Source organism: Dermacentor albipictus, unplaced genomic scaffold, assembly GCF_038994185.2.
Source record: "Dermacentor albipictus isolate Rhodes 1998 colony unplaced genomic scaffold, USDA_Dalb.pri_finalv2 scaffold_17, whole genome shotgun sequence".
Lineage (NCBI taxonomy): Eukaryota > Metazoa > Arthropoda > Arachnida > Ixodida > Ixodidae > Dermacentor > Dermacentor albipictus.
The window spans coordinates 5,226,224-5,355,452 of NW_027225571.1; the positions used below are offsets into that span (position 1 = coordinate 5,226,224).

At 46.2% G+C, this 129,229-nt stretch overlaps 1 protein-coding gene and 4 long non-coding RNA genes across 7 annotated transcripts; 2 read left to right on the forward strand and 3 right to left on the reverse strand.

The window, feature by feature from the left end:
- Positions 1–8,977: 8,977 nt before the first annotated feature.
- Positions 8,978–57,875, reverse strand: LOC139052007 (uncharacterized). Its single transcript, XR_011509653.1, has 5 exons — positions 57,473–57,875; positions 54,344–54,451; positions 52,813–52,933; positions 48,298–48,410; positions 8,978–9,099 (listed from the first exon to the last, which is right to left on the reverse strand). It is a non-coding gene; the product is annotated as an uncharacterized lncRNA (long non-coding RNA).
- Positions 11,097–48,037, forward strand: LOC139052006 (uncharacterized). Its single transcript, XR_011509652.1, has 4 exons — positions 11,097–11,245; positions 24,018–24,078; positions 24,142–24,307; positions 43,298–48,037. It is a non-coding gene; the product is annotated as an uncharacterized lncRNA (long non-coding RNA).
- Positions 57,876–58,820: 945 nt separating the features above from the next.
- Positions 58,821–104,106, forward strand: LOC139051967 (uncharacterized). 2 transcript variants are annotated; one of them, XR_011509634.1, is made up of 3 exons: positions 58,821–59,106; positions 96,763–96,846; positions 102,966–104,106. It is a non-coding gene; the product is annotated as an uncharacterized lncRNA (long non-coding RNA). The 2 variants fall into 2 exon arrangements; XR_011509633.1 differs by lacking the exon at positions 58,821–59,106 and adding an exon at positions 92,897–93,121.
- Positions 61,531–63,452, reverse strand: LOC139051966 (uncharacterized). The gene is made up of 3 exons (XR_011509632.1): positions 63,243–63,452; positions 62,294–62,405; positions 61,531–62,111 (listed from the first exon to the last, which is right to left on the reverse strand). It is a non-coding gene; the product is annotated as an uncharacterized lncRNA (long non-coding RNA).
- Positions 83,502–87,928, reverse strand: LOC139051976 (uncharacterized). 2 transcript variants are annotated; one of them, XM_070529038.1, is made up of 3 exons: positions 86,316–87,928; positions 85,022–85,250; positions 83,502–84,205 (listed from the first exon to the last, which is right to left on the reverse strand). In XM_070529038.1, exons 1-3 carry the CDS (start codon positions 87,637–87,639, stop codon positions 83,665–83,667), a joined length of 2,094 nt encoding a protein of 697 aa, XP_070385139.1. In that variant the 5' UTR covers positions 87,640–87,928; the 3' UTR covers positions 83,502–83,664. The 2 variants fall into 2 exon arrangements, with proteins under 2 accessions (XP_070385139.1, XP_070385138.1); XM_070529037.1 differs by having other exon boundaries at positions 83,502–85,250.
- Positions 104,107–129,229: the final 25,123 nt, after the last annotated feature.

The following is a 129,229-nucleotide window of genomic DNA, read 5'->3' on the forward strand; positions in this document are numbered from 1 at the left end:
GAATCCCACTGAGCGTGTGAACCGCAACATCAAGCACAGTCTCGTTGCATTTGCGGGGACGCACAATGAGTGGGACGCTTGTCTTCCTGAAATCGGATTTACGATCAGGTCGACAGTGAACCGATCGACTGGGTATACACCCGCCACCCTCAACCTTGGGAGGGAGCTGTTGAATCCGGTAGAACTTCCTCTACAGGAACGAAGCAGCACGGAACTTGTTGGTACGTCGGCACGCGCCGATTATGCGACTGGGCTGCGCGCGAAGGTAGCGGAGGCTTTACGAAAAGCGCGACGGAACCTGAGCACTGCACGTGCCGAGCAGAAAGCGCAGTACGGCCGCTCTCATCGGGAGGTTCACGACAAAGTGGGCGACCTGGTGTTGAGACGGAATCACGTCCTGAGCGACGCCAGTAAGAAATTCTCAGCAACCGGGTGCGAGAGACTGTCTCTTCGCTCGTGTACAGGCTGGCGGACTTGAAGTTAAGACCGATCAGCCGACCGGTGCATGTCTGTGATCTCAAACCCTACTACGACAGAGGGAACGAGTGGCCCGAGGAGAACGCTCTCCCGCGCCCGCAGGCAGCGTCATCGGGTGGCACAGCTCGACGTTCGAGCCCGGTGCGACGTTATAACTTGCGATCTCGGCAGAACTAACTCTGTCCGGTTCGCGGAGGCTATTTTATTGTGCGCGATATGGGACGGAATGCTCCTCCGATGTCTAGCATGCAGGCTTCCAGAGCGAGCACGCGCTTTCTCTTTGGAAGAAGCGAGAGGGGCTAACAGAATTGTCGCAGCAGCAGACCGCCCGCCGCCAGCCGTGCAAGAACATTCAACCAAAAAAAAAAAAAAACACCGTCTCCGCTGTGGGTACGAACGAGCAGGCCGTAAGCAGTCAGCAACGCAATTCAGGCAACAGGCGGCGAGAAAACAGGATCCTCCGCCAGCCAACAACGAGGTGACAGGTGCAGCGGGTGACTTCCGGTCCGGAATGGTCGCAGCGGCGCAGAATTCGCCGAACCACACCGCACAGCTCCGCGACCGAGTTGCGAGCCCCGCAACCAAGCATCCAGCCTCAAGGCCGAGCGAAAGACTTCGCCCGCAGGGACAGAGTGGACCCCGGCTGCGCCGCGAGGTGCAAGCCATCGTCACGGGTGGGTCGGCGCGCCTTTGCCGACCTTGCGTGCCGAAACCAGCGAGGGTGCGCAACGACACAGAGAGCTGTGTCGGAACGAACAGAAAGAAACGCGTTCGCCAATGCCAGAGGACAACGAACCCTGGGAACACCAAAAAGACATCTGTCCTGCGCCATGTCGAGGCTGGTTCGGGGATGGCGTCAGCCTAATCGAGGCAGCCAAGAAAAAGCCAGGGGCCCTTTCGCCACCACGAACCCGGCAAGTCCGACTGGGCAAGTGACGCCGCTGAGAAGCAAGGTGACCCGAACCCAGCAGCCTTCTTGCCTCTTGCTACATCCCGTTACTGTCAACCTGCTCCGCGGCATTATTCAATGCTCCGGCCTGGCTCGCGGCTACCTACATGGGGACAGCGGCGGTCTGCAGCTAGAGCTGCTCCCTCACCAACATGAACTAAAAGCGTGTTGCTGTCGGAGTAGCATGTCCCTCTCAGGAAAGCCTCAGGTGACGTCGGCCTCTTAGCGGATAAAGGGTTATATTAAGGAGGGGGGATTTCGGTATCGCACGCGCATCCCGATATTTCCGGAGCAGCCACGCGGTGTCGCGTGCTCGCTCGCGAAGAGTAGCGGGGAGAGGGCACCTTCACCGCTCCCGCTGTTCTTCGCGCCTGGCCGCGACGCTCCAGCCAAGGCGCCCCGTTCCCTCCTTTCCCTTTCTTGGAACCGGGGAGACTCCCTCTCCGCCGCTCGGGGAGAAGCGCTATTCCCCCGATGCACCGCTGCCTTGTGGCTGAGGAGCTTGGGACTGGCCGCATCTCAATTCAGTTGCTGAGACCGCCGCCGCCGTCTTCCTGTTTCGCCCGGCCTTTGTGGGCGACCGACCGCCCCAGGGCCCGAGCGCGGATCCACTATGGGTGAGCTGAACTCTTATCAGCCTCTTTTGTGGTTCCCACATTGTGCGGTTTATTTCGCCCCAGACGGAATAAACACCTTAGGTCGACACTCACCCTTTCCCCCCTGGCCTGAACCCGCCGTGGTCTCAACTCACTGCGAACCGTGGGTTAGGGGTCACAGCTCTGACTGTTAGGGCTGCTGCGAAAGTGCTAGCGAGCGACTGCCGCTCCGCCGGCTTTGTGCGATCCAGAGAAGGGTCAGGTGCGCACGCGCGAACTTGAGTAATACCCCTATAACTTTGAGTCGAAAGGAGGTCCACCTCGTTTCCAGGAGATTGGTGAATTACTCGGGCCATATTGTTGTGGGATACCGTTTTGCAGCTGGCCGGGTTGATTAAGTACCTCAATAACTTCCACGTCTTGGAAGTACTCAGTCTGCCTCTCAAGCTGTCGCATAGGGATAGCCAATTCTCTCGGCATAGGGTGGTACAGTATTCCGCAGCCTCCTGTGTGAGTAGTGCTGTTGGCCTCTTGAGCTTGCGATTTAATCTTTGCCTTTTTCAACACTTCAGCAGGCTACGCCGGGCTTCCCACATGTGGAGCAAGCGAGCGTCGATGCTCGGAGTAGTGGTGGATGTTTCAAGAATTTTGGTGTGCGCCTTCACATCCTGGTGAAGCTGCGTGATCCATTCCTTATTTGACTGAAGCTGTTGGCTCTCTTCGTTTGTAGCTCTTTCTTCTCCTATCTCCCGCAGCTTGGTCCAATCCGTGAGGCTAGCAGTGCCTATCCTGGCTTTGTATTCGAGCCCATGGAGAGTGGTGGTTAGCAGCGCGTGGTTGCGGCCTAGGTACTCCTCCAGATAGGTCCAGCAAGCTTGGGGGATATTTCTGGTGAGGGATAAGTCGGGGTTCGTGTCTCTTTGAACACTTGTGCCGAGCCTCGTGCTATTCCTTTGACCGTTGACGAGTGTGAGATCCATGTCCTCAATAACTTTGTGAAGCACGTTTCCCCTGGGGCAGGTGTACGTATAACCCCAGAGGGGGTGGGCTGCATTAAAGGACCGATGGCCTGCTTTTCGGCCGACAGTAGACATTTAGAAAAAACATCGGACCCTTCTTCTTTGTTGCCTGTGGGATAATTTCGAGCAGAATGGCAAGCGGTTTGGACTGCTGGAGATGGTGTTGAACGGCCACTAGCTTCTTACTGACCAGGGAATGAAGGCTATCGCCTGTAGCGTTGCCATATGTGACGTATCCGGGTAGGCGGACGTGTTTCCTTTTCTTGCAGTGTGATGATTTCAGGTGGCCTTGTTGATGTAGCGATGTATTGTATCAGTGATACATACTTGTTCGTGTATCCACGGCAAATCCACTGCCACACCGTGGTTTCGCCTGGGAAGCCCCCGCGCTTACTGCATATATGTTGAGGAGTAGCCATCTTGGTTATCTAGGGGTAGTGATGGGTGCATAAGATGCGGTTCTGGGAAGCCCAGAGAAAATGGCAATTCTGGTAGGGTCTGATGAGTTGTTGACGAGCTCATCAGACCCTACCACTTTGACGAGCTTCCAGTGCTAGTATGCGCTCCTCTAGTCTCATGATGCGTTCCGCCAACTGAGTGTTAGAGTGTTGTTGTTGAGTTGCGAATTGTTGTTCTGGTGCCCCTGACTGTTGTATATCTGGGAGTTCTTGCTGCATAGTAGCTTGTAGGGATGTACGAAGGCTCTGAATTGCCTTTGCTACTACCTCTTTTACCTTCTGGAGAGTGGCGTATTGGACGGCTATTACTCCCTGCGGTGCTGTGGGCTGCGCGGTTGCTCGTTGCGGTGTCGGATTTAAGTGACTGTGTGAGTTGGCTGCTCTTCCCGTTTCCGCTTCTCCGGGGGTGAGGTTGAAGTGTTTTGTGTAGAGGTAGTGCTATTTCTTCAAAGCAGTTCATGTTTAAGTTCTACGAATTCTGCGTGTGCGGTAGGGATTTCTGCTTTGAGTGTTGGTTTGTCTTCAGTGGGACGCCTAATCTGGGCGTGTGCCTGTGCCAGCTCTGTGTCAGCAGGGAGGGGGGATGACAAGCTATGGGAGAAACAACCTGTGGCCAGCTCACCTGCTGCGAGACCTGCGCTGCTTCCTTGCTTCCCCTCCTGCCACTCTCGGAATGACCATGGCTCTAGGTCCTGCCATGCGATGGCGTCCGTCGTCGCGATGAGTTCCTACGCCTTGAACCGGAACGCGGCCTGGAACTGCTCCTCCCCTGGACAGCTGCGCGTGTTTTCGGGGACCGCGACTTGCGGGATGCTGAGCGCTCGCCACGTGGCCTCGGATACAGGGAGCCTGCTCTCAGGGCCGGCTGCGGTTTCCGGCGGTTGACGGGCGGCAGGAACCTGTTGGGGCAGGTTTTCGCTTCCGTCGGGTGATTCCCGCCGCACAGAGAGCACCGAGGGCGGCACTCGTGGTGCTCCGTTGCTAGCGAAGTGCCGCACTCTCTGCACTTGGGTGTGGCGGGGGGCCGTGGGAAGACGTCCTCTTTGTGGCCTGTCTCGTTGCAGGTTCGGCAATGTGGCACGGTTCTCTTCTACAGGTAGCACCGCAGAAGAATGCCGGAAAATTCGATGTAATATGGTATTGTTTTTCCCAGGAATGTGATCACCAGGGTGGTTGTATTTCCCAGTCTTCTACATGTTAGTGCCTCGTATCCGGCAGATTCAATGCGTTTACGTAGCATTTCGGGCGTGGTGTCGCGATCGATGTTGTATATTACCCCTTTGCAAGAGTTATCGGGGGAAATTCCGTATGATGCAATACCATATGTTGTTGCATCAATTGTAATTTTTTGCATCTTGCTTAGTGCTGAGGCCGTAGCTTCTGAGGCAGTGCTGAGAACAAGGATGTTTTGGTCTTCATCGATGCGTATTTTGAATGCGGTGGAGCCGATTTGTAGCTGTGTCTCATTTGTGATAGCGTCTACTAACTTCCCTGGAATCAACTTGTTCAGCTGCAGGCCGTTCCGTGGACGAACCGCCAACTTGTAATCATTGGAAGCAAGCTGGGGTTGTCGGGGCTTGCGCATCGCCGGTCGGCTTTGGCGGAGAACGGGCTTCGGTGGCGTTCGGGAAAGTTGGGGCGTGGTCACGGTGTAAGAGTAGTTTAGGTGAGAGAGCGCCCGCGCCCAGCGCCCTGTCATAACATTCTACTTTTGGAGGCAGCCGACAGATGGCGCGACCAACTTTTCCCCGCTCCGCGAGCGACCGGGCCACACCGGCGCGAGCGCTATACGTTGCGTTGGGCCTGTATTTCCTTGAAATGCGTTGTTAACTGGCCTTCCTCTTCCTCTTCTGGTATTCTACTTTGGGGATGTAAAGTGTCCTTTATTTACACAAGAACATTTCACCTCTTTTAAACAAAGCGTCAAAATCAGTATACGAGGGCCTAGCGCGACGTGGCGTTGATGGCATGCACATGCATTTAATAAAACACTGCCTTTTATTTCGCATTGCAGGCTTCGTACTAACTCTGCCAGTTATTAGATATTGCCGAACATTACCCTGTGCAAGGAAAAGACCCATACCAATGCCGAAGAGATACACGGGCGCACCGCCACGGATGTTAGCGTGATATTACGATAACATGAATTATATCCATACTCGCCCCGCAAAGATCATGAAGACGCTTCACTCCATGAAAGTCAAAGCTCTTAGAAATTTATTGAACCATTCTGACAGAAGCACAAGTCCGGTAACAACTGGTTAATGTGGGAGAATAAAGTGAGGGAAAATATGGCACGGCAAAGTAAATTTCAGCGCTCATGCAGTCGCTTCGAACCACGGGCTCACACAACTTTTGACAATTTTCGCAAGTCCTGGCTCTTTTTGTCTTTCTGACTTTTCAACTGCCTGCAGTATTGACGCATGCGCAAGCACACGTAGTAGTGGATGAGTTTCGCAAGCATGTCTTCTTTGTGAAGACTGCATGGAAATGTAAACTGGAACTTTTCCAGAACAGCATCAATTGTCCTATCGAACGTATGCCTGTCACTCGCATATTTTTCAAACTTCTGCTCACAGTATTTGAAGAGATCAAAAAGATGCATACTCGGGTGCGTCAGGCTGCCTCTCGTTTTTAAGTTCACAAGGTCGGCTTCAGGCACGTTTGCGATCCCTTTTGTTCCCTCAAGCGCCTCCTTGCAAATCGTACAGGAGGCCTCATTTGCGAGTTTTCTTGAGACAAAGCCAGTGACGTAGTACACAATGCAGTCTACAACGTCTGCGTCGCAGTCGTTTAGCTCAAATATGTCATCACATTCCCAGCTGCCTTCTTCGATCAGCCCATCAAGCTTCTGCTTTAATTCTTGCAGTTTATTTGGCTGCTCCATACCTGAACTCTGATATATCTCCCTTAAATCCGCCAGAGTAACAACGGCAGCCTGACTGTTATCAGGCGCTGCACAGTTTCCAAACTGCGGAGGTTTTAACAAAGATGCCGCCAACGACTCCCCCTGAATACCTCCCAACCTTTCGCATCCCCAACACGCTCCCAAGCCCCCGTATTTCTTAAAGATTTCACTTTTCTCTTCCTTTTTCTTTCACTCCCCCTTTTTTTGTCTGTCTTGGTGCCGCCCTGGCTCCCCCCCCCCCTGTTTTTTCCTTTTTTTCTGCTTCTATTTCTTTTCTTTTCTCCCCGCGTGCCCACTCTCACGCTCTTGTCCCCTCGTCTTGAGAATGAAGCTCACAGACGTCGGACGACAGCGCTTGTTTCCTCTCGTAATCTCTTTCTTTAAAACCAGCCGCCAGCGACAACACCCGCACGTGACGTCACTGCACTAACCCTTTAAAACTAACACGCCGAGGATGACGAGGCCGCCTTTGACGAAGATAGGTCCTCCTATGGAAACGTTGGCCAACCTGTATGAGGCACTTCATCCCTGTTTACAAACTTTATACCACAGTCACCATGGCACAGCCACATATAATAAGTCGATCCGGGCGTTAGATTTGACTAAACGCGCGCGCGAAAGCAGGGACAAGCCGAAGCAGACAAAAACAATCGAATGGCGCGAAGGCGAAAGCGGGAGACCCGGGGAATAGAGTTACTGTATATGCTACCTGCGGTAGCACATACAGTAACTCTACCAGGGAATAGTGTTCCTGTATATGCTCCCGCAGGGAGCATGCTCCCTGCGGGAGCATATACAGGAACACTACCAGGGAACAGTCAGTAGCGCCCTCTGTTGACCGCCGTGTAAGCAGAATGCTCCGACCTCCTTTCTGCGTAGCGGCGCGCCCTCGCCGTTCCCTCACCTAACCTATTCTTACACCGTGGGCGTGGTCGAGCGTGTCTGCAGCCGACGACAACTAGGCACGACTGGTAACATTGATCCAACGCTCATTGTTTTCATTCTCCTAAGCGGCCGGAAGAAGTCCTTGGGATTCGCGAATTTCCACGTCCTCGTCCTCCAGGGCCCCGGTGGACGATTGGTGGGCTTTGTCGGCGTCGGCATTTAGCAGCGCGTTCGCCATCTACAGCGGTGCGTCGGCGGAAGCCTTTGCTAGACCTCGCCACTAGCGAAATGGATTTAGCGGGGCGGCTCCGCGTCGAAATTTGATGTGGTCGTAAAATGCAAAATATAGCACTTACACCCTCAGGTTCGGTGTTGACGTGCTCTGGCTGACTTACGGCACACAATCTTTACGTAGAATCTGGATGCTGAGGTGATTCCGCCAAAAATGTAGCTTCTGCGCGGAGCAGATGTGGAGCTCATCCGATCCGTCGCCACACTTCGTCGTCTCGCTTTACCACAAAGCATATCTCATGACCATGCAGAGGCCAGAGTGGGAACGAGAAAGGGTATTTCCTTTTCTAACACCCAGTATCTTTCAAGGCACACCACGCGGAATTTTATTTTTGTGGGCGTTTGTTCTCACGCTAGGATTCGCACACCACGGCGTCATTCATGTCATTGTACACTCTAAGCCAAAAAGGACTAAAACGGGTATGGCTGTTAGTCTCTTGGGGGACTAAATGACCTGCCACAGATTTTGAACCAATTTTGGACTAACTGCGGGAGCAAATGCGGCGGCCTAACTGGGGGAGCAACTACTGCCGACTAAACGTGAGGGCAACTTTTAGTCCCTCCCAGTTAGTCCCTAGAGGATCAACGGTTAGTCTGTTAAGGTTAGTCCACAGGGAGTAACTGCAGGAGCAACTTTTAGTCCTTCCCAGTTAGTCCCTAGAGGACCAACGGTTAGTCTGTTCACGTTCGTCCACAGGGAGTAACTGCAGGAGCAACATTTAGTCCATCCCAGTTAGTCCCTAGAGGATAAACGGTTAGTCCCTTTAGGTTAGTCCACAGAGAGTAACTGCAGGAACAATTTTTAGTCCTCCCCCAATTAGTCCCTAGAGGTTCAACGATTAGTCTGTTTGGGTTAGTCCACAGGGACTAACTTTACGAGCAACGTTTAAGCCAGGGAGGACCAATGGTTGTGCTGGTTAAGTTAGCCCAGAGACTATCTGTTCGCCCTTCTCTGGAGAAGTGTTCTTCCTTTCAAGTACCTCCACTAAACCAACAGTTGTTCCCCCAAGATTAAATGCTGCTAAAGGTAATGGTTATACCACCTTAATGTTCTTCTAGAGGCTAACGGTTCAAACAGGAACGATTAACATTCAATCCGAAACAATGTGTTTCAGATTGAATATAGTGTTTGGAATAAATCATACTTTTCAGTCATGCACCGAAATCACTTTTCCAATGATTCCAGGTTGCCATAGCTTTTCAAGCAAAAACAATGATCGAACTCAAGTAACCCATGTTTATTTTTAATTACATATTGCCACCATCATCTTGAGCCACAATTGACAAAACAAAAAAAGGAATACTAGCATACAAATGCCAAGTCCTTGGTGACATATGACATATAAATACAGAAGATGTCATATATATGTCATGTCATAGAAGACACTTTTTAGGGCCCACATTTAACACAAACCATCTTTATTTTGCATCCCGAAGCATGGTGGCCAGGTGCTTGTTCAGGTCCTTCAGCCTCCTTGCCTCTGTATCCACAGTGCTCGTATGCATCTGCACAAAACTGTAAACAATGCAGCCGGCCCTGTTAGATTACAACAAGCCATTGGAACTGACATGCACAATAGGTAGCTCCACTGCATAACTGATTGGGCTGGTTCTTGCATGATATTGTGTGTAAAGCGTGAACATCTCACAGAGAAACAGGAAAAAGAGAACACAAAGGCTCATGAGTTTTCTACCTACGTAAATTGATATTTCAAGATTAACCACAGCAGTTGAAAGCAAGTGCTCGTCCTCGCATTGTCTTGTTCTCGTCTCTGTGAAATGTTTGTGTTTCACAAACAATAGAAATGGCTGCAGAATTGCTATACAAGACCACAGAAATAGTCTAATACTTTTCCACAAGTATTTTACATTAAATGAACAAGTATAACCAGCTCATGCAAGTGAATACACAGATTTCACAGCTTATTTTGCTACCGCACTGCGGAATATGCAAATGGAAAACACTGCATAGATGCCAGTGCAGAATTGTTTATAGGAAAGATTAATGCGCCTTTAATACCACTATAGAAACTAAATGATAGTTTTCATTCGCATGCTAGAGCACTGAATATGAACAGCTTCTATTACATAACATTTCAGCTGCTGTCTGGCCCTGCCCCCGATACTGCACTGGTCAAACAATGGTGCAACCACACTTTCTACAATGACTTTTCGTATTATTGCGTCAGCTTTGTAAGGCTAATTTTAGCCCCCCCTTCCCCCCTCCAGTTATCTGGGAGCCGTTGCATCACAGTGACGACAGCTCAGACAAGGATCTGTTTGTACGACACGGTTAATCTTCCTCTTTCTCTTACTTAAACCTCTCCTCACTTGACTAATTATGTGGCACAGCAACACAATTGTTATATGCCGCCTTTTTAAAAATGCCTAATTTATTGTACAGGCAGAAATAGCTTCGTTAACCGCAGCACTACTCAATTTTCATTAAACATAATATCTTACTCCTGATGTAGTGCAACAACTACAGCTACCAAACTGGTTGTTTGCTGGTGTAAAATTTTAGTTAGCTTACCAGCTAATTTACAAACTACATTATTTTTAACGTCATATCAGCATTCATAGTAGTCATGCCATGTGTCGCATTTGCAGTTGTGCAAGCAACATGCACTGCTGATTTATCTGTTCTTGCCCTTTCGCTTCTCACTTGATATTGCTGGGCAAGCAGTCAAACTGGATAGTTGGACACTGGCTGTCACATCCTTACCTTCTTTATGAATTGTGCGTTAAATGAGGCTTTTTTCTTGGTGAAAGAGTTCTAGTTTGAGGCCTAAACAAGCTCCATGGCAGTTTGCACTGAAGGAGTGTAAACATCCTCTGAAAACATGTACAATCGCCCAATTTTTTAACCTGAACGCGCGAGCATCGACCGGCCAGTCGATAAGCGCCGTATAACGGAGTACAGCGGCGAAGTGTGCGAGAATACGCGCGTGCGCGCAATGCACAGTCCAATGCAGCTTCCCTCTGCCAGGCGTATTCTCGCACACTTCGCCGCTGTACTCCGTTATACGGCGCTTATCGACTGGCCGGTCGATGCTCGCGCGTTCAGGTTAAAAAATTGGGCGATTGTACATGAGGAACGCTGCAGAAAGAGCGCTTCAAAAAAAGAACGCCAGTGTATTTATCCCCAAGGCCAACCCTCGTGTCTTCTTAAATATTTATCAAGTCAAACTCAAAACTGATACTGAGGTGCACGGTGTCCACATCATATTATCACTGTAAGAAATGTGTGTAAAATAGCAGGCATATTTACAGAAATTTTCTGTTCTCATACAGAAAATATCTATTTTACGCCCTTAAGAGAAACACGTTCCCGAAAAGAACAGAAATTTTCTGTTCTTGGAGCAGCTACCCCACAAGTGCATCGAACGGTTGGTCACGTGGGCATATTTGTTACAAAAATAATGTGATTTGAAAAACACTTGAAACTTTTTATCAGTCACATCGCATATTTTAAGCGCCAAAAAGTTATAGTCCGTAATATTAACCCGCAAAATGAGAAACAGTATACATTCTGCAGTTCTTACTTTTCCTGCGGTCCTGCATTCATGTATTGGCGGGATGAATGTATGGTGGACGTGACCGGCGGCAGTATCGGCGAGCTGCGTCTGTGATTTTCAAGGTACAGGCTATTCACACAAAAGGTGAGTGGTGCACTTTCTTACCCGCATGAATGGTACACTTTATGTTGTCTTTTGGAATTCTTGTTGCGGGCCTGTACTGCTATCGAAAGGGCATCGAAAATTAATCGCTGAGGGACCATGCAAAATCTTGAGTGGACAGATAGATCTCTTCCACTATATAGAACTTAAGACAAGGAGTCTCCGAAACTAGTTTGGAGCGTCGTTATGCGCTTGCAAAGAATCAAAGGCACACCTGCGCTTGCGTTAAGAGCCAATGTTATTCTTTCGAAATGGCTTGCGCTCGAGAGCCGCTTCACCACCGATTCACCACTTCTGCTTCACTGTGTCTGATAAAGAATACACAACGCGCAGAAAAGAGCGCATGCAAGTGAGGAACGCGGATGAGCACTATAATCTGCAGGAAAATGAAAGGTGTAGAAATTTTGCTTTGCTAGCAGGTTTCCGCACCACAAATTCAGAGTGAATAAAGCGCGGGAAGTTTTTAGTTTTGGGAACTACGCGATTGGCTGGCTGTGCAGTGACTCAAAAAGCGCGGAGTTTTCATACTCGTTTCTCATCCAAGTAGAGCTCACAAGAGTATGTTATTTTTGTTACTGTTTTCTTTTTATTTATGCAGACACAAGTAATATCGTACATAGATGATTTCGCGAGATTTAACATCGCGCGTTTTAATTTTCGGTCGAAAAAGAATGCAGGTACTAGAGTTCCCCAAGTATGAGGTAGGCATGCTTACAAATTTAGTTGGCCCACCCCCAAATTTGCCTCGGCCCAGCCCTAGATTTCTAGTTGGCCCACCCCAAGCTCCTCCCCCCCCCCCCCCCATTTTCAGTAGGCTCACGTCCAAACTTCAAGTTTGGACGTGGACCCCTACTATAAGCTTCCCGTGCATTTTTTAGGAGCCTTATGTATCTATATGGGTATTCTCTTTATATTTCCTTTTTGTTTAAATTGTTTATTGTCTCTTATAAAGCTACCTGTCACCTACGTTTACATTATTATAAGGATTAAATGTCTTTGCAAATTACACATTTTTCTGCAAATACAAGGTATTGCCCTTTTCGCGTAATCGCGCTGGAGTACTCTCTAAAGAATGCGTACGGTGCATGGGCCAACACACTCCGGAGAGTTGAAGGCATTGCCCGTTTATTGCATTCGCATGAGAAAACGAACTAATCATGCCCTTGCTACGCGGTAGTTCCAAATGCCATTTAACTGAATGCCATTCAACTCGACTGCCAATTTGCACTGCCACAGGACATTATTCAATGACATTAAGTCGGCATTTGGGTTTGAAGCTGCTTTAGCAATTTCACCCCGGCCCACTCAGCCGCTCCAGATGTTTGCTTTGGCTCTGTGGATGTTAATTTTCATAGCTACTGCTTGCGTTGTTCTGCTGCTTCTTTAGAAGTTCTACCCGATTCAAATGTTTACACTATCTATCGCAGAGATAGGGACGACAGAAGAGGTGGTGGGGTATTGCTCGCCATAAAAAAACATATCCCGTCATTTCTTGTGCCGATGTCATCCAGTCTCGAAATTCTGTGGGTCAGCGTAACATTTCCCCAATCGAATACAATTTATGGTGTATGCTACAGACCACCCGATAGCTCCTACAATTTTCTTTCCGAATTACACGATAACATTACGTCTATTCGATCCAAATATAACAAAGCTGATATTTTTCTTCTTGGTGACTTTAACTTTCCAGACATTGACTGGCAAAACTTGCGAGGCCAATCACGTGCATCTTGTGAGTTCGTTCAACTAACACTTGATTTTTCATTTGTGCAATTAATAAACCAGCCTACTCGTATCAATAATATTTTAGATCTTGTTCTATCATCCGCGCCCGAGAGGGTTAACGCTATCACTTTTACGGATGGGTTCAGTGACCACCGGTTGTTGCAATTCACAGTTCATACACCTTCACGCTCACGTCAACTGAAAACTAAACAAGTATTTGATTACAAAAGAGCAAACGTCAGCGCTATAAACAATGGTATGGAAAGCTTCACGTCCTCATTCTTAGCAACTTTTTCTGAGCGGACAGTGAACGAGAATTGGTGCCTGTACAAGGAAAAGTTAATGGAATTAGCACATGCGCATATACCAAAGGTTTCATTTCGCGTTAACTCATCGAAACCATGGCTCACTAAAGCTCTTCTTACTCTAAAGAATAAAAAGAAGCGTCTTTACAGGATGGCCAAACGTGTTGACACACCTGCGTCTTGGAGCAAACACAAGTCTTGTGATGCAGCCTACTGTAATGCCCTGCGTCAAGCCAAGCAAAAGTATTTCTCTTGCGATCTGCAATCACTACTTCAAAACAACCCAAAAAAATTTTGGAAAACGATCTCTCCCGTTAAAGATTCCGACATTTCACAGCTACGTGATAGCTATGGCTTACCGATTGCACGAGAGCTTTCAGCATCTATCTTTAACAATTACTTCACGTCCGTATTTACAGAGGAAGACCTTTCAAATATACCAACACCCATCGAACTCGATTGTACATACATGGCCCCCATCAACATAACAACCACTGGTGTTGCTGAGCTGATCAACAACCTCAAGATGTCAACTTCTTCCGGCATGGACGGTATAAATTCAAAAATCTTAAAATATACTGTAGTTTCCTCTAGCAAAGTCCTTTCCTGCTTGTTTCAACAGTCCCTCTCAACAGGGGAAGTTCCGTATGACTGGAAGGTCGCTAAAGTTATACCTTTCTTTAAATCTGGCGATAAAAGCGCTGTTAACAATTACCGCCCAATATCACTAACAAGCGTTCCCGGTAAGTTACTAGAACACATAATCTTTTCAAACGTAGCAAATCACTTGGAAACTAACAAGTTCTTCTTTAAACATCAGCATGGATTTAGAAAAGGACTATCATGTGAAACGCAACTATTCGAATTGACTACAGATATTTTCCTAAACATGGATAAGAGCATACAAACAGATTCCATCTTCATAGACTTCGCTAAGGCTTTCGATCGTGTTGCTCATTGCCGTCTCATAGCTAAACTCTCATGCTTAAATATCGATTCCCTAACAGTATCTTGGATAAGAAATTTCTTGTCATTCCGTAAGCAGTTCACCGTCGTCGATAACTTTATTTCCAGTATTAGCGATGTAACATCTGGTGTCCCACAAGGAAGCGTACTCGGACCGTTACTTTTTCTGATCTATATTAACGACCTGCCATCCGAAATAACGTCATCCATTCGCTTGTTCGCAGACGATTGTGTGATCTATCCTGAAATCTGCTCAACTTCCGATCACGTCGCTCTCCAACGAGATCTTGACCGTATTACTAACTGGTGCTCTTCTTGGCAAATGACTCTAAACACTGATAAATGCAAAATAATAACATTCACCCGCAAAAAGACATTTTCCGCTTTCGATTACTCACTTGATAACAACCCCGTCACACGCACCAACTCATACAAGTACCTCGGCATTCTCCTTACACCTAACCTGTCATGGTCTGCGCACATCGAAAAAATAACTGCTAAAGCTTCACGTACGCTCGGCTATCTTAAACGCAACCTTCGTGATGCTCCTGTCCTCACCAGACAAATCGCTTATCAGACTTTTGTAAGGTCACAACTGGAATTCGCAGCCCCTATCTGGTCACCTCGCCAAGCTTACCTAATTGCATCTCTCGAATCGATCCAAAACCGCGCCGCCCGCTTCATTGTCAGAGACCATCACCGCGACTCTAGCGTGACTAGCATTAAGTCATCTTTATCTCTCTCATCTTTTGAATCACGAAGAACCATAGCATTGCTTTGTCTATTTCACAAGATAATCCATAGCACGCACCCGTCCACTCTGCCGCTCACTCGTCCATCTCGTACATCTCGGCGTTTACATAATCATCTCAGTTTCCAGCGTATCTTTGGCCGAACAAATGCTTTCAATTTTTCCGCATTACCACGTGCCATTCAACATTGGAATAACCTACCAAATGACATAGTTGACATTCTTGACCCAGTATCCTTCAAAGCACGCTTATGCATATTATTTCCATAATTCGTCACAACTAAACCATACTGCGCACCTAAGCAAATACTTGTAGCGAAGTTGTATAGGTTTTTCTTTTTGTTTTGTTTGAATGTTTGTTTTGAATTGCTTTAACACTATTACAGACTTGTTCTTTCACCTTCACCTCCTACCATTTGTACAATCTCTTGGTACTTTTTTTGTTACTTCACACAGTCGTTTGTTTCATTTATCCCGTTATTTATATTGTTAGATATTTGTTCTTTCATGTTTACTCGCTAACAATGTATAATTTCTTTTTACTCCTGTTTTTGGTAATTCCCTGTATCCTCCCCTCACGCAATACTCCTTCGGGAGCCTGTGAGGTAAATGAATAAATAAATAAATAAATAAATAAAAAGCTCGTGCACTCGCTCAATGTTTACCTTCAAGATAACAGTAATCATCATCAGCCTAGTTACGCCCACTGCAGGGCAAAGGCCTCTCCCATATTTCTCCAACAACCCCGGTCATGTACTAATTGTGGCCATGCCGTCCCTGCAAACTTCTTGATCTCATCCGCCCACCTAACTTTCTGCCGCCCCCTGCCACGCTTCCCTTCCCTTGGAATCCAGTCCGTAACCCTTAATGACCATCGGTTATCTTCCCTCCTCATTGCATGTCCTGCCCATGCCCATTTCTTTTTCTTGATTTCAACTAAGATGTCATTAACTCGCGTTTGTTCTCTCACCCAATCTGCTCTTTTCTTCTCCCTTAACGTTACACCTATCATTCTTCTTTCCATAGCTCGTTGCGTCGTCCTCAATTTGAGCAGAACCCTTTTCGTAAGCCTCCAGGTTTCTGCCCCGTAGGCGAGTACTAACAGTAATAACAGTAAACTATACCGCATTTACTGCATGAGCAGGGACTTTCCGCAGGAATGTGCTGATGACAGCACTCTAGTGCAATGTTGTTTACATAGCCTTGTGCAGACAGCCACTGCAAATTAGAATAACATAAAACGTAAGCTGCGCTCTACTTACATTCAATGATCTCTTATCTTTTGCACTGGTTGTACCTTTCTTTGTTTACGCAGTGCGATAACTCTTTAAGAAGCACCTACGCCATCGCCCGCCTGAGAAACACTTGATAACCAAGTCGCTGACATTGTGTAGGAGTCGCGAGCACTTCAGACTCAGAACTCGCAAAAGGGGACCGTCGTCCATTAATATGAAATAATTTAGCAAATGTTTATCTCTGATGACTTTTGAAGTGTGCACATATGGAATGTAGCCGCTCGGTCCGCTGACTTCTAACACTGACAAGGTATCAGACAAGTTGAGCTATTCGAGCCATTGCCTCATTGGCATAGGCTTTGCTGAGCTACCGATCTGCTCAGGATAGGTCAGGCAATCATCCTATGACTGGATTTGTCGCTTCGTTGTCCTGACAAACCTGTCAGACTAGGATAACATGAATCTTTGGTTATATGGTGTCATCGTTGGTCTAGCTAGTACTGATTGATATGCCAGCGACGGCTGCTGACAGCGTACTGACCGCGAACATCTGCATTTGTACACGCTGAAGATGAGCAAACAAACAAAAGTGAAATTTGATGGCAGCAGCAGCACCATTGCAGTACAATAGGTGAATGCTGGAGCTTCTGAATGTGTTTTGAAGTTCTCATGAAGCATTGCGGGAGTCTGTCGAGGCCGAATGCCATTCAATTCGTATGCCATTGGAACATATCCCTGTAGCATGGGTATAAAACTGTATCATATTCCCATTTACTGCGAATATATAGGGACTTGGGCAGGGCATATGGTAATGAAGTTTTGGCAAGTTCCATCAGCAGCACTATCTCTTTCAAAATTTGCCTCAGTTCATTCAGCATCAGCATAGGTGACGTGAACTTCCCAACTAGTTAATGGTAAATCAGTCTGGAACGTCGCTAATATATTAAAAGGAAATCTTGCCGTCAAAAGTGTCAGTGCAAAATTATTTTAAACATAAACGTACAAGACAGCAATTTAGCTTGGAAAAGCATTCTTGGGCACCCTTTAAAATGAGCACTCAGTGGGATGCGCTGTGGCCTCTGTGTGCTGAGAAATACACCGTAGCCATACTGATGAATTTCAACCACCCATGCTTTGGATCCAGTGCTTAGAGTTTATGAGGAAGGCTTTTCTACTAAGTAAAAAGGTGGCAATTCATAAGATGTAATTTGGGAGCCACATCTAAATAAATGAAAATTAAGTCTAAAAACGCCGATCAATACTTCTAAAAATACAATGGCTATCAAACATCTGCTTCACTTGTCTTGGAAATTCTAGCTGGTTATTGCTCACTGGAATTTGATATGGTTGTATCACTACAATGCTGGATTTTAAGAGCTACCTGTGTTAAACCTACTTGTATGATACTGTTTTAGCATTTTTGCTACCTAGTATTTAAAAACATGTACCAAAATGTGAAAGGAATGCGGGATCAATGCAGGGTTCACAGTTTGGATGATTACTCTTAAATTGCACATCGTACAGTGTGGTCATTCCCCAGTAATGTTTCTTTTGAGTAATGCTGTTCGTTGCTGTTGTGGTCTTTTCAGATGTACCCCTGCAGTATATGTGGCTGTGTTAGCTCTACACTCAGGCATGTGGCTTTGCACAAAAATTTGAACAATTTTTATGTGAAATGTCCCTTTCAAGACTGCAACGAGAAATTTTGCAAAGTTGGCTCGCTCTACAGCCACTTCTGTCGTGAACACAGACGGGTTAGACGTGCTGAACAAGAAAGCTGCGTTTCCATCTGTGTGCAGCGTTGTGACTTAGACTGCACTGTGGACATACAGGTTTGTAAAGATTATAAAGCTCTAATTGCCCACCTGAAACTTCACATTGTTCAAGGTGCAAAAGTGACATGCCCATTATGTAAGAAAGCATACAATAAGAAGGCATTTTTTTCTTCCCATCTTTCACGTTACCACGGGAAGTACCTTTGCTCAGTATCAGATGTGGAAGTTCAAGAGCCTAGGCCTGTTTCAGCAACTGTTACGACCCCTCCACATGATGCTGAACAAACTGGAAGCAATTCTTCTGAGGAGGAAGAGCTACCTGGTACACTGGCACCGCGTCAAGGCAGCATGCAAGAAAGCTGTAAGAACCACGTTAGCACTGCTTTTGCCCATCTGTACCTGCGACTCTTATCTGAGCACCATGTGCCATCATCTACAGTTCAAATTATTTCTGAGGCTATATATGACATACAGAATGCTAATGCTTCAGCAATGGCTTCTTGTCTCAAAGAAAAGCTCAGGGAAAAAGCTGTTAACAGTGATGACATAGATAAGCTGACAGATGAAACATTTGAAAGTGATTATGTTTTGGCACTGCATCGAGCACCAGATGGTGTGTTCAGGACAGAACATAGCCGTTCCTCTTTCTTCAAGAAAGAGGTTCTGTATGTATCACCTGTAGAAATATTGTTGGGGAAAAACAAAAAGAACAAGAATGCTACCTTTCATTACGTGTCAATTCTACGTACACTTGAAGCCATGCTTGAAAATGAAGATGTGATATCACAGTGCGATAGGATACTGCCCGAGACCCCTGGTGTCCTGAAAAATTTCACTGATGGAAACATGTTCCAGTTTATTCCACTTTACAAGGAGCATCCTGAAGCACTGAAGCTTATACTCTTTCAAGATGCATTTGAGGTCGTGAATCCAATTGGTTCTGCAAAGAAGAAACACAAATTTCTTGCTGTTTATTTAATCCTTGGTAATTTCTATCCATGGAAAAGATATGCAGCTCATTCTCTCAAGTTGTGCTTCCTCTGCAATGAAAATGATTTTGCATATTTTGGGCAGGCCAAAGTGTTTATGCCTTTGCTCGATGATCTGAAGAAGTTGGAAGCTGGCCGTTACTTCAAGAGGAATGCATTTGTTTGGCACTGTTACTGCCATCCTTGGAGACAACCTTGGAAGCCACGGAATTGGAGGCTTTGTGGAAAATTTTAGCTCTGCAAGTCACATCTGTAGGTTTTCCATGGCTGAAAGAGCTGACCTTTTTTCTCCAAATGCACTGTCAGGTATTTCAGAAATCAGAACACCGGCCAATTACAATGGTGCTTTATTAGCCCTGCAAGCCAATGGTTCAAGTATAGAAAAAGGAGTGAAGTTCGATTCCTTATTCAATGAGCTGAAGTACTTCCATGTGTGTGCTCCAGGTCTCCCTCCTTGTTTGGCACATGATTTATTTGAGGGTGTTGTTTCATTTGACTTTTCTTTGTATATTCAGCATTTTATAACGGTTCTCAAGTGGATTTCGCTTGAAAACCTTAATCGGCGCATAACTTGTTTTCATTTTAAACATGATGATTTGGCGGACCAGCCATGCGAAGTTCACTTCAAGAAAGCACTAGGAGGCCATGCGGTTCAGAACTGGAACATGTTGCGCTTTCTTCCATTGTTTCTACTTGGTTCAATTCAGTCTACGAAAAATGATATCTGGAAACAAGTTCTTTTGCTTTCTGAAATTGTCCAGCTTGTTACTATAGTATCCCCTCCCCATGGTTATGAGGCTGCAAGACCTTATAGAGGACTACATGACGGGCAGAGCACACCTCTTCCCTTATGTTGCCATGAAGCCTAAGCATCAGTACCTGATTCATTACCCGTTTCAGATTACACAGTTTGGCCCACTGATAAAGATTTGGACAATGAGGTGTGAAAGTAAGCACAGCTATTTCCGTAAGTGTGCAAGAAATTGCCAGAATTTCAGGAACTTGAGGCACACACTTTCTGAGCGCCATCAGCTTTATCAGGCATATAAGAACACATGAGCAGGTATTCATGGTTTAGTCAATAGTTCCTCCTTCTCTAGTGAGCTTTGCACACCAGAAATACAAAAGGAAGTACGCAAGGTGATCATTGAAGAAGGTAATATATTCTCGGCCAGTCAAGCTACTATCCGTGGCATGCTTTACAAACAGGACATGCTTGTTGTTATATGGCGGACGGATGGCGCTCCAGTTTTTGGTGAGATTAGGCTTATTCTTGCCAGTGGTGGCGATCACTTTTTCTTATTAAGAACTGTCCACACAAGATATGAGCCTGCTATGCTCTTCTACAGCATTATCAGTAGTGATGGTCCTTTCAAATGCATGAAGCTTGAAAGCCTCTTTGATTGGACTCCATTGGTGCAGTATAAACTTGCCCGCAACAGGTACCCTCTTGTTGTGTTGAAGCATGCTATATTAGATTTTGTTTGATTTCATGCTTTTGACAGGCAAAATGGACTTGCAACAGCGTATTTCCAGTTGGCTGCCGCACTTGGACAAGGAAGTGATCAAACATATTGTACAGAAACTGCTGGACTGTGGTGTTCAGTCACTTGAGCACCTCAAGTATGTAGTGGAGGCTGACCTAATGTTCCTGAATGTTGTCAGTAGACGCATCCTGCTCGAAAAGTTCCAGACAGCTGCTTCACCAGCCGTGCAAGTGTCCATTCCACAAGGAAGCGAAGCTTCTGTGAGCTTGTTGGGCCAGGCTTTTGATATTCCATGGGACGCATTTCCACCCGAACTCATAAAAGCATGTCAAGATGGCAGGCGCCCACTGAAAAGTGATCTGAATGAAATGATTAGGACACTAAGTGACAGGGTGCTTGCCTGCTACCAGAAGCCTGGGCGCAATGTGCTGCGAGTCATTGCGAGTGAAATTGTCAGCAAATATCCAAGAACTTTTGAGGACACCCTCAATGGCACCATCATTGCTACAGGACTAGAAACGCTTCTATGGAAGCTGAAGAATTAACAACAAAAGAAGGCACAGTTCTGAGTGTTCGAAGCGGTGTTTTTCAGAAGATGAAGAGTTGATCACAAAGAAACCACAACTCCAAAAAGATTTTTATGGCTGTGTAGCCTTGGCAGCCTGACCTTCCGTCTACGGAAACAGCTGAAACTCAAGAGAACAAAAGAAAAGAGTTGCAAGCCCAATTCAGGCTAGCTTCCCCAAACAGTTCTCGAGTCACACAGCTAATGGCCGAAACATATTCGTCACAGAGGCAGGTGATTGATGCCAGCAGAAGCGTGGTGAACGTGAAGGAAAACTGGCCTTTCCTCTTTGAAGAAGCACACATGTGTTCACATGTCAATATATACTACTGGGGTTCAGTGCCTCACAAACATTTGATGATCAAGTTAAGACTGTTGGGCGACAGGTTTTTAGGTATGCTCACAGCTTAATAAAGAAGCCGAACGTGAGAACATGCCTAGAGGAAATTGAAAAGGCCAGAATTGAAATGAAATCAATGGCTGTAGAGTATGAAGCCACTCCCCTCCTCCTACTTACCGTCTTCGATGAAGACCGGGAGCTATTCTGCAAGGTAGTTGAGATAAGCAGTGCAATCTTAGAAATAATTAATAAAGAGAAAATCAGACATCCACCCATTCGTAGCAATTGCTACAAAGGAAACCCATATGGGTTACTCGAAAGAAAGGTCTCGCAGTTGAGGAAAAATTCGTGCTGGTCCGGGACTCGAACCCGAGACCACCGCCTTTCCGAGGCAGCCGCTCCACCAACTGAGCTAACCAGGCAGCTAGCAGATGGCAGGCTGAAGTCAAATTTGTCAACAACTCTAAGCAAAGGCAAGAGTTTAAGGTAATAGTTCTGCGGAAACCCGCAAGGTGGAGAGAAGTATTTAATAAAGGGAAATCACAATTGTGGGTTTCCGCAGAACTATTACCTCAAACACTTGCCTTTGCTTCGAGTTGTTGACAAATTTGACTTCACCCTGCCATCTGCTTGCCGCTTGGTTAGCTCAATTGGCAGAACAGCTGGCCCGGAAAGGCGGTGGTCCCGGGTTCGAGTGCCAGATCAGGACAAAATTTTCTTCAAATGCGAGGCTTTTCTTTCGAGGAACCTGTATGGGTTTCCTTTGTAGCAATTACTTTGAATGGGTGGATATCTGATTACCCCTTCATTAATTACTTCTCTCCACCTTGCGGATTTCCGCGGAACTATTACCTCAATCTTAGAAATATACCAAATCCGTACCTGTCCGCTATGACATCTCTCATAGCTCATGTGTCAGTTTTGTACATATAACCCCACATATCGCACCATATTTTCTTATTTCTTGTTTACATTACTGTTATTATAGTGCTACAGAACAGTATTTGCGATGACGAAGAGGCGAGCAGTGTGACGACGACAATTAGAGTCTAGCGCGGGCTGTTGCCTCTTGGCCAAGTGCGGCGTGTTTCCTTGTAAATATGCTTGTATATAGCTTTTCTTCTGCATCTTACTACGTAAAATATAAAGCTAACATTGTCAAATACAATTAGATAATGCAACATTGTGTAAAGCTGGGTGCAAAGTAAAAATGAATTACTAAATGCCTCTTAAAGAAGCCAGTCAATAATGAGATTGTCATGACATGGTTAATCCCCTTTCACCTGGTAGCATGACATTCCAAGGGGCTAGCAAGTGAAAAGTCATCTGCTGGTTAACCAGATTAACTGCAATGCCATGACAGTCTCTTGACATCAATGGACAGAAGGCCTCTTCTGCTATTGAGTTGCATTTGACTATAATAATGTAACATGTTTCCTGATGTGGGCAGCCCACTCATAACTGGTGGCATCTTATTGGGGAGACAGCACTTGGTTGAGCCAAGAGCTGCGCTAATACCTCTTTCCCTTATATTGCTCTTCACATTCACTCTGTTCTCATTTTCTGCACAGTGCTCAAGGAATGAAACACATCTTTTTAGGGCTAAGTAATGCGCATACTTTCATTTCCACTGGCTGCAGTTCGTATCGCGACAACGTAATTCTGGCGCATACACCTACGTCGGAGTCCTCGACACCTTTGGTGATCAAATTCCTTGCGACATGACATGGTGCCTCTCGCGTACTTTGCACATATGCAGGGTTCTACTAAATGCTTCGTGTCGCGTTTCATTCCGTGAGCACTGTACTTATACGATTTCCACGTCCCCTGTTTCTGTGTTTGTCGCAGTCTTATGCTGCCATGACTGCTTTGAGAGTCGTGCAATATTGCATACGGTCCCTTGCCTTCATTCTCAAGTGTGTGAAGATGGGGATCACACTTCCTCACTTGTTCTGTGTCCTTATATTGGTCGAACAGAATAGTTGTAAACCAGCCCTGACGAACGGAATACCAGTCCCTAAATTGTTGGCAAAATAAACCTTAAAAACGAACAATAGTCGTGTTTGTCGTAACATTATAATTCCTTTAGTAAACTGGCCGATAGAAACCTTTGCTGATTATCTATGTATATAATATATATATCTTATAATAAGAAGCCAACAAAGACACTAAGGACATAATAGGGGAAATTACTTGTACTTACTAATTGAGTTAAAGAAATGATAAATTAATGTAAATGAAAGTGGATGAAAAAACGACTGACCACAGGTGGGATACGAACCCACGTCTTCACATTATGCATGCAATGCTCTATATATAGCTATATATTAGTCCCAGTATTATAAATAATTAAGCCAACATGTTTAAATGTCTGTGCTGGTTTTTAGGGCCTTAACATGTAGCCAACACCTATTTACATATAAGCCGAAGCATTTAATTCACTACAGACTGTTGGGGAAGAACATTATCATGAGCCTGAGCAAGCACTGAGACGCCTTATTCAAACTTATGCTTTGCCACATGCTTATTTGCAACCATTGTAAGGTTTCAGCTTTCACACTGTGCTACTTTGGCAGACATTAATTCTTATATGCCTTTAATTTTCTCTTACACCAGGAATCTGCTAGTGATGACGACCTTGGGGACAGGCCATGTTCTCCCTTCGTCATTGCAAAAGGTATAATTTTCTGTGGTACCACATTCGGGCAAGCATTCCTGATTTAAAACTTGTTTTGTGCAGGAGGCAGTTTCCTTACTGCAAAGAGCTTCGTCGTATGTGTTGACAGCCTGCCAGCGATGCATGCAACGAACCCCTGCCAGGCATTCAAGCTGATGTTTTTTGTTCACTTCGTGTTCAACGTTGCATACCCCAAAGACACAAGCCTCTGCTTGGAGTTTACACAGCGGTAAGTATTGAGTTTTCTTGTTAACTAAGCTGTCATAATCTTCTTTTGGTTTCTGCATTTCTCACATGTGGAGTGATAACAGAAGTTGTAGGCATATTCATTTTTTATAGGACCCTTTTATGACACTACTTATAGATACAAAAAGCAATCTTGAAAAGGGAAGGTTTTTGCTGAACCCAAACAACTAATCAGCTAGGGAATAAAATTTTGACGCTGCTATTGTTTCGTAACTGCATAGTAAAATAGTGCCCTAAGGAACTTCATGTACACATGTAAAAAGAAAAGCCAGAAGAATTGTTTTTTTCCGGAATAAGCGTTCAACCAGTGGTGTAGCCAGAAATTTACTTTGGGGTGAGGATCACCGCTGGCAGGTACCACTTCTCCCCATGCTTCACCTCTCTCTCTCTCTCTCTCTCTCCCTCTCTCTCTATACACACACACACACACACACACACACACACACACACACACACACACACACACACACACACACACAGGGTGTCCCAGCTAACTTTGGCCAAGATTTTGAAAAAACCTACGAGTTCTTCAGAACAGAAATTGCGTGGATGTTCGCGTTTATCTAAACTTACAGTACCATTTTTTGCTCATCCTTTTTTTAGTATTTAGCCGAGATAAATTCATTAACATATTAAATATAGCTTGAAACGTTCAGGTATCCCTAGGAAAGCTGTGGAGCTTCACAAATATTGCCCAACCCAGGTACTTCCAACGAGATAGACTTAACAAGGTCATTTTTATTCTGGAAAAATGAAAGCCCGCGGAGTTGAAAAAATACCACATGACAGTGCGCCCCGAATGCGCCGCGATTACAGCGATCTAGTGAGTGATTTGTAAGAACATCACCAGTGCCGTGCCTTCCCTTCACTTACGAAGGGGGCTTCAACCTTTCCTCGGCTCTGACATTACGGGCAGCAGCTGGCAACTGCGCTTCAAAAAAGTGCTGCGTCAGCAGCCGCTCGCGCCTGTCGCTGGAGAATGCGCCGTCATCAGCTGTTTCTTCCGATATGACGAGAAGAGCAATTTTTTTTTCAGTAATCAAGTTGGTGCGGAATAGAAAAAACACACACAAGACATACATCATACATCTGGAACCTGTGTGAGAGAGCATCATTTGTTACAACACTGCTTTTCTTCCAAGCTGTGCCAGCGGTTAGATGCACGTGAGCTCGGCTGTCTATTACTGTCGTGCCGCGCACCCGTTTCGAAGAATTTGTTAGCAGTGCCTAAAGCATGGCGTACTCAAGCGAGCAGAAGGCAAACATGGTCTTAGCCTTGGGAGCGGCAAGAGGAAAGCTGCCAAGGTATACCGAAATAGGCAACGTGGGGGAAGACCTAGTGCGAACACAATTATGAGGAGTTACTCGCTGAAAGAAACAGGTAGCTTCAAGAAGATGCAGCACAGAAAGGGGACCATCAGTGAAGAGTCTGAAGGAGACAATTTGGCTTTGATGACTGCAAACCCTCATTCCGGCGTGCGGGATGCGAGTAGTGAGGTTGGCATTTCAGTGTTCAATGCCAGGAGTTCTAAGGAAGGCTGAAATGTATCCATATCACCTCCAACTGCTTCAAAAGCTGCAAGAGACTTGCAATGGCAGCTTGATTTCTCAAATTTGATCCGTATGAACAGTGTCGAAATACCGGATTTTGTTGACAAAGTGCTCTGGACAGATGAGGCAGCCTTCTCCAGAAATTCTCAAGTCAACATCCATAATGCGTATTACTGGAGCGATACGAACCCGTATTGGGTGGCGCAAACCCGACACCAGTACCAATGGCCATTCAGTGTGGGGTGCGGTATCTTTGACGGAAGGATAATTGGCCCCATATGTTTTGACCACATGCTCCCTGCTCAGTGGTATGTGAACTACATCTTGAAAGGCCCAGGCGAAGATTTTCGCTGTGATCTTCCTCTTGCATTTTTAAAGCGAACATAGTATCAGCACGACGATGCACCAGTTCACAGCAGCAGCCTTGCTCGAGCCTGGCTTGACAAAGCCTTTAAACGCCAGTGGGTCGAGTGGCATGGACCAGTGGCATGGCCTTCAAGGTCACCGGACTTGACAACTCTTGACTTCTTGTGGGAACACGTGAAAGACTCAGTGTACTGCAAACCAACAACTACACCACAAGCGCTAAAGGCAGAGATTGCCGAGGCCTGCAGCGAGATACCGTATTGCGTCATCAAAAAAAGCTACCTCGGACGTGCTGATAAGGTGCCAATACTGCATTAGGGCAGAGGGCGACTTGTTTGAACACATTCTTTAGACAGACATCACAGTGAATAAATCTACAACCGTTATCTGTTTGGGCCATCTGTTTGAAACTTTTGTATGACACGGAAAAGGCACGTAATATGAAATTACAAATTCTCTGTTGACAAGGAATGGACAAGAAGCTAAAAAGCAACCTTCCATGTCAGTTTACAATTCCTCCTTTTGTGACAACCAGCGTAATTCACACGACGTTATCAAGCTTGTTATAATGCATGTTTGCTTGTTGGGGCCTTGCTCCCAAATTCGAACTCATGAGCTTGTAATTTTTCCTCCGCATTTATTCTGCTACCATGAGAGTGCAATTATTGCCGCTGAAATGGGAGCCACGCTGTATTTCAACTGCCGCCTGAAGCCACTGGCGTTCATCTCAGAACCAAGCACAATGCGAAGCTCTGTCGTGGGCAGCACGAAAGGTGTGAAGCGAGCGTTTTTTTTACAAAGCACCAGTGAGAGCACTGTAATTGAGGCACATTCAAGCGCACAGAGCGCGCTGTCACGTGGTATTTTTTAAACTCCGCGGGCTTTTGTTTTTTCTGAATAAAAACGGCCACGCTAAGTCTATCTCGTTGGAACTGCCTGGGTTGGGCAATATTTGTGGAGCTCCACAACTTTCCTATTGACGCCTGAACATTTCAAGCTATATTTAAAAAGTGAAATAACTGCTAATTACTCAAATATGGCCGAGCAAAAATGGTGCTGTAAGTTTAGATAAACGCTAACAACATCCACCTGATTTCAGTTCTGAAGAACGCATAGGCTTTCTCAAAATCTTGGTCCAAGTTAGCTGGGAATGTGTGTGTGTGTGTAACTGGATTTTTCAATGGGCCAAGCATATTTAGAAAGATGAGAAGCACAACTTTGCGTTTATCTTTGATATATTTACCCAACAGTTTCGGTCAGTGGACCGACCTTTCTCAAGGGATACCTTTGAAAAAGGTTGGTCCACCGACTGAAACTGTTGGGCAAATAAACCAAATATAACGACGAAGTTGTGTGTCTCATCTTCCTGTGTGCGCACGCGCGTGCGTTTGTATGGTTGTGCACCACGCAAAGACACTTCTGTCTAGCACTCCCCAGACAAGAATGCTTTAACGAAGGTGCACACTTTTGTGTTGCTAATACAACACTTCTGACAAAAGTTTTTCACTGCTACTGCGTGAAGCCACTTTGCATCTAATTATGCTATCATCCTTATTATATTTTTAAAAAGGAGGATATTCTTTGAAAAAAATTAAATTTGCTTTACGAATTTATGCATTTATATAAAGTATATCGATGATTTAGCTGGTACATATATTGGAAAAAGAACAGTGTTGAAAATGGGTCACTGTCACTCAACATTTACTGGGTTGAATGTCACGGTGGCTGCTAACATTGCTATATTTATGTTTTTGCGTGGACTTCGAAGCCATTCACCAACCTGCCCTCCCACCTGTTGTGGTTTTCATAGCTTCCCTTCCCTGGCCAAGCACCTCCGTCCTTGATATATTTTGGTGTACACAAATCAGTTTTGGTCACGGAGCAAGAAATCTTTAGGAGTGGAAATTCCGCTGTTTGCGGCGACCAGAAAAGGTCACAAGCCCGCGGATATATTTTCATGCTGGCGGCACCTGGCGGCATGGGAAGAAATTACCGCCGTTTCGGTTGCCAGGGCAACCGGTCGAGCGTGTTGCTCCCGTTCGGCCGAGCGCGCCTGACTTCTACTGAGGGCACTCTCGCGCGCTTCTTTACCGCTTGTAGCCCGAAGAGCAACTGCTGCTACGCTTCAGCCATTTGAGCACAGTAAAAAATAAAACGCGTTCTCCATGACAGTTATAAGATGATACGTAGCTTCTGGTTGTAGCCAGGGCTATCTTGCTCCGTGGCGGGCGGTTTTCGGCCTTTTGCACTTGCGAAACTGATGGCTATCTCGTTCCCAATCGCTCAAAGGGCGACCGCTTGTTTCTCGCTCTAGTGCTCACAGGGGTGCGCGTAGGAAGGATGCCGCCGTGCATGTGTTTCCGTTCCTTTTTTTTTTTTTTTAAGACTCGCGAAAACTAGTTGCCCTAGCTGCTTGGCGATAAGAGGAAGATTAGCGGAAGTTTGCCACACGTGTTGCTTTTTTTGATGGGCACACGACAAAACAGTTTTCTTGAGTGCGCGCACCTACGCAGTTCGAGTACGCTATGGACGTACGTATTAGTGTAAGAGCAAGAACATTTGAGGCTTGCGAAATATTCTCGCGTGGGGATTTTCAGAGCCTTGAACTATGTGCATAAAAATGCATCAAATTTTTAATTATGATAAGTATATTTCCTTTTTTATTTTTGTTATCCATGAATGAAGAGTGCATATATACCAACGCAAAATATTTTTTTCTCACTTTACAGTCACACTAGAAAAATTACGGTAATTTTTTTTCGAAATATATCCCAAAGAAGAATCGGAATCTGCAATGAAAAAAATCGACCCTGGGCGGTCGCATATAGCGAAAAAAATCGACCCTCAAAGGGTTAAGAAAAAGGCGCATAGGTTAAGAAAAAGGGTTAAGGCAAAGGGTTAAGAAAAAGGCGCATACAAATACAAATATCAGTGTTCCTTAGGGACAACAAAAAGGAACTGTCAACATGTATTACAAAGAAGGCACGCAAAATATAGTTTGTACACATTACTTTAAATGAACGTTATTAACCACACGCATACGTCACACGACAGACACATCTGCACACACACGGAGGTTCACTCACAAATGTGAATAGTAGCAGAAGCACTCAGTTAGCGCACAGCCTCGATAGCTTTTTTTTCTCTTGCGAGACTTTCACAGTGTTCCTGGCTTCGCAGAGGCAGTGTTGTCGCATGCGCATAGCGATGTAATACTGCAGTATCTTTGCAATGGCCTCATTCTTGTGCTCGTGGCATGGAAAGGTCAGTGCGAAATTGTCAAGAACGTGCTCAATGGTGCTCCAGAACACATCGCAGTCGTCCATGCTCTTCGAAAAGAAATTCTCAGCACAGCGAAGCATTTCGTATAATTGTGAGTTGGGGTGAGTGAGACCACCTCGTGTCTTGATGTGCGTCAGCGCTGCCTCTGGTCTACTCGTGGTTGTGACTGAGAGAGACTGCCTGCATTTTGCGCAGGGAAGCAACTTCGTCATTTTTCGGCTGACAAACCCTGTTACATAGTACAGGATGGCGTCGACAACATCGGCACTGCGGTAGTCATGTCGCACGATGTCGTCACAGTCCCATTCTTCAGTTTCAATGAGCCCGTCGAGCTTTGCTTTGAGCATGTCTATGTTAGACCTGTCGGACTTCTTGCTTTTGTATGCAGCTCTGAAGGCAGCAAAATCAATAACAGGCGCTTCCTCTTGCGCTTCGCAGTTGCCAAGCTTAGGCGGTTTCAGCAGACTGTACACAGCGAGCATTCTGCACAGCTGAAGGAACGTTGGCATGTCGGGGTGGTCGTTTTCACCGGCTGCCTGTCGGACTTTTCCGAAAAATCGTTCTAGAGGGTCTTGATTGAATTTTGCAGTAAGAACGTATTTGAAGCCGCATGCGTTTAGAAGATATTCTCTCCGGTCTAACGTAGATAAGATGGAAACTCGGAGGCCTTCGGCTGTTGATGGAGTCAGGAACATTTCTTTCGTGATAACACCAGAGTTGAGATCGCATTCCCAGTCGTTGAGCCATTTTAGGGACTCCTTTATCACAAGAATGTCTTTGCCTTCTTTTCGCACGGCGTCTCCGGGGTGTCACCTGTTCATTGCGTCAAATAGGTCATTGACACGTTCTGTAAAATCCACAGTACCCGCCGCCTCCAGTGCGTTGAACACATTCCGCTCGCTGTAGTACTTGATGGCTGAAGCCATGGATCGGCTGAAGACCTGCGTTGCGAGTTTTACACGCATGAGGTCCATGTTTGAGGGTTGTACGTGGCGGCTTGTTATCTTGGGGCATACCTTCAAGCCACCGGCATTCTTCAGATCATCTTTGTGGACAGCTACATAGAACCACCATTTCACCCACTCTCCTTTTACTTTGAGCAAACGCTGTTTGAACAGTCTATTTCTAATGCACTTAAAGAGGTGCGGTATGTCGGAAAATACGTACACCTTTCTGTCTTCATACATCGGGTGCTCAAAGAAGTGCTTGGCTGTGTCCAGTTTTCCACTGACACCAAGCTGAGTCCACATTTTCCTGTTGGTACTGGCACCATCACATACGATGCCGTCAACAATTGCGCCTGCGTTTTCCAACATCACTATTGCTTGCAGCACCAACTGGCTCAAAACAGTTCCCTTTGTCGCTCCCCTTGATGCAAACACCCCGATAGGTTGTGCATAATTTTCTCCGAAAGGACAAAACATGAACACAAGTCCGTGGTTGGCCAGCGCAGACGTTTCACTTCTACCCTCACCGTAGTCAACGAGGCCGATGTAGGTCAGCGTTTTCGAGTGTACACATTTTCTTTCCCTCACCTGCACCTTGTCGAAGAGAAGCATGCCATGCCTTTGGAAGTTAGATTTCACTTCTAATTTCTGTTTCAGTGCTGCGAAGAAATCTAAGTCGAAACCACATTTCAGCCCTACGGTAGCAATGTATTTCCTCACGGTTCTAACACACGGCAAAGGCAATATGTCGCTTTCCCGAAGAAACCTGTAGCTTGATGGCGAACGAATGTGCAGCAGTAGGCACAGTAGCAGCCAGTTGTCCATGTAACGCCTTCCCTGTTTTGATGTAGCTTTCGCAGCAGCTATGCACTCCGTTAACAACATACGGTGCGTTTCTGGGAGCCCCGCTTTCTTTGCCAGATCTTCCACTTCGTTGTCTTTTAGGTCTTGAACTTGCTCTTTGTACTTGAGTAGTTCATCGATGAGTTCCTTCTGTCTTTTCAAAAGCCTTAACTTTGAGCGGTAGGAGGCAATACGCTGCCTTCGCAATGCTTCCAACTTTGGTCTCTTCGAAGGAGTCACCGGAAGTCGTATGCGTATCCCTTTCGCTCCTTTTTCTTTCCGCGCTTTGTGAACACGCAGCGTGTTGTCTAAGGATTTGCATGATCCGCATTGCGTTTCAGACGCATCAAGAAGCAGAAAACAATTTGTATGCCTCCAGAATCCGAGTTTGTCAACTGTGGCGCATTCTAATTGGATACCAAGAAACTTGCTCTTTGTAGGACCCCCGTCGCAGACAACGCTTTTATGAAACGTGGCAAGCAATTCAGTGATGTCTGGGACGTCGTGGAGGCTAGGAACTTTGAACACCTTACTGCTCACTTCGCGCTCGAAAACATATTGGCTTACTTTCAGCCCCTCTCCACACATTGTTAGCTCTAAACTCTTGATCATAGTAGGTGGTGAAGTTGCTGAAGCTTTCCTGAATTCCGCGAAACAAATACTTTCGACGCCTTCCGTACTTATTTCATGGCGATTCCATGCTGGGCTCGGCAACATGTGAGGCTTCTCTTTCATGAGTTTGTGAAGCAAGCATTGTTCAGACGAGGAACCGCATGACTGCACGTCAGCCGCAGGAATGGTGGTAGCTTTGCCCTGATTTTCTGAGGTGCACATGTCGGAGATGCTGGTACTGGTACATGGAAGAAGGTCGTTGCGTGAATGCAAAGAAAGCTGATGTTCGTCATGCCCCTGGGCCTCACCTGCTGTGTCAGCATCGCTGACGTTCCCCGCCGTTGATGTTCCCGGCTTGTCGCATACACTCATTTTTGGTGCTTTGGTGGCATGACATGACGCTTCCCGGGGAGTCCGCTTCCTTTTCGAAGATCTCAATGTTGCCGAAGACGGAAGAAAGATGCAGGGAACAGCCTCTGGACGCAGTCCAGGTTTCTTCGGGTGGTCAAGAATTACCTCGCCTCCAAGCTCACCGTAGTACTTATCACGTCTCATCATATTGCTCGTGAAATGCTTCTCGCAGACGTAATGCCTCGACGTGAGCTGACGGCCACCCCCAGGAACTGCCGCAGCCCATGCTTGCAGACGCGCAGGATCATTCGGTACCTTGAAGAAGCTCACCTTCTCGCTGCAACACTTGTAACCGCTTTTGCAATTTTCAACAAAACACCTGCGTCCCATCTTAGTCTAGCAAATTCTGAAGGAGGTCGCACTGCGCGTAGCAGCGCTGTTAGTATTGCGGCCCTCGAACCGACACCGACAAAAACTGTTGTTGTTTGACTTAAGGGCGTACAAATACAACGTTACGGCGTGCCCGCTGAAGCAAACACCCGTGTCGTCTGCTTGTCGTCTGCTTTGAGCGGGCGCCGTCGGAGTGAGCGCCGGAGCCGCTGAAGCCGCCGAGCCGCCTGCCGAGCGCTGCTTTTTTTTTTTCCGCTGCGGCTTCTACGACGCGCCGCATGGTGTCGCCACTGCATAGGGTAGCGTCGGCGCATGCAACAATTGTGACTTTATCTGGTCGCCCGCGCTCGCTCGCGCTGACGGGAGTTTCACCTCCTATATGTCTTACTCCGTGGTTTTGGTGTACACAATTCAGTCAGGTACCAGAAATGAGAAGCTCTTCAATGACACAAAGGTCCGGTTGGGAGCAACAATGCCCTCAAGTTTTATGCATGCGCTCGTCCCATCATTATTTGTGCGTGGAATTTTTAGCGCTGATCCCCCCTCAGCAGTTACGGTTAACATCTGGAATGAGGTAGAGGTGTGCCATGAGTGCGGCCGCAATGTTCTGTGCAGGAGAGAGGGGATCACTCCCATGGCAACCCCTCCCCCTGTTTGAACTGCCACTAGCCCTTGCCTTGCTTTCACATTCAAGCTTTCTCTTCCATCCATGTTGCTCTTTTGGAGCCCACTTCCCGAAGCTTTCTGTTCCGTTATGAAGGGGGGGGGGGTTTGACCACCCAACCTACGCCCCCCCCCCCTCTATGCCATTGTGCTCGACCACTTCTTAATTCGTCTAATCTGCAATAGCCACATCGCATGGTGCCCAGTTACTAACATATTGACGGTTTGGAGAGCTTGGTACTGTTGCTTCTGAGATTGTGTAGGAGCATATGGCTATTTTCATGAGATTGTGGACACTGCTTGCAGAGGTCATGGATACTTGGCCAGGGCAGCACAAAACCTAGAGGAATAAGTTGTTGGAGAGAGAGAGAGAGAGGGTGTGTGTGTGTGTGTGCGCACGCCTTCAATGCCAGTAATCCTTTGGTGGTCGGGTAACCATCCATTTTTTATGGGTAAATTGTAATGTGTTTTCTTGTGGATTTGATGCGTCATGGATGGTGCTTTACAGAAATTGCCAGCATTATTTTGCTATTGGCAAGTATGAGGGCTTGTGCGCATGAAATCTTTGTTTGGTTTGATTGCATTCCTGCTATACAGTCGCCGACCGATTTTTCGGACTCCAATTATTCGGACATGCCCGATTATTCGGTCAGCTTCGCGGCACCGCCATTCTCTCCATAGACCATAATGTATAATAACTGCCGAAAGTTCGGACACCTTGCAACCTCTCGTCTGATTTTTTGGACTCTCCTTGAGCCAACTCGGTCGAGAATACCGTGCACCGACTCTGACCGGTGCACGGTTCGACTTGCTGAACGCCATTTTTGTTATGAACGGAGCTTCCTTGCTGCCCCACGAAGTGGCGCTACTGAAAATCCCCGCTCATCGTCATCGTTTCTGCCCGATTCGATAGAGTGGCTCTACAACAGTTCCGGTTTCAGCTTAGTAAGCCATGTCAAGACAATCCAGCAGCCGATTTGTTTCTTCGCGCACGACGCTGCGAGCAGGCCGCGTTTTTTCGTTTGTGTGACTGGTGTCGGCTTGGCGGTGTTTGCTTTGTGCGCTGTGTCGAGGTTTCGGTGATCCAACGCGGCATACGGAAACATCGCGTCAAGTCTCTAATGGCGCCGACAGTGCCAGCGCAGACTGCGCTGCGAAATGCCAGGAAGCGGGTGCCGGGAGGCCTAAGATTTGTCGCCTTCCGATGTGCTCCCTACCGACGCGGAAAATGTTCTGCCGAGACTTAGGCAGTGGTTGCATTGCGATTCCGGACACCGTCTCATTGAGGTGGTGACACTGCTGTACTGACATGCGTAGAACTTGACGACGGCGAGATCATTCGTCAGGTTTCTGCTGCACCGCCGGACGATGACCGAGTCGGAAGTTGACGCACCATGTGCTACGCTGCCGTCGCATGCGGATCGTGTACAAGCAGTGACTGTGCTTTCAGCTGCCTATTACGAACCTTACGATCCTCTCCGAGATTCAGGCTTATCTGATTGCGTGTAAACGGAACAGCGTGCAACGGCGCATTCACGATTTCTTCAAGCCTACTGCCGAGCCCGAATAAGTGCGTGGAAATAAAGGATTTAATTTTTTTTTTCTTAATCTGCTTTTTCGGACACCTGTTTATTCGGACATTTCCGCAGTCCCCGTGAGGTCCGAATAAACGGTTGGCGACTGTAGTTACTGAGGGTGTTTATAGTAGTGCTTTGTTTGTACTTGAAGTCTGGCAGCTGATGTGGTTCTGGCATTATCTGGCGTGTATGCTGTATCTAAGGTTTGAACTTTTCAGCTTTTACTTTCTGTAAATTCAATGGACTATCTTTGGTGTTTGTTTCGGAAGGCATTTTTCTTTTTGGTAAACCTTACTTCATATTAACATCTCACTGGCTTTCTCAGTGAAACTATGTGCAATTTTTGTGCAGTAGAAAGTCACTTAGTGTATGTCTTGACCTTTTTAGTACAATCAGTCAACTTAGAAATAATGCACATAGGGCTATAACCACCGCAAGAAATGCAAGTACAGTCGCTGACCGTTTATTTGGACCTCACGGGGACTGTGGAAATGTCCCAATAAACAGGTGTCCAAAAAAGCAGATTAAGACAAAAAATGAAATCCTTTATTTCCACGCACTTATTCACGCTTGGCAGTAGGCTTGAAGAAATCGTGAATGCTGCTGCACGCTGTTCTGTTTACGCGCAATCGGATAAGGCTGAATCTCGGAGAGGGTCGTACGGTCACTATAGGCGGCTGGAAGCAGTCACTGCTTGTACACGTTCTGCATGCGACGGCAGTGTAGCACATGGTGCGTCATCTTCCGACACGGAGTCATCGTCCGGCGGTGCAGCACGAACCTGACGAATAATCTCGCCATCGTCGAGTTCTGTGCATGTCAGTACAGCAGTGTCAGCACCTGTGAAACTGTCAAATGAGACTGTGTCCAGAATCGCAATGCAACCACTGCGCAGGTCTCGCCAGAACATTTTCCACGTCAGTAGGGAGCACATCGGAAGGCGACAAATCTTAGGCCTCCCGGCACCCGCTTGCAGGCATTCCCTAGCGCAGTCTGCGCGGGCACTGACGGCGCCATTAGACACTTGACGCGATGTTTCCGTATGCCGCGTCGGATCACCGGAACCTTGACACAGCACACAAAGCAAACACCACCAGCCGACACCAGTCGCACAAACGAAGAATGTGGCCTACTCGCAGCGTTGTGCGCGAAGAAACAAATCAGCTGCTGGATTGTCTTGACATGGCTTACTAAGCTGAAACCAGAACTGCTGTAGAGCCACTCTATTGAACCAGGCAGAAACGATGATGATGAACGGGGATTTCCAGTAGCGCCACTTCGTGGGGCAGCACGGAAGCTCCGTTCAAAACAAAAATGGCGTTCAGCAAGTCGAATCATGCACCGGTCAGAGTCGGTGCATGGTGCTCTCGATCGAGTTGGCTCGAGGAGTGTCCGAATATTCAGACGAGAGGTTGCAAGGTGTCCGAACTTTCAGCAGTTGTTATACGTCATGGTCTATGAGGAGAATGGCGGTGCCGCGCAGCAGACCGAATAGAGCATGTCCGAATTTTTGGAGTCCGGAAAATCAGTCGGCGACTACAAACTGAAAATCGCTTTGTCTCATTATCCTTGGATTGAAAAAAAGGAGAGGGTCATCATGTCTGCATATTGACTGGAGTGGTAGAACTTCCACTGAAACATAGTGTCAGGCAGAAAATGACGCTCTTTTGTGATGCTTATGCATGTCTTCATGTCAGTTTCATTACTTCCTTGTCAGTTTGCTTACTTTAGTGAACATCACCGAGGGATCTTGAAAAATTGGGAAAACAAAATGGCATGAGAAAAAAAAACGACTGTAAATTGTAGTGGCAGCACTTTATGTACAGTACGTGATGGAGCCCATGCACCTTGCATAGACTAGTGACAAATTTCCATTGTTGCGACTCGGCATGTGTGCAGTCATAAGTATTATCAATCAAAGATAAAGCCATGATATTGTGTTATTTTCCTTTGCAAGCACAAGTGTCATTCTTAAAGGGAAGCTGAAAGGTTTTCCAGAAAAAATGAGTGAACATCTGTACATAATGGTTTTCAACCCTCCGAATTCGAATATCGTATCGAAATTGAGCGAAAGAAAGCGCAAATATATTTTATTTCGACGAAAAGTGCAGCAGCGGACACGCCCAGCTCGCGCGTCTCGTTTCCGCCTGTGATTGGTCGGTGCGCCTCATGACGTCAACTCTGCCGCTGCCTACCGCTGCTGCTACACATGAAGCGCGGTGCCAGGTAGTTTGGTGCTGTTTTTCTGAGACGGTAATGGAAAATTTAGAGAGACTGCGTTTTTCTGAGGAGTTCGGCGTTACTCCCTACATGTACGAGCCGATTGCGAAGAGCCGGCCTCCTCTCGAAGAAGCAAACGATGCTGGTGCGAGCAGTGCTTTCGACGCGAACGAAAGCTAAGTCTTGGGATCTCCTCGTGTTGGAAATGCTCTTTGGTGAGTACGTTTTTTGCAAAGCAATCTAGTGATCTCGCCGATCTTTCGCCGATCTAGTGAACTCGTTTCCGGTCAAACAACTGTAGTGTTGTGTTCTTGCATGCCTCCTCGTGGAACGTAAGCGGGGATGCGATCGTCGGTATTTGTGCGCTGTCCAAAGCTGTCGGCAATCTACAAAGATGGTTTAAACGCGTGAAAAGCTTCCCGGTTCATGCAGTACGTGTAGTGACCTTCATCTGTTGACTACCACTCACGTTGATTACCACTCACGTTGACTACCACGCACGTTGACTACCACGCACGTTGACTACCACTCTAAATACACGGAGACGCACCAACAAAGGAATGCAGGGTCGATCGAAGCAGATTACGATGGCATGCACGCAGAAACAAGCGCGGTCAGGCACGGTCACGGACGCTGCGAAGGAACGAAGCAGAGTTGACGTCACAACACCGCGGTTTCCGGTCTCCGCTCCGCTCGCTCACTCAAAGGGGGGCGGAGCTACAGCGCAATTTCAACCGACGATTACGTCGCTCCTAATTGAAAAAAAAAAAAAACCCCAAATTTTACCTACACGGTTTATAAGGTTCCCGCATCCGTATATGAGCGTCTTATTGAATTCGACAGACTCTTCAGCTTCCCTTTAAGCTGATATTATGGCCTGAACATACGGAATTTTTGCAAGTGCATTCAAAGCCACATGCTGATTGTTCATATTCATCTTGTTGTTTCTGCAATATTTTGTTCTCTAACTTACCGATATTCATAAATGTGCATTCAGCACATGGGCTTTCGCATGCAGCATCTGAGAATTTGCCTCCCTTTTTAGCTACCTTTGCCTTTCATCTGCACTGAAGCTCGAGGGTTGGCACACGCACAGCAGGTGTCTCATATTAGCATAATATACACACTGACATTTAGCTGATGCCTGAAGCATACGAGATCGCAGCCCACGTTCAGTCACTTGGAGTCGGACATAGTACTGGGTGGACGAGTCGGCATTCCACTGAACCACTAAACTGCCCAGGATAGCCACACGTAAAAAAATTCCCTAAAATACTGTATATACTTGTGTAATAGCTACAGGTCTTTTTCCGAGACTTGGGGTGAAAGTCGGGCGTGCTGCCATTAAACTGAGAAACCCATGTTTTTTTTTCCATAAATATTTTCTGGGGTACTTGCCTTTATTGAACTACAGTACTTGCTCCTACTGGCTCTGGCTATTCTTGGACGTTCCCATAGCGCGTCGCATGCCAGCTGGAATAAATGGTGATGCCCCACAGATCAGTGATGGCAGCATCTCGGAGGCTGTACTTTTGCTATTGCCAGCACCAAGAAGTCGGCACGGCTGCCTTTTGTTTTCTCACCAATTAAAAAAAGAAGGAAACTTAGGAATTCTCACACTACACTACAGCTAACATTGCCAACCTTCTCAAAAATCAAGAGTGTGGCTTATACACGGGGAATTCTTAAATATATTTTTGGAACATTATTTTTATAAAGTGCTGGGTGCGGCTTTTACCCGGCTGAGGCCATTACACAAGAATACATGGTATGTTCCAAGTCATCAGGCTAGTCTTCTTGTTTACTACAGATTCCTCACATAGAGTGGAAGTGTTAAGCAACTACTATTGAATGCTTGGGAAACTGATCGTACAGTGCTCAAAACCTGTTGCAGGTTTTCTGAAAATGTTTATTCGTGAAGATTCTTGTAAAACAAGCACATCAAGAAAAGGCGAGGCTGCTATCATCGCCTTAAAATGTCAAGTGGATTACTAGTTCCAGGTTGTTCAGATATTTAGCAAAGGATCCGATGGGGATTTATTCAAGATACAGAAGCAGCTGTTCATGTACCTCATACTGCATGGCACACAGACATACTTGAATGATGGCTTTTCTATCTTAAACAATGGATTCCTTTTAACACCTCCTCATCATCATCAGCCCAACTACCGTATTAACACGATTGTAAGTCGACTCGAATGCAAGTCGACCTCCCCATATCCTCCGCATACCCAAGGGAGCATTCGATAACGAAAATTTATTAATAGCTGACATGGTCACTGGACTACTCATCTTCACTAGTGCTGCCATCGTCATCGTTGCTACAGTCCCACACTGCATCGTTGTCCCACGAAATTTCACATTTGGCAAACGACCATACCACGACATCTTGTGGAATAGCAGCCCACGCCGAATGCACCCAACCACACGCAGTGGCCTGGAAGCCTCTTTTGACAGGTTTGGTTGGCGTAATTTCGCGGTCTTCTGCCGCCAGCCACTCATACTCACGGCGGAGCAGGTCCTTAAAAGGCGAAGATCCGGGCCTGTTTCATGACCATGTCGCACTTCACTGGCAGGGACCGATGGCACATTTCAGCAACGTACGCCGCAAGCTTAGCCTACAGCTCCGGAAAGCCTCCAGACTTCGGCACGTCGGAAATTCCTCACTTGCCGTCACAGGTGAAAATTTCGCTTCGCTGCAGTCGCCACTCTCGCACTACCCACTCAGAAACATGGAACTTGCAGCCCGCTGCGCAGCGATTTGTTTTTTCGGCGTAAAGGATGGCAGCCCTTTTGAACGCTGCTGTGAACGAGTGCCGAATGATTAGTGGGCCTGGAGCACTCATGACGACTGAGGAAGCATAGAAGTAGCACGTAGGCGGCAGTCGAGTGGAACGCGTCAAACCAATGCCTTTCGTCAAGAAAGCAAAGCGAAACAGGCAAAGAGAAACCGGCGAGCGGTGTCTGCTCTTTCATGAACTACCGATGCTCCCTGCAAGCGCCGCCGTTCTGAGGCTGAAGCCGCGAATGGAGCAGCGGCGTTTCCATCAACTATAGACACCCTCATGAGTGTTGTGTGCACTGTAAAACTCACAAAAATGTTGAAAAACTCTTCCGAGAAGCGAACAAACATGCAGGATAGCAAAAAGCTACGGGTGGGGCCATAGAGCAAACATAAAATTGTAACTACATTGTAGCTCCCGTTGGTCTCGCTTTTTTGGCGGTGCCATGTTTCAGTTTCGACTGTAAGTCGAGCCCTCACTTCGGATTTTCAAATTTAAAAAAGTGGTAGACTTACAATCGTGCAAATACGGTGTGTTCACTGCAGGACAAAGACCTATCCAATATTTCTCCAATTATTTCTGTCCTGTGCCAGCTGCGCCCAGCTCACCTCTGCAAACTTCCTAATTTCATCTGCCCACCTAGTAGTTCTTTGGCACTCCCTGTTACTTCTCCTTTCTCTTGGAATCCATTCCATTGTCCTAAAAGACCATTGGTGATCTTGCTTCAAATCGTATGCCCTACTCATGCTCATTTCTCCTCACTTTCAGCTGGGATAGCATTGGCTTATTTGTTCCCTGACCCAGTAGCTCTCTTCTAGTCTCCCAACATTACACCAATAATTTTTGTTTAATTGTCCGCCATGCTGTCCTCAGTATTATTTCAATCCTTTTCGTTCAGTTTCTGCACCAGAGATTACTAGACAAGATACAGCTGTTATATACTTTCCTCTTAAAGGGCCCCTCACCAGGCCCCATAGCAAATTTTGGTTATAAGCTGGAAGTTGTTACGTGTCCTCAAGGGAGCGCTCTGCCATAAAAAATTTTCAAATCACCTCATTAATAGCAGAAATAGAAATATTTCAGTGCCACGAACCCATGATTTCAGAAGGTGTGCTCCACTGCCCGGCAAGACACTGTCTCCAATAGCCCTGTCTAGCCTCCGCAAGTGAATTTCTTTCCCTGCGTTCTCCCATACCGGACCTCTAGGATCGCGTGACGCATGCGTCACAGGCCCCACCTTGATTTTTTTTTCTTCTCGTTTTTTTTTTTCCATTGCTGCGCACTCCCGCCGATGGCGTTGTGCACTAGCTGTGGTGATTGTCTGGTTTCACACAGCGCACGATTTTGCGCGCTGTGCACCAGGACAGATGGCTAGCAGTATAATTCAGTGCTCCATGAATACTGAGGCAGAACAAGGATTGCAGAGTGCAATCACGCGCTGGAACACATGGAAACTGGCATAGCTTTGGTACCTGCGCATGTAACTGCATCTCTTTTTTGCTTCAGTGCAAAGTAAAACAAAAAACTTGCAGGCATTCAGTTTGTGTATTTTATTATTTTTCTGAACTTCAATTCGTCAATTCAAGCAACAGATCACACAAATAACAGATGTTGCCTTGAATAATTCTCGAAGCCGCGTGTCGCCACGAGCAATGTCACACTGCGGACATGAGTACGTAGAGGCAGCGTTACTAGTACCTCACCATCGAGCTCAGAATGTGGTCGCCATGAGGGAAAGAAGAAACGGCGTTGGGATTGAAATTTCAGACCTTTCCGTGGTCTGTAGCGATGCAATTCTTTGCAAACACAATCATTAGTGCGCATTGTATGCTCTGCGCTTGTCAGGCTTGATGAGGGGCCCTTTAAGGGATACTGGCAAGCTGCGGTTCATAATCTGAGAGTGCCTGCCAAATGTGTTCTGCCCGATTCTTACTCTGATTTTTTGTGGGATAGTAAAGCTTCTTTGATTTATTATTGTTAAACGCTACACCCATGTTACATGGGTGTAGGCGCACCATCATGATCTTGCAGAAACTACAGTGGCAAGCATTATGGTCAGCCATTCATCGCAAAGAGCATTGCAGCAAGCCCAGGGGAGCTTGTCAATCCCAGCCAAATTCATTATTGGGCCAGTTCAGGTAAATTGCAGCGAAAGGAAATATGGGATGTTCCGACGCAAGTTTATACATTTCGATGCGGCAAAGTTAGAAAAGCAAGGTCAGTTGGAAAAGCTTTCATCATAAAACCATTTAGGCAAGATCACCATGGCTTACACATGTTGCTTGTGTCATATTGTTAGATCGTCTGTGCAACTTTTTGTTTCTGCAGGTCATAGTCCTAGCTGGCCACACATACACACAAAAAAAAGACAAGAAAAAAACTAAAAAAAACCAGCGTCATCACTACATGTCGAGTCGTTGAGTATGTAAGCAGTGCATATGCTGAATCACAGAGGTGATTCAGCATATGCACTGATTCAGACATCTCGCCACCAGTCTATGCGAGATGTCTGGGTTCTATGTGAATTGTTCTTAAAGCAATAGCACTGTTTTTCCCCATTGTGGGCTGCTTCCTGAGAGCTGAAATGTCATTTCAGTTGTTTTTTTTAGTAGGAGCTGTTTCATTTGCCACCATGTACCTTCCTGACGAGACTGGTTTGTATCGAACTCCTGATTTCGAGCCTTGAAAAAAAAAAAAATGCTTGCCTGAATGTTAATGACAGTAACTATTTATTTAATGCCATAACGGGATCTTGCTAATGAGTGCCATAGCAAAGGTATTTGGTTTGCATGATGAGAGGTCTGAGAACAGTTTCAACTAACATTTCACCAAAGTGCACTGCAGTGCATTTTCCTGTCAGCTTTGTGGGTGCGGTTCACAGAGGCCTTATGCTGTCCCTCAAGTCACTTGAAAATGCTTCTCATGAAGTCCTTTATAGTGTACGTGTCACAAGTTTGAATTAAGGGGCAGACAAATTTTTAGATTTTATTTTCTCAGCAATTAATGCATCTTTTGCTGCCACACAAATGTCAATGAATTGGGAATGTGCCACAATATGTATTTCTCCTAAGAGCAACAATGTGGGTGGAGTTGTTTTCAGTATGCCTTTAACACCCAGTGATGGTGTTCAGTGAAGTTTTAATCCCAGTAACAAAACACTAGGCTTGTTAAAACCTGATACATGTAATCATTTAGGAAAGGATAATTTTGTCTTGGAAGTTGCTTGTTTTGCACTGAACATGCACTGGAGACCACTGACATGTGGGCTTTAAAGATCAAATTTCGGGGTGGTTGGCGGGCAGCAATCTTCTTATTTCTTTGAAGAAAATAGATATTTTCACTGTACCAAGTGTAACTGCATTCTATCCTTGCTTTATAACCATTGCAGGTGTCAATCCTGGCAGGGGAACCAAGGTAGAGCGCACCAAGAAAAAGCAGCATTGCCTGTCCCCAAAAGTGGCTTCCCTCGTCACATCGTTGCAAGACTATGACTTTTAAGTGTTCTGTAACTTGAAAACATTCTATATCAATGCACTGTGATAATGTAACAACTTGTGGCATGCCTTATACCTTGTTTCTACCTCACTGCTTAACCCTTTCGCTGTCACGGACGTACGGGTACGTCATCGCGCTTCCCCCCCACAGTGTCACTGACGTACCGGTACATTCTCTATCGTGCGTTCAAAATTTCGCGCCTGAGCGCAAAGCTGGCGCTCCTGGATTGGCCACGCTATCTGTTGACTCTTTCTACAAGTTCGTATAATCGCCCCGACCTGTCTAAGTCCATGTTGTGAAGAGTACGGTGCGACTGCCACTCCCCACTTTCTCTTTGCTGAGTGGCGCGGTGGCTCCGCGTTCGCTGGATCATGCATCGCGGGCTTGTGGTTATGGGTTCAAGGGTTGTTCTGCCTTCTCCGCTGGTTTGAAGGTTTTTATTTTTCTTCTGTTGGTGTGTCTGCTACGGCGTGTCAAGTTCAGGCGCACGTGCCGTTGCCTCTCCGAAAAGAGTGACTCGATTGCTCCTTTCGCTCTCTCGCCGCACCCTCGCTTCCGACTTGCAGCAGTAAACGTAAAGCCCTTCGAACTTTGTTTAGCCTTTTTCCATCTCCCTCTGTCTTCTTGTTCACGCAACGTCCCATTTTTCTTGTGCGGGTGACTGAAAGCACATCCTCCTCCCTCCGCGCGGTTACTTTCGGATGGCTGAGCGCGCGGGACCTTCGTCTGCTCATTGGAGCGGTGGCTCAATTCCGATTCAGAATACGAGTTGAGCTCGGATTCGGACTCGGACAGAGTCACATGCGAGGAAGAGGGTTCCGCATCGTCAGATTCGGATGTTGAACGGATCTTATAGTCAGGCTGATGATGATGATGTTTACTAACAGCTGCAGAACACTGAAATGTGCATATTGCATTGACTATGTTATTTGTATACCAATTATAATCAAAAATAAATTGCTATGTTCATTCCCTGTTATGCTCGTTCCCTGAAACCAATCCGACACTGGGGGTGCGTCACGGCCAGAAAGGTCCGACAGCGAAAGGGTTAATGCAGTACTAGTCGCAAGCAAGGCGCCGTTTGCCCAAGTCACTTTCCTTATACATATACTTGGCGTTACAGTTTAGTGACTGGTTGTATACATTGTAGTACTGCTGTCTCTATCCTAGTAATATTTTAATTTTCATATTGTAGTTGCAAGGTTGGACATACTGAGTGGGGTGACACAATGTTTTTGGTTGCACTGTGATAATGTAACAACTTGTGGCATGCCTTATGCCTTGTTGTTTGTATCTCACTGCTTAATGCAGTACTAGTCTCAAGCAAGGCACAGTTTGCCCAAGTCACTTTCCTTATACATATACAGTCAAACCTCGATATATCGAACACGGATATATCGAATTATTGCGTATATCGAACACTTTCTATATCACGTGGAAAATCGCATGCATTTTGAATTTTTTATTTCGAATGGGGCCGGATGTAAAATGGATATATCGAACTCCGCCGCCCCAGACCAAGTGCGCTCTGTTGACAGGAGGCGAGCTTTCCCGCAACACTCTCGAAGATAGCGGCGGCGCGATGGGTGTTCCAGACTGCTGCGTACAACAGCTCCCACATCGGTTGCGCCGAGGGCGCCATTTGAACGTAGCGGCGTACACACGCGGCGGCTTGGAGCCAGCCACGGTCGGTCTCGAGGGAAGCGCGCGCTCCCCGGCCGTGAGCCAGCCCGGCCGCCTCCATCACGCGCGCCCGCGCCCCCGCCGTGCGCGCGTGATCGAGGCGGCCGTGGAGCCAGTTGGAGCGCTTTGTCGGTGCTGAGCCACACAGCATGTGCATTGAGGACTTCGTTGGCGGTGACGACAGCACCGGAACAGTGGCGGAGTTAACAGACGTGGAGATCGCGGCAGAAGTGATTGCAGAGCGGCCAAACGACGACGCTGCCGAGGCTGATCCAGCAAGCGCTGATGTTGCCCCGCTCCCGACTGCAACTGAGGCTGTAGCTGCTTTGGCTGTTGTACGCCGCTACTGCGGCGCAATAGAAGGCACTGGACCGTCTCTTGTGGATCGTTTGGACTACGTTGAGGACGCCGTGGTCAAGCACGCAGTTGCCAATATGAAGCAGGCTACGCTGCTTCAGTACTTTCAGCGAACGAAATAAATACTTTGTTTCAAGCTTCATGTGAGTATCTATTGCGCCACGATTGGTTCATTAATTGATTTGTGCTAGTTTTTGAAGCGTTTTCTACGCGATTTTATATATCGAATTCTGGCTATATCGAACTATTTTGCGATCACCGCGCTGTTCGATATATCGAGGTTCGACTGTACTTAGCGTTACAGTTTAGTGACTGGTTGTATACATTGTAGTACTGCTGTCTCTATTCTAGTAATATTTTAATTTTCATATTGTAGTTGCAAGGTGTTGGACATACTGAGTGGGTTGACACAATGTTTTTGGTTGCACTGTGATAATGTAACAACTTGTGGCATGCCTTATGCCTTGTTTGTATCTCACTGCTTAATGCAGTACTAGTGGCAGGCAGAATTGATGCTTGTTGGGAGAGTTGGTGATTTTTAAGTGCTAAAACAAGATGGGACAAGAAAGAGCACCCAGCTTGAGCACTCGCCTTCAACTGTTTGTTTCTTGCTGTTTTCATCTATAGATATATGCATGAACCATCAGCACGAAACTGAAAAGCACAATCGATAAAACTCAAGCCTTTGCTGATTGCCAACGATCTGAAACGTGACCTCATTTATCATAGTTGCAGTGATACCTTATTCACACACGTTACTTGCACATGCAGTATTCAGTGCCTCGATAAGCTCCCTAACTTGCTTGTCTTTGTGACGGTTGTATAAAGGCTATAAACAGGGACAAGGTGCCTGAGAGAGGCTGGCCTTATCCCTGTTTATGACCTTTATACCACAGTGTGCTATTCCATCTGTCAGCCCCTTTCTTGATTTTGGACTTGTGACGGTTGCTAATCCGACTGTTCAAACAAAGGCACGCATGGCCTAGAACAGCCCCATCGCCTAGACTGCGTCCTGCATTGACGGCAGTGCAAGCTACATTGATTACAATATTAATGAGAGGATCCAGGGCCACCTCAGCCTGCACTGCCATCAATGCGGGACGCAATCTAGGTGACGGAGCTGTTCTAAGCCACAAAAAGTAGTGGGTTAGCGAGGCTATTGAGGCAATGAATATTGCACGTGCAGCTAGCAGCTGTGGGATCATTCCATCGGTGGCACTATCAAGAAAAGAGCCGAGCTGTACCGGTTGTTGGGTCAGTCACCTTGATTCTTGCTTTCAGTTTCATGCTGGCAGTTCATGTGTGTATTTATACGTGGCAACATCAAGGAATAAACAGTTGAATGTTGGCACTCCTGTCGTCTGCTCTTTCTTGTCCCATCTTGTTTCACGCTGTTTTAGCAGTTAGTGTGAAGCAAGGCACATTTTGCCGATATGCACAATTTTCCTTACGCATATACTTGCCATTACTGTTTCTCGACCGGTTGTATTCGATGTATAACTATTTTGATTTTTATATTTACTGTAGTCTCAAGATTAGACGTACCAGTTAGAAGGACCCAGTTGTTTGCTTTTGGTTACACTGTGATAATGCAAACAGCCTGTTTCATGCCTTATGACTTGTTGCTCGTATCTCACTGCTTCATGCAGTACTAGTGTCAAGGAAGGCATCATTTGCGAATTTGCACAATTCTTCTAATGCATATACTTGCCATTACAGTTCAGTGACCAGTTGTATATTCATTGTATTGTACTACTATTTTCATTTGCATAATTATTTTATTTGACAAGATTGATTCACCCTACTTAGTATGTCCAATGTTTTGGTTATACTGCAATAATGCAAAAATCCTGTGGATGCGTTATGTTCTATTGCTTGTACTATCTCACTAGCTGCTTTATTCTGTACTAGTGTCGAGCAAGGCACATTTGCCCTAGACACTCTTCATGCGCATATACTTGCCATCGCACTTTAGTGATTAGTTTGTCTTCATTGTACAGGGATTACTTTCTGTGTTGCAGTCATGGTATTGTATTGCCATTTTAGAGTGAATCATATGTGCTCCTGTATACACACCGTTACTGCATACCTTATTAGCAGCTGTCCCATATAGGGAGTGCAGGAAGGGCAATTTTATTGCCTTTTTTTCTTCGGTCACCTATCTACCATTTACCTTACTTATGTGAATCTCGAAGACGTAGTAAATTACTAGCCATGATGACATTGTTTAATATTGCACCTGCATTTATCACTATTGTTCAATACTTAAACGTGCCATTTCTAGCAGTCCCATAGAAGCAGTGAAATGTCTCATTGCACTGAAACATGGAAGCAGTTGTAATGTTCTGTTATGTATGCATACATAATATTCTGTATTATGTATATTAAAAGGCGGCGCGGAAGAAAGTGTGTGAAATGACAGAAAATGGAGCTTTACAGAATTTTTCTGTCATTTGCCGACAGAAAAACTTGTGAAATAACAGAAAAACAAGCACAGAAAACTCAACTTCACAGACATTTTCTGTTAGTCGCAAACAGAAAAACTTATGAAATGACCAAAAAATGTTAAGACAGAAAACGTAGCGTAACAGAAACTTTCTGTCAATTTCACAGAAATTCTCTGTTAGCTGCAAACAGAAAAACTGTGAAATGACCGAAAAATGTTAAACAGAAAACATAGCGTAACAGAAACTTTCTGTCAATTTCACAGAAATTCTCTGTTAGCTGCAAACAGAAAAAATCTGTGAATTGACAGAAAGAAGGAACAATAGAAAACAAAGCATAACAGAAATTTTCTGGCAGGCCAGCTGCCAGAAAATTTGGTTTTTTCAATAAAAATTTCTTAGAGTGTACCTTGTGAAAGCACAGTGGTGCCTGGATGTTGTGGGACCAGCTCGGACGTGGAGATCAGCACTGATCAGCAACACTGCAGTCTGCTTACAGCTTTTCTGCAGGCCCAGCCACACCTGCATTAAAACAGCTGAGCTTGGTGTCACAAGAGTACTGTATTTACTCGCATAATGATCGCACTTTTCTGTAAAAAAAAAATGGTCACAAATTCAGGTGTGCGATCATTACGCCGGTTAAATTTCATTTCATTTCATTTCATTTTATTACCTTAAAGACCCCATTCGGGGTATTACATAAGGGGTGGTTAACATGTGAACATAGGAAAAGGCAGGTGTTACATTGAAATACAAGTTTCAACAGTTTCTAGAAATTGTGAATGACATGTGATGGCAGCGACATTAATGGGTAGGTCGTTCCAGTCCTTGGCAGCTCGAGGAAAAAATGATGATTGAAAAGTGACAGTTCGTGTTCGAGGGCGAGAAACTTGGAGTTGATGGCTGGTGCGCTGTGACATGCGTGAAGATGATGGCGTGACGTAAGGCGGGCGGCTTAGTGAGCAGTAAAAAAATTTGTGATAAAGAGAGAGCGTGGCGATGCGACGACGAAAAGCAAGAGATGCCAAGCTAGATTGTGCCTTTAAGTGTGAAACGCTGATGTTATATGAATATGAAGAATGGATGAATCTAGTCGCACGATTTTGAACCGACTCGAGTGCATTGATGATATATGTTTGATGAGGGTTCCAGATGGCGGCGGCATATTCCAGTTGTGGCCTGACAAATGATTTGTATGCGAGTAGTTTGACGTGCTGTGGAGCATGACGAAGATGACGCCTCATGAACCCAAGGGACTTGTTTGCTGACGAGATTACGTTAGTAGCATGCGCATTCCAGGAAAGGTCGTGGGACAGGGTTACGCCTAAGTACTTATAGGTTAGAACTGATTCTAGTGGGACGTTTCCAATTGTGTAAGTAGACAGATAAGGATTACGACGGCGGGAAATTGAAATAAATTTGCACTTGTTAGGGTTCAAGGCCATTTGCCAATGGTTGCACCAGTCCTGCACATTATTAAGTTCATTCTGGAGAGATGCTTGGTCAGAGATGTTAGTCACAGTACGATAAATCACACAGTCGTCAGCGAACATACGAATAGGACAAGATACATGCAGCGGAAGATCGTTAATGTATATTAAGAAAAGAAGCGGTCCTAAGACTGAGCCTTGAGGGACACCTGAAGTGACAGGGAGGGGTTCGGAGGAGACGTTATTGACAAAGACGAACTGGGAACGATTAGTAAGGAATTCTTTTATCCATTGTACTACAAGAGGATCCAAGTTCAATCTAGATAATTTTATTAGCAAGCGGTTATGAGGCACTGTGTCAAAAGCTTTAGAGTAGTCTAGAAAGATTGCATCGGTTTGAACGTTGTTATCAAGATTAACGTGGAGATCATTAAGGAAGATAGCTAGTTGTGTTTCACATGAAAGCCCTTTACGAAAACCATGTTGTGAAGGATGAAAGAAGTTTTCCGAGTCTAAAAAGTTCATGATATGCGAGTATATGACATGTTCCATGATTTTGCAAGGAACACTAGTTAATGAAATGGGGCGGTAGTTTAAGGGGGAGTCTTTGTTACCTGCTTTGAATACTGGAACGACCTTTCCCACTTTCCAATCATCCGGTAAAGTACCTGTAGACAATGATTGCGTGAACAACAGAGTGAAACATGCCGCGGATATATGCTTAGTATTCATTAGGATCTTTGAGTTAATTTCGTCTACACCAGAAGAAGTACATAATTTGTTTTTTTCAATGATTGATAGTATACCATCTACCGAAAATACAATGGGTGGCATATGTGATGTTATGTTAGTAGGTAGTGGAGAGTCTGGAGTGGTAGTTTCTTTTGTAAACACGGAAAAAAATGCTGTGTTGAATATATCGGCGCACTCGGCGTTCGTGGCGGTGTCGCCTGCTGCGTTTGTCACGCTGATGGTACGAGCGTCTTTGGGATTTAAAATGCGCCAGAACTGCCGAGGATTTTGAGTAAGTAGCTTGGGCAGGTCGACGTTATAAAAAGATTTTTTAGCAGTGCGAAGGGCACTCAGGTAGGCGTTCTCTGCCGTGTAGTATTTCGACCAAGCCTCGGTGCTTCCAAGACGCGTGGCTAGCCGGAAGCGACGTTTCTTTTGGTTTTCAAGCTTCTTTAAAGCTCTTCTTTAAATTTCCCGCAAAAAGAATTTTTTTCATCCCGCGTTTGCTGCGGGATGGCAACAGGTCAACAAATAGGTGGCTGCCACTGTATGTAGTGCGGGACACCAAAACAAAAGTGGCGGCCGGCGCAGCAAGCTGAACACACCAAATGCGCCGAACGCAATTTTTTTTTTCTCGCGAGTACATTACGTGCATTGAAACAGTTTCTTCCATATCAGTAATGAATATTATCGTTACTATCGGTAAGTTTGCAGCAATAATATAGCCATGTCCACTATGAGGGGACAGAAACAGATGGGCACGCTTAGCTGCCAGTGACATAGAAAGACACGGCGGGCATGCTGCGGAAACTGCGGCATTTGTCTTCACTACTATCCTAATACAGCACGTTTCCGCTAAGGGTGGGCAAATATCTTAGCTGTGTTACAAGTGTCGGCGTATGGATAGGGTACACTACTAACGTATCAATGTAAACGTGGCTGCTATCGTTGCCGCTCGTGATTTGTTGCGTGCCCACGAGTGCAGATGAGAAGAATCAAAAGGCGCCTTTTTTGTTGTTGTTGACCACAACGATTACAAAGCCCACACATAATAAAGGCAATTTTGGTTGTAGCTTTTTTGTCATGGAAGTGCGGAAAGTGATGAAAGGAATGAAATCGGGCATCTGCTTAAGAATGTTTGGTGCGTGCAGACCGTTTGGTTTATCTTCAAGAGTTGTTCGCGTAGCATTCGACAGATGGTAAGCGCGATCATTAATAGCTAGACTTTGCACATGACATATCGCTGTGGCAAGTTCGGGGTGCGATTATTACACAGGAAATTTAAAAAAAATCAAATTTGGAAGACAAAATTCAGGGCTGCGATCATTACGTGAGTGCGATCATTATGCGAGTAAATACGGTAAATATAAGAAGTGACACTGTGAACAAAGCAATACTTATTAGGTATGAAATGCTGATATTTGCCCGTAGAAAGCTTTAAGTAACAAAGCCTGCAAGATAAGAAAAATGCAATGTATGGGCCATCTGTACAAGAACATTAATCGAAGGTCCCTTCATTTTTTAGTCCCTTCTCCTCTTCATGCATAGATGGCAGTCAGGTTAAGTAAACTGGACCAGATTGCCACATAGTGTAAGCAAAGGTGGTCACTTTGTGGGCCAATTATGATACCATTGCACAACATGCGTCCCTACAGTCGTTTTAATGTGTTCCGTAATGCTAGCCATCTTGTAGGCCCTACAGTGTCAAAGCATCCATAACTCTAACAGCGTTACCCAGTCGGGATAAGCAATAAGTGTCCACAGCAGCACAATTCAGTATATCTATCAGGAGGCTTTCGTTACACTTTTACAACTCTCCTCTTGTGGCTTCATCCCAATTTTTGTCAATACAAGCTTGAAGCCTCTGCACAATCTGAATGCACCAGGGCACTATAAAAAAATAGCACATCTTCCTATCCAATTCCATGTTTAATATAAGGCTGGCAGGTTCACTATGATGTGTAGAACAAACCAAATTGTTCTGGAATCAAGTAATCTTCCACTACCTGTGAAAAAAAAGCATGCAAGAAAGAGTACGTAGAGCACAGGGGTGTTGATGGATATTAAATACCACTGTCGTGCAGTAGACACCACATCGGCAAAACAGGCCAATGTATAAATGACTGGATTTGCAACCATGTTAACTGAATGCTCAGGTCATTTGGTGGTCACTTGGTAGTGCAAAGCTCACTTGCATTATTTTGTTTGAAAACTATGCAACTGTGGGAATGTGTTACGAGCATAGGGCTGGCAAGATTTGTGAGCCTTTCCTTATATGTGTGACAGAGAATCTGCGAGTTGGCTCCCCCTCCAGTGGCTTATGAGGTAGCAAGACTCCTTATTTATCACTGTAAAACAAGTGTCATAGTAGCCATGCCATGTGTCCTTTTGACAGTTGTGTGAGCAACATGCATTGTCGATTTATCTGTTCTTGCCCTTTCACCTCTCACTTTATATTGCTGTGCAAGCAGTAAAATTGGATGGCTGTTAGAGTGTTCTGTCCTGTCACCTCCTCACCTTTCTCATGAATTGTGCGTTAAATAAGGCTTTTTTCTTGGTGAAAGAGTGCTACTTTAAGGCATAAACAAGTTCCATGGCAGTTTGCATTTAAGCATCCTCTGAAAACATGTACATGAGGAACACTGCAAGAAGAACGCTTAAAACGAGAGAACACGAGTGTATTTATCACCAAGGCCAACCCTTGTTTCTTAGCATATTTCTCAAAACTGATACTGAGGTGCAAGGTGTCTATGTGATATTACCTTGACCACGAAGCAAAGCACAGTGGTGCCTGGATGTTGTGGGGCCAACTCAGACGTAGAGATCAGCACTGATGAGCAACACAGTAGCCTGCTTACACTCTTTCTGCAGGCCCAGCCACACCTGCATTAAAACAAGTGAGCTCAGTCTCCCAAGAGTATAATATAAAAAGTGACACTGTGAACAAAGTAATTCTTATTAGGTATAAATAGGAATGAAATGCTGATATTCGCCCATAGAAAGCTTTGAGTTAACAAAGCCTGCAAGATAAGACAAATGCAATGTATGAGCCATCTATGCAAAAACATAAATCAAAGGTCCCTTTTTTCGCTTCTCCTCCTCCTCGTGCATAGATGGCAGACAGGTTAAGTAAACTGGACCAGACTGCCATGTAGTGTACGCAACGGTGGTCACTTCTTTGGGGAGCAGCCTATAGGCTGCTTCTTGAAAGAGTATTAGAAAATGCTAATAATGCATATATGCATTATTCACAAGAGGCCTTGTTTCTCTCAGAATGCCACAGCCAATCACATATTTCAAATAGACCATATTAAAATGCATGCAAAGTACAGCATAGCTTTGAGGGTACCCCAAACTACTGAAATTCACATCAGCCAAGTTCAGCAGACAACACCATAATCAAGCCTCTAGAAGTTGTGCATATTGTTGCAAGTTGACAGAATAATGAGGAAGAGAAGGTGAGGGAGATGGTGCCACTATAGCATAGTTCAAACTCTATACCACATCATGCACAGAAGGGCTAAGAATGCGCAGCTTTCAGTTATGCTCTCACCTGTGACCACTGCACCAGATTGACTGACATGCGTAACAGGCAGTTTGTGATATTACATCCTGCAACTGATCTGACATCAGAGATCAGCTTCAAGCTTGACGCTAAGCTATACTAGGGACACATAATGAACTGGCTACATTAAAATCTAAAGCAAAAGTGTTGAAAGTGTTTGCCAGCCTGTGCACTTCATATTTTACAAAAATTCTAGACAGAAATCCTGTGTTGGAAAGACAGCACGCACTTTCCTAAAGGTTTCTCTCAGCATCCACATTTTTCTATGCATACATTATTAACCATTATTTACCTTGACATGCTGTACACAAGCAGCACACTTGGAAAAGCAGAAACTAACATGTTTTTAGCTCAGTGAGTTTTTCTCAGTGCTTTTGTTACTGCAAACTTCGCCTGCTTCTGGAACGTATCTTAATAAACTTGCCTAAAGCAAGTGTCCCTCTGGTATTTTTGTTAGGGATTTTTCATTGCTAGCAATTAAGAAAGCAGCATAAGCGCCATGACTATTTTTTACGTGCATTTTCGCAATCCTATGCCACCCCACTTCTCAACAGCTTTAGAACATCTTCACTAATAAAACTTCATTCTCATTACTTAATGGAACATTAGTAAAATTGTAGAATAGCAAGAATTTATAAATTGCATGAGAGACTCAGGAAAGTTGGCAGGTACCAAATACACGAACAGACACTAGAACACATAAATGGCTGTGACCGTTCTGTACGTACCTTGTCAAAGCAGCAGATCAGATGCTTTGTCGTGCTGTTCAAGCTGCATAGTGCCGCGGCCTCCTATGTGGTGCAGAGATGCCTCCGTCTCAGGAAATTGTGACATCCCTAAACAATAAATGTTCAGCTCATTGTAATCACTTCTGAAACTGCAAACTTGTGATTTAACAATATCGCGTCAAATTGTGGAAAGCTCTCGTACAGCCAGCTACATGAAGCTGCATCCGCTCAGACATTAAATATTTCATTCTCACATCACAGGCGGTTATTCAACGTGTCAAAGGCACGAAAAGAAACAGAACACTAAACACAAGAAAAAGGGGTATAAGACAATGCGCTACGGCACAGCGATCACTTACGATGCGCCCCGCATCGGACTTAGCGCCCACCTATCACGCGGTGAGCGTCGAGCAACGCAGCGTTCGGCGCGGCAACGAAACGTGCGCCTGAGCGAACGGAACGAACCAAAGAACTCGGTGTCTCGGAGGGGAAACGATCTACGCCAGCCAAACGTCGTGATCGGCACGGGCAGAGAGATAGATAGTAATCTAAACCGGGAGCACGGCGAAGCGTCGTGAGGGGAGAGGGAGTCCCGCGACGCGCCTGGCAGCGGTCCCAATGCGCGCGCGGCGCGCCTCCTGTCGGGGCAGCGCCGTACATTGAGAGGAGGGGGTCTTCTGTTTGCCGCAAGATGGCTCTGCGTGTGCGGAAAGCGCAGAAGAAATGCAGCGGAAACGCACTTCGCAACTCGTGTAATTGTGACTTCTGTACGTTACATGTTCATAATTACCGATATACACCGCAGTATAACTTTCCACGGCTCGTTTCGAAGGCAACACCGCATTCACTAGAGGCGCGTTTGCACCGCTTGAAAGCATCGAACTCGTGGCTGAGTGGTAGCGTCTCCGTCTCACACTCCGGAGACCCGGGTTCGATTCCCACCGGGCCAATCTTGGAAGTTGCTTTTTATTTATGAAGCGCCTGCCGTGATTTATCGCTCACGGTCAACGCCGCCGACGCCGACACCCGACGCCGACGACACCGGCTTTTCTGCGACACGAGCTCCTTAACGCTATCGCGTTAATACAGGTTGCCTTGGTGACAATCAATAAGCATCAAAGTTTGCATACAAGCTAAAATCTTCTCACGAGTCAGATCATTTGGATGCCGTCGCGCGTTAACGTTAGCTGTGAAAACATTTGCACAGCACATCAACGTACTTCTAGAATTGTCTATACGATTTCTTGCTGAGAAATTACGTACAGAAGCAGTGACATTGCTTGAATTTTTGTGCCCGTTCAGACCAAGCGATGCCCCGGCGCTAGCATACTTCATAACAAAAAGAAAATAAACAATAGATGAAGCTCTTAGCAACATCAATCTCGGGGTAATTTTCGCGAAACTTTTTGCTAAATGTGCACTCCGATATCGAACGAACATTTGGGAATCACTGTTATTGTTTTTGTAGCTGTACTAATCATCTTCTGCAGCGCATGACAAGGTGAACCACTACACTACATGAATCAGGACACTACATGAACCATGGGCACGTTGCAAGTGCTAGGCGGCGCCCTGTCTTTCCGACCCCTAGCGCCACCTGACGAATAGTTGCGCGAATGTGGTAGGATTACTCACGGCGTCAGCAGCCCGCGCTGCATGTTTGGCGTCCTGTCAAACGGCAGCGATGGCGCGAATCAGCGTGCCGATAATTTTAACCGGGTTTCGGGAATTACAAGATCTTCATAGCTTTTTTCGTGAAAAGAATTTAGACAAAGGAAGTCGTTTATTTGAAGTGGGGCACGTCTACGCCGTGAGGGAAGTGTTGATCTCGCACTGATCGGAAGTGACTGCTAGGTTTATTCCGCAAACGAAAAATAATGCACCTGCGAGATGCGTGAAACTCAGCGTAAGTTACTTCGTTATGTACGGTGTGGACGCATGAAATTATAGGCGACATTGATTCTTGAAGATCGGCGACAGCAGACAAATCCTAGCGGGGAGCTGCGATTGCCGTGCTAGCATCGCAGGGAAGTGCAAGGACGCCGCGGTAGTTTCCCTGTACATACAGGACGGCAAATACGAATCCAAAACATCTCATCCAAGAACGTGGGGCATACGAACGATTCGTAAGACCTACCAGATGTATTCTAACGTTGTTCTCCCCAAACACAAAAAAAGAGGATGGACTTACCATATGTGTTAGACTACGCTGGGAAAATATTTTCGCCCAAGTTACTGGAAGTGCGATACTTTTATGTTGCGATTTTTCAGTGTGCGCAAAGGAGGTTCCAATAAACCATGTCAAAAATTTTGGTGATCTCAACTGCCCCTTCGTTGATATGCTGGGTGCAGAAGGGTGTATGCCAGCTCAGCCGGCTGCAACCCCTCCTCAAATCTCTCAGCAAGCCCTAGCGCTGTTTGAATGGGAGAGGATTGAGAAAGAGTTCCACAGCTTTACTGCGGTACTGTGTGGGAACAAACTACTTTGTTTGCTACTTATCCTGGTACGCACTGCAGGCAGGGGCGTAGAAACGGGGGGGGGGGGGGGGGGGGCGTGGGCCCCGGATGCAAAGGGCCAGTGGGGGGGGGGGGGTCATATACGTCTGGAGACACACGGAAATTGTTGATATCCTCGCCTTCCTCGAATAAACCGGGGGGGGGGGGGGGGGGCAGAAGACCTATGGGCCCCGGGTGCCAGACGACCTAGCTACGCCACTGACTGCAGGTGTCGCGTTGCTGCCATCATTGCTGTAAAAGCAAAGAATTCAGCGTTATAACGCACTTGGCATAACGCCGGAACATAAAACAGCTTATGCCGTCGGACGAGCGCTATCAGTGTTGACGCCGTTCTGCTTCATACGGTCGGCTTGGAAACTTGTAAAACTTTGTTCCTCGTTACTTGGTGTACGTGCTGTTGCAGCCGACTACTCAACAGCTCGGGTTGCACTTTGGCATTGCTCAGAAAAGGCAACAGCTACGCGCGAAACAGTGCGCATACAGGCTTTCCGAACGCAAGCGCGCCGGTCGTATCCTGCCGGTTCCGCGCTCGCCGCCGCGAGGGGCGCCCAAGTAGGCGCGGGAACTACGTTCGCAACCTGCCTATAAGAATGCGCCAGGCGCCGAACTTACCTTCCGAGGCGAGCGCTCCTGCGTGTCCGTTCACGTTGCATCGACTGTACCAACAGTCCGTCCAGCGTAGTGTTGAATTGCGGTGAACTACAGCACGCGATAGCACAACTATTAACACATTCTTCCGTGCACTGTGACCCGATGCGGGAGCGGCGAGAGTACAATACAGCTTCTCATGAGCCGCGGACAAAGAAGCGCGAATTGACCGCAGTACGATAATCAACAACAGCGCACCGCAAGAAACATACAGCGAGCTAATAGCGTTGCACAGGCCCCAGGGCTTAGTGATCGCTAATTGACACAAAAACGGAGCACATGTTCTCTAAGCACCGCGAAAATATGATCAAACGATCAGCATCACACCGGCCGCCCGGCGCAACAACGTTACAGATCCTCTTTAAGTACCCCAACTCCTCGCCTATGCGCACCATGCAGCCCGCTGCCGTTCCCGCCACCGCAGCACTGCCATCGACCTCCGCGCCAAGCATCCGAGCGTCGTCTGCTATAGCCTGGCACAGTTATGGTTGTTAGTCGGGGCACTCGGCATTTGCATGGTGCTCGCTGAATAAAGCAGCCGTTATTTCTTTCTGTTGTTGTTTAAGCTGAAGTATAATATTCTACAGACACCATACCTGGGGGTGCACGTCCGAAGAAAGGAATGAGATGGAAAAAAGTGGGCCTACAAACCAAAGTGCACACGCAATGTTAACGCTTGGTGACCCACACGTCGCCGGTACTGGCGTCTCCATGAGCGCAAAACTTGGACCGGACGCAAAAGACCTCGACCGCCAGCCACGTGCCCGAGGACAGTGACGAGGCACACGCAATGAGAAAATAAAATCGGCTACAGCACAAGCGCAAACACCCGCAAGTATAACGTGCACATGTCATATCAGCAGAGCAACGCCGCTCACTTGGTGCAGAGCTCGACCGCAGCGCCCTCACAATCCCAGGAATAAGTCGCGCCTTGCTCGAAAGGCGCGAAATTCTTGAACGGCATACAGGTATTCGGCACTGCATAATTTCTTGCCTTTACGCAGCGTGCCACTCCTGAAAAAATCTTCGGCACCGGATATTCGCTGCAGGCCGTGATACAACACAACCGAAAGTGACGGGTCCATATTGTAAACGTGCTTTCCGAAGCAGACGACCGAGCTTGGTACGACCCATTTTAGGACAGAGGGCGCTTTTTAGCACCTTTTTCGCCGCGCCCCCTGGGCAATGCAAGAGCCCCATGGGTATTTGGCATGATCTGCGTGACCACCAGGGAGCTCCGACTATTCAAGGTCGACCGACGAGACGCGGCGACGCTAGGCGGCTAGGCCATAGAATAAAGAACAACTTTAGAGAAGGGAAACTGTACCTTTGGCAGTGGTTCGAAAATAAGCAGCGGCAGCGCATGGAACTAACTTTCGGGGACGCCAGATGACGTTGCTCAATCCGGAAGCGGAAGTGCAAACTTTTTTTTTTTAGCGCAAAATTCAATATGGCCGTTTTTTGCCGGTCGCGTACGCTGGTACGTGCCGTGCTTGCCCTGCAGGCTATGCGGCATGCCTCAATGCCTTCGCTGCCGCTTAGCTGGTGCGTTCTAATTGCCAAGAGCCTCTACTGACGCCCATACAAACAAGCCACAAGTGAGTGAACAGAACGCGCGACTTTATTGGCAGAAGACAAGCAGTGTACATCCTCGTGCAATAGCAGAAATAAAATTTGCATGTCGAGATACGCTGGAATCATTGACGCGAGCTCGTAAACGGCTCACCGTCGTCGTCGCACGTGGTGGTCAGGTTAACGAGCAAGAACCAGCAGCGGAAACATATTGGACAGAGTGTGCCACTTATTTGCAGCGACAGTCGCCGTTAAAAATGCCCAAATTGCATTGCGAAGCAATCGGGAGACGCAGGCATCTGCTGCCGCAGCCTACACAGCGACATGGGCTACCCCAGATTTTAGCCGTTCACTCCTTTCCAACCTGCACGTTTCTTTTCTTTCGGGGGCCGCTAATGTGTGGCTCACACTTGGTGTCTCACATTGTCTCGCTATGGACAAGTCGCTTTCGTGGGCATCGCCTCCATCAGCTACTTTTGCGGGCCTTTCCACCCATGTAGCTATCAACTTCATACGCATCGGACTATGTAAGCACGTATGCTGGTCTCCGTTCATGCCTAATCGCGGCCGAGAAAGGCCAGAGGCACAATATGCCCATTGCTGCAGCAGGAAAGCGCGAACGGGGAGCACGAATCACGGTGCATGAAAATTGGGAGTCTATGTCGCTGTGCAGGCTGCAGGATCAAATTCTTACTTCGAGAGGCTGCTTCCCAGTTCAACCGATAAGGCCGCAATATTCGAAAAATATAACACTGCGACCATAATCAAGTGACATAACAGCAAAATTAAACAGCAATCAGTCACCGCATGAGGTTCAGACAATACATCATACATTGGCGACGAACCATATGGCAACAGTGAGCATTCACATACACGGGTCTCTTAGGGTACATTGAGCTGCCTACCTACAGGCGTAGTGCCCGACTTCGTCGCACGTGGTGGACTACTAACGAGCAACAACCAGCAGCAGAAACAGATTGGACAGAGTGTCCCACCTGTTTGCGGCGACAGTCGCTGTTAAAGATGAGCAACTTGCAGTGCAAAGCAGTCGGGTGACGCAGGCATCTGCTGCCGCAGCCTACACAGCGACATGGACTACCCATCATTTTAGCATTGACTCCTTTCCAGCCTGCATGTTTCTTTTCTTTTGGAGGCCGCTAATGTGTGGCTCACACTTGGTGTCCCACATTGTCTCAATATGGACAAGTCGCTTTCGTGGGCATCACCTTCATCGGCCACTTTTGCGGGCCTTTCCACCCAACCTCATACACGTCCGACCATGTAAGCACTTATGCTGGTCTCCGTTCATGCCTAATCGCGGCCGAGAAAGGCCAGAGGCACAATTTGCCCATGGCTGCAGCAGGAAAGGGTGAACGGGGAGCACGAATCACGGTGTGCGTAAATTGGGAGTCTATGTCGCTGTGCAGACTGCAGGATCAAATTCTTACTTCGAGAGGCTGCTTCCCAGTGCAACCGACCAGGCAGCAATATTCGAAAAACATAAAACTGCGACCGTAACCAAGTGACATAACAGCAAAATTAAACGGCAATCAGTCACCGCTTGAGGTTGACAATACATTATACATTGGCTACGAACCATCTTACAGGCATAATGCTTGCCTTTGTCACATGTGGTGGTCTGGTAACGAGCGACAACCTGCGGTACAAACAGATTGGACAGAGCCTTGCACCTGTTTGAACCAACAGTTGCCGTTGAAGATGAGCAACTTCCATTGCGAAGCAATCAGGTGACGCAGGCATCTGCTGCCGCAACCAACACAGCGACATGGACTACCCGGCATTTTAGCGTTAACTCCTTTCCAACCTGCACATTTATTTTCTTTCGGGGGCCGCTATGTGTGGCTCACACTTTGTGTCCCACTTTGTCGCAATGTGGACAAGTCGCTTTTGTGGGCATCACCTTCGGCAGCCATTCTTGCGGGCCTTTCCACCCATACGGCTATCAACTTCATACACTTCGAACCATGTAAGCACATATGCTGGTCTCCGTTTTGAGCAAATCATGGCCGAGGTAGGCCACAAGCACAATTTGCCCATGGCTGCAGCAGGCCAGAACGAACGGGGCGCACCAGTTATGGTGTGTGTATACTGGGAGTCTATGTCGCTTTGCGGACTGCAGGAGCAAATGCTTACCTCGAGGGACTGCTTACCAATGCAACTGACCAGGCCCCCACATCTGTAACACAGTTACCACAACCAAGTGTGGCAGCAAAACCAGATTCTGCAATCAATCACTTCACTGTAGCTTGCACAAAGACCCAGGCTATCAAGGAAGAGGAGCAATCATCAACGAGACTAGGAATATGGAAAATGAGAAAGCTTGCATTCAAGAGAGAAGCCACTCTGCTCTGCAAGCATTGAAGGCTAAAAACACCAAGAAAAGTAAAATGGTGCATAGCACATGTGCATAGGTTAATGCAAGACGCATGCCGATGCTGCATCAGCTATTTCAGGAGAGTAATTGCGCATGACAACATACACTAGAAGATACTGCTACAGATATGTTAGGCTGCTAGACAGTGACTGGTATTAAGTATCAGCGAAATATCCAAATATAAAGGTTGACCTTTATATTTGGATGAGGATGAATAACCTCTAACAAAAATGGGCAATGAGAAAGCTTGCATTTATAGAAGAAAAATTACACTTCGCACAAACGGAATTAACATGGCTTGGAAGCTGATTAAGGACGAACTGATGAAACTCAATCTTTTGGCCAGCGTCGTCCGTGCTTGGTCAGATGTTGCAGGTGCATCTGAAGACGAAGAATTTCTAGAAAGTCCTTTTTGAGTTACTTGGATGACTCAGCCAAATGTCCGTGCTGGTGGAATGGTGGCTGAAGCTCTTTGCAGTCTTAACACAGTCCTTTGCAGACTTGATATCTCATCCATATTCTTGTGCATATGCTTCTTTGTTCTTGGTGTAAAAGCCTTGCAAATTCGGCTCCAGCCCCTTCCTGTTGGTGCAGATAGGAGCTCCTGTGATGACCAAGATGTGCTTGGCATAGACTCTGTTGGGGCAAAACGGTGACACGTGAGATATAGCACAGATTAGCCAAATTTATGTGGGTTTTATATGTTCGAACCAATTATACTGAACCATATATATGAACAAACATTCATATCTGCTGCAAACGGCAAGCCAATACAGCATAGATCAAACATATTTATTTCTGAACCATATGTTGTTTACCTTGTAGTAGTAGCCAATGTCCACACAATGACCTTGTCGTAGCAGGCAGCAGCTTCTGTTTAGTGCGTGGAGTGTGTTGCTTTATACTGGTGCCGTCCTCATTACTGCATGTCTGGAACAGAAATTTTGACTGAATCAGAAATTGAAAAAGCAAAGTTTTGCAATATGAAATGCAAAAAGGTGTGACATATATGTTGTAATGATTTGCGACTACGGAACACATGCAAATGTACACTGTCTATTCTAGGGTGCTTAAGCAGCATGTTAAATAAATATTGCTATTGCCCATAAAATTGATGTCTGCCTAACTACAATGCATGTCAACAGCGCAAGTACTATTAAGATCACAAATGAGAACATTTGTGGGTTCATTTATGCTCTAGAAGTGATCACACTGCTAGTTACTCAAGCAAATGCATGAAAGTCATGAAGCTATTAGAACTGATGCATTATTTTTCTCCACGAACGTGATGCACCGCTTCACTACTGCAAAAATAAATGCCCTACGGTAAACCAATCTGAACAGCAAGAACATTTGGAACCAACAAGTACGAAATATGGGTATCATGCTTGCAACTGTTTAATACATTAAATTCTGTACTTTCACTTCATTTTACCAAAGGATTATTCGGTTTTGTGGACGAAAGACGTTGCCGGCCGACTCGAAAAAATGTTTAATCTGTATATTGATAAGGCTACTCAGTCACCTACAACCACGGCTACAATAACATGAAAAATGAGACGCGCGTTCCGATATCGCTCTTTCTTTCCTGGTTGTGTGTGTAAACCAAACGACAGCCTCGCAAGTAAAGGTTTATTTAGGAAACAGCAACTGAGATCCTCACTGCCCATACGTAATGCAGGATCTAGTTCGTTAACTTGTGCCCGCCTGGAAGGTAATGAGACAGATATTATATAACGATTGAAGCAGCAGTGTTAAACGACTCACCGTTATTGCCGTTGTCAGCCGCAGCAAAATCCAGCTCCCGTTTCGATGCAGACCTGTTCCGAATGGCTCACGACCGAAACCCAACTGCCGGGCTTACATGTCCGCTTGCAAACACGTAACTTCACCCCAAGTTACATAGAAGCGCAAGAAACTAGTTTTAGAAACAAAGAAGCAACCAGTCTTGAGTGTACGAACGAATGAATCCGTGCCGCCGTGCACTCGGAAATACCGGTAAAAATTTTAAATCCAGGCCAGAGGTCACGTAAAAGATCGATGATGCTGAACGCTATTTGCGTTCATAATGGCGAAGAAACAATAAACTTACTAACAAAGAGTACAATATCTAATTAGCAATGATAATTTTGCCCTGTTTTTATGTAAAAGAAAATGCTTCGGTAATTGTAAGAGAAAGTTTGTAAGATAAAATTGCGCTTATTACGACGCCTCTACCGGGAAATGTTGGAACTAACGAACGAATCCCGAGGTGATGCTACTAGGTCGGCTTTGTTAGCAGCGGCGCGCGGTCGATTTTTTCGCCCTCTGTGGCCATTAGTTGAACTTGAGAGTGTACGGGGCCTGGCTAGGCCCCATTATTGCAGCCAACGTTGAACCGGGAACCACCATCCACAGTGATGAATGGGCCGCATACAACTGCATCCCGAACTTAGTGGGGGCTAACGGAGCAAGACTGAATTTGCAATGGGAGGCTGTTAACCAAAGCATGAACTTTGTAGACCCAATCACGGGCGCTCACACCCAGAAAATCGAAAGCTACTGGCAGAAGGTGAAGCGTTACCTCGTCTCCGCCGGCTAACAGTGTCGCCAGTGTCGGCGCGTGCGTAGTTGAGAATGCATTTTTTCGCTGTATATTTCTCGCCAGGTTTCAGTGCAAAGGAACATTGCACCACCCTGTGATCACTTAATGGTTCAAGTATGTGTGTCGCAGCAAGGTGTCGGTGATTTGTTAAAATAATATCTAGTATGTGTTCACCCCGAGTTGGTTCGCCCACGACTTGAGTTAAGTGATGAAAATACAAGGTTTGTAGAAAATGAAGACACTCAGATGTGTTGCTATTTTCCTTTAAGGAAGAGGTTGACCACTCGATACCTGGGTAATTAAAGTCACCCCCTAATATCAGTATGCATTTTGGGAACTGGGATAAGACCTGTTGTAAAGCATCATTGAAAAAATGAACAAATTACAAACGGCTATCAGGTAAACGACAGCACACACCAATGACACATTGCGCATGTCCAATACGTGCAGAGACCCACACTATTTTAAGAGAAGAGTCGATTATCACTAGAGACGGTTGATAGCCTTCTTTAATGACCACATATAATTCCGCCTCCTCGGAAGCCTTTGACTCGCTGGACGCGGTAACAACGATATTAGGTCGTTTTCCCGTGTTTCATGTTGCGATGGCTACGAGTTTTTCGCCTGCCTTCTGACGCTTGCAGCGATGCTCCTTGCCCATGCAACTTGGTGGAGCGTGCCGCAATGGCCATCACGTCGCGCGCCCGTCTCAACACACCCTTCTTTGGGTAAAATGCGGTCGCTCTAGCAAGCGTTGCCCTTAGACATTTAAGCTTTATTCATTTTGCGGCGCTATAATATGCCAGCCGATGACTTCGGTCTCGCTATCGCGGGACACAGCGGTTTTCGCACTGTGCTGACTCTACTACTTTGAGCATGTAGAACGAATGCGATTTCGGCAAGTCGGAACAGATTTTCTCCGACAAAATGCGGAAAAAACAAAACAGCACACAAATGAAGGACACTAGGCTCTGCATCCTTGTCTTTCCTGCCTTACTATATATTTTTTATATTAATGCGTTTAGCATTCTTTGGGAACTAACCGCGGTTTCTTGTGTGTCTATATAAGACGTTCTTGTGGGCCGATACCAAAGATTGTGCAGTCTAACATGACCATAAAAAAACAGAAGGTGATACCAGTGATACTGAACGGTACCGCACTTTGCATGGTAAGGGGAGCGTTCTCGTATTCTTCTCCCGGGAAAGTTAGCGTTCTGAGATACCTGATAGATGGATGGATGGATGGATGGATGGATGGATGGATGGATGGATGGATGGATGGATGGATGGATGGATGGATGGATGGATGGATGGATGGATGGATGGATGGATGGGTGGGTGGATGGATGGATGGATGGATGGATGGATGGATGGATGGATGGATGGATGGATGGATGGATGGATGGATGGGTTGACGGACGGATGGACGGACGGACGGACGGATGTTATGAGCGTCCCCTTTAGAACGGGGCGCTGAATTGTGCCACGAAGCTCTTGCTATTATACTGCCTAATTTACTACCTAGGTTAAAAAGAAAAAAAAACACAACGACGAATTCCCATAACCAAATTTTCTGACCCCCTATTGCGAACTTTGTTTCTGTATGTCTCCGTACCCGCTATGGTTGCTCAGTGGCTATGGCATTGAGCTGCTGAGCACGAGGTCGCGGAATAGAATCCCGGCCACGGCGGACGCATTTCGATGGGGGCCAAATGGGAAAACACCCGTGTACTTAAGTTTAGGTGCACGTTAAAGAACCCCAGGTGGTCGAAATTTCCGGAGTCTTCCACTACGGCGTGCCTCATAATCAGAAAGTGGTTTTGGCAAGTAAAATTCCATATTATTTTATGTCTCCGTTTTTTTTGTCACTTCCGTACATTTCTTCCCCCAATGTTCCACTCTCCCCTTACTGAACTCTGTTGCGCCCATGTTTACTTTCCCCTGCTCTCGCGGAAACCAAGGGCTTCCAGAATTGTAGTGATGCCTAAATCGACTGCTGAGCAGATGTCTTCACATTCTAATAAAACATGCTACATCATTTTCCTAGTTTTACCGCAACAACCACATGCTTCTTCCTTCTTATGTCTCGCTTTGTAGGTGCGTGTTTTAAGGTATCTCGCTTCGAAAAGTAATCAGCTTCCCTCTGAGTTATCATAAATTGCTTCTTTCCTGATTTTGTTTATTCCTTTTAGGTAGTTACTCATGGCAGGTTCCTTTTCAATTTCCGCCACCCATGAGGTTATCTCATCCTCTCTGACTTTCCGCTTGACGTTCTTTATTAATTTGCTGTGTTGCTCATCCTACGGGGCGCATACTTGCTGGTAAGCTGCCCAGTTCTCTTGTGAATCCAAGTGCCTACCTATTCTAAAGCCATTCTGAAGTTCTCCCAAAATGCCATTATTCTCTGCCCATGCTTGCAACATTGTTTCATTGTCTTCATTGCTAACCTACATATTACCGATGTAATGGTCAACGGTCTATACGAGTGAATTTTAGCTTTCCCCCACTTACCTTTATAAATTAAATTCATTGTAATTTGAGGCCAACTATATGGTATATTCGTCTATCTTTTGGACTTTCTTCCACTGCTTTCCCCAGAACTCCCTTACCTTTTGGTACTAGATCATTAATAAGCCTAACGTGAGCCTCGTCTAGCCCTGTGGCTGTGCGCTTTCGAATTCTCTCTTCGGCTTTCTTCCAGTTGAAATTTGTCAGCACGCGCTCCTTTTCCATCTGGTTCTCTTTCATGCTCCTTTAGTCTTCAAATACAACTTCGTCATTGCCTTGGAAAGATTCAGCTGTTATTTTTCGGGTGTAATTTATTCCCACTTCCCTCTTCAGTTTGCTTCCATCTACGTCTATACGATATGTCCTGTCATTGGGACGCTGCACCTCTGGCCACAGCAGCACGCATACTCTGCACGGGGTTGCGAAGTGGTCCTTGAGGAAGTGGCGCTCGAACTACCGGTTTCCTCACGCACATACTGCTGGGTAAGGCACTTTGGCAAAGGAAGCGATACCCATAGCACATAGTGCAACATAACGAAACAAATGACCACCTCCCAAAGCATTCTAAACGCATTTTCCTTGTTTTTTTTTAATTTTGCGCAGCTAGTAACCTCGAGGTTGGGAGGCCGACCATTGTGTCAGCGAAAGGGGACGTGGTAGGGAGATGGTCATATTATTTTATTGTTATTTTGTGTGACACGGCAACGATACGTCGACCCGACGGCCTATTCCGATTTAAACCCGTGCCACCGTTTTCTTCATCGCTCGTTCTCGTGTTTTCTTGTTTCTGTGCCTGCGGCAAACGTTTGCGCTTTTCAGAAAAACGGTGCGGCCTCACGCGTGACTAATTACTATTGCGACGGCGTGGCCGAGTTATATTTGCTCCTAAATATAAAACACAGATTCGGACACCTTTGAGCAAGTGATGCGTGGCTTTCGGTGTTTCTCTCAATGCAAGAGTTCCTGTCACAAGAGAATCTTTTCACTGTCCTAGTTGCCAGTAATACAAGGTATCGCCGCCAGGCCGTCGTCCCCGCAGTGACACCGACTTAAAGGTATTAGCAGAGGAAGAGAGCGAATCTCAAGCCTAACCCCCCCCCCCCCCCCCCGAACTAAAAACTGCACTAAAAAACAGCACTGGCACTTTTTCGCTCAGTGTGTATACGCGGCGTGCACGCCGATGGCCGCGCCACTGGTGGCGGCCTTGCGCAGAACGCATGGGAGAGCGGCGAGCCGCGCGCCGTAGCACGCCGTAGTTTGTTGCGTCGCTGATAGTGCTTCTCCGCCTTATTTGTGTTTTCAGAGAAAAATAGGCAACACCCTTCGCATGTGTGGGATGGCCAAAGCTTCCGAAGGATGTCGAAGAAAAATTATTGCAGGGTGGGGGGCTCAAATACCGGCGAAAACGTGCCGGCGATACGGTTCTAATTATTCCCCGCAAAGCCTCATCAGCAGGAGCAACGGTGGCAATGGATCGTCGCTTCGACGCGAAATTTCTTGTTCTCAGCCTTTCCATTGTCGCTTCGGTGTTTTTTCTTTTTTATTATTATTTTTTACTCGATTGTAGTTAGACGCGTAAGCGACGAAGTTCGTCTGCAGTGCAACATGCGGTTTAAAGGCATTTCGCTAAAGTTCGGAATGCCGTTTGCCGCTTATATTGTTTTCCGCTTCTTTACCGCGTTGGGCTAGCTAGGCAGCACGACTGCACGAGCGCATTGTATTGTATGTTAAAGCTGCAGAAGTTTGCAAGAACTGAAATTGTTAGTTTTATGTGGCCCGGTAAATCCTCGCACCAGCTGTCACGCACTTCATGTTTTTACATCGATTTTACGCGTGGCTTCGCACATGTTTAGCTGTTGGTAGTTGCTTCATGCATAACTCTTGATTCTTTTGAGCTGCGAGGTTTTCACCCTGCCTCGTTTGTAAAGGGTATAAATCACGCTGTGTCTTATCGGAATGACACCAAGCAAGTGCTTCTTTAACAGCTTTATTCATTTCGCCCGAGGGCATCTTAGATATTGTGGTTTTTTGGGAAATGTGTTTAGAAAATAGGTAGCTCAGGGGGAGAATTGCTAATAGTTGCTGCATATGGTATTTTTGTTACATTTTTCGCTGAATAGTTCGCGTCACGTTTGGTAAGTCATCACACCTTGATGCTTTCTGAGCAGACTTAACACGCCGAGTGATTTGTTTCACAACGTAGTCGCTTCTTGCAAGTGAATTTTGTACTCAACTGAATTATTTCTTATTATGCTTACGCCGCACACGACTAAACCCGGCCTTGCCGCCAGCGCTGGATATAATTTGACTGGCGCTGCTCTGCCTTTAAATATATCATGTGGCACCTCTCTCTAGTAACATTTATAAAAAGCTACTGCAAAGTTAGTCAGACTATAGCTTTGAACGTTTCCAAGCAGCTCCCTTAGGGAATTTAAAATTGCAAAAACTGCAGCGCGAACGGAAGTTCATCGGTGGTACAGCGCTAACCCGCGCTTTTATTAACCCGTGCTTTTGGTGGCTTCGTTGACTATATAGTGTACGCGTTTCTATCAATAAATTCGCAATTATTCTTCTTCAGGCGACTTTCACTACACTTATTCGGCGGCGTCACATGTATTCATCGCCAGAAAAATCACAACGGCATATGCAGACATCGCACCGTGCGGATTTGTTATCTAAGTCTGCACTAACGACGGGTGCTTATTACTGAGGTACAGAAGCAGCATTACGGCAAGGGTAGAATTTAAAAAAGAAAACACGGTCGAGACATCGCATTAGTCAACAAAATTTGTCGGCAAGTTTACATGAGCTCCACTTCATGTAAATGGTCTTCGTGGCGTTTGTCTGCGGGACGCACCTGGCGCGTATGTGGACCATGTTGCCCCAAACACCGGTAACATCTTGTTCACACCCGCTCCCACAGAGGTATGCGTCTTCCCTACAGCTGTCACCGCAGAAGAAGCAGTCTGGCGCCCGAATAAAGGACAAATCGCAGCCGCGAACTTCAGTCACCCTTGCTGCAAAGCGTTGTCGTCTGCTACTGCTCCCACGCGTATTGTTGGAAGCGCCCGCTAGGTGGCTATCAGTGGCGCCTCTATAGGCGGTGCACGCGGAAGCTATAAAGAGGACAAAGAAGAAGACGGGCGCCGAGAAAATGTATTTTGGTATTTGCTCCCATTATATTTATGCCTCAGTTATAGTTCTTCCATTGCTTGCTGGGATTTCTTTTTGTTGACCTTGATACTTCGCACCAGCAATTTCATTTCTCGATGTCCGACCAATCTCTAATCGAAGGTACGTTGCCTGCGCGAACAAATCAGCATCGGCATCAACCGTTACGCGTAACCTGCAGCATCATGGAGATCTCAGCCGGTGACGACAACGACTCGGCCAAAGCTTCGGCAAAGGTACCAGTGGACGAGACCACCGGGAGCATCGGGGCGAGATCGTCGACCGCGGCGGCCGCCAAGCCGTCAAAGAAGCAGCGCTGCTGCTCCCCGCCTTGCACAAGGTCCCAGGCACAGCGCTTCGCGATTCAGCTCGAACGTTACCAACAGCTGCCGGCACGACGCATTTCCAAGCAGGCGAAAAATGCGTCGAGAAAGGAGTCCCTCAACCCAGAACATGATGACGTGAGAACGCCCGGCCCGAAGCAAATGTCGAAGAATAAAAATGGGAAAGGTCGAGAGCCTCGTGGGAATGCTGAGACTGAACCAGAGCTCATGAGAAGCCTGTCTCCTTCTAGCGAAGGCGACACTGGAAAAGTAGATGATCCTACTTGGCAATCCCAACAGAAAAGTGACCAGGAAGGAGCCGCTGAAGAAAATGACAGTTAATGCTGTGCATGGCCCAACGTCAAGAGTCACCCGACCGGCGTGGCGTCCATTTCGTCAACGTCGTGGCGTCGTGATTCCTGTGGAGTCCTCACTCAGTTTTTTTTTCTATCGTTATGTAAAAATAAAAGAAGACGTGAAATGATGCATGTAATTCATTTCCATTTGTACAAACGAGCAACAATTACACGAATCTAGTTAGCGGTTTCGTGCAGTAAACGTCTTGGATACTAAAGGGGCCTTTGTCGTATTGTGGTGTTTTTTTACAGATTCTTCTCGATTCTCGGACAGGCATTTGGATATTGACCACAGAAAGCCTCCTAGCATAGCTTTATGCATTTCCATCGCCATCTATGGAGCGCACAGTTTCTGCAGAAGAATGCCTAATACCGGCCCGTTCGTTTAAAAATTCACTGTTGTGCCTCCGGTCAACGATTGGCTGATGTATGTGGGAAAAAATACGCCGTGCTCACACTACTCAATGCCTACTTGGTCAGGGCAAGGAGTGGACTCGGCAAGGAGTGGCAACGGTGATATGAAGAAGAGGCCCGCGTGACATGAAGAAACTAACGAAAATTAAGTGTTGTCGCAGCCTCAAAATAACATTCTTGTACGAGTACATTTTACAGACTTTTTGAAGTCGTCATTTTTAGCTACTATATAAATACACCTGCCTGCAATAAAAAAGGTTACTCATGCGAAAGAATTTGGTGAGTACAAATACATGAGAATAACGGAGTATATCATACATGGCAACAGCCTCATCTATGTGAACCACGAGTTCGTAAAGTTAAGTTGTTTCTTTGGAATTTCAACAAGCCCGATCAAGAACAAGAAGAACATCCTTCAGCACACATTTCCTTTTCCACGAACAGTTTGCTGCGACCACCTGAATATGATGCAAAGGATCAAGGACCGTTTAGGCACGTTGCGACTGCGCATTTACGTATAGACTATCTAAGTGAACCGGGTGGTGGAAAAAAATACGCCATGTTCACACTACTTAATGCGTATTTGGTCAACTGTTTATCTGCAAGGAGTGGGAACGGCGATTTGAAGAAGAGGCTCGCGAGACATGAAGAAACTACAGAAAATTAACTGTTGTCGCAGCCTCAAAATAACATTCTTGAACGAGTACATTTTACAAACTTTTTATTGTCGTCATTGTTAGCTACTATATATATGCACACCTGGCTGCAAAAGAATGGTTACTCACGCGAAAGAATTTGGTGAATACAAACGCACGAGAATAACGGAGTATATCTTGTATGGCAACAGCCTGGTGCTAAAAAAGCGCACAAGAGGCCGACAACCGCAGCAGATACCAGACCCGGTAGTAAAGGTGGGAGGCATCATGATTCCGCAGGTTACGACGCTCCGCATCCTCGGACTCCTGATTCAAAAGGACGGGGCCGGGGGAGCAGAGTTGGAAAAAATTCAGAGAACAGTGCAACAAATAACCCACCTTATCAAAAGAGTGACGAGCAAAAGCCACGGACTCAAGGAATAAGACTGCACGAAAACGATACAAGCGCTGCTCACGAGCATCGTCACGTACGGGACCCCATACGTTGACATGAAGAGAGAGAGAGAGATAATTTAATTGAAAGAAGGCAGAGAGGTCGGCCTGAGCTAAGGTGCTCTAGCCTGCTACTCTGCACAGGGGGAGGGGGAACGGGGACATAAAGATGTGATGAGGGATGATGATGACATAGCAAGAGAGATGCGCAAAGGCGAAAGCAAGTTCAACACTCTGACGATAAACATTCACAAATGTGATCCATGAAGCCACAATCAGGCTTCGCATCAAGTTTGTAGCCACCAATTTGAGTGAACATAAAATAAAGGCGTTAGGACGAAGCTGGTGGGGGCCTCCCCTGCGTGAACAGCACAAGCGCCAAAGAGAATATTTATAGCATATAAAGAGCTGCGATAAGAGGCTCTAGCACGGCGAGCACTTGTAGGGCACTTTTAGCGGCCGGAGTCTCGAGACCACCGAGAATCACGCGCATTGATTCTACTAGGTGCTTCAGCATTTTTTGTACACTCTCCTCATTGTGTTCATCTCTTTGCTTGCTGGTAGTGTCGCCGGTTTCATTGGCCCTATGATTCTTGGCTTCATGGCGCAGAGGACCACTAGTGCCCGCTGGCATGGCCGTGGGCCTAGAGGGCAGCAAAGACCATTCCGTGTCTTTATCAGCCGGTGGAGGTGAATGTTTGCCACGTGCTCTCGTCGACCTTGGATTATCAGTAGACGCCGTTACCGTCCTCGGTGGACGCACAGGCAGAGGTGACCGTGGTACCTCTGCCACGCTAGGTAGTTCTCCTGGAATGGTTTTGTGATGCTTCTGTCGCGAGCGTTGGCCACTTTGGCGAACAGATTGAGCAGCCTCTGTACGTGAAGATTGGTCTCCTGCCATTTTTCGAAGGATACGAACCTCCTGTTTCATCTTCGGGCATTCCTTCGAAGTCGCTTCGTGAGAGCCAGTGCAGTTGGGACATTTAAATGAGGACGCCTCACAGTCGGTGGTATCATGCTCTCCGCCGCAACGCGAGCAGGTGGCTTTGCTTCTACAAACAGCGCTCACGTGTCCTATCTTGTGACATTTCCGGCACTGAATAGGCCTCGGAACGAATGGTCGTACTCGGTGTATAACGTAGTCCACTTTGACAGACGCTGGTAATGTCGAAGAAGCAAACGTTAACTTGATACATCGGGAGTCCCCCAAGCGGTGAATGTCAAGAATGCGCACCGATGACCTCAAAAGACTCTTGAGGTCCGCATGCTTGATTTCAAGCTCTACGTCGGAAATCACTCCAGTTGTTGTCTCCTTCCCGTAAGTAATAAAAGAGCGGACGGGGATTGCGCTTAACTGTGGAATGTTCTTTAACTTCTCAAGTATTGCGGAATTTTTCACATCTATTGTCAGGATGTTCTTGCGAGCGTTGATCCTGATTTCGTTAATTTGCCCAGGGGCCACACTTTCAAAATATTCGGTGAGGAACTGCCTGCTGAGGGAGTTCATGCTGTGTGACGTCGAGAGCGGCACGTAAGAAACCATGAAGGATTCTTGCTCACTCTGATACGATGAAGTCGCCTCAGTCGACATACGGCGCATCTTCATCATGCGGCGGCCCATGACTACGGTGTACTCGCTGTCAGAGTCCATGGCTTCTTGCGTTGAGCTCTCCCAGGAATCGAGCTGGTCCGAGCTTCCAAAGGCACGTCGTCCAAAATTGAGTGATGAAGTAGACGACTGACCTTGTTCAGGTGGTCGTGGGTACATCTTCTTGCTCATCCTTGATGAAATAACTCTCATGAAAATGACAAGAACGTAAAAAAATGCATAACAGCGAGAGGCCCAGAACACCAGTGAGCTCTGGGCACTTCTTTTTTTTTGACATGAAGAACAGTCAACCAGTCAACGAGACAAAGTAAACGCCCTCATCAGAAAATCATACAAAATTGCCTTGGGTCTGTCCCCCTCCACGTCCACAGCAAAATTACTCAAAATGGGAGTCCACAACACGTGGGAAGAGCTCGTGGAGGCGCACAACGTCAAGCAACTGGAGAGACAAAAGCTCACACAGACGGGAAGAGCCCTGCTGCAAGATCTGGGCTACCAAGTCGAGGATGAAAGGCACCTACCTCAGCGTATCCCACACGAGGTCAGAGACAAGCTACACATAAGTACCATTCCCAGAAACATGCATACCGAGTACGACAAGGAAAGGAGACAGGCGAGAATACAGGCGCTCAAGCGCATACTCGAACGCACCAACAGCAAAGAAGAAAACGTTAGATATACGGATGCAGCTGCGTACAGTACCAACGACCGATTCGCAATCAGCGTGGTCGACGAGAAGGGCGAACAACTTACAGCCACATCCATACGTGCCAAGGACGCGAGCTCAGCGGAAGAGGTGGGCATAGCCCTGGCCATCGCAACGTGCAAGAAGGCCATGGTTACCGTTGTGACGGACTCGCAAGAAGCATGCAGAAGGTATATGAACGGAAGGATTGGAAAGGCAGCACTTCAGGTCTTGAACACCACCAAGATAAAAGCAGCACAAATCCTCTGGACACCGGAGCACGAGTCTCTCACGGGGAACCAGGCGGCGCACGCCGCGGCTCGAGATCATGCACGCCGAGCCATCTCCGACGCGCAGAGAACACGTACCAACGACTGTGACGAGGATGAAGAACGCATATCCAAGAAGTACTCGGATATCTTGGCGCACTACAGGAAGCAGAGGCGTCGCTACCCGCCCGCGCATAAGACGATGAGTAGGGACCAAGCGGTAACCTGGAGAAGACTACAGGCTGGAACCTACCCACACGGAACACTGCTGCACGCCATGTACCCGGGCATCTACGGGCGAGACTGGAAGTTCTGCTCGCCGGACACGCCCAACACCTTGCGCCATATGGTGCTTGGATGCAGGAATAATCGAGAAGCACAACCATCATCATCGCCACCAGGCGATAACATGCAGAAAGAGGCGGATTGAGAAGAAGAATTGGAAGACCAGTGGGAGGCTCTGCTGGTGACGCAAGACACTGACAGCCAGCTGCGGTTGGTGAACAGGGCTCGGGCGGCGGCAGCGAGCCATGGCTACCTGAACTGAGGAGGCCACCCACCTTTGGGCTCAAGAAGCCTGGTCTCACAATAAAGTTTATTTCTCTCTCTCATCTATGTGAACCACGTGTTCATAAAGTTGAGTTGCTTCTTTGGAATTTCAACAAGCCCGATCAAGAACAAGAGCATCCTTCAGCACACATTTCCTTTTCCACGAACAGTTTGCTGCGACCGCCTGAATATGATGCAAAGGATCAAGGACCGTTTAGGCATGTTGCGACTGCGCATTTACGTATAGACTATCTAAGTGAACCGGGCAGCGCAGAAAGTACATCAGTGGGACAAAGATTGATGCGAGAAAACAGTGCTTTTATTTAAACTCATTGAAATATAGGCGCCCTTTTCTTTACGAACACCTACACTGATCTCCCACGGGAGTGTTGAAAAGATTGTGAAAACCCAGCGCGACAGCCGATATCCCACAGAAGTGGCTAAAAATTGATAAACGTTCTGCAACTTTTCGAGAGCCAAAAAAGTTCGAAAAGATTGTTGAATATAGACGTTCTATATTTTTTAAATTCAAAGGCCTCTTTCAAGTACGTGAGATAGCAAATACCTTCATTTTATTCGACCCGTGAAATACAAGTACAATATGAATGAGCTCATAATTTATGATTGATTTACATGTTTCAGGCACTCCAGCTTTAATTTACGTGCATCATTTCTCAAGTATTCGCACAGGCTACTGCATTTTTGCACATTTGAAGCGCGGCTTACAGAACATCTATTCTTCTAACTCACAAATACAGCTGTTCGCTACCTTACATGTCAGGAAATCGAAGCGCTGTCGTCTTAATAGAAAATGCTGGAAGAGAATAAGAGATTAGCACTGAAGGCCTCCTCCGCATGATATAGCATGAAGTGGCTGCAGGATCAAACCTGAGCTCCAAGTTCAAACTCTGAATTTAGGAGGCTATGAAGCAGAAGAAGAAGAAGTAGACGAAGAAGTCACACACTGTAATTACTTGTTTTATATTTCTTATTTTATTTCGGCAGCAACTATTTCTCTTCCTTTCACTGGTGTTGCTTTTTCTTTCACATTTTTATATGCTTAATACATATTCAATTTCCCATGGGGTAGCCAGTCCCGCTCGTGGGTACTTGCCTGGCGTGAAAGAATTAACGTGAACATCAATCATATTGTGAACCAGTTGTGCGATGGACATCTGAGCAGGGAGCTTCCTGCAACCGGGCTGATGAAGAAGGCGTCTGTCGGCACCAAATATACAGCCAAGGCTTCCTCACAGGCACTAGGCGTTGCGTCGACCACAACAAGCAGAATGGAGCCGTCGCCAGGGACACAGTCGACGAAGGTGAAGAGTGCCTACTCACCGCCCTGCACCCGGTCCCAGAAAGAACGCTTTGAGAAGCAGCTGAAATTCTATGAAGTGCTCCAAGAAAACCCCTTGTCCACTCAGTCTAGACACGCTCGAGCTCGCCCCAAGCTGAAGGCCATTGATAACCTCCAAGAGGACGACGCAGAGAAGCATGGCCAGATGCAAATGTCGCCCACTAAGAACGACAATATGTCTGCTTCACTTGGTGACAACGCGGAACAAGTAGCCGATGTTGCTCAAGCAGCTGAAGCTAGCCCACCAGGAACAGAATGGCGACGTTGACTGCGGATGTTGCTGTGCACGGGCAAAACCTGTGGCATGAGTCACCCCAATGGCGTCGTGATTGTTGTTGCTGTGCCGTCATCTCTCCAGCATCGTCTTCTCTGTGTGTTTTTATTGAAGAATTAACCCATTCAGCAGAAATAAAATGATATGCTTACTTTCCTTGCCTTTGGATGAAAGTATCGAACAATCGTACTCGGGCATATAGTTTACCGTTTTGCGCAGTGAACAACGCGTATGCGACATGTGTCGTAGTCCCTTTATTGTATTTCACCAGCTCTTCTCAGTTAAGAGAAGTATTTCATTAGTCTCCACTAGGAACACTATAGTGCACCGCCTTTTTGCATACCCATACTAAATTCTAGGGCACACAAGTTTCTCAGAAAAGCGCCCAGGCCGGTGCTGTTGCTTACATCGCTAATTGCCGTCCGCTGGTCGTCGTTCGACTGGCGTATATGGTGGAATAAGCGCCGTGCTTGCGTGAGTTAGTTTCTAAACGCGTCTAAACAATAAATATGTGCATATAAGCAAGGCTGCATATAACTCGGCAGGGAGTAGGTATGAGCAGCTACGCCACTTGGACATCGGAAACCGGAAGCATGTTGTACACAATATGTTAAATTCAGTTTTGATGAACGTACCTCGCTGTTCACCCTAATCGCTCTGCCTATAATTAATGTGTTCGATAGAATGGCGTTAGATTATTACTGCGCACGCATCACATTAAACTGCACTTAATTTTCTCTTGAAGACTGTGTTGGCATGTTGTGCTGCTTGCAGTAACACCCAAGCAAGGCAGTTTAAAAGAAAGGGGAAGCAGTTGTCGTCCGCTTGGGGCGGGACACAAACAGTGCGTATCGGAAATTTAGTGAAAAACATAGCCTAACACCATAGCCACTGAGCAACCACGGCCGGTTGTCACTATTTAAGTACACACGCGCGCACACACACACACAAACACACACACACACACACACACACACATTTATATATATATATATATATTTATATATATATATATATATATATATATATATATATATATATATATATATATATATATATACAGAAAAAAATAATGTGTTCTTGTTGCGGGCGATAACTTATCGCTATCACGCCTATTCATATCGATCAGTGGTGATTGATAACTTCGTCACCAACAGAAAAAAATTTTATGGCTTCCATGGTACGTAACACTATCGAGCATGTATCCCCGCAAAATAGCTTTCAGTATGGGGGGCCGAACTCACAAAACTTTTTTTTCGTAAGTGCTGTTTTTCGTTGGGTGATCGCCTTCGCTAATATGTCCTACGTCTCTATTGGCTGCCACGAACGCTCTTAGCGCATGAACTTTTTTTGAATGTGGGCCCAGTTTTGGTGCTGTTTCTCTAGCAAAGCTGTGATATTTACGTAAGCATTGTGTTAAAGGAAGCACACACGTTCTCTCGAAAATTTACGGATGGCTTTTGTCTTCGGCGTTTGCAAAAAAGCGTGCAGGTTGCTTTTTCTTGTAGGAGTTCTTGTAGTCAAAAACGTAGAAGTTTTTGTGGTCCCAGCAGCAGGAATAAGTCATGGGTTCCTAACTCATCAAATTTATGCTATCTCAGCGTTGAAGGGTGGTAATCGTAAGACAAAAATTAAAGCAGCAACCACTCACGATAACGATCTAGGCCATGTGAAGCATTTCTGGAAAGTATAGACGTCACTCTCTGCACACGCAGAGGCTGACGGTGATGGTATGGCGACGATGGTGTGACGTCAGCTGCAAAAAGACCATAAGACGACGACGTTGAAGTGACGAAGATAGTGTGACTACGACTACGTGACCAGAACGGGATATCAGTGATTGAGTGGTGCTGATGGGATGACAATGTCAAGAGAAATAAAATGGTATGACGACGACTATCTTGAGATGACGGCGTGTCGAATATGGCATGACGACAAAAGTATGACAACAATGGGTTGAAGAAAGCGCAATCGCTACGACAAAATGATGGCGATGTACCTATCACGTGGACACAACGGCGACTTTGTGGTGACGACGGGATGTCGACAATGGCATGACCACTAGGGAATTTAGACGACGGTATCGCGACAATGGCTCCAAAACCGCGTGATGACGTTATGGCGATGTAGTTACAACAGCGTAAAAACGGTGGAAACACGACGACCACATTAGTCCGAAAGAATGATCGTAATGTCTTGAAAGCAATAAAATGACAACGACGGAATGACGTCGACAGCATGACAACGACGGCATGTTGCTGTTGGAAGTTGGGTCTGCGCTCACGTACATAACCCAAGGTAAATATACCTGGTAGCGAAGCTTCCATAGGAGCCCATACGTTCAAAACATGGCGGTCCATCGCCGGTTCATGGGGCTTAGCGCCATCTGTATGTGGTGGGAACACTTCCGGCGGAAGAAAAAATAATGTGACGCCATGTCCGTTAAAAGCAGAAGTGACGTCATTTTGTTTTCGAAGGCGCGAAATTGGTTTTGTTGTCCTTCCTTTGGAGCTATATATTCAAATGCCCCGCCATTCGATTTGATGGGCGTTCTGAGCTTTCAGCGTGGAAAGCGATGCAGGAAAAGGCCAGCCATACGGTTGTCGAAATCGCATCCCTGCACCGAACATACTTTCTTTGGAGGCCGACGAAAGCTTTAGCTGTAGAGTGCTGATCCTATCGTAGGATGCCAAGCCCGTCGGCCAGCGCAGTCGCACGAAAACTACACAATTATCTGGTGGTCGTAACTCACTACTTTTGACTGAGCAGATTAAGAAGCGATGAAGCTACCCGCGCCACCAAATTCAGACAAACATCGACAAGCAAGAAAGCACAAACTGTGAGGGGGGCGTATTTCAAAAGGTGACCTTTACGAGTGCGCCTTTCTGCCCATTTCAAGACGTGCATTGCATTGCGAGCGATAGTGGCGTCAACGCCCCCTGTAGCGAGAGGCGCTGAAAAGAAATGCATTTATTAATAATAATAAAATTAAACTTGTATTTTCTTAACTCGTCACGAATATATAAAATTGAATAGGAATTTTATTTTCGTTGAATGAATCTAACTGTGTCTCGTTCGAATTAAAAAAACGCGTTTTCTTTCCCAATGTTTCTTCCCTCCAAACATAGTCGCGCTTCAATCGTTTCTCCCATAACCCCCCATGCTGATGTCGGTGACAATCTGTACTGAACCGCTTTTCGCCCGAAGCTTCGCGACCTATTTGAATCGACCTTGCATAACCTGCCACCACGGGCGGGCTTAATTCCCACACTATCTGGTATTTGTTTGCTCTATGTACGATACTAGCCAATCATTTTCATCATCAGCCTATTTGATGTCCACAGCAGGATGAAGGCCTCTTCCAAAGACCCCCAATTATCCCTGCCTTGCGATAGCTGATACCACTTTGCGCCTGCAATACAACTGCGAATTCTAACGCCTTACTCCGCACTAAATCCGGGGTTTTATTGCACCATTTCTGGCGAAATTTCGAACGGCAGAATGATCGGGATCCGTCCATATTTCATGACACAAATTTGGCGCGTCCTTGCGTGTGACCTTGCTCTGACGTTGGCTGCCGCTAAGCATGGAAATGCTTCGCATTTAAATAGCGGCCGCTCTCCGCCGGTATCTCTAGTTTTCCACCCCTAAGCGTTTTTTTTCTTATTCTTTCAAGTGCATCACGCTCACCGTGTATTGCTGTTTTTTGGCTTCAGTTCAGCTCGCCTAGCAGCATCTAAAGTTGACTGTGAAAATTATGGAGAAATTTGCCGCCTTCCAATTCAGAACCAAAACTTCGACCCCAAACCCGTATAATGCAGCACAGGCTCGAATATGTGCTGTTCTACATTTTGAAGTGGTTGTAAATGATGAAGACATCTTTTCTTCGTTTCTTTATTTGACGGAAATGGTTGCTCACCGGAAATTGATAATCTAGCCTTTCCTGCTTACATCTGAACGGTGGCCAGCAGAGGGGGGAGATATAATAGCAGAGATGATCGAGCAAAAGAAAGAGGCTTTTCCGTTTGTGACCTCCTTGTGATCTCAGGTCTGCTTGTACTTGAAGCTGATCTCATTGACACAACCTCTCCATGAACTTCGTGTTGCGTTGTACGCTTCTGTTGACGCCGGATCTTTTCGGAAACTTCACCATGTGATGAGCTGTCCTGTAAGTTTGCTACAGGGTAGCAAATTCTTTTCTGATACGTGGGCAGTCTTTTTATGTGGCTTCATGAGACCCATCACTGTTGCCACACCTAATATTTGTTGCGCGACAAACGTCTGTAGTGTGCCACTCCGCGCACCGGGGGCATGCTGTAGATTTCGCAACAGGCGCCCTTAATATGTCCGATCCTGAAACACTTGTGGCATTGAAGCGGCTTCGGGACAAAAGGTCAACCGAGGTGCCGGAAGTGACAGATTTCGACATGTGCAAGGACATAGTCGCCCTTGAGCACCATCTACACGTAGCGGCTGTTTCCTAGGCGGAATACGTGCATTATGACGACTCGTTCCTACGCCGGCTTAATCAGAATGGGCAGGTCTGATTTCGTCATTGCTATGTCAAAGTTGTAGATTACACCGGCAGTACAGGTTCTTTCCACAAGTATAACCGGTCACATTTTCATGTTCCCCCAATTCTGTTATTTGCCGGACCTTGTCTAGTGCATTTTCACGGGTCGTGTTGATAGCTAAGACGTTCTTCTGCGTGTTTAGTCAGACCTCCTCAATTTCATTTGGTGCAATTCCATCAAGGAAAAGGGAGACAGCTTGCCTGTTTAATCCTCGAAAGCTGATGGAAGAGTCCAGAGGTATGAAGAGGATGGTGTGTGGCCAGTGCTTGCGTTTTGCCTGCAGGGTTGATTTTCTCTCATGTAATGACGTCGTGAACAGCCTCCTTTTGACCGAGAGAGAGCTGTCATCCGACGAGTCATCGCCTGAGACTGGTTAAGCCTCAGTGTCTTCGCTGCAGCTGAACCAAGTGTCTCGCCTCCTTTATGAGCTTGTCAAAGTATACCGCTGGCCTGCCGGGCTGCGATGCTTCACGTTCATTGCCACGACACTAGGAGGTTCAGTGGAGCCTTCAATGTTGGTGGACCAGATGGCATATTTCAATGAACAACTCATTGTGGTAGTCCTTTGGCTGTTCAGGTCTAGGGGAGGCTCCGCGTTCATAGCCACAAGGCAGGACGCCTAAAATGCCCTTGAAATCGTAAAAAATTGAACGGTATATAGCCAACTAAGACAGATGAGTTCCAGCAATGAGCAACTCCGTCGCCGGCTAAGCATATGCTATGTGTCACTGATCAAACATGGTTATCGCTGTTACTAATGGCTCAGATACCAATTCCAAACGCACCTAGTATCACCAGTTTGAAAGTTTTGAACCTGGAACCCATATATCAGACCCACTCTGGAATATGTTATCGTCTGGTAAATTTCTGTCTATGCATGATTTCAGAAAATAAGGAACGGTGCCTGCTTCTAGCGACATCCTTGCCCCAAACGCACCAACAAGCCCCAACCCGAAAACCCACGTATGCCCCAAAAGGAAGCCGCACATGATCTGTGTGTGATTACTGAACCTGAAATGGCATACGTGTTGTGAAACTCAACCTTAGCGCCAGCCTGGATCCTCTATCGGGGCTCGTGTACTGTAATTATGTATAGAAGTCCTCTCTGAATATTTTTAAAGGCCCAGAAGTCTACAGAAGAAATGTTGGAGCAGCTACCGTCTCCTGTGTTGAAACATGTACGTGACCTCACAGCATACTAAAAGGCACGCCTGTCGTCCGTTATGTTGTCCTATGTCTCGCGCCGTTAGTCTACTGTGAACCTCTAACAAGGAGGTCATATCAATACATGCTCTGCATTATGCCGGAACGTGGGCCCACCTGCAGGCGCACTTGCCGTTCGGTTTTCCACCTTTCTGCTCAGTCTGGCACGCCATCAACGGTTGACCTGTTTTGAGCAAATAAATATTTTTATTTATTACAAAGTAATTAAATGTTTTAGTTCCTTCACTGTAATTTACAGCCATCATCCAGATTTCTTAAGGTTTTTGTTCATGTATTTAAGCGGCATTAGAGCAAGCTTTATGCGATGCGCTTATGGCAGTCATTTCAAACTAAACTACCGAGCCAATGTAAGAAACTACAAAGGAAGGCCTCAATGTTCCCTCCTATCTGGTATTCCCAAGCAGATTCTATTTTCAGAATTTTGCGCCCACTTGAATTGCTCAAAATTCATGACCAAAGCTGGAAAAACTGATTCTATTTATTGCTGTCGAAAGGCTGCTTCAATGTCGAAGGGAAGCCATAATGATTCATTTCGCAAGTTTTAAGCAATGACTACATGTTTAAGCTTAGCAATGCGATTTTGTTTCATGAACAAAATTAAAACTTAGTTGTTCCCTCTTGTTAACAATAAAGGAATGAAAGTGTTCACTTTCTTAAGTTTAAGGACCAAACATTTTGGAATTTGTCTCGAGCATATATGCGGATCCTATAATGTGCGTGTGTTTGTATCATGTTCTGGTGTAGCAATCGGAGTTACGTATAAGCATTTTCTGAAATATATTGCAAGAAAGGAATTTATTAAACTTTGTTTAAAGATCGGCAAGATGTGGTCACGCAGTAACGACCACTTTTATAAGCAACAAAAATGTAGATACAGTGCACGTGTTGCAAGTTATGTTTTTGTCAAATGGTCGATTAAATGCTGGTAAAGTTTCAGTTTCAGTTCAGTTTATTTCTTTAATAAGGAGACATACTGTAACATAGCAGCGACAGCGTAGCTGCCGTCATGTAAGAAGGAAGACGTTGACGACCCAGTGGTTAGCCGAGAACAACGCACAGGTGTTTAATGCGCGTATATATAAAGCGAAAGGGGAAAGGGAAAAGGAGGAGTGAACATAGAAAAAGAACTTGGCGCCTGCGCATTGACAGCGCGCACATGACGCGGCGGTTTGATACCATATTTTACAACATTTCTTCCCTCTTAAAAACGCTGCACTGGTTTGCGGGATCTTGTGGAGCGTCGAACAGGTTGCATGGGTACTTGGTCTGCCCCGGATGCCACGAGTGGTGGAACAGGTATCTGGTGGTCCAGGTCTCGAAACGCTTCTTGGGGTGAAGATTCTCCCGCGTCTTCGGGGCTCGCGGATGGCTCTTGGCAGAGTGGCGGTGCGCTAAGAGTACGGTCTCTGCTGATCAAGCCTCGGTCGGTTCCTGGTGGTTCATCTGGAGACGATTCAGTGCGGGTGCGCACTTGGTCGATGTGACGCCGCACGATTGCTTGAGGAGTCTCCACTGTGATCATCCGTCCTCCCGATGTCGCTGTTACCCGTCCTGGTATCCATTTACCATTTGACCCGTAGTTGCGGACATGTACACTACAGTCCGTTGGAGGCAACCACTCGTCGTTTTCCTTCTTAGAATTAGACACAGTCGCCGCAGGGAAGCAGGTGTCCAGGCGCGATCGTATCTGGTACCCCAGCAGCATTTCCGATGGCGACTTTCCGGTTTTCTGGGGAGTCCTTCTGTAATTAAGCAAAAAACGTGTAAGGTTATGCTCCAGCTTTCCGCGTCGCATCTTCCGGAGACCATCCTTGATTGTCCGTACTGCCCTCTCCGCCGCTCCGTTTGATTGCGGGTGATAGGGTGCGGTTCTTAGGTGTGTAATGTTGTTCCTGTCAGCAAACGTTGCAAATTCCTGGCTGGTGAACTGAGTTCCATTGTCGGATACGAGGGTTCTTGGTACCCCGAAATGGCTAAATATATCCCGTAGGCAGTCAATGGTGGTTGTCGAAGTAGCCTGGTTCAGCGGCACTGCTTCTATCCACTTAGTGTGGGAATCTACTACCACGAGAACCATTTTACCTTCTATTGGTCCTGCAAAGTCGACGTGAACCCGCGACCATCTCTCCTGCGTTTGAGGCCAACCTAACGGCGGGGCCGCTGGTGGCATAGGCAAATTGGCAATGCAGTTCTCGCATTGAGCTGCCGTGCACTCTGCTTCGCGGTCTATTCCTGGCCACCAAAACAAAGACCGCGCAACTGTTTTCATTGCCGAGGACCCCTGATGCGTTTCATGCAATAATTGTAGCAAGCGCTTACGCGCTGCGACAGGTATGACGACACGGTGTCCCCAATAGACGAGATCGTGTGCCAGAGATAGCTCTAACTTGCGATCAGCAAAGGGAGCCAAGGAAGGGTCAAGTCGTTCTGCGCCTTTCGGCCACCCGTGTAAGACGTTTTGCTTTACGCGAGCTAAGGTTGAGTCATTGGCGGTCAGCTCCTTCAGCTCACGTGTTGTGACTATCCCTTCATCCAGACTTTTCAAACAAAATACGTACTCTTCAGGGTCAGGTTCCGTGACGAGATCGGAGCCCTGCAGAGGCAGTCTGCTCAGTGCATCCGCATTCAGTAGCAGCCTTCCCGGAGCATATTCTAGCTTGTAACGGTAGCCTCCCAGGTAGAGGGCCCAGCGTTGGATGCGAGCTGCAGCCATGGCAGGCGTCTGGCGGTCGGGCCTCAGCAGTCCTAGAAGTGGCTGGTGGTCGCTAACGAGGACGAACTCTCGACCTAAAAGGTAATCCCGGAACTTAGTCACCCCAAAAACAAGTGCCAGTGCTTCACGTTCTAATTGAGAATAATTTCTTTCGGCTTTTGTCAGGGTTCGGGAACGGAACCCGACTGGTCTGTTGATGCTTCCAATTGTGTGAAAAAGAACAGCGCCTATACCACGAGCGGATGCGTCACATTCCAACTTCAGTTTCCTCGATGGATCAAAATGCACAAGTACCTCGGCGTCCTTAAGATGCTGCTTTGCCTTCCGAAATGCAGATTCCTGTGATAACTTCCACTGCCAGCGTGCGTTTTTTTCTAGCAACTGGTACAATGGGAACAGTGTATCGGACATATTCGGCAAAAACTTTGAATAGAACGAGATCATACCAAGGAACGAACGCAGCTCACTTATGTTTTGGGGACTAGGGGCATTCATGATAGCATCTACATTTTTCTCAGTTGGGTGAAGGCCGGTACGATCAATACGATGCCCAAGATAAGCGACAGATGGCTGGCTAAATTTACACTTATCGTATCTGAGCTTCACACCGTGTTCTCTGAACCGTTCTAACACCATTTGCAATCGAGCTCCGCAGTCTTCAACCCTTTCCGCGACTAGAACGTCATCCAAGTAAGCCTGAACGCCAGGTAACCCAGATAGTATGGTATCAAGTTTTCTTTGGAAAATTGCGGGAGCCGAGGAAATGCCGAACGGAAGCCTATTGTAACAAAACAGGCCTTTGTGAGTGTTGATAACGCAAAGCTTCCGAGAGTCCTCGTCCAAAAGCACCTGGTTTTAAGCATCCCGCAAGTCGAGCGTACTGAACAACTGGCCTCCTCCTAATGACGCAAAGATATCTTGAATTACCGGAAGTGGGTACTGCTCCGTGGCGCAAGCAGGATTTAGAGTAGCTTTAAAATCACCGCAAATTCTGACCGACCCATCTTTCTTCAGAACGGGTACAATGGGCGTCGCCCAATTCGAATGCTTGACTGGCGATATTACACCCAGCGACACTAACCGGTCAAGTTCTTGCGATACCTTGTCACGTAGAGCATATGGAATAGGTCTCGCCTTACAGAATTTGGCAACAGCGTCGCCCTTCAGCAGGAGGCTGGCTGGTGGTCCCTTGATCAACCCCAAGGTTTCTGAGAAAACGTCCTGGTATGTGTCGCAGATGGCATGGATCCTGTGACAGTCCACTTGATCCGCCGTGGCCTCGCCTTCACCCGTCACTTGTAGTACCGGAACGCCCGCTTGTTCCAGGAGCATTAGCAGATCTCGGCCGCACAGGCTTGGTCCGGGGCAGTCTAGCACTACAAGGGCACAGTTAACGGAAATATCGCGGTATTTCACACAAAGTTGAAGCTCGCCCACCACCGGTAATCTTCCATTGTAGCAGGATAGCTTCACGTGTGAAGGTTTCAAGCTTGGCCAGCATTTGTGATGTTTATCAAAAAGCTGTCGCGATATTACGCACACCGGGGAACCAGTATCTACTTCCATGGATAAATCCACGCCTCCCCAACTAAACGTACGCCTAATTGGTGGCTGAAGAGCATTCTTTCGTGCTGACGCCAACGTCCAGATGTGCGCACTATCGCTGTTGTCCTCTTCTGAAACGGCGTCTTCCACCGCCAAGGCTTTCGCGTGATGGACTCTCCGATTGCTGGGAACACCGTTACCATTGCGGCTGCGACACATTTTTGCCAAGTGACCCCTCTGACCACAAGAGTAACATAGGGCTTTAGCCCATCGACAGCTGTTGCTGTCGTGTCTAAAACTGCCACACCTTCCGCACTCCAGTCGCCCTGCGCTTTCCGTGCTTGATCTCGATGGTAGCTTGCGATGCGCTTCCACTTTAAGCACAGGCGGTACGTCTACGGACATTGTCCTGGCGTCTTTTTCGGCAGTTTCAGCGGCTGTTGCTATCGACTCCGCTTCCTCCAGCGTTAATTCCTTCTTTGACAGAAGTTGCTTTTGCACGGCCTTTGAACGCACGCCACAGACAATTCTGTCACGAAGTAGCCTGCTCAGCGAGTCGCCAAAATTACAATTGTCTGCTATGCGCCGAATTGCAACGAATAAATCATGAATGGATTCATTCTCCTGCTGACAGCGGTTGAAAAACTGGAAACTTTCAGCGATTTCGTTGCGTTTTGGGTCATAGTGGTCATTTAACACCCTGACTACTTCGTCATAGCTTAGGGCATTGGGCTTTGCAGGTGCTATCCTTCCCATTAGGATTTGGATCGTCGACGTGCTAAGTGCAGCCACTAGAAGTGCCCTCTTCTTAGTAGAATCCGAAATGGCATTAGCTTCAAAATACGCTTCCACTTTGATGAGGTAAGGCTTCCACTTATCTGCGACGTCGTCGAAGTTCGGAAGCATGTGGGAGGCCATCGTGGTCAGCGGTACGGCTGTCTGCGGGTACTTAGCGTCGGGTTCTACCTTGACTGCGTGGGTGTCTTCCTGGCTCGTCGCCACTGTAACATAGCAGCGACAGCGTAGCTGCCGTCATGTAAGAAGGAAGACGTTGACGACCCAGTGGTTAGCCGAGAACAACGCACAGGTGTTTAATGCACGTATATATAAAGCGAAAGGGGAAAGGGAAAAGGAGGAGTGAACATAGAAAAAGAACTTGGCGCCTGCGCATTGACAGCGCGCACATGACGCGGCGGTTTGATACCATATTTTACAACACATACATAATAATAATATTTGGGGTTTTACGTGCCAAAACCACTTTCTGATTATGAGGCACGCCGTAGTGGAGGAATCCGGAAATTTTGACCACCTGGGGTTCTTTAACGTGCACCTAAATCTAAGCACACGGGTGTTTTCGCATTTCGCCCCCATCGAAATGCGGCCGCCGTGGCCGGGATTCGATCCCGCGACCTCGTGCTCAGCAGCCCAACACCAAAGCCACTGAGCAACCACGGCGGGTAAGGAGACATACATGTTTACATAAGTATACAGAAGGAGGTCCCAGAGCATGTGGCTGAAAGGGGACCTCCTGACAGAAAATATATACATTAAAGGAAATACAAGGCATAAAACAGCAATACAGTAGTCACTATGAGGAAGAATATTCAAAGTATAAGTACAAACTGTAAAGTAATATAAAGTCAATGGCTAGTCGTACAATTAAAACAGCAGTTTAGGGCATTCGCAACATAACAAACCAAAATACTTATAAAGGCTATAAATGAGAGAAAAAGAAAACTAAAGAAAAAAAAACGGCAAGGAAATGAGCAGGAGTGACTGCGATATATGCAGTTATCCTGATTTTCAAAAATACAACACGTCATATTATGCAAGGTTTGTTTATTCACTTCATAAGTCACAACCTTAATCGCATGTAACGTTTATTCACCACACTGTTCACAAACTATGTCAAAGTGCGAATGGGAGTTAATGTTGATGCGCACTGTGAGACATCAACACAATGAGGTTTGATGAGGGAAGGATGTTGGCGGATGCTGGCGTACATGTTGAAAAAGCACGGCCTTCGAGATTTAAAAAAATCGTAGCTGGAAGGAAGGCTGCTATTTAAACACAAATTATTGACTTTAAAGTGTCTTTGTGCGCTGCCTTGTCTTTTAAAGTACATACAGAGATTTTAGACGAACTATGCACGAACTTTTGCCGGCGGACACGAGCCAATCAGCGCGCACCATGTGCAGCTCCGTCTGCTTGAAATGGCGCACGGTGTGCGGGCAGCCGCGATAGCTGTGACACCCACCGACCAGAAATTCGGAATCGCCACACATATACACGGCGCCCAGTGGCGTGTTTTTGAGAATGTCAGGCCTTATCTTGAATAGGTGGAGCCATATTTCCCGTAGCGTAAGGAATAAAGGCAACAAAATGTGGCGATGGCTGGCTTGCAGTGGCAGCGGAACTTCGGCCAAAGTTAAGCAGGCGTACTGCTTGTATGCTCGCGTAATCAAATACGGCCATAACCCACACACAACTTTCATACTTAGCCAACTCACAATTATAAATTATTCAGTTGTACGCCCAAGCAAGCATTTACGGCATTCGCGCTGCCCTTCTTCTACGCGTGCTAATATCGACACAGCAGTTACTCGTACTTGTGGTCAGCGCGAAAGCGACGAGAACAGCTACTTAAATGGTTGTATAATCACATACGCTCACTAGCAAAGCGGCAGATTGGCCGCGGAGGCGTCCGCCTCTATTGCGGTTCATGTAGCGCAAGCCATCGAACACTGCGCGTCGTGCCACCGCGTCTCCAGCCGCCGCGCAATTGTTATTTGTCGTGAGGGATTATTCACTGCATGAGGGTTTGATGTACGTATGTAGTGTTGATGGCGCGTGATGATCAATACGGCCAAGATAGATAGGGAGGGGGAGGCAGGTGCACCCCCCCATTTTTTTTACTTTGATACGCCAGTAGTTAAAGTTAATACATCGTTCAGGCAGACGATCTATGTGTAGCATGTGTAAAAAGATAATCACTATATATAAGCGCACTCTTCTTACCTGGATGTGCACTCGAGGGAGTACACAGCCAGGTAACATAGAGTGCCCACACAGGTAACATAGTGCTCATATATATATATATATATATATATATATATATATATATATATATATATATATATATATAAGCCAGATATATAAATTAAGTAGATTATTTTATTTCCCTAACTGGAGGCGAAGCGGAGCATCTGAAAGACGCCTGCTATGAGAACCGTCTTAAACACTCAATCAACTATATTTGATAGCCTAGCTGGCGTACAACTTTCATGAAATTATTGCATATTAGGTTAAATACTGCAGATTTCTACATATGGCTTGCTACTGGAGAATAGCAGGTTGAAAAAGTAAGAAATACTTTATATATTAAGAGAATGCATGGCATAAATCATTATATACACCATCCTATTTCATGGCATGTTCGATTTTCTGCATAATATAGCCACAATTAGTACCGGTCGGCATGTCTAGTGCGAGGGGTGCAAGCAGTGCCTTTTCCTTGAATCTGCCAGTGACTAACATACAGTACAGATAGCTCCAACTGTACTATTCGCAAAAGATGCTTACTGCGCACATTCTGTTACCTACATGTGCACTCAAGTGCACATGTAGGTAACATATAAAGAGTGCATGCACCATATATAGATTAATGCTCTATGTTACCTACGTGTGCACTGAAGTGCACACCTAGGTAACATCCCGCCGTAAACACAAAGGGCACATACTACAATAATTATAATAAGGGTTGTTTTCTTGGGGCAAAGGAAAGGATAAGTCAAGATTTAGTACTTACAATGACTCTGCAGAGTGTATCAACGGCTGTCACCAAGTACAGATATATCTGCCTGTATTATATGTACAGACAGTTGTTATGTGCACTCTATGTCACCTACATGTGCACTCAAGTGTACCCTCAGGTAACACATAGTACACACCCAGTTAACATCCTGCCGTAAACATAAAGGACACATCCTAGAGGCATAATAAAGGTCACTTCCTCGAGGTATACGTTAGGATGAGTAAACATGTGGTACACACAAAGTTGGCGTCCCGGAGGTCACACAAAGGACAAGGAATCATAAAGGTCACATAGGGCACAAAAAGGAAACATAAAGGAAACATAAAGGCAATGACCATTTTCATAGGGGTGACCGCCACATATTTGAAATGATCCCCTTGCATGCACTGCCCACGTTTTCACCCTATCGTCCTATACGTGTTTCTATTTTGTTCAAGCTACTATGTTTTGTCAAGAATCGCAAATTGCTGTGGTGCGACGAGCCTGATTGCCACATTTTCACGGCATTAGTCTGTTCTTACTTCTCATTGTCCACAATGCTGTATCTTATTTGAGTTCTCGTTCCAGTCATCACTTGTTTCCACAGCATCAAGTTGCGGTAGTATTTTTTTATTGCGTAATGACCACCTTGCTATTGGAGTGGGGAAGATGTTGGCCTTCCTGGTGAAGGAAAAACCACTCTTTTTAGAAGGCCTGGTAAGAAATGCTTTTGATTTTATATTTTACTCTTGTGTGGTTACCTATTTTGAATGTTAGTACAGGAAGGAGGGGGGGGGGGGGGTCTACCGGCACTTATCAGCAAGGATTCAGAGGAAGGAAGCATCTTGTATGCAACGTTTGAAGTGCTTCCACTAGAAGCCCTTGATTTATTAGGAGGACTTGTTCTCCTCATGGAACTTTACTAGCTGTTTAATGTCAAGTACTCTCAAGTGAACAAAAATTTTTTTGCACTCGTTGAACATTTCTGTGGATTGGCATCATCAAGACCGGCAACACTTGTTACTGTACAGGCAATTTCTCCCTTTTAAGAAGATACAAGAATGATTGGAAACAATTTAATTCAGTTCTGCAGTTCCTGAAATGTCTGCTTGGTTCGGGTTCCTATACTACATTGCACTGAGGCATCTAGTGTGTCTACGCCAACGCATAATTCCTGCTTTTTGCGTGTGCATAAGATCCTAATAACATGTGTGGATCTAGTGATATTTACTAGCCTCATTTGGAAAGGATAATACTTACATAATTAGTAGTTTCAGCTAGTAAATATGGTAGTGCTTTTAACTAGCCAGTTAGTATTTGGGTTAGAGTTATTTACTAGTTTGTGAGTACTTTCAACTGCCCTAAATGGTAGTGCTTCTAACTAGTCATTTAGTGTTACTTATTAGCTATTTAGTACTTTCAACTACCCTAGAGGGTATTGCTTCTAACTGGCCAGTTAGCGTTATTTCCTTGCTAGTTAGTGCTTTCGACTACCCTAAAAGCTAGTGCTTTTAAATAGCGAGCCCGTATTGAGGTTAGTGTTACTTACCAGGTTGAGGAGGTTAGGTTACTGCTTTGTACTACCATTAGGATGTTGTGGTTTTCCCTACCACCACATTGCTACCTGCATTTACTAATTGGTAGTGCTTTTTCGGACAAGTAATGTGTTAGTATTTGGTTAGCGGTCATGCCAACCATTTTTTTTAAAGAGTGTACAGCGTTGTTGCTTTGCTGTTAGCCGAGTGCCGTGTATAAAACGCGTGGGCGACAGCAGCCACCGAGCTTTTAAATTCGCATCTTCGTGTTTGCGCACCGTTTGGCAATAATTGATTACGACAGTTCTATCACGGCGACAGCAACACAGTGCGCTGCGTATCCCGCCGAAGACGTGACGAGGAAAACTAGCGCAAGCAGGAAGTTCAGCGGACATCGTCAAAGCGGTATTCCCCAGAGGCACCACTTTCCCTCGAACACACGCGCGCGGTTGCCCCTTGCGTCAGGAGGCTCCGCTCGGATCAGCGGTCACCGAACCAATCCCGCCTGCAGAGCAGCACGTGGCCGGCAAACATTGCCGCGGAATTGCGAGGATCAGTTCGCCCTCCGCGTTGGTCTTTTATTGGGCTGAGTAGAAACGAGTTTCATGTGCACGTCCCGCGTCGCGCTGCAGCCCGCGCCTTACCGACGATGACTTCTAGCGGCTGTGTCAACTGAGTTCTCTCGCCATTGCATGTTTTTCGCCCTTCGCAGATATCCAACGCCGAATTATTACCTGACTGTAGGCAATGCGCAGTCCGGAGTTTCGATTGGCTACGCTGAGAAACCCGATATCATTGGGAAACGCCTCTTGAGTGTTTAAAGAAAGAGCTGAAGAGCCTCACACTCATTTCTGCTTTCTCGGCAAGCGTGGGATAAAAGGCATAAGGTTCGCAATAGAACGTTACTATTATACCTACTTGCGGGCCGCGAACTAGTGCTCTGAACCTTTCTGCCAAGAACGTGAACATCGCAAGGATTTCTCACTCACCATGCAATACGGATCAGTGGTTTTCGCAGCTCTCTTCACCGTAATCCTCCTAGCGACTGGTGCAACTTCGCGCCGCCCAGGTATGACCCCATGTTCTGGCTTTGTTGCTGGGGAAGGAACTTCTTTTATTATTCTGACTTGCAGGGTGTTAAATTGTTTTTTATATGTTGATATTGATCTATCCAATGAATGACTGATTGATTTAGAGAGAGGGAGAAAGATTATCGGTATTTATAGAGGTTAGCCTAGCCACAGGCTTCGCATGCCACTTCACGCGAGATGGAGTGGGATGAATGAAAGGGAGTGAGCAAACCAAAGCGATAAGTGCACACGCATTAATACCAGGCGCACAAAATGCACTAGCACATCGGTGCCGTAGTGGGTTCTAGCACCCCATGCAATACAACACACAGGCATTATGAGAGATGCCTTATAGTGAGAGTGAAGGGTTCAAGTAAAAATATTGACCACCTGTCGGCTCTTCAATGCGTGCGGTACGCAAGCGTGTTTTGCAGTTCGCCTTCCTTGCAATGCCAGCGCAGAGGCCGGGTATCTAACCGGTGACCTCGGAATCAGCAACACAACGCCATAGCCGCTGAGTTACCGCATCGGGCGTTCATTTTTTGAGGAAGGACGGTCCCTCGTTCACCTGCTGAAATATATTATAAAGCCCTGCGATATAGCATACTTGGTTCAATTCCTTGCGCCTGATGCATTCCTAATCAAAGTATATATATATATATATATATATATATATATATATATATATATATATATATATATATATATAACTTCACAACACTCTCAAAAACGTTTACTAGCTGTGTTCTCTTTCGTTCTTTCTTTGTTGTTGTTGTTAACCCCTAATAATATGTTAGTGGTTTTTTGTTATGATGTTTCACAGCGTTCATATTTTCTTCTTGCGCTATATGCATGAAAACACGGAGACAGGAATACACGGACGAACGAATGTTTTTCTGTATCCGTTTTTTCTGCACATAGCCCAACAAGAAAGAATATGCACGATCGCGAACTATAGCCTTCTTTGTGAATCGATATAACGCCCTTCACTCGGCCTTGATGATTGGCCAATTTCACGCTTATGCTATAAGCACGAAACAAACGTAATAAAACCGCAGCGTATTTTCTAAGCGATGAAAGTGGCATCTGGTACCAACAAAAAAGAAATCTACAGCATCGCTGGTTTGCAGGTAAGCTTGCTGTATGATAATGACACGCGAAATTTCATTACCACATCCACAAGACATTTCACAGTGTAGACCTGTTGCCAATGGTGTCAGTGAGATTACGGTGTTTTTAGCATACAATCCCAATACAAGTGGCATAGAATACACGCTAAGAATACACGAAGGTATAGAGTTACGACTACACGTAAAATATGCCTTTTCATTTCGTGGTTGATGCTACCAACCAGTGTACTAGAACGTGCGTACTACTGGTATTATACTGCTGCTGTGGTTGTAACATTGGTTGGGAATAGCAAATGTAGCTTTATGGAATCGAAAGTAACATTTTAAAATTATTCGGAAATATATATTTTATTCTCGCGTCCTTAATGCGTCAATGCAGCTATTTGTCGGTCTTAATCAATATGTAACTCATGGAAACCTTCGCTCGTGCGGGCAGCGCTTGTGCCATTCCATTGCGTCTACAAAGTTAGCGGACCGATATTTGCACTGGAAGTACAGCTTCGCCTTTCTTGGCGAAATTGGCCGGAACTTATTAAGCTGTCGTAATGATCAGCGTCGGATTTTCTTTTATAAATGGCTGCATCGTTTTAAACGCCTTGGATTACGGGTGCTATAACTCATGCACTGAGAGATCAATCATGTGATTCTATCACTTATCTAAGGTAATTAGCCTAACCTTTATCATTTAGTTGCCCAATTACTATCTCGAGTCATCTTGAAAGGTATGTCTCCATGATAAATGTAATCGTGAGGAAATCGCCCAGTCATCGCGTCTTCCGTATATTCAGGGAATATCGAATGTACGCTCTGAAACACCCTGTATTATCAGGTGGCTGCAGTTAGCGCGTTTCTTCACCAGAAAATTGGTCTAAAGGCCTCACAGCGAAGTCCGGCCGTATACATTTCAATGCGTACCGCCACCCGCCTATCGACACTAACGCAGCCATGGTAATGCCACCTATAAGTCCATGCTGTTGCTAATAGTGAAATCATTGTCCTCTTCTTCAACTCATTCCTTTCCCTCCTTCGGTGCAGGGTATCCAACCATGCTCAGTTCAGGTTTAAGCCCCTGCATGCATATTTGTTGTACATGTCTCTTTCTCTCTCTCTATGTGGCTCGCCTAACTGTTGCAACCGCCAACTACATACACAGATGTTATGTCACACATGTGCAAAACACGCGTAGTGCACTGAAGAAATAAGATTTTCCTGAAGACAAATTGTCATAGGTGTGCTCCCCTTGTGAGCATATCAATAGCAGATACACTGTCCGTGCGGTGCCAAATTCATGCCGAGTAAATTAGCCATACTTTAAACTGGCGGACGAAATTGAGACCTCATGAAAAGTGTTGGCTGCTGTCGGACAGTCTGCTGGTCTTACATTTTTAATGATAGGGAAATATTTACGAATTTTATAAGACGTGAGACCCACTATGCGTAGCTGCAACGTACTAACGCCTGTGTATGGCGCGGAAATTTACGTGCGGGGTCCCGTCACTGGCTATATCGGACGTTATGCGTTGATTGTACCTTTTGAGCATGTGTGTCTTTGTGTTATGCGCCTTGGGACTTTCCAGGATTTATTAATTCAATGATATTGGAAATGTGACAACTTTCTTCACCGGCTTTTCCACTTAGATTGACTGAGAGTTTAACAAGTTGCTAGTGATTCATCGGCCGAACTCACAAAACCATTTGTTGGTAACACCATTTTGCCATTCGCCAGCTTTCTACGCTAATAATATGTTCAGCGTTAGGATTGGCTGGCATTTGCCCTTACGAACAATTTTGCGCAAGAGCTTTTTGCGAATACGGGCATATGTTTCTGAAATGCCGGCGTGCAAACACAGACACAAGTAGGAACGAACAGGATCACACAGACGCCGACGATCAACTGAAAGGTCGCGCAATGGCGGAAATGAAAGAAACGACGCAACCTTATCTGCGCACACTCAAAGGAAGCCAGCGTCGACCCGCCAATCATGGATACGTGCGAGCACTCGCGAAGATAACTGTTTAGGCATGCCAACCTTTGTTTGCGCAAGAAAATCTAGGAGATTTCATTGTCAAATGAACAGACAAATATGTCATGGGCGATTAAGAAAATACATGCATGCGCGCAGACACACGATTTTCAGGACATATTGCCATAACCTCTTTCGCGATGAGCTCGGCACACTTCATTATTCTTCGGCTCGTCTGTCATTGCACATGGGCGCTACTATGACAATGTTAATTACTGCTTAACAGTTGCACTTTGCGGCTACAGCTAATCAGTACAGAGGGAGAACGGCACATGCGTGCATCATTTATCGAGCATTCAGAAAGGAATTCGCGTACATTAATAGCCCGCAAAAAGCGTCTCGACTTGCACAGACAACGCTGACATTGAAATTTCTCGACACGTTACGCGAACAACGTGCGGAAACCCTTACTTGCGTGAAGCTATTACGTTCGGCTCTGTAGTTGTCTGATACAAGTTTGTTTACTTTTTTTTTTCTTCTGTGCAGTTTCATGTGACGTGGTGCGCTGCCGGGGTTGTCCCCCTGGATCCCAGCTCAGCCCCGTGCCGGGTGACTGCTGCAGATGCGTTCGTACGTATACGGCATTTCCTACGTGCTTAAACAACCGCGATAACGAAGAAGAAAGCCAGATCATTTTTTTCGTAGTGTTGAGTTCTGCAGCACGCAATCGAGTCACTGCTCTCTCCAAATACTCACCGTTGGCGGCCCTGTTCGCTTAGTGGCTATGGTGTTGGGCTGCTAAGCACTAGGTGGTCGTGGATCGAATCCAGGCCACGGCGGTCGCATTTCGATTAGGGCGAAATGCGAGAGCACCCGTGTACATAGATTTGGCTGCGCGTTAAAGAACCTCAGGAGGTCCGAGTTATTCCGGAGTCCCTCACTACGGCGTGCCTCATAATGCGATCGTGATTTTGACATGTAAAATCCTTTATATATATATATATATATATATATATATATATATATATATATATATATATATATATATATAGAGAGAGAGAGAGAGAGAGAGAGAGAATATCTTAGTAACCTGCGATTCGCTGATGATATTGCCTTGCTTAGCAACTAAGGGGACCAATTGCAATGCATGCTCACTGACCGCGACAGGCAAAGCAGAAGGGTGGGTCTACCCATTAATCTGCAGAAAATTAAAGTTGTGTTTAACAGTCTGGGAAGAAAGCAGCACTTTACGATAGGTAGCGAGGCACGGGAAGTGGTAAGGGAATACATCTACTTAGGGCAGGTAGTGACAGCGGATCCGGATCATGAGACTGAAATAACCAGAACAATAAGAATAGCCTGGGGTGCGTTTGGCAGGCATTCTCAGACCATGAACAGCAGGTTGCCATTATACCTCAAGAGAAAAGTGAATAACAACTGTGTCTTACCAGTGCTCACCTACCGGGCAGAAACCTGGAGGCTTACGAAAAGGGTTCTACTTAAATTGAGCACGACGCAGCGAGCTATGGAAAGAAAAATTATGGGTGTAACGTTAAGGGATAAGAAGACAGCAGATTGGGTGAGGGAACTAATGCGAGTTAATGACATCTTAGTTGAAATCAATAAAAAGAAATGGGCATGAGCAGGGCATGTAATGAGGAGGGAAGATAACCGATGGCCATTAAGGATTACGGACTGGATTCCAAGAGAAGAGAAGCGTAGCAGGGGGTGGCAGAAAGTTAGGTGGATGGATGAGATTAAGAAGTTTGCAGGGACCACAGGGCCATAATTAGCACATGACCGTGGTAGTTGGAGAAGTAAGGGAGAGGCCTTTGCCCGGCAGTGGGCGTAGCAAGGCTGATATATATATATATATATATATATATATATATATATATATATATATATATATATATATATATAGAAGAGAAGAAAGGGGGTTAACCCCTGCGAGCTCTGGAAATAAAGAAACGAAGAATTAATGGAAATTATAGTGGATGAAAAAACAACTTGCCGCAGGTGGGAACCGAACCCACAACCTTAGCACAATCTTAGCAGCGTGGTACAAGAGTAGGTTTACAAAAGAAAATAAATACAGAAATGCGGAACTACCATAAAGAAATGCTTCACACAGGGGAAAACAAACAATACATAAACATATATATATATATATATATATATATATATATATATATATATATATATATATATATATATATATATATAAAACTCCGCTTAACAATATAGAACGACAGAACAGTATAATAACGGCAAGAGGGAGCATCGCTCTTTCGCAGGTCCATGATGAGTCACTTGGACGCCCGTCTGAGAAGCGTGTCTGTCTTCTACACTTGCTGTGACATCCTATCTGTGGGTCACCGTAGACGTGCGCGTGTGCAGAGCAGATGTTATCGATGGTGCGAATGTAGTAGAATTCCACGTCCTTGACAAGGAAAGAAATATCATGATGCACTTCGTTGATTATTTTGCTCGCATTGTGGCATGACGTATATGCAGCAAAAACGTCTGCCCCTTTAAGGGTGCTGCGTTGTCCCTTAGCTAACACCCTGGTCCTTAGGGCTCCAAATTGTTTTTCTCTACATGACAGCGAACTCAGTCATCTGCCATGACAGAAGCAGTATAGTTGACAATTGTGTAATAATCCCTACTACCTTGTGTGCACTCAAATGTCTCGCACGAGAGTTTCACGTCAATAAAGTTTATTTCAAGTCGCTTTCGTGTGATCTGTTGCAGATATCGTGACGTTTACTTGACCACAAAAATTGGCGAAAAGGAAAACTTCATTTTCCCCCATGAATGGTTCGGTCGTGCCTCTTAGGAGAAGTTGTTACCCGAAAGGTTATACATGGGACAAATCACAACCTTTAAACGTGAAAATATTTCTACTGGGGCAAACATTGTTGCGGTTCAAGAAGACAGCGAATTCCAGCTGCAGACGTTTTCAGTCACGCGAAGCGCGTAGTACACAGGCGCTACGCTGTCGTGACAACGGGCATTATTCCTACTGCCAGCGACAAGGTGTTCTATTGCTTAGAATGTCTTAAACGGGAAATTCGGAAGCCTGTAGGTGCCTGGCTTGCAAATGACGAGCAACACTGATACATTAGCGCCGTGTTAGTAGGGCCACCATTGCGTAACTAGCGCTGAAAACTTGGTGACTAGGGCACTGACATTATCACGCATGCTTACAGCTCGAAATATGAAGACAAACAAGAAGCGCACAGGATGGGCACAACAAAAACAACAGGATAGGTGCCTGGGTGAACCATCGTCTGTTATGTGCAGTTAGTGTTTGCCTTCGTAAATCCTGGCACGCGTATCGTAACAATGCTGCATAGCGCGCTCGCAGAGCGAGTATTTGAGCTTATCTGCGGTGAAGGAATACATCTACTTAGGGCAGGTAGTGACCACGGATCCGGATCATGAGACTGAAATAGGCAGAAGAATAAGAATGGGTTGGGGTGCGTTTGTCAGGCATTCTCAAATCATGAACAGCAGGTTGCCACTATCCCTCAAAAGGAAAGTGTATAACAGCTGTGTGTTACCAGTACTCACATATGCGGCAGAAACCTGGAGGCTTACGAAAAGGGTTCTGCTGAAATTGAGGACGACGCAACGAGCTATGGAAAGAAGAATGATGGGTGTAACGTTAAGGGATAAGAAAAGAGCAGATTTGGTGAGGCAACAAACGCGGGTAAACGACATCTTAGTTGAAATCAAGAAAAAGAAATGGGCATGGGCCGGACATGTAATGAGGAGGGAAGATAACCGATGGTCACTAAGGGTTACGAACTGGATTCCAAGGGAAGGGAAGAGTAGCAGGGGGCGGCAGAAAGTTAGGTGGGCGGATGACATTAAGACGTTTGCAGGGACAACATGGCCACAATTAGTACATGACCGGGGTAGTTGGAGAAGTATGGGAGAGGCCTTTGCCCCGCAGTGGGCGTAACTAGGCTGATGATGATGATGATGATGAAGTAGGGGAGCCATTAACACCTATGAAGCCGAAGAAAAGTACAACAGGAGCGCTTTTTCTGGCTTCGTATGTGTTGATTGCGCTCCCCTACTGCACCATGGAATCGTAGCCGTTCACCCAAAAGTCTACGTTGAACTCCTCAACCCATCCAGCGCCTTCTTTAGTCGGATGAAAGCATGAAATTATGGGGTTTTACGTGCCAAAACCACTTTCTGATTATGAGGCACGCCGTAGTAGAGGGCTCCGGATATTTAGACCACCTGGGGTTCTTTAACGTGCACCTAAATCTAAGTACACGGGTGTTTTCGCATTTCGCCCCCATCGAAATGCAGCCGACCTGGCCAGGATTCGATCCCGCGACCTTGTGCTCAGCAGCCTAACACCATAGCCACTGAGCAACCGCGGCGGGTGGACGAAAGAATGCAAACGCTATCGTCAGAGCTATCCCCGGCCGCGGGATTTGGCAGCACGCCGTTCGCGTGCTCGTTTCGAGGCCGTTGTAGATGGAGGGAAATTGCGCGCGGCACCTGCACTGGCTTTGTGCCAGGCACTTACCCTGGCTGCATCGTGCCCTGCATATTGAAGTAAGATGCGCGCATTTAGCATGGTGAAGCTCAATTATTGAGCGCGAGGAGACGGCGAGTGCTGGGTACGCATTCTCGGATGATCACTTTCGGAGATACTATCGCTTTCCCGTGACGCGGAGCTCGACCAGCCAATCAGCTTATCCTTTATTTTTCCTTCACCAGCCAAGAAGCACGCCCTGAAATTGATATCGCCAAAAGCGATCGTCCAAGAAAACAGGCCCTGATTACGTCTAGGTGCTGACTGCGTTAGACGCGTTGGCTCTCGATCGGCTATGAGATTACGCGCGGGTGGAGACGAAGCGAAAAAGAAAGCCTCTTTCACGGCACTCATTTATTGAAGGGAGCTTAAATAGTAAAATACAGGTTAACATGACAGGAACAGGGGCAAGTTGGTTGTATTTTGTTGACATGTCGGTGCACTGTTTTGAGACACAAAACACAAAGAGGAAAACTTGGTGCGGTAGGCAAAAAGTAGGACGTAAAACTGCGTTACTTCAGATATAATGTAGTGGTGCGAACAAGCACGTATGAGCTCAAAGCACATATGGTAAAGTAAAGTACATATTCTCACAAAACAATGCGCAAATCGACATTTTGCGCGGATTGCCTGGAAGTTATGGATGGTGATACTATAGTATGAGATTTTCAGCAATGGCTTTCCAGCTTTCAAAAATTCTTTTTAGCTCTTTGCTTGTTTGTTCCATTTTTTAGCACGTCAGATAAGCACATCACTGTTCTTTTTTAAATAAACGTTCGTAATTCGTTCGTAAGAAATGAAAAACGTTTGTAAGAAGTGAAAAGGGAAATTCAGGTAGACGAAAAGCAATTTGCCGCCGGTGGCAGAGGATGTGGGTTCGGCTCCAACTGGCGGCAAGTGGCTTCTTCGTGTGCCCCTGTGCTTTCCCCTGTGCTTTCCTTGGGACGGTATCCTATGTAGGAACTGTTGGTATATATAGGATGTCCCAGCAAACATGCACAAAGATTTAAAAACATGCGAATGCCACGCAGCTAGACAGAACCAAGGCAGTGCTCTTTGACGTCGCTTGGAGGCACTTATATTGTCTTATTGCATTCCCCCTAAGTACATGATTAGTCTTAGTTAATCAGTCATCCTCTCAAATATTATAACTATATTAGAAGTGTCAATGGAAAAATTCTAGAGCAACACGAAAAACTCTCGATAGAGCTTTCTGTTATCAATACGTGCTATAATAAGTGTTTTTCCCAGCGTTAAAGAAGTCCGCGACAACACGCAATGCCTCGAGCGGCTAGTCGCGCGGCAAATTTGCGTGTGTTCGTGTGCTTCTTTCACGCTGGTAAAAACACTTTTATATGAATACAGTTAATTAATATGTGCTTTCACAGTGACAGTATAAAAGTTTGCGTAGTCGAAATGGAGCCACGGCTCCTGCACCGACGCTCAAAACATACTTCAGGAGCACCTGATGACGTCGGCTAACAACATGAAATGGGCGCACAAGTAGGCTAAATCTGCTTCAAGTGCATTGTCGCGTGGAGCAATTTGAACCTTTCGCACAGCGATGTTCCCGTCTGCTGCAAAACTGTTGTTAACAGCCTCTACATGCTAAAGTGTTTGCGGTAATAATCGGATGGAATTCAGCTAAGTTTCCCAGCGGGTGATAAGAGAGGGAGAGAAAGCAAGGAGAGGAAAGGCAGGGAGGTCAGTCAAACGAGGGACCGGTTTTCTACCCTACATAGGGTGTAAGAGAAAGGGGAAGTAGCAAAAGAAGCAAAATAACGCCATGACAAAGCAGGAGAAGAACTTTTAGGCTCTCTAAATCCAGTATAGGCAACATCGAAATAGGTGTTGCTCAAGAGGCCACTGAAATGTTTCTAGACCCACAGTTTGTGCTTCTATGTTAAATAGGCACGGTAAGCACGTAAAGAAGGAATTGGGCATTTTACCTAAAGTTCCGGTCTCTAGTGACTACCCAGCATCCGGAATCAGCCCGTGGTCACAAACCGAGTACAGAACCGACGTCCCAGTTTTCAATTTGTATAAAGCATTAAAAAGGTATCCCTTTGCTACAATCCCAAAATATTTCTGGACCTCTCAGTATGTGTATTTGAAAGAAAAGGTGACATATACTAATCTTGTTTCGACCAAATGAGTATACATCGTATCGTATGTGCTTTCCTTTCAGCTCAAGTCGATTGCCGCACCGTGTTCTGCGCCCCGTGTCCTAAGGGAACGATCCCGCGCCAAAGACCCGGAAACTGCTGCGAGTGTGTGAGGCGGAACATAGGATAAGACAGCGATGCCTGCTTTCCCAAAAGATCGGGATGGAGAAATGTTGCCGAGGCCAGCTGCATACGGCGCAGAGCTCGTGTTTGTCGAGTGCGAGCAAATAATGACACTAACGCAAGTTTATCAAAGGCTGCTTAACCTGATAACGACACCAGCACGAAAACACTTTGACAAGTTTCATCCGCCGGCATAACGTAGCTGCAACTATCGTGGCTATAACGAGGTCATAAGCGCGACTCACTTAAAAGCAGGCTCTGCGTAAAAAATTTTCCTCATTTGAGCTCTCGGACGATAAGACAAAATGTCCAGCTCTTCACGTTCGCTCCGCTGGCTCGTAAATTATTGAAATACGTTACTGAAAGCAAACACATTGCAGCTTTCCGGGACATGCTGCATTCCCCATCAATATAAACTTGTTCGCTCAAACCATAGACAGGATAAAAGGGAGTGAAATACAGCAAAAAATGGGGAGCAATAGTTCCAGGAAAAAAGCTAGACATTATCTGCACTGGAAAAGATGTTAAGGAAAATTTCTTGTGCTGTATTATGGTTGTAGCTTTTCGATGAGAAGTGAAACGTGCCCCGTCTTCTATTGCTTGAGATGGGAATACGTTGACCGATTCCGACTTCCAAGATATGAGTATTCCCTCGTCTTAAAAAAAATTGAAAGAGAAATACCGAGGATGCCCTAACAGAAACGAGGTAGTTTAATCGTGCCGATATAACCGGCTTGATGCATACCGAGGGTCTACGAGATAGTTGTCGAGTTTAATGTCCTTTTTACGTATGCTGCATTTAGGGCACATGTTTATATGCATACTAGAAGAATTTCCCTCTCAAAGGCTATTCATATGGTCAAAACGTTTCTACCTTGGCCGGCGAGATATCTGGGAACGAAAATTATGCTTATCATCTGCTGAATTTGAAACAATCGTTCTACGTAACCCGCCATGGCGACGGTGCGATGCACGCAGGCAATATTACAATGTATAGCCAAGCACTTTATCGATTCGTGCATCTTTCTTACTCACGCTGTATATACCTTTCTCTTCGCTGTCATTAAACAGTTGTTAGTCTGCGGTTCATGTGTGTCTAGTCTCCTACTTCTTTACGCCCTTGTTCACATTATTGCTTCGCAACATGGTGCTCCGTCATGTATCCATCACGTCATACAGAAACGATAAGTTATGCAAAACCTTTGGTTTCGCTCATTTGAGCCAATGATGATGAAGTAAAAAAGATAACGAAACAGTATCATGTGACGGTAAATAATATACTTGGTACAAATTGGGCAAATAATATAATAACTGCAAAGTGATTCTTGCCTTTATGCGACTACTGCAACATATCTCGCTCGGGAACCTGTTGAAAACATCACGCGTGTGTAACTTGTTTGCTGCCGACATAATAACCCGTAAAACAAAGAGTGACATCAGATGCCAGTAATTCCTTCTCCTCTTTATTTTGGGCACAATTTAATCTGAAAGGAAAAATCATGCCTTCGCCTCAATGACGGGAACATTATTAATTATAGAAAGAAGGAACGATACAAGTCTAGCTGAGAAAGTAAACAATTAAGGTTCGACTCATACTGTTTACGACTTCGACATAAAAAAAAGAACCCCTCCACTCTGGGAAGAAGGATGGCCAGCAAAGATGTGCATGTGCTTAATGGAGAACTGCATCTCCGCCACGGGTCGGTCCGGCATTTCACTGTCTTCGGGATCGGCCCACGTATGGGGAGTGCTTAACGCCTACTTTACCTCTGCCGCGCGTCGGCCCGGCACTGCACTATCTTCGGTATTTTTGTTTTCTTCACGCAGGTGCCATAGTGGGGAAAGTAGCCCTTAACAGTTTCGCTGTAAAAAAAGCGAATGCGTATTTCGGAATACTGCGTGAGAGCATATAAGTAGTATGTCTATATACCACCGATACTTTAGAGCAGCCATTAGAATTGTTCCATATAATCGACTACCATGTGCTGACCAGAACAGATAAGGTGCGCAGCAGTGGTAGTGTGATGCGGACTGTGGCACGTGGAGATACCAGAGCACTCGCGTTCACGAATTACTGCTGCGGACGACGCCACAGGAATGCGACAATGTCTCTTTTTCTTTTGCCTGAGTAATCACGTAACTGTCGATAGCAAGTGCCCTGTTTCACAAAACAATAAAAACAATCAACTCTTGCTGCGACAAGTATGCAATAAGGAAGCAGCTGTAGCACAAAATATATATTAAGCATATGTAAAGACGCTTGATCGTGCGGACGCGTAGAGAGTGACCCTGATAATCACGGACGACAGCCTGGAAAATACTACAGTGATACGCGGGGAATTTTTAGCGAGCTGTCTATTGGGAAGGTTATCTTGATTTTTATGCCTAGAAACGGCAATTCGTAGTTATAATGCGGAATGTCGCTGAGCAAACAACATTTTCTCGATAGCTCCATATTACTCTTCCTATTGCACCCTTCGTGGTGATCCAGCCACTCCGCCACACCACTGCTGAGCACGAGATAACAAGACTGACACATGGCAGCGGTCAGTCTGCTTAAACGTGCTATGAGTTAAAATATATATTTTTGAAAAAGAAAACAATATAAATGAATTGAAACCTAAATGCGCCTTACAACTCACCTCCAGGGGCAAAACAACACACTGATTCAGTTATAAAGCCAACAGACCAAGGAAAGTTAAGGAAAGCATAGGGGGAATAAGCTTTGGTTGAGATTCAAATGTAGAAAATAATCAGGAAAATGGAAAATGAATGTGGGCGAAAAGATAACGTGTCGCCGGTTGGAGCCGGACCCACATCCTCCGCCTTACACGTGCGCTGCACTACCCATTCTGCTACGGCGACGGCTATCCACCTAGCCACTATCTTGGATATCTGTGTGGGCTACATCTAGCTCTCTAAGTGTTAGCAAGCGCCACTCTTGGCCGTAGCCAAGAGTACCGAAAGATTTTACTTTTCCTAAGCTGTGTTGAAAGGCGGCGCTGGGGCGAAGCAACTGCAACTCAAATCAACTCAAAGGGAAGCTCATAACTTTTCGAAGCGAGATCAAGATGGCTTAGAACACGCACTTATAAAGCGAGATACAAGAAGGAAGAAGAACCATGTACTTGCTATTGCAAACCTAGGCAAACAATGGAGCATGTTTTATTAGAATGTGGCGGTATCTGTCAAGCGGTCGATTTAGGCACCTGTTGCCTCCTTGAAACCCTTGGGTTCAGCGAGAGCAGAGGTAAAGTACACATGTCCGCAGTAGAAATTAGTAAGAGGCGATTGGACGATTGGTGGAAGAAAAGTAGCGAAACGACCAACAACGGGGAGGCATACAAAAACAAAGTTCACAATAGGGGTTCAGGAAGTTTGGTTATAGAGATTTATGTGTTTTTTTTCTTTGTTTTTAGATAGATAGGACATTAGTCAATATAGTAACAAGAGCTTGGTGGTGCAACCTACTACCCTGTTGCAAAGAGAACGCTCAAAGCATCCATCCATCCATTCATGCCGGCAATTCTAGTATGACTAGATGAGCCTGCAGCCAACGTACTCCTCCTCGACATTTTAGACCTGCCGGGAAAGGAATGCTTTCGAGGAGGACGTTCATCTTGATGCCATTTGTAGTGTTGGCGATTTCATTCTGCGACGATGCGGTCGGTTGAGCATTGTCGGCAATGCTAGAACGAGCAATTTCAGTGTTCATGACGGCAGCGTAGACGCAGAATTATGCCAGCGGCAAGTCTGTCCAATCGCAGGACCAGAATGCACCAAGAAGACGCGCAACGAAGTGCAAGTGTGGGTTCCGTTTTCTATACGGCCATTCCATGCCTACTCATCGCGTACTAATCGACGAACACGAAGTCATATGATTTCCAGCTATATGTATACCCTAATTAAGGTATGCTGTACGATTTCTTGTAAGATAACCCAGCTTTGAGAGGTATCAGCGCTTAGTTTTTCAGGGGTAACAAAAGTTACAAAACATATATACTTCAAGTTACTTTTGTCCTGGACAGCAATTTATTTATTGTTTCTGTGTTTGTTTGTTTCTTCAGAAACTAATGTCTCCCAGTTAGGCATTATTGCAGGGGGTCGGAGCTATAACCAGAATGAAAGCATGGAAACAAGGAGTCACAGCTATCGCTTGAACATTTAAAGGGAAGCTGAAAGGTTTTCCAGAAAAAATGAGTGAACATCTGTACTTAATGGTTTTCAACCCTCCGAATTCGAATATTGTATCAAAATTGAGCGAAAGAAAGCGCAAATATATTTTATTTCGACGAAAAGTGCAGCAGCGGACACGCCCAGCTCGCGCGTCTCGTTTCCGCCTGTGATTGGTCGGTGTGCCTCGTGACGTCAACTCTAGTAACCGACCGCTGCCGCTACACATGAAGTGCGGTGCCAGGTAGTTTGGTGCTGTTTTTCTGAGACGGTAATGGAAAATTTAGAGAGACTGCGTTTTTCGGAGGAGTTCGGCGTTACTCCCTACATTTACGAGCCGATTTCGAAAAGCCGGCCTCTCGAAGAAGCAAACGATGCTGGTGCGAGCAGTGCTTTCGACGCGAACGAAAGCAAAGTCTTGGGATGTCCTCGTGTTGGAAATGCTCTTTGGTGAGTACGTTTTTTGCAAAGTGATCTAGTGATCTCACCGATATTTCGCCGATCTAGTGAGCTCGTTTCCGGTCAAACAACTGTAGTGTTGTGTTCCTGCATGCCTCCTCGTGGAACGTAAGCGGCGATGCGATCGTCGGCATTTGTGCGCTGTCCAAAGCTGTCGGCAATCTACAAAGACGGTTTAAACGCGTGAAAAGCTTCCCGGTTCATGCAGTACGTGTAGTGACCTTCATCTGTTGACTACCACACACGTTGACTACCACTCAAGTTGACTACCATGCACGTTGACTACCACTCTACATACACGCAGACGCACCAACAAAGGAATGCAGGGTCAATCGAAGCAGATTACGATGGCACGCACGCAGAAACAAGCGCGGTCAGGCACGGTCGCGGACGCTGCGAAGGAACGAAACACTAGAGTTGACGTCACAACACCGCGGTTTCCGGTCTCCGCTCCGCTCGCTCACACGACGGGGGGCGGAGCTACAGCGCAATTTCAACCGACTATTACGTCGCTCCTAATTGAAAGAAAAAAACCCAAATTTTACCTACATGGTTTATAAGGTTCCCGCATCCGTATATGAACGTCTTATTGAATTCGACAGACTCTTCAGTTTCCCTTTAATTAAAACATGCAACTTGCAAAGATGAGATAAAAATATTTGTGGGTACATCCCCAACACTCGCATCCGACTGACCCACTCGCGAATCGTGAAAGAAAAAGAATGCGCAAGTGTATCGGTGCGACATCTTACTTCTCGAACGTTTTTAGCATGATCATTTCTGTGCGATATGTAGTATCGCGTATATTTATTAAAACATTTATTAAAGCAATTGCATCATAAAAATCTGGAATAAAAAAGTTTTAATCGCATACACCTTTTTCTTTTTGCCGCGAAGAGCCTGTCAACCGAGTTCCCTCTAAGTGTTATATACATGTAAGTAAGGTTACAATTACAATTGACAAACCACGCAGCACGGTTTTGCATGCGTTTAGGCTTATAGATTAGCGTTTGGCCATCAGTATCCCATACGGCACAGGTATATTCAAGGATTGGTCGCACATTGGTGACATACAGAGCTTCTTTCAGGCTTCTTGGGGCATATTCAAAATTACGTTTAAAAATTTAACACGCCATTGGCTTTACCAATTATATAACCTATCCGTTTATTCAGAGATAAGTCAAAAGTTGAATTGACACCAAGGAATTGAAAATGTTCAACGCGGTCGGGTGGGGTACTATACAGGCTATAACAAGAATGGGAGTGTTTACGTTTCCTGGCAAAACAAACAAAAGATAACTTAGATTCAAACGCGCTTTCCATTTCTTGCACCACGAAACCACAATGTCAAAATCACGTTTAAAGACATCAATATTATCCGTGGCGCTTACAGATCTATAAATGACACAGTTATCCGCGTACAGCATGACATTTGAAGTTAACCGCTCTGGCAAATCATTGATAAAAACTATACAAAGTAGCTTTCCTAACACTGAACCCTGTGGCAACCCGAATGTCACTTCAAAATACGAAGGAGAAGAACAATTTACAACAGACTGCTTTCTACCAGATAATCTCTCAACCAACCAAGAACAAAAGCAAGCAGGCCTATAAATAACAATTAGTGGAATAAAGCAGCATGTAGAACAGTATGGAGTTCCTTTTGAATACCTAGGAATGCGGAATCAACTTGTAACTCCCTATTGAATAATCCTAAAACATCATGCGAAAATTCACACAGTCGTGTAACACACGATAAACCGGACCTAAAACAATGTTGAACTGAATGGACCGGAAAACTTTATTGACGTCCATCGGAACGTGCGCTAGCACGTAGTGGGCCGCTCCCACCTCGGGACAGAAAGACGCAGCATCTCCGCCAGGTCGCGGGCCACTTGGACAGCCCGTAGTTGGGTTTTAAATTAGGACTGCGTAGGGCAGCCTCCGACTTGTACGACGTAACGTCTTCGTCGCCCCTTGGCGCGGGGCACCGCTAGAGCATGTGCTTTAAGTTGGCAAAGTCTGAGCGCAGCACACAAGTGTTTGACGTTTGAATTTCGGGATAGATCCGGTGTAAGAGTGCGCGGCTACGATATGCCCCGACTGTCAAGAGTCCGAGTGCCAATGCCTGAGGCCTGTTCAATTTACTGTGCGGCGGCGGATGCTTACCCTCCCCAGATAAAAGTACTTTCTGAAGTAGCAATGCAACTTCAAGGTATTTTCGATTGTTTTCTTTGTTTTCTTCGCGGTGCTTCAAGTTTTACTATCTGAGTTCGCTGCGCGAGGCAATGGGATCTCTATTGTCCGGAACTTTAGGCCCGCGCCGCACGGCAGCTACGCGGTCGACGACTTCTCGCATGTGCCGACTCGTTGAGGTTGGACGGGGCGCCCTTGATCTGTCCCATGTGAGCGGGGTACCAGACGATCGTGTGTTTCTTGGTTTCTTTGTCCCGTAGGATCCACAAGACCGGTTTCGAAATGGCGGCTTTGGCGAATGCTTGGACCGCCGATGCCGAGTCGCTGTATGTCGTCGTTCTCCCGTAGAATAGTAGTGCCAACGCTATTGCGGCCTGTTCCGCAACCTCAGCTGTTGTCGTCTGGACCACCGAAGAGTTTGTGATTTTCCCTACTTGATCAACGCTGAGTGTAGCGAACGCCTTTCCGTCAGGGTACCAGGCTGCATCGACGAAACAGCAACTCCGGGTGCGTGGGCCGTCTTCTTCCAGGAGAGCTTTAGCACCAGCCCGTCGTCTGCTCACGTTGTACGCGGGGTGGCCGTTCTGAGGAATGCAGGCAACGGTAATGCACTCTCTCTGTTCTCGAGGTATGCTGCAGAACCAGGCCTCGATCACCGTCGGGCGAACTTCAAGCTCTCGCAAGATGTTTCTCCCGGCACTGGTGGTAGGCACTCTGGTAACCTGCGCCCTCTCCTGAGACTGCGCTATCTCTTCCATCGTGTTGTGCATGCCGAGGTGGAGCAGTCGCTCCGAGCTTGTGTACATGGGACGCCCGAGGGCTCTCTTCACCGCCTTTCTGATCAATGTGTTGTGCTTGTCCCTTTCCGACCTCTGCCAGTTGTGCATGGCCGCCGCGTAGGCCGCCACATCACGAAAGCGCAAACCAACCGGATGAGGTTGTCCTCGCTCATTCCTTGCTGCCGGTTAGCAATCCTTCTTATCCACCTGATAGCATTGTCGGTTTTCTTAGTAGGCTTCAGTACCGTATGGTTATTGGAGCCGTTCGATTCGATCGTCATACCCAGAACCCGGAGAAGGTCCACCCTCGCGATAAGACAGCCCTCACTTGTGCTTAGAGCGATGCCGATCTCCTATATAGGCCTCCAACCTTTCCGTTTCGGGCTCCTGCGCTTAGACATGCACAATAGTAGCTCTGATTTCCGCGGTGAGCATCAGAGGCCGGTGGGTCTCAGGTAGTCTTCCGTGCCCTCGATGGCTTCTTGAAGCGTAGCCTCTAAGCGTGCGTCGCTGCCACCAGTGCACCATATGTTGACGTCGTCTGCATATATCGTGAGGTTAATGAAGTCGACCTCCGCGAGTTTCCTCGACAGACCGGTCATGGCGAGGTTAAAGAGGGCCGGGTATATGACTCACCCCTGTGGCGTCCATCTAGAACCGAGCCTAACCGATTCTGACGCGAGGTCTCCAACTTGGAGGATGACTTCTCTGCACTCCAGGAAAGATCTCGTGAAGTCGTGAAACTGCTTGCCCAAATCAAGGCTAGAGATCGTTCCCAAGACAAAGGGATGGAGAATGTTGTCGAAGGCCTTCTCCAAGTCCAGCCCAAGTATGGATATCGTATCTCTCGCGTTGTGATCGATCGCGTTGCGACTTGATCCTTGATCAGCCTCATGGGGTCTCGCGTTGAAATGGGCCGCTTTGACGCCTATCATGTTGTGAAGATAGACGTCCTTGTCTTCCAAGTACCGGGAGACCCTGTTGTGCATTGAGTGCTAGGCGATCTTGCCCACACACGATGTGAGCGAGATCGGCCTGAGATTGTCGAGACTGGGTGGCTTGCCGGGCTTGGAAATGAGGATGGTGGTGTCCCTCTTTCACATACCCGGAACATTGCCGCTGCTCCACGCCTGGTTGGCGATCTCGGTCACGCATGTATTTGTCGTCCAGGTTCCTCAGGGCCTTGTTTATGATCTTATCCGGACCAGTGGTCGATCTGCCATTTAAGTCGTGTAGGGCCCGTCTGGTTTATTCAACCCCAAACTCCGTGTCGAGCTCCAGGTTGTCGGAGTCCCCGTAATCCTTGAGGGGGGTGGTCGCCGGGCCTGAAACCACGGGTAGGTACTTGTTTTCCAGCATTTCTAAGATTTTGTTGTCCGCGGATTCCTGCTTGGCTGCTTGCGAAATTCGCGTCAGCGCAGGCACGTACCCAGGGGGGGGGCCCCGGGGGGGCCCGGGCCCCCCCCCCGAAATCAAGTGACATACCCCCCCCCCTTCCCCACCTACGCCACCACTCCTCACACATTCCTAAAGCGCCACCAGATCGATGTTGAGACTTGACAGCTGTTCATCGGTCAGCATTATGCTGCCTTTTTCACTCCTTTTAAACGGCGGTAGTTATCGGCACCTCTTGTGATGTGAAGGACAAGTTTCTCATAGATTCCGCACCCGCGCGATTAACTCGAGATGCGTTCAGTTGTCACCATCTATTCAACCGTCACGCGCATAGCTGTTGCTTTTGTTAGTTCAACCCTCTTTGTTTAGGCTGATCCTGGGACCAGGAGAGGGATGCGGCTGTTACTCAGCTGGTCTGTACTCTCATGGAACGAGTTGCGGCCGGAGAAAACGCCAATTGCTTTTAACTTCTCCCTTTGCTTCATTATTTTCTTGAGTTACGGCTCGCCGCGACGCTGGCAGATGCCCGGAACCATATACACGTGATATGGGTTAGATAAGGTGGGAAATAAAATAATGTGAAAGAGCGTCCATCATGAAACCCTGAAATAACCCTTAAACGCATAAGCAAGATGACTGTCGCCCGTTACCTCGTCTGTTTTTCCCTAACTGTATAGCACTTTTCGTGCAAAATTGGCATCTGGAAACAAAAATCGCAAGGAGTTGAGAAATAAGCGATATACTAAGGGAGAGAGCCAAAGCAACAAGCAAACTGCAAGCAAAAGCGAATAATAAAAAAAGTTAAGAGTTGTTTATGAGACTATTTATGGATCAACATCTTTTTATTGAAAAAGGAAGTAGAGAAAACGCCGCCAGAAGTGGAGAACAATTACTTGTTTTGAATGACGCTTCTACAGTTATCGGTCGAACCACTTCACGTAGCCACTTCTCTGCTGTGCTTATGTGGGTGTTTTTCTAACCTTTCGCGGTGAGCGCAGTACGCCTAGAATCGCAGAGTCCTGCGCTCTACGCGGTTGTATGGGACTGGCGGCCGCACAGCGTTACGCAATTCGCGGAACAGTCAAAACTGATCAACAAGGCAAAAATAACTGATATTCGAAACTATAACATGAGAAACACTGAAGAAGCCGTAAAAAATGAACGCAGCCTGAAATCAGTAAAAAAGAAACCTGGCATAGGACAAACCATGATGTATGCACTAAAAGATAAAAAGGGGGATATCATCAGCAATCTCGAAGATATAGTAAAAGCAGCAGAAAAATTCTAAGCTGACCTGTATACAGTACCAAGAGGAGTCACGATACCTCACTTAGAAACAGTAATGAACAGGATACAGAAACTCCTATTTGACAGAAACCAGATTTGAAACCCACAGAAACCCAGAAACCCACATTTGACAGCTTCTCCAGAGTATAAACACCTGGCATTTCCCTGGCATAGCGAATCTTGTTACACAAAGATGCTTGAGGTCTGCCTCACCAAATTACGCTGCCGCATTCCCTCCCTAAATTTCTATTTATACAGGTCGGGTTTGGTTCCCTCTACCCTTTGTTCTTTTTGTGAAGAGGAGGAGACGATACAGCACTTTCTTCTATCTTGCCGCCGCTTTGCTGCGTTAAGAAAAAGATTGTTGGAGATACCTTTTCGAAGAATTGACCTGGACTTGACAGAACCTGCAATTCTTTCGTTCGGGGCGTCCACTTTGGAATACAGCCACAGGGATGCATGCTTCGCGGTCAACATTCCTTACAGAATCTAAACGAATGCCCTGCTAAATTCTATTTTTTTATTACTTTTAAATTAATTATTCCTCATTCAACAGCACCTTCCTGATTTTATTTTAGTCGGTAATTCAACCCTATTCAATGCTATATTATATTCTATATTATTTTGGAATAATCCACCCATTTCTTGGCCAATCCCCCATCATGGGTAGGAGCCACACGTGCCACAGGCTACAACAACAACAAAGGAACAAGAGATCAGGATCGCCAGTCGGCCACTAGAGACTGTGAAGGGGCACGTTTACCTAGGTCAATTAATCACAGGCAACCCTGATCATGAGACAGAAGTTCACAGAAGAATAAAAATAGGTTGGATCGCATACGGCAGACATTGCTAGCTCCTGACTGGAAGCTTACCATTATTATTGAAAAGTAAGGTGTGCAATAAGTGCATTTTGCCAGTGCTGACATATGGGCAGAGACTTGAGAGCAAGTTAAGGACCGCGCAAAGAGCGATCGAACGAAGATTGCTAGGCATAACGTTAAGAGAGAGAAAGAGCGGTTTGGATTAGAGAGCGAACGGGTATAGACGATATTCTAATTGACATCAAGAGGAAAAAATGTAGCTGGGCAGGTCATGTAATGCGCCGGTTAGATAACCGTTGGACCATTAGGGTTACAGAATGGTTACCAAGAGAAGGAAAAGTCAATCGAGGACGACAAAAGACTAGACGGAGCGATGAAATTAGGAAATTCGCGAGCGCTGGTTGGAATCGGTTGGCGCAGGACAGGGGTAATTGGAGATCGCATTGCAGGGAGATGCCTTCGTCCTGCAGTGGACATAAAACAGGCTGCTGCTGCTGCTGCTGCTGATGATGATGATGGTGGTGGTGGTGGTGGTGGTGGTGGTGATGATGATGATGACGATGATGATGATGATGATGATGGAGGTGGTGGGCCCCCCCCGAAAAAAAATCCTGGGTACGTGCCTGCGTCAGCGTGCTTCATTGGTTCGACTTGGTATTCGACTGGTCCAGCAACTGCTTGAGGAGGTCCCAAGACCCCCTCTGCGCATCTTACCGTCTATTGAATTGCAGACATCGCCCCGATGCTGTCTGGAGAGGTTCTTGCAATGCTCCTTTATTTTTTTTGTTGACGTCGGCAATCTCCTTTCTGAGCCTTCTGTTGTAGCGCTGCCCCTTAAACATGGACAGGAGGGACTGCTTGCCCTCGAGCAGATGGGTGAGTCTGCTGTCCATCTTCTCGACCGGGAGGTCCATGCTAACTTCCTTGGTGGCGGCTTCGATATTTCATCACGTGGGGTATCTCTCGTTGCTCAATGGATACCTTCCTACGTAGGAATCTCTGGAAATGAAGAAGCTGATCGGCTCGCTTCAACTTGCACTCATAACAACTGTGACTGCCCAGAAATTTTATGCAAGCATGATGACGCTCGTCTGCTGATTCGTCGCCACCTACTCAAGCAGCATCCAGACCAGCGCGTCGCAAATGGAACGTTCCCACCCCGTGTTCGCGGTCGAGGCTTGCCTCGTCGCGCTAGAGCACGACTATTCAAGCTGACGGTTGGCTGTGTGAACGTGCAGGAACGTTTATACAGACAAGAACGTGTGGCAAGTCCATCGTGTACGTCTTGTGGTTGCTGCGAAACACTTCAGCACCTTATATTTGAGTGTCCCGCTTTCAGTGCGCAGCGCATGTCGCTAGTGAAAGACTAGCCCGTGGTGCACGACACTCGACGAATGTTTGTACCCCAGTGGTTGTGCGTCTAAACGTGATCAGGATCATCGCGCTCTACTTAGTTTTCTAGAGTTGACTAACTTAGGTTCACGTTTGTAGCGTCGAAAATATTGTATTCAACATTCTGTGGTAGCGTGACCTTCAGTGACCGGCCCTACTGTGTCTGATCTGTACTGTGTTCTACTTCATTCTTTAGATTTGTTCTGTTGCTCTTCCTTTCCTCTTTCCTCCCCTCCTTCCTATCTTTCATTTCTGTGTTGCGGTCACCTCCCTTCTGAAGAGTAGGCAGGGGTTGTGCACCTTCCCGTGGCAGTTGCCAGCCTGCTCCTCGCTTTCCCTTTCCTGTTAATTGTATGTGTTGAAAACAAATAATAATAATAATAATAATAATAATAATAATAATAATAATAATAATAATAATAATAATAATAATAATAATATCTCTTCCGATCTGTTCGGTCCAGCGCTTGAAGTCGGGCTTCACCTCCACGTATTCCGCATATTCCTCCCTAATCATACGAAACTTGGCCCAGTCGGTGACCCTGAAGTTGAGCACTCTTATGAGCTATACCTGCAGGGCCGTGGCCAGGATGTATTGGTTAGTGCCCTGGTCTATGTTGAGGTTGGTCCACTTAGCTTCCGCCACTTCTCTGACACAGGTAGGTCCGGAGTCGTTTCCCTGCTGGCAGATGTACCGCATCTAGTAGGGAAATGTGACGAGCATCAGGTCCTGGTTTAGCACCTCTCTCTAAATGTCCTCCCCCTTGTGGCTGTCATACGGGTGGCCCCAGGTGTGATACGGAGCGTTAAAGTCGGCCGCAATGACAAGGGGGGGGGGGGGGGGGGGCTAGCGAGCTGAGCTGCCCTGGAGACGAGGGTCCTAAATCGCTGCCTCAGGTCCTTTAGACTGCTGTACGCGTTCAATATGAAGACGGCGGAAATCACGAAGTTGCGCTGTTCGTACGCAATTTCTCATCCGAAAACTTCGATTGTGGCCTCGTATAAGAGTGAGGAGGAAGCAAAGCTCAGATTAAACAAGAAATGAAATAAGTGCGATCAACTGATACCGATAGAGTTTCATACAATGATTACTAGAGGGCACATTGTCGCTGCGATCACTAAGCTATCATGGGAATGATGGGAAGTGCATGGCTTTGTCTGATGTTCGTACTTGTGGATGCAGACATTCTTGTGGCTCTGATTATTAAGCTTTATCTGCCTCCTTTTCCTAAACTTGAAAGCAATGTATGCTTTTCTAAGTGCACAATACTCTGTGAACACACACAATCGACAGTAGTTACAGTTGCTTAGCCTGTCGAGATGGCGAAATTGAAATCCACGAAGTTTTGACACGCTTGCTTCCCGTGAGAAATCCATGGGAGCGTTCTGTGCCGCTTGTCGAAGCATGCGTACGTACCCTAATGGTTTCAATATCGAGCTTCTATGTTAGAGGCCCGGAGCTCAAATCCTTCCATCGGACAATTATAAGAATGTTTATTTATTTGATTATCACAGAGCAATTCGATCAAGAAAGACTAATTTGCAAAGTTGTGGAGCCCGTTGAAGCCAGAAAGACGAAGTTTAGGCAAGTCCATGTACTTCCCATAATTACCATGCTGGCTTAACCGCCCCTATGGCAGCTCCTGTAGACACTAGCGCCGGAGTTACCTCTAGGAATTATCGGATAAAACTCTATGCTGATAGCACAATCGCACATCATGCATCTGTAGTTGAAGCTATATTTTTATGGCAAATCACTCCGCACCCTTGTTCGACAGTTCGCTTTTCCGGGCGCCTGCTACAGCTCCGACAAACGGAATGCGCTCGCCCGTACACCGCTATGCCGTCAAAAGAATGGCAGTGAAATTGTCATGCATTCTTCTTATATTTCTGCGAGACCCCGCACTGATGAACTCATGCTGACATATTTGGCGCAGAAAGAGACACTAAGGCGGAGCAATTATGGGCCAAGTCTGCGAGGCTGACTCTGTCAGCAACAAATTACCACTTCCATCAGGCCAATTATGGAAAGAAAAAAATAACCGATGATTACAATACTCTCTAATGCGAAATTTGAGCGCAGCTCAACACGTGTTTTTATTTCGCTATATTATGGCTCACGCGGACAGTCTGTCTCGTGCGGCACGTTACAAATGGAGCGAAGTTTGGCGCGACCGCCTTGCTAAACGGTAGATCGCGTAAGCAAGGGCGTGGGTGATGTGTGAGCGCGAGTAACTGCAGCCGCCGCCGACAGACCTCACAGGCGCCACGCTCCACTCTGGCGCCATCTCGCAGCCATCGTCGCCACACTACGCTTTTCTTCTCACGATTTCGCCATACCCGCCTCCTCTGCCTTCCACCTCATGGTTCTACCCCACCCTCCTCCCCGTTTTCTTCCTCGCGTCTTTCGTTCCCCCACTGCGCTCCGTGTTCGCTTTCATCTTTCGTTGTGATCGTTCACTCGGTTACACCGCCACCACCGCCGACGCTTGCCTCACGAACGGGCGCCTTAGAACTGCGCTGTAAAAAAGAAAGCTGAATAATAAATGGCTCATATGGCTTCAAGGCAAGGCGACCAGCGCCCGCATTTCCATCGGTAGGGTATGTGATCGCCCTGCACACGGTTGGAGATGCGGCTCTAATGCCGCGTATAGGCTCAATACCCGCTCCCTCGGCAGCCGGTAATGTCCGATGTGCTGGTCGCCGATGTCGTCGAGTGCCAACAGACGACGAAACGCGCACTCCCTTCCCTTAGGATCCCTGTGGAGGGCACAGATAGCTATTAAGTTAGGCCTGAAAGAAAAATGCAGAAATTAGCCGTGTCTACCAACACTACCAAAATTATGAATTAAAATTTTCACTACGTAACATCTGCATGTGCGAATTCCGCTAGCTATCACACTCTGACATCGTATCAGCGTTCATCGCTTCTTCTTGGCTTCTCCTAAGCTCATGAAACGATGATTCCTCGCACCATGTCTAGAACTTGTTTTGCACGTCCAATTCCGCATTCCCACAGACGCAAAATGCACAAAGACACGTACACTTAAATTTTCGAGACCGGTAATAAATCATGTATTGGTGATGCCAGGGCCTGCACCCCCTAATTACACTATATGTCATAGCCCACCTGGCGCCTCATAGAAGTCAGAGCTAATCAGTCAACATTACCGCAATAATCACCACCAAAATTTCCGTAAATTTACCAGCCTCATAAGAACACACGTTGAAATGCACGTCAGAATACTTCACGAAGCACATATACGAATCACATAACGGTTCAACATTCTTGCTTGTTTCGGATCAAATCAGTTAAAGTCATCAATATTTCGGCATTGATGCACTTTTTTCGGAGAAGTCACTGCACATATAGCGCGAGGACAAAGTTGTATCCAAGAGGTGCGACAGGCACTGTACTATAAACATGTGAATGCGACCTCAACGTAACAAGTGAACTGTGGCTCAAAAACAACAGGGCGTTCATATTTCGTACGAATTTTATATGTTGTAAACCGTCATAGCGTATACTTATCTTCACTGCAAGACGAAGGGCTCTCCCAATGATCTCTAAGTACCCCCGCCTGATTCCTAGTTGTGCCTGGAAATTTTCTTGTTTTATCACCTGCCCTAATTTTCTCCCGTCCTGGCCAGCGGCCAGGCCCGCCCTGCCCATCCCGACGTGGGAGTGGCCCGCGACGGCTCTTCCCTCGTAAGGGGGCTTTGGAGTCGCTGCTCAGGCCCTGAATAAAGTTTACTGCCTGCCTGCCTGGCCAGCACTTCTTTTCCCCTATCACCAACTCTGTATATATAATGGACCACAGATTATCTGCCCCATGAATTACGTGGCCTGCCCAGCTCCAATTTGTCCTCTTAATGTAAACCACCATTAAAAAAAATTGCAGCACTAAAGGAAGAGAAAAAGTGGTGCGAAGGTTTGCAGTAGCACGGAAATAATAAGAAATAAATAACGTAACGTCAACAGTTGCAATGTTCGCACACAGATTTTCATCAAGTAAAAAAAAGTCGTAGTTGGCGTCCAGTTATTACTTCTACATTGGCACTTATATTCGTTTACGCCGGTTTCGGTTCTAATCCTGTAGATCATGAACATATATTCGCAACTGTGAAAGGTCGTCGGTACGCCGGTAGCGTTTGCCTTTACCGTTTAAATCGTTTAAATCGTTTACCGTTTAAATCGTTTACCGTTTACCGTTTAGAAATCGTTCTATATAGAGTCACCCATCGCGATCAGGAAAACGCATCTATCGCGGATACATTAACAAGTTTTTAGGCACGTAAGATTTACGAAATTGGTTGCAGAAATCTCCCAGCCGTGCTGTCGATATATGCCTACTGATATATGCCGACATATTCCTTTTTGTGTACTCCTGTAGACCACGAGCATATATCCGCAACTGGTAAATTGCATGTATTGTAAGTTCGGTGGCAAACGGGACGTCAATAGGTTTCCCAGGGAAAATGTACGAACAGTGTCTAACTGATCGCAGGCAGAAGCTTACGCTGTAGCCCAAAGGAGGCGTCGTATAAGCGCTTTTCAACGATAGAGCGGGGCCGCTTGCAAGGTCGCTTATTTTACGCGCTGCTCGAACTACTGTTTGGCTGTCCGTCTCGCCACTGCGAATTTGCCTTTGAACGAAGGCCTCAGTCAGTGCACCCTCCTCACATCCGACGTCTCAGCCTTCGGTGACGCATCAATACTAGTTCCGTCTCGTTCAGAAAGACTTCTCCGATGCATGAGACAGGCAGCCGAGACCGTGAACTGTTTGGTGTACCTCCCTCCAGACGCGACCAGTGAACTCGGGTTAAGCACTGAAAGTTTTTATTCATTTTCTATTGAGTTTTTTTTTCAGACTACTTTTAAGTGCTGTTCAATTCCGCCAAAAACATATCGTGTATCTAGCCGCGTTCATGGCCGTTTGCGTACGGGAGACTCCGAAACCACAATGTTAGAACCATTGACAAATACCATGAAATGCCACCTTCCGCGTTCATCAAAACCCTATATACCGCAGATAATTCAAGCATGTTTTCAGGCACTTGAGATATACTTAATGGACTTAAACTGACGCTACCAATATGCCTCGCACTGAGTTTCTAATGAGAGCCCCCCCCCCCCCCCCCCCCCCAAGAAAACAAAAACATTGCAGCGCTAAAAGAAGAGAAAAAGCGATGAGAAAGTTCGCAGTAGTACGCAAACAATAGAAATAAATAACGTAACAGCAATAGTTGCAAAGTGCACACACAGATATTTATCAAGTAAAAAAATGTTTTAGGTTGCGCCCAGTTATTTCTTCTATATTTGCACTTATATCCGTTTTCGCTGGGCTCCGTTTGTACTCCTGTGCATCACTAGCACATATTCATGTATTCAGAAGTTCACGACCGTTAGCGCCGGAACTACCAGGCCAGAACCGTTTATAAATCGTTCTATATTGAGTTACCCATCGGGATCAGCAAAACCTACTATCGTGGACACATCATCATCAACAGCAGCAGCCTATTCATCTCCACTGCAGGACGAAGGCCTCTCCCTGCGATCTCCAATTACTCCTGTCCTGCGCCAACCGATTCCAAATAGCACCCGCAAATTTCCTAATTTCTTCACTCCATCTAGTCTTCTGCCATCCCCTACTGCACTTTCCTTCTCTTGGTACCCATTCTGTTACCCTAATGATCCAATGGTTATCTAGTCTACGCATTACACGACCTACCCAGCGTCATTTTTTTCTCTTAATGTCTATTAGAATATCGTCTATGCCCGTTTGCTCTCTGATCAAAACTGCTCTCTTTCTGTCTCTTAAAGTTATGCCTAGCATTCTTCATTCCATCGCACATTGCGCGGTCCTTAACGTGTTCTCAAGCTTCTTTGTCCGCCGCCAAGTCTCTGCGCCGTATGTCATCACCGGTAAAATGCCATGATTATATACTTTCCTTTTCAATGATAATGGTAAGCTCCCATTCAGGAGCTCACGATGTCTGCCGTACGCGATCCAACCCATTTGTATTCTTCTGTGAATTTCCTTCTCATGGTCCAGGTTCCCTGTGATTAGTTGACCTAGGTAAATGTACACCTCCACAGACTCTAGAGGCTGACTTGCGATCTTGAACTCTTGTTCCCTTGCCAGGTTATTCGCGGACACACCAGAGAAGTTTTTAGGCGTGTAGGGCCCTCCGGGCTGTACTTGACGGCGATAAGGTAGCCTCGCCGAATATGGGAATAACTGACTGAGCTACGTCAGAAGTTCGAATTCCTCTTCAAGGTTTTTTTTTTACTATGGTGAACTAGGAATTCACCTCCTCCAGTTCAGAACATCTGCAGGCTTGGAGTGACGCCTGTCACCAGCAAAAAATGGCGAGAGCGAGTGGGGCTATACTAATCCAGGTAGAACCCAATTAGGAAGGCCCACTAAGCTTCCACCTGACCTGACCAAAGCGGCAGTTAGACCTGTAACGCAGCAGAGGGTGCTCCGAATCTTTGGGACCGGACAGGCCGCCAATGCAAACTGACCTTGTCAACCTTTAACAGCCGAACTCTGTCGAGTGAGGCTAGCATAGCCGAACTCTTTGAGGAACTATCAGACATTGTTTGGGATATCACCGGCCTTGGTGAGATTAGAAGAACTGGTGAGGCTTATACATTGTTGAGTAACGGACATGTCATCTGCTATACAGGTCTCCTAGACAAGAAGTAATACGGGGTAGGATTCCTAATCCATAAGGACCTAGCGCGTAACAATGACGAATTCTACAGCATTAGTGAGAGGTTAGCTGTACTGGTAATCATACTTAATGAGAGGTTTAAACTCCAGTCACGATTATGAGGAACTAGGTCAGTTTTATGATGCCGAATTAGCGATGAGAAAAGTGCAAACTCAGTATACTGCAGTAATGGTCGACTTCAATGCAAAAGTGGGGAAAAAGCAGGCTGGTGAACAAGCAATTCGCAACTACGGCGTCTATTCTAGGAACGCTAGAGGACAAATTTTGGTAGAATTCGCAGAAAGGAATAAGCTGTGAATAAGAAACACCTTTTTTCAGGAAGCATAGCAATAAAAAAATGGACCTGGAAATGCCCTAGTGGTGAAACAAGAAATTAAATTGACTTCGTACTTTCTACTGATCCCAGCATAGTGCGAGACCTAGAAGTTATAGTTAGGGTAAAGTGCAGTGATCATAGGTTACTGAGGCTTGGATTCACCTCAGTGTGAAGAGAGAAAGGGGAAAATTGGTCGAGAATAAACCGGTCAATCTAAAGGCAGTAAGGGTAAAAGCAGACAAATTCAGGCTGGTACTTGCAAAGAAATGTGCAGCCTTAGAACAGAGATATGATAATGAGATATGGCTAATGAATGAAACCATAACTAGGGTGGCATCAGAAGCAGTAATTGAAGTGGGAGGCAAGGCACCAAGGAAACCGGTAGGCAAGCTCTGCCATGTAACAATGGAGCTAATAAAGAAACGACACGGAATGAAAGTTTCCAACTCAAGAGATAAGATAGAATTCGCGGAACTGTCAAAACTGATCAACAAGACGAAAATAAGTGATACTCGAAACTATAACGTGACAAAGACTGAAGAAGCCGTAAAAATTGGACGCAGACTGAAATAAGTGAGACAGAAAGTTGGCATAGGACAAACCAAGATGTATGCACTGAACGATAAGCCGTGTAATGTCATCGGCAATCTAGAAAAAAAGTAAAACAAAAAACAGAATAGTAAAAGAACAGGAAGAATTCTATACAGACCTCTATACAAATACCCAGGGGAGTCAGGATACCTCCATTAGCAACAGTAATTTACAGGATACAGAAACTGCCACTATATCTAGCGATGAGGTCAGAAGGGCCTTGCAAGAAATGAAACGGGGAAAAGCGGCAGGAGAAGAGAATATGGAGGAGACATAATGCTAGAAAAACTGGCGGCTCTATATACGAAGTGTCTATCGGCTGCAAGGGCCCGAGAAAACTGGGGGAATGCAAACATTATACTTATTCACAAACAGGGAGACGTTAATTAATTGAAAAACTATAACTATCGAGAAATTTGTAGGTTACAATTAGCCTCTGTATATGGCTGTCATAGATTACTCAAAGGCATTTGATTTAGTAGAGATACTAGCAGTCATAGGGGCATTCCGTAATCAAGTAGTACAGAACGCTACGTAAATAATTTGGAAAATTTTACCAGTGCTGACATATGGGACAGATACCTTGAGACTGACAAAGAAGCTTCAGAACAAGTTAAGCACGGCGCAAAGGGCGATGGAACGAAGATTATTAGGCATAACGTGAAGAGACAGAAAGAGAGCGGTCTGGATCAGAGAGCAAAAGGGTATAGACGATATTCTAGTTGACATGGAAAAAACCTATGGAGCTGGGCAAGTCATGTAATGCGCCGGTTAGATAAACGTTGGACCATTAGGGTTACAGAATGGGTACCAAGAGAAGGGAAACGCAGTCGAGGATGGCAGAAGACTAGGTGGCGCGCTGCCATTAGAAAATTTGCGGGCGCTAGTTGGAATCGCTTGGCGCAGGACAGGGGTAATTGGAGATTGCAGGGAGAGGCCTTCGTCTTGCAGTAGACATAAAACAGGCTGATGATGACGATGATGACTACTACCGAGAGGCCTTCGTCTTGGCAGTGGACATAAATCCAGGCGGATGCTGCTGCTGCTGATGATGCTCATGGCAACCGCTACCACCGGTCTGCTTTCTGACCCATGGTACTCTTTTCCTGCCTCTTAACGTTATGCTTAACATTTTTCGCTCCATCACTCGTTTGAGCGGTTCTAACTTCTTAAGCTTCTTTGTTAACCTCCGAATTTTTGCCCCATATGTTAGTACAGGTATAATAAAGTGATTGTACCACTTTCTATTCTATTGAACGACAGCATTGAACTCCCGGCCATGATTTGATAATGCCGGCCGCATGCGCTCCAGCTCATCTTCATTATTCTGTACATTTCCTTCTAATAGTTAGGGTTCCCTGTGAGTAATGGATCTGGAAAAACTTACTCCTGCACAAACACTAGAGGGTATCTGCAGAAAATGAATTCTTGTTCACTTGAGAGCTATTGAACAATATCTTCGTCTTTTTATGTTATCCTTATATATTATTTTTATATTATGCTACACCCTGCGGAATCAGGGTGTAGATGAGCCGTATGTAAAAATACTGAAAGATATCTATAGCGGCTCCACAGCCACTGTAGTCCTCCATAAAGAAAGCAACAAAGTCCCAATAAAGAAAGGCGTCAGGTAGGCAGATACGATCTCTCCAGTGCTATTCAAAGCCTGTTTACAGGAGATATTCAGAGACCTGGATTGGAAAGAATTGGGGATAAAAGTTAATGGAGAATACCTTAGTAACTTGCGATTCGCTGATGATATTGCCTTGCTTACTAATTCAGGAGACCAATTGCAATGCATGCTCACTGACCTGGAGAGGCAAAGCAGAAGAGTGGGTCTAAAAATTAATCTGCAGAAAACTAAAGTAATGTTTAACAGTCTCGGAAGAGAACAGCAATTTACAATAGGTAGCGAGGCACTGGAAGTGGTAAGGGAATACATCTACTTAGGGCAGGTAGTGACGGCGGATCCGGATCATGAGATGGAAATCATCAGAAGGATAAGAAGGGGCTAGGGTGCGTTTGGCAGGCATTCTCAGATTATGAAATCCCTCAAGGGAAAAGTGTATAATAGCTGTGTCTTACCAGTACTCACCTACGGGGCAGAAACCTGAAGGCTTACGAAAAGGGTTCTACTCAAATTGAGGACGACGCAACGAGCTATGAAAAGAAGAATGATAGGTGTAACGTTAAGGGACAAGAAAAGAGCAGATTGGGTGAGGGAACAGACGCGAGTTAATGACATCTTAGTTGAAATCAAGAAAAAGAAATGGGCATGGGCAGGACATGTAATGAGGAGGGAAGATAACCGATGGTCATTAAGGGTTACGGACTGGATTCCAAGGGAAGGGAGGCGTAGTAGAGGGCGGCAGAAACTTATGTGGGCGGATGAGATCAAGAAGTTTGCAGGGACGGCATGGCCACAATTAGTACATGACCGGCGTTGTTGGAGAATTATGGGAGAGGCCTTTGCCCTGCAGTGGGCGTAACCAAGCTGATGACGAGGATGATGATCAACGTAGTCGCGCACTTTCTCGGTTAAGGTCTTCATTCAATTCTTGCAAGGTAACCCCAGCGTTGCTGAACAGGACAACGTCATCGGCAAGCTGAAGGTATTTGAGGTATACGCCTTTGATCGTCACTTCTAACGCTTCTCAATCTGGCAGCTTGAATATTTCTAAGTATGCAGTCAATATCATTCGAGAGATTGCAATGTCTCCTTGTCTGAAGGCTTTCTTGATAAGTACGTTGCCCTTTTTCTTGCGGATAATTAAAACATGTGAAGCCGGCCTGCCGGAACTATCACTGAGGCAGAGTCGAGGCTAATCTGAGGAGTTGCAGATACGTGCAGTGTGGTTTAACGTAAATAAAAAAGTTACATATAATTGAAATATTTATTTAGTCGTCCGCCGAATTCAGTAAGCACCACGACATTGATGTGAAACTGATTAGATTCTTCAACTCAATCCATATGATATGCATTTGTACTGTTAATTACACGCAAATGGCGTAACTTCGTCCCAACGCATTGAATGTAGCGATCGAACTGTACAACGTCGGGAGAGTACACACGACAGCATAACTTGAGGGACGCAAATGTTTATCTTGTTTATACGACGCGTTTTAGTGACCACGCTTGGCGTCGTGCAAGCTTCACATTATTCAGGCCATTGTACGTGAGCGGCTGTTTCATACCGTCATGTTGAGCTGACTACCGCATGAGCGCAGCAGGCGTGGAGCGCCGCTCTCCGGAAGAAAACTCTTGCGCTTAATTCATAAACGTCTATAAATAGATTCTTAAGTAAGAAGAGGAGAATATACAAAGAACATCGCATGAAGCGGCTGATACACGTCAGTGACATGATTTAGCCAAGCAGCGGTGTTAGTGTGGGGTTTAGAATAAGGATTGCCAGCCAATCTTAAGACGATGGTGGCTGTCGTCTGCTGTCACGTTTCTTTGTCGTCTGATCGCCCCATGACCTGTTGCCCTATCCCTCGATTTGCACATGCAAGGCAAAAATATAGTGGCGTCTTCGCGAGCTGTATGGTGCGCACTTTTTTGCGTCTGTGTGGTCGTTTATAAAAATGTGTTTGTGTGTGTAAGCATGCGTGTGTGTGCGTGTACGTGTGTGTATGTGCGCTCTTGCGACAATTATGCAGTCCGTTCGTCAGGTGTATTTTATTTCACAGCATCAAGCTTGTTCAAGCAGTCCACATGATTTTCGTATCAATCGTTGTACGAGATATAATTCGCAATTTCATTTTTTTCTGTCATCGTATTGACGTCCCACTTCATATCCTCCCGCCGTCCGTTGTATGCATACGTTCGCTCACACCGTAGGCCACCGGATGAGCAAAACCGTGACCACGGACACTTCGTCGCTTCAACGTAACGCCAAACTTCAACTAAGATCCATAATATAGAAGGCTGAAACTCACAGCACGGAAGCCGACAGCAAGTCGTTCAATAGCAACAGCTTTGGTTAATTGGAAACGTATGGGTGTTTTTCCATTCTTTCGTCTCGCGTGGAGAATTATAACCTCAAAAGCGTCGGGAAAAAATAATAGTTCAGAGCCCTATGAGCGAGGGAAAGCTTAAACTAGAAAAACAAACTATAGGAGTACTCAGAAAACATCATTGGCAAATCTGGCGGTTGTCAGCGACGGACACCACACTTCTATTTGCTACCACTCAATAGAATGTCTCGACGAGCATGAAAAGTCTGGCTATTGCGCACATAATGAAACACAACCTAGCAGACATTAGGAAGAAGTTTGCAGCACAGCATTACTGTTGCTGCCTTCCAGAGCAGCACACGCCCAATACATTTAGCACTAGAACTGCTCAATGGACTTTGACGTGTCTGATGTATAAGCACGCGCCATCCTCGGCTATCAGTTTTGGCCTCTGGTCAATCGGCCGAAACAGGGCGTTCTAACGCTTACCCGCGTGAGCTCGAGCGGCACAGACAGAAATATTTATGTTCGTAAGACTTTTACTCACCTATCGTAGAAATTACTTCTTACGCCGGCAGCTGCGATGGCTCGTGATGTTTTCTAAATCGTCCTACACTTACTTATGTCGCAAATACTGAGGTTTGCATCTGTGCTACCACTACGTATGCGCCTTTTACAGCGAAGCTGTTGATGGCTAGGGTTCAGTGGATTTTTGAACTCCGTAATCAAAAGTCCTGATGAGAGTACACAAAAGGTCCAAGCGCACTGGCACATACACTGTAAAAAAATTTGCCTTACTTTACAGAAAATTTGCTGGTAATTTGTGACCTAGCACTCTTCCGTAAATTAAGAACGGTCATTTCCGTAGAACGTACAACTGTAAAAGAGAGACCGTAACACAAGATACGACTGCTTCTGTATCTAGAAAACGGAAGACTCTGTATTCTGGATCTGTACTATAACCGTTAAAGTACGCTGCGTCTCGTATTCAGTAAACGGAACACAGTGTATGCTGAATTTGTACTATAACCGTTAAAATAGAGGTGCTTGTCGTATTCAGAAAACTAAAGACTCCGTATGCTAAATCTGCACTATATCCGTTAAAGTACAGGTGCTTCCCGTATTTCCTCTTGCAGAGCATATCTATTGTTCGGAGAATGTGGCATCGAGGACAAAATTGCCTAGGACGTGCGAGAGTCGACCGAATTTTATGGTGCACTATTTGCTGGGATCAGCCGTGCTACCATCTGCGTTCAGAATGTGTATACGTGAGCCACTGTTTTCAGCGGTCTTGAACAGAAATGCAATTTGATCAACGCTCGCACTTCCAGGGTACTTTTGTGTACGATAGTACATCTCCTTAAATGCAAATGTAATGACGGCAGCTTATAGCGAAAGCAGCAGGTCACCATTGAGAAAATTGTCTTGTCAACACACTGACATGGCTGCAGAGATAAGATACTTTGCACTTTGTGATATGAATGCACTGCATAGCATATATAAAAAAATGTGCAACATTTCAGTTCTCAAGTTCTTAGATCACAGAAGCAACGTTATTTTCTTCAATCACTCGTCTTGCACTTCTTCCTGGTGAAAGTTGTTCTTGACCCCAAATGCTTGCAAGGATAAACTTGCTGCTGTTAGGAGGAACAAATAGTATTCGTGAATATCCATCCTAAAGAAAGCGGCAAAAAAGTATAATCACAGAACCCGACAAAGCAGTAACTTCTGTGTTAGAAAAACATGTAAGTAGACCAACATTGTTGGAACAAGGGATGCTGCTGTAGCCAACATTTCGACATAGGTGCTTGTCGTTAGGGTAGCAAATGTTTTCCTTGGCTGTGTTGTTTTGGATTGTGTATAGCTCACTGGCCTCTAGCATCATTGGGGGAGAAGAAATTGGTTTAAATAATAGGTCAAGAGAAGCCAAAGTGTTAAAATAAAGGAAGGAATGGTGTGCTTAGCAGTGGCGATTGTGATGGAGTGTGTATGAGCACTGCTGTCAGTACTTGCTGCGAGTAGGGGTGACCAAAACAGAAAACGATGTACACATG

Bases quoted from the DNA above. Each gene is read 5' to 3' on its own strand.
- LOC139051976 (XM_070529037.1), bottom strand. From the start codon at position 87,639: ATGGCCTCCCACATGCTTCCGAACTTCGACGACGTCGCAGATAAGTGG. The intron at 85,251-86,315 runs GTAAGGCGAGAC...ATTACCTTTTAG, and splicing joins CGACGCTGTTGCCAAATTCT to GTCGAGAGTTCGTCCTCGTT.